Source organism: Leptinotarsa decemlineata, unplaced genomic scaffold (assembly GCF_025532065.1).
Source record: "Leptinotarsa decemlineata unplaced genomic scaffold, Ldec_3_MD MMD2_P_RNA_scaffold_9, whole genome shotgun sequence".
Taxonomy (NCBI): Eukaryota; Metazoa; Arthropoda; class Insecta; order Coleoptera; family Chrysomelidae; genus Leptinotarsa; species Leptinotarsa decemlineata.
In genome coordinates, this window is record NW_027412536.1 from 4411729 (window position 1) to 4521338 (window position 109610).

The following is a 109610-nucleotide window of genomic DNA, read 5'->3' on the forward strand; positions in this document are numbered from 1 at the left end:
ACATTTCCGTTATCTTCCAGGCATTTATTAACTGTTCTCATTGATGATGATGATGATGTAAATTGTTATTTACAGCAAGACTGATTTCACCGGCATCTAGGGTATTTAATGAAATTTTCAATTTATAGTTTATGAGTACTTTATGGTTTAATATATACAATAGGAATAGGAACGTAAAATGAAGGCAGTTGTTGATTTATTGATGTTGCCATTTAATTTTCTAAATTTGATTATGGTCTATGGTGAATTATCGACTGGACATGCAGTATATTCGGAAAACTGAAATCGGATCACAATACGGTGAAAAAGCCCTTGAAAAATTGTTTGCGTTATGGATCATTTCTTAAAAAATAACCAAACCAAAAGAAAGAAAGTGAGAAAAACCTACCAGTCAAACCCATAACCGATCACCACATTTTGAACGAGCGTAATAATGAAAACCGTTCAAATATCATCTGGTCCAATTTAGTTTTGTTGATTGCTGATGTCAGGAAGATCCACGTTCTCTCAAAAAAATTATATTTATATACATGATTGAATCGGGGAAAATTGTATTTTACGGCATACTCACGGATTTTCGCAATTTTTCTGGGATGATACTTCATGACGGTAGGAATTCAAAACATTTTTTTTTAAATTGGTGTTACGATCTTCGTTCGAGTTTGAAGGCCGTCGTGATTTGGAACTGTATCCATGCCTTTCGATGAGTAATATATAGAATACATAACTGATACATAAAGTGTACCGAAAATCGACACAGACGGACAGATATCTGCATGCACTTTCGAATCATCATCCAAGTCAAAAGCGGGGAATTATCAACACCTTGACAGAACGTGCCCGTGGAATATGTGAACCGGTACACCTACAAGAAGAATTGGAACAGATTCAAGTGGCTTTAAGATCGAATGGATACAGTGTAACCGAGATCAACAAGGCCATGAAACTGAAGATTTCTACAAGTCAAAATAGGGAGGAAACTCAAACGATTGCACGTGCGTTTCTACCGTATATCCCTAGGATTACAGATATAATCGGAAAAATTCTAAGGAAACATAACATGAAAACAGTGTTCAACCCACCAGGAAAATACAGCAAAGCCTGAGATCTGCAAAAGACAAAAGAGATCCGCTATCACCTGCGGGGATATACCGTATACCATGCACCTGCGGAAAAGTTTATATCGGTACTACAAAAAATCCATGGGTACAAGGCTGAATGAACATCGGAGAAAATGTAGATTAGGTCAAATAGAAAAATCAGCAGTAGCATTATTTTCAATATGAATACATAATATGCCCGAAAAAACACTATCATTCACTACGTAGTACGTACCACACTATATCCTGCATCAACAAAACTCAAACGCACTGCCCATGAACGAATAACGAATGAACCATCAACCCGAAATCATAAATGACATACGTTGCAAGGGAGCCAAGCCTCCGACCGCTTTTAAAAACACAGGCTCTACGAGACCGATCCAACCAACGACATAATTCCCGATTTGTAATTTTGGTTGCAGAAATTATAGCGTTAGAGGAGGCTAGCCTCCAGTTGGTCTTCGTTAGTGTACAACAGCGTTTGTTTTTTATTTAATTATTCGGGCGGGATGCCGTGACGGACCGGGACTGAAAAATATTTCAGTAAATCGTTTTAGTGTTTCTTGATAATATTTGTTATTTGTGTATAGAACAGGCAGTATTGTATTATAGCAGTGCTTTTTTGTAATATTTTTAATGTGTTTTTGAAGCATTTTCTTTCAATTTCAAGGTGTTTTCAGGTTTTTACTTTTCGGTAATTTTTTTTCATTTATTATGGATAAGTTGCAAGAAATTAAAAAATCTGAGGATATAGTCGATTGGTTGCTGACAAATAATTATAAGTCTTTATCTCATGATAATAAATTTTACATTATTAAAACTCTGGGAAGGCCTCAACCAAATTTGATTTCAATTAAAGAGTCAGATAATCGACAAAATCGAGGATTTAATATTAGTTGGTACGATAAATGCGATTGGTTAACCGGCTCCATTAAACGAGAAAAACTTTTTTGTTGGCCCTGTGTTTTATTTTCCGTACAAACCAAATACCAAACGTGGTCTACAGAAAGAAATTTTAAATCTAAGGAGCATATATTTTCGTCTTGTAAATTAAAATTGTTTAGCAAACAAAACAAAGCAACAGCTTTAGATACAGCACAAAAAGAGGCCATAATTTCTTTTATTAATCAGGTTAGGGAAAATCGATCGAATTCAAAAAGACATCGATATTACGATTTATTTGGGTTCTCAAGAATCAGCTTTTAGTGGACACGATGAAACCGAAGATTCAATCAATCGCGGTAATTACAAGGAACTTTTAATGTTTAATGATTCACAATTTGGCACTTTTTTAAACAGTAGCGTTTTTTCGGGCACCTCAAAAACCATCCAAAATGAGCTTATAGACAGTGTGTGGTATATATTATTAAGGAAAATATAAGCAAGGAGATTGAAAGTGTTTCTTTTCTGCATGGGAAATTGATGAAACCACCTATATTACCTGTACATCACAACTTTCAATCGTTTTCAGATATGTCAAAGATGGTAATGTGGTAGAACGTTTTATGGGTTTTCATGATGTTTCATCTGGGCGCATAGCTGACGATTTGTTTAATTTTTTAATTCGTAAATGTGACACCTATAATTTTAGGCAAAAGTTAATTGCGCAACCTATGATGGGGCTGCGGTCATGGCCGGCCATTTAAATGGTTTACAAACTAAAATAAAGTCCATAGCTCCTCATGCACTTTTTACGCATTGTCATGCCCTTGCCCTAACTTTAGTATTAGGCAAAGCGTGCAACAACATAAAAATTTGCGTGCCTCCGGCGGGCTTTTCTGTTTGTATATAGTCTTTATGACTTTAGCCTCCCCTGTTCTCCAATGCATGAGCCGTTACTGCATACGATACTGTTTGAAAATGTGAAACTACTTGCACCCGATCATGGATACCACAGTCGGCTTGTACGGGAAGCCATAGAAATCCATAAACATACAGAAAACTACAACAGAAAAAAGGAGACTATAACGCTCTACCGGATTTGGTAAAGCGTTATCTAAAAGATGCTAAGGTGGCAGCAGTGCAACGCAATGTAACAGGTAATAACACTTCGGCCAAATATGCTAAGGTGGCAGCAGTGCATCGCAAAGTAACAGGTAATAACACTCCGGCCAATAACTAGGCAAACTAGAAAGGCGGGATACCTGTGTCAACAAAATACAGCTTACGAACTAGAAATCACGAGTCATCGGTTAACCATCAGGATGAATAGACCTCTGTAGAAGCCATCCGTTCGTCCTGGCGAAACGTTAGGATACAGTTCCAAACCACTACGGCCTTCAAACCCGAACTAAGATCGTAGCACTGAATTTTTTTTTTTTAGTTCGGCTCGATTATTTTTCGAGATATCGCCTATCAAAGTATCTAACCTGATCTCCGAATTCCACAAGGAACGTATTTTCGAATATTTAATTTTGTAAAAACTATTTTTTCCCAAAATCTAACCTGACCTCAGAATTCGAAGACTAATTTAGTTCAAGTAAAAATAAAAATTGTTCTGAATTCCTACCCCCATGTGGTATCATCCCAGAAATATCGCGAAAATCCGAGATTATCCCATAAAGTATAATTTAGCCTCAGCTGAAAAATCCATTACGTATTCAAGATCAAGAAACACTTTATTGTGAGTTATTTAATCATCATAATACTCATTTTTGGGGCGATGACCGATATTTCCAAGGAAGTTGGAGTTTTAACGTTCATTGTGCTCTAAAGCACAATATTGTGCTTTATAATTACATATTACAAAATATTGTAAGAATTGCAGTGAATAATTTATCAATCGAGATGTGGAAAATATTTGGTACCAACAGGATGGAGCACCGCCTCATTACTGCCAGATTCAGGCCTATTACCCGATCAATTATTTTATGATAGGTGGATTGCCTATCCACCACGTTCCCACAATTTGTTTCGTATGAACTTTTATATATGGCTACATATTAAAAATATTGTATAATGCAGATCCTGCAATAAGTAAGGAGATGCCAATGAAATCAGTCGAAGTGTAAATGATATAGGGTTAATAAATTCAATCATCAAATGAAAATTTGTCAAACGTCCTAGCATAATTTTATTTGTGGTATTGAAAAATAGCCTATTTCAAGTATATCAAGTACCTATATCTAATATTATCACCGAGTTTCATCATTTTTTCCTTGAATGCCATACTATTGTAATGTCACCATCAAACAGTAATTGTCAAGTCAGTTAAGTCATTTATGTACATCGGGAACGACAGTGGGTCAAGAAGAACCTTGATGTGGGATTTGGAAGTCTCATTATTAACAAAGACTATTTGGGTACGGCCTGACAAGTATGATCGAAACCATCTCAAAGCAATATTCCTAAAACAATATGTTTCTAATTTATGCAAAAATTTAATGATATCATATTCATTATTACCGGGTCTGTTCATGTTGTTAGTCATTTATTTTCATACCTATGTTGTTAAACTGTTCATCTAGAAACATTCAAGAACTCTTTCCAAACAAAAACAACATTTTATGATCATCAAACCTCTTGCGTAATAATGATAGGCTTTTCTGAATAAAGCATATAAGTGAGGATGCATATAGTTCGTTTATTTGACACTGGGTTCTATATTTTGAATATTCTGTATCTTGACTGGTATCAATTGAATTATTCAATGAAAAGTCGACATTTTTGAGAGGTCTTTTTAGAAATTTTCTATTATAGTCTTTCTGTTTGACTATAACTTTTTTCAATTGCACCTTATTTTGTTTATTCATATTTTCAATTTTCATTTTGTATATTACACGAAAAAAATACTGATCCATTATTCAATACTCATTCTTCGGTTGTTCAATATATACATACATTTAGGATGCACTATTGCAATATATCTTTGAAATTTTCTAGCCAACACATTTCTAATAATAGTGGGAAAATGAAAGTCATTAATTTTAATATTTTATTTTAAAAAAATACAAGATGAAAGGAACTTAACACGGTATCTTTAATAAAAAATACTGACAATTTTTTAAATTACATAATAAATAACATTTATCTGGAAAATGTCAACATCTGACAACTAACTTCGCATTTTAAATTGAAAAAAGTTATGATAGAAACCTCCACTGGAGAATCAGTGAAAGCTTTACAGATATCTTCACTGAAGAGTTCAACTCATCAAAAAACATTATATACTAATAATAGGATAAAGTATCAAGTTCCAAATATTCTTGATAATTCAACAAATGCAGTCACTCAGAATATCTAAATATTTTTCTTTACAGATTTCTGTCAAATAAATAAAATTTATTAATATACAAAGTAGTCCAATAGTGGGTACATCTATCACATAAATGGGTTCCTAAGACTGTGGTCCAAGTACAAGCAGTTTAATCAAATGTATTTTGAAACCATTATTTCAACATCACATAACATTTTAAAACAAAATGAATCCTAATTTTCTATAAACACCTCATAACATTTGATCAAATTGTTTACACATGAGAAAGACTTGGTTGCCAAATAATGTCAATAAAAAATGCAGTTCTATACATAAGAGGTAGACTAGCAATAGACTATTGAAAATTGTTATTTCATAGAAAAAAAATTTGAATATAAAGTGGAACATATCCAAAGAGTACTTGATGGTTCAGAAGAAAAGATTTAAATCTACAATTGGGATTATAAAATGGAATTGTTTTTCATGTAATTCATATAAAAGTAAAACTTGAACCTCTGGTGTAGAATGAATCCAAAACAAGCAATATTTTCAAGAGGCAGAACTGCAATACTCTTCTTGACGCGCGTTTCGCCAACCTAATTGGAGTCTTCAGGGGATAAATAGAACTAAAGACGTCAACTTGGTTAGTGAAACAGGAAAAAAATATTACAGTCCTGGTGATTGGGAGAAGTGCCTTTTTTTATTGAATTTATATAAATAAAAGTCTTTCTAGTACATTTTACAAACAGAAGAGAAGTTGTTCTCACTTCTTACGGAAAAAAAACAATTTTTAGTTATTCAACTAATTTCCTACTGAAGAGTTTTTCATTGGAAAATAGTTTCTTTTGTTGGAACAACTAGAATTATGAAAGCAGACATTTATTTCGGTTTTTTATGAAGAAAAAAATTATCATTTTTTTTTCATTCTTTATCATTCTAGAAACATATTTTGCTGAAGCTTAAGTTTACATTCGTGAACATCAATATCTTCTGCAGGTTGCAAGGATTACAGGTTTTCCTCATTCATGGTGACAAACAATAAAAACTGAATTAATCCAAAATTCTACTTTAGGTAACGATGATACGACCAAAAACAAGGAAGAATAAGGTGTAATTCAATTTATTCTTCATGAGACTGTATGGTTGATTCAGAAAATGTTTCACAGCAAGATGAACATACAGTCTGTTATTGATTCAATACTTTCCTGAATAAATGATACCTATATTTCAAAATTTTCAAACTAATTGCATAATGGTAATGGAATGTTTTGAAATTATATCCGTTCACTCAAAAACATTACTTTCAAATTATTGAAAAATCTGTTTCTGTTAATTTTAAACAATAGAATGAATACATTTTACTTTATCTTCATAATAAACACTTTTATAAATATAACTGTGAACAGCTGGTAGGTAAATATTGGAAAATAAAAAACTATCCAATAGATAATTTTGATGAATTTAACTGAATTGCTATTCTAATTTTATTTCTATCTGTTCATGGTTTGGTGTGATAAAAATGGATAGTATTCGAAACAATTGAACAAATTCATCAGTAAATTGTCATATTTTATAACTTTCACTACCAAAAAAGTTAACATTTGCACACATACATTTTGGAGGCCAAAATCTAGATCCGTCCACAGAACTGAAAAAAATCACCTTTATTTTCGATTTTTCTTAGTTTCGATTCGTTTTTAAACTTCCTCGACAGATTGACGTCAAAGACGTTTTGAAATGTAAAATATGCCAACTTTGTTGATTTACAAGTTACTTATGAATAGCTAAACTAGAAATTAATCCTTTCTAAAACTGTATGAAGAATTTTCAGAAAGGTCCATAGAAAAATATCTGAAACACTTTCAATACGGGCGACAATAATTTTAATTATAATGAAAATATATTCCATGAGGAACATGGTGAATACGTTTTATATTATTCACAGAAATGAAAAATATTTAATTTACACCAATGTCACAAAAGCTTCTGACTGAAAATTATCTTTAAATGAGAAAAATAACAGTTTATTGAATTTGTTCGAGTTGTACAAAATTATTCAGGAAAAAAAAAATTGGAAATTGCTCAATATATTAATTGTCAGAAGATATAATTTCCAACAAAATACGTTGTAAACTATCCAAACCTGTTAAGAAACCTCCATCAGGACCTTGATGAGTATTCTTCGTCTTTGGATCACTCTGTCTAGCAAATGAAGTATGTGCAAAATCAATGATTCTCACATCAACTTCTAGGGTTGGAGCAGAAAATGAAGAACATTGTTCCTCAACACACAGTCGTTTATGTTTCAGACCTAAAAGTAGATCTTCGTCATTCTCATCCTTCAATTTTAGGTTCGCGAATTGTTTTTCACTGCTTCTCCTGCTTTTAGGAGGAGAAGGTGAGTCTGAATCAGAATTTTCATCATTTGAACTAGAACTACTAGATTGTCCAGGTAATGAATATTCTCCACTACTACTATTTGAAAAGGTAGTCCAACTATCCATAGATAAAGGACTCGATGGAATATTCACAGGAGATGGAGGGGAATTCAAAAACACCGTTTCTTCTGATATTGGAACGAACGAATTCAGCTTTGCCCCTCGTGCAGCGGCTTCTCCGAATCCGCGATGGTGGGAGTCTTGAGACACTTCTTCATGGCTAGAGTCCATTGATGAATTTGAAATGTCAGCCTCATAACAGTAGTGAACGTCCCTACTGTTATCCTCAGAGGTTTGAGTACAATCATCATTGCAGAAAGGTTTCAATCTGCTCGAACAGAAAGGTTCGGCTTTAGTTATAGACACATGAGGTGATCCACTACTACCTTCATAGACGATGAGTAAAGAACTGCAAAAAAGAATACATCTTATGAGTACTAGTACTAGTACATATGGTGAATAATCTAATTTTGAGAAACTATCTATTTCATTAACCTAAGAAATTTCTATTCAACATACAATATAATATACGGGTGTAACTGAATAAGTGTAAACCATTTAAGGAGGTGATTCCTCATCGCAAAAAAGATAGGATCTTTCATATAACGAAACTTCATTGGAGCATCTCTTGTTAAGATACAGCCCCTTAAAGGAGGTACATAAAATTTGTATAACAATTTTTTTCACAAGCACTGAAAAAGTTACAATATTGAAATTAACCTGACGTTTTTTACTACCAAAAAGACACTTAGCCAGTAATTTATTTGGTTTACCCCATGGTTGTAAGGGGTGAAAAACGCAACCCCTAAAATTTATTTCCAATGTAACTTTTTGTCTTATTATTTATTTACTATTTAAAAATTTATTTCCGATAGCCTGTTTCATTCTAAAAAAAATGTCTATTGGGTTTTTTGCCCAAAATAAACCAGTTCGCACCAAAAAACTATTTAACGAACAACTACAGAGATACATCGTCATAAATACGAACTGGATTTATTGTTATTTTGTAGTTAATACTTGCATTAAACGATTGAAGGGTAATAAACAAAACTGATTTATTGATAACAAAGCACACAACATGTTAAAATCAGCCAGTTCTGTGATCCTCCTCGACCTATCCACTGATTTGCATATGTTTCAGTTAAATGCTGACGTGCTACTTGACTAAAATGGGCGGGAGCCCCATCATGCATAAAAAACATATCCCTTCTGATGCCCAAAGGAACTTCCTCCAGCACTACTGGATGCACTTCTCTTAAAAATTGAACGTATGCCTCACCATTTAATCGAGGAGGCAGAAAATGAGGCCCAATTAAATCATCCCCAATAATTCCGAGCCACACGTTAAGAGAAAACTGTTCTTGATGGTTAGTTTCGACAATAGCGTGAGGGTTTTCATCAGCCCATATGTGGTAATTATGAAAATTAATAATCTTGTCCCGAGAAAAACTACATTCGTCTGTGAATTCTATCGTCTTCAGAAAGTCACAATTTCTTATCATTTCCAGCATCCAATTGCAGAATTCAAGACGGTTCGGAAAGTCTTGAGGTCGGTAAGGGTATGAGAGTTGTTCTTTTAAAATTTGAAATACCGTCATATGATCAACATTTAGCTAGAAAGCAATATTTCTAGTACTGGTAGTAGGTTGTTCTTCAATCAAATTAAGTACTGCTTCCTCAAGCTCTGGTGTTCGTACTTCTCGATGGCGACCACAATCCTGCGTTCTTTTGTCGAAAGAACCATATTCTCGTAATCGTTGATGAAGTCGAGCAAATACTCTATGTGAAGGATGCTGCCGTTGAGGATACATTTCAGCATATCTTCTAGAAGCTTCTAACCCATTCCCCTGCGAAAGATCGTAAACTTAATGCATATCAGCCATTTCCTCATTTGTGTATGCCATTTTAATAACAAGTGAATTATTAAAGTAACAAATCAAGAACAGAACAACAACACACAATTAGTATTAATTCAATTTCGAAAATTCACAAACTGACCGCGTCATACCAATTTAATTGTCACTACTACTAGATAGATTAGTTTCGTATTTATGACGATGTATCTCTGTAAATAATTTTTTGCTGCGAACTGGTTTATTTTGGGCAAAAAACCCAAGATACATTTTTTGTTTAGAATGAAACAGGCTATCGGAAATAAATGTTTAAATCGTAAACAAATAATAAGACAAAAAGTTACATTGGAAATAAATTTTAGGGGTTACGTTTTCCACCCCTTACAACCATGGGGTAAACCAAATAAATTTCTGGCTAAGTGTCTTTTTGGTAGTACAAAACGTCAGGTTAATTTTAATATTGTAACTTTTTTAGTGCTTGCGAAAAAGATTATTATACCAATTGTATGTACCCCCTTTGAGGGGCAGTATCTTAACAAGGGATGCTCCAATAAAATTTCTTTATATGAAAGATCCTATCTTTTTTTCGGTGAGGAATCACCTCCTTCAATGTTTTACACTTATTTAGTTACACCCTGTATAGGACAACCAACTAATAGATGATCAAACACAGAGTAATTATTACACTTCAAACAATAATCAATATTTCTTACTGTTTTTTGGGGTATATAGCTTTCCACTATCTTGAGAATAAATAGAGCTAAATCAATAGAGAATCAGCTGAAGTATGATAAAGGGCAAACTGAAGTAAACCACTGAAGAGTCCAATTACTCAATAACTTGTTTTGTCTACAAATTGAAAAAATAAGTTGAACAAAAATATTTATACTTAACTTTCTTTAGAGGTCGACAGAAAACAATCTTTTTTCGTTTTCAAAACCTGACATTCACTTTAAAACTTTCGCCTCAAATTTTGAATAGCTTTAATTCTTATGACATAAAGTATCAAATTAAATTTCAGGTTCTGAAAACGAAAAGATTGTTTTTCTGTAAGTCGACAAGTGTAACTTCAGCAGTAACTTTTCGAGGTAAACTTTTCAGTTTGACCTTTATTACACTCCAGCAAATTTTCTACTGATTTATTTTTCAGATTGTCCAAGGTTATGTACCCAAAAAATTAGCAAAATGTCTTGAGTCCCTCACAAATAAATGTCTTTCAAACTATCAATAATTTTTTCTAAAACAATTGAAAAAGTGACATTGGTTATTATATACAATGTATTTTTTAATTTCAAGAATACGACTATCTAAAATTGAAATAATCAAGGGGATCTGAGAATTTCTTTTCCTCAGCAGGAGTTTCCATAATACGATCTCTCTATGGAGGAGAATACAAGTTAACTTAATGTGATGGAAATGATAAGTCAATAGATGTTTATATTGTAGTAACAAAAATGTAAATTTCATGAGTGAAATTAACTAGCGTGATTTCCACTACATTTGGGCATCATCAGTCCCTGTGTGGTTCCTACATGAAGAGTAGGTCTCAACCAAGTCTGAGGAAAGTCTATTGAAAACAGATCTTGGTGCAACTGAGTGGTTATTTACATGTTTATGTTGAAATGCCACCGTGTCAAACATATTTTGAATCAAATAATGTAAACTTTCACGAACGTAGATAACTATGTCAAAGATATTTTCCGGGTTTTTTAATCGTGGTCTGCTTGTTTTTATATCTGACATTTCGTCAAGCACTGCGGTAGACATTATTAAAGGCGATGAAATAACGGCCGAAGTGCTCGAGTTGTTGAAACTGCAATGCTGGAAATTGTCTCCGGCTTCATACTATCATAGGTAGACGTAACCTGTCTCTCTTTGAACGCAAGAGAAATTGTCGCCTCGGACAAACAGACAAATCAGCTGTAGCTGAACCTGCTCTCAAAGAAGGCAAAAACATTGCCTCTTTCGAAAATACATTAGAACTTAGGCAATAGAACTTCAGAAACAGGGATAATATCGATGAAAAGAAAGAAGCGATGCTCATTAATGAGATCTGGCTTCCTGTCCTTTATAGTACACAAGCAGGGTCAGGTAATTCGATTACGAGAAACGAAGCCAAGCCCACCTATGATAATATAAAACCAGAAACAAATTCCAGAATTGTAGTTTCTTCATTAGGAATAACTCGAGCACTTCAACCATTACCTCATCGCCTTTGATGATGTCTAGGCAGAGCATGTGGTGGAGGCCCTCAAATTGTTTGTGGTTAACTGTTGAAAGTTTCTATTGAGGTCAAGTTAAAGGGAGAATGTGAATGAATTGTCTAACATAAAATTTATCCAAAATTAAACTAGAGGTACCTACAAGCTAAATTATTTTTCGTCTGATTTTCACATTAATGAACGCATCGATAATATCGTCGAAGTCTGTTTCCCTCAAAACGTCGCTCTCCAAAAGATTTCATCTGTCCTCGGTCATGGGACTTCGGAGTTCACTTTTTATAAAGGATCTTTCAGCCGTACAATTTGTCACCAGTAGTGTGAGATAAATTCTCAGAATTACCTCAACGTTGGGAAAGCACTTTTTAACATTGTTTTTACACAATTCATACATCCATCTCTCATAGCTAATCTCTCCTCTTCTCTTTTGTTCAAATTATTCATAGTGAACTATAAATAGTATGAAATGTATAAATTCGTTGCCAAGAGTATCATTTACGTCGTCGCAGTAGGTTTTCACCAAGTAGCAGTTGGTAGACAGGCGGTTCGACGTGGGTGCTTTGTTCGCTCACTCCAATTGACTGCCATGTTGGTGGGTGGTTCAAGCCCTAGTCTGAATGATCGATTTTCACTTATCGTCCAACCCCTGTTAGGAATCACACGTTAAAAGGTAAGGCCTCGTTAATCCTTAGCTTGCACAAGTATCGTCTTCTGAGGGTAGTCGTTCGTAGGGGTGCGACAGCTGGTTAACGGAAAAACAGAATTTTTTTTGGCTGGCAGACAAAATTTCTTGATCAGAAATAGTTGTTAAATTTTTCAAAAATCCAAATCGTGCATTTAGAAGTGAGTACGCGTCCATTCTCTTCTGAAGAGCGGTCACGAGCTGGTCGACAACTGGGAGGTAGCTTTGAGTTCTAAATTTGTCCGAGGGTGACAAATGAATTTCCGAAGCACACTGCAGTGCTGCAGCAGTGTTCAAGTCTAACCTAGGATTTTGTAGGCTTTCGCTGACTGGCTGACCCAAAAACTGTATATATAGCTGTTTCTAACTTTGCCATACCACCATGTCTTCTTCGTCCTCGATAATTTCATCGAGGGCATTTATAAAACCTTTATAGCCTCGCAAGAGTGCTTTAGTGGCTTCAACTTGACATAACCAGCGAGTTGTCGTTCTTTTCGACACAAGAATAGGTTGGTCAGTTTTTGCTTCTCTTAAACAGCCACTAACTGTATTGTACCTGTTAGTCGAAGCAGTAAAATATACATATAGCTCTTCTAAAAAATCAAAGAAACTTATTGCTCTGAGTTAACAACTGGCTGCCGATTGTATGACAAGATTAAGTGAATGTCCAACACACGGCACCTAAGCTACTAGGCTATTTTTTTTGTATTAATGATTGTAGTCGATTATATCTGCCCATTATTGCAGAAGCATTGTTGTACGACTGTCCACGAATGTTTTCACTCGATCAAAATTTTTCTAAAACGTATTTTCTTGAAATTTCTAGCAGTTCCTCACAAATCGTGGATGACAAGTAGTTTGTGTGACCACTTCCGCGATTGCCATGTTCTTCTAAACGTTTTTAAAAAAAAAATATCCTAATCAGCTAAAAGTTCTAATATTCCAAGGTAGTTGCCGTTATTAGGAGATCCGAAAGTTTCGTTGTCCTTTGTCCTTTCTAAATGCCAATCCCCATTCGCTAAGAAAATCTATGACTCGCAATACTCTTTTAAGAACTTCTTGCCAATATTTAATACTTTTTTCCATTTGCTCTGACAGTTTTCGATCTATGCGACCGATTAGTTGGGATCGCCCACTATAATCGATTGAAGCCTTTGAATGATTTTTCTAGATTTCATGTTCAATTAATCGACGACGGCATTTCTCCAATCACAAAAGCCCTCATGAGTAAACTGTGACCGAACGGGTGAGAAAAGCTTAACTACCTAACTACTAACTGCAGAAAAACGTAACTACCGGCGTTTTAGAGCCTCACCGTTTTTGTTCTTCGAATAAAAAAGCTTTTCTTGAATTTACTTGTATATATACTTGTTTTTCCAGACTAGGCATAAAATTGTGGGGCTGATTTTTTTATCGAATAGTTCCTCGTTGCAATACTGAAGGGAGTTTTTCGTTTAACTACTTGTAACAAAACTCAGTTTTTTTTTGTTTCTACAGAGCTTTTATCGATTTAATTTAATTTTTTTGTGGTATGGTGGCGGCCCTCTTATGGCGGCCCATAGGCAACTGCCTATGTTGCCTTTGCTTAAATACGGCACTGAACAAGGGTTTCTTTGGTTGAACACATTGCTTGATATACTTTGGGAACCCAAACATCACCTTCACACTATAAGGCACACTAGCTCTTTCTGAATAACATTCGTTCATAAACTTACTTTGTATTTCACTTTGATAAAATGTGATTTAAAAAGACACAGAGGCATATTTAGGAATTTATTTAGGTCCACTATTATTATATTTAATCAGAGACATACTGACAGTTCAGTATAAAGACTGTGTCGATATAGTCTTCAGACTTGTTTTGATTTTTGTTAGAGTATTGGTACGTGAAATATTTCTTCCTCGCTTTTGGGGCTTTGTTCACAAGTTGGAGCTGTTACTAATTAACATATCTTTCTCTCAGAAGAAGGTTTCACATATGTAATCAAACTGTAGGAGTCAGTCGAGTCCCAGGCACGTTACTGCTTGTTTTCAGATATTTTTTGCACTGACGAGGATAATACCTCGAAACCGGTCTTCAGATGATATACTTGATTTATTACAGCATGGCTTTGCTGCTGATTATCGTGTCCATAGTGCCGTTAGCCAGGGAAGTAGTTGTTTTCCGGCAGGAATTTACCAGAACCTGCTCTGTAGGTATGTTGGGGATGAATGTTTAGATATTTCATTTCGAAATATTTATTTTATTATAAATCATAGACCCATTTGAAGGAAACCCATGGCTTTCAGCTATTATTTTGTTAACATTTTTCTCCATATCATATCTTTATTTGCTTGAGGCAAATGTAACAAACCTATGGACGAAAATATGTAGTCCCACCATTCTTTATTGTAGACAAATAGTAGGATATGTCAAGAATTATTGATTGATATAGATTACAGGATCTGTATTAGAGCAACTAGATCATTATTACTCAGAATAACTTTACCTACCAGAGCAACCCAGCAGAGAAGAAGAAACTATTTCGATTTGACAAATATTTTCAATAGACATAGCCAGCAGAATTGTTACTGTTATATAATACAATTCACGTTGAAACAGAAATATCCTTGAATATTAAGTGGATGCCCATAGTTGACGGATATCCTTTCACGAATATCCATAAGATATCAGAAAAGTGAACCTTATCTTATGGTGGGTGGTCTTCCGAAATATGAGATACTATAGGTAATTGCATTTAAAGTAGCCTAGTTGCCACCAATTTAATTGCTTTTGGCAATGGGGAATTTCTTGTGGGGACACAATTTCAAAAAACACTGTTCTATGTAGTTTTCCAAAAAGTTAATTGAATCCTTTCGAAAATCACTCTGTATATTCATAAAAAATTAATGTGGAAATAGATAATGTTAGATGATATATTTACCATGAATAAAATCTATAGCAACTTTGTTTCTCTATGACCCTCCTCAACTTCTCCAATTTTGCAATAACTTTACGAATAACAGACACCCGAATTCCACTACCATTGTCAAAAAATCTGCAGAGGGCCTCTTTGAAACCGTCTTTGTCCAATTCACGACCCCAATATTTATCTCTTTTGTGATAAAGGTCCCTTTCTTCATCATAAACCTGCATTCCACATAACCTTACTCCCAAAGATGCAGAAGTGCTAGCTGCGCACTTTGCCATTTGTTTTCTTCTTTTATCTGCTGATGCATCATCTCCGTGTTGCCTTGTACCCATTTTCAGGTCTAGTATGCAGGGACGGTTATAATTCGACGTGATATTCTCCAACATGAGATAGTACTGTTTGTTGGTATTGTCTGCCTGTGCTATACTTTTGAGAACATCTTTTGGACTGCCTGTGTGGTGAACTCGCATTCTGAAAAAAAAATTGGACAATTTGTTAAGCATCTCCATTAAAACTGTTAATGTTATCTTTCTCTGTGACATATTCATTACTGTATCTCTAGATACATTATGAGGTCTTCAGTAGCTTTCTTTATTTCATCAGTTTATCGACAAATGATTCATTCCCCAATTTCAAAAAGTGCAAAAAATCGAATGTTTTTTTTTCAAAGTGGGAGGATATGACAGATGAGATGAATTCTACGAATATTCGCAATAATATATTTATGATGAATCTCTTCGATTCAGAAATAATGCTTTTGAAACCATTACTTAGAGTTTTCACATATGTCAAAACGATTATAATTATCTGTATCGTTCAATCAGTTCTCCATGATACCACTTCATAACACCACTCATTTCTGTAAAAAAAGCGTTTTATTAGGAAAACTCATCCTGTCATTGTAAATATTTTACTAATACCTTGTATGGTAATTGCAAGAATATTAAACCAATAAGTTATTCTAACGAGGGACACATTTTTACCGTTATTTTTTTCTGCGTGTTTATTTGAATGTCTTGTTAATTTATGGGCGAAAGTGAATACGTTTAAGATGACTGTTTCGTATCAAACGTATCTGACGTTGACTCTATTATTAATCTAAATTAAAAAAAGATACAAATAAGTCACGTCCGTAACGACAGATGAAGTAAAATCGTGATAACCAAACTTAAGAACAAAAAAAAGGACATACATGGATTGAATGGTTTAATTAATAAGAGAGCAAATGAATGTATTACTTAACCACTGAAATACATATCATCAATACGTGTCTGGGTTATACTACTTTCTTCAACAATTTTAAATTTGTAAAATCCTGCCAATTCTTAAAAAAGGCATTCTGCCCGAGCCAAAAAATTTCCGACAGATAGCGATACTGCCGAGGATTTTGAACATGTAATTTGAAAAACAAAATATACATAAATTTTGCATTCTTCAACAATACAGAGATCGCCTTCTGCTGTAAAACATTTTCTCACAAATCACATAGAAGGCGCATTTAAAAGAACAAAAAAATATGTCGGTGTTTTCACAGACCTACCTTTCTACATCTGTATAAAGTTCTCCATACGTTCTGCAATATAATTTTTATATTTTTCAGATTGTGGAAGGTGAAGATACTCAAAAAAAGATCGATAGAAAATCTTGATAGACTATTTGAATTCCAAAAATTTGCAGTCAGAAATGTAATCTCTGCCAAATTCTATGATAAATAACAACCAATATTTGTGAAATTCAAAATAATAACCGTGAACTCAAGCAAATTTGCTTCCGGTCCGATAGAACAAAATCGTTCATATGGATGTACGTAAGGTACATAATGCAATCCTTGTTCCTAATGTTAATAGGCTGAAAAGAACAGATAATATAGGAATTAGGCAATACAATGCATTACCTGTAACGTTTTGTAACTTGTTAATCGGAAAATTCAAAAACTTATTGAAGAAAATAACATTTATAAATTTTTCAAAGTCGATCAAGAGAATAGAGATACTTTCGTGTCAACCTTCTGAACTTGTTTATCGTTAATTGTATATTAGGTATATTCATGTCCCATTCATTTTACTTTTAATTTATAAAAATTTCAATCGATGGTATCACCATATAGTCAACTCAATATATTTTTTCAACTCTATTATGGAAAATTTTATCGATATGTCTAAAAACTGTTTCTACAGACTGATAAATGATATTATTATTATCAACTCAATTCCAAATTCCAAAAGTTTTCCAGCAAGACAAGAATTTTTTAAAACAACTTGGAGCAATATTTTTCGAAAAACTTAAAAAATACTATTGGGTTTTTTCAAAAGTTGTGTTCGTTTCAATATCATGTGTTTTTGTAGCTCCATATCTCAAAAAAATGTATTCTACCGTATCGTGGTTCATACTGATCGATAGAGAATTGTGTACTCTATACACTGATACTGTTGATTTTTTTCCAAATTTCAATATATTGCCGATTTTCGGCCAATTCATCTCTACGAATTCGAATTGAACTAAGGCACTGCCGAAACAGCCCGATCAATTAACCAGGCATTTGGCAATGTTAAAACGCACTGGTGTTTTGCGAAATTTCGTTCCGGAGATTTTAACCTCAAAGATGAGCCCCGAAGTGGTCGATCTACAACAATCCAGGACGAGGATTTGAGGACCCTGGTGGAGACTGACCCATCATAAAAGGTGCGTAGGATGGCGGAAGAACTGGGTGTCAGCTCCCATGCGGGTTTTGATGGTTCAAAACGTAGTGGAAAGGTTAGAAAGTTCAGAAATTGGTTGCCCCATGATTTGAACGATCAACAAAAATTGTTACGTTTCGAGGTCTGTTCTTCTTTGCTTTTGCGCAACCAAAACGACATCTTTTAGTAACGGTTCTTCACATGTGATAAAAAGTGGATCCTTTACGACAACAGGAGACGTTCCGGGCACTGGTTGGACACCGATGAGCCACTCAGGCTTTCCAGGGGCGAAAACCCACCAAAAACAGACCATTGTTATCGTGTGGTTGTCAGCAGCGGGTGTAATTCACTATACCATTCTGCATCCGGGCCAAACTATCACAGCAGAGTCCTAATGTGAGAAAATCGACGAAATGTACCGAAAATTGCGTCAACAGCAGCCGGCACTGAACAACAGAAGAGGTCTGACTCTGCTCCACGACAACGTCCGTCCGTCCGAAAAATTGGGCGTCGAAGTTCTGCCTGACCCACCATACTCCCCAGACCTCTCACCAACTGATTTCTATGTCTTCAACCACTATGATAACTTTCTCACCGGTAGATCCTTCGCCAACAGGACCAGGCGAAAATTGCCTCGATACTCGAGCATCATGCTGGCGGAATCAATACTTGTTGGCAAAAGTGCACTGATTGAAATGTCACTTATTTCGATCAAATTGAAAGAGTTTTTACTGAAAGAGTTTCAAACTGAAGTTTGAAGTAGACCTCGTAAAAATGGACAAAATTTTAGAAACTTAATATAACTTAATATAAAGTTAATGAATTCATACTTGTCCTTGTCAGGTAGATTCATTCATTAGAAAGTAGGCATACGACTAGGTAATATATTAGGTTAAAGTATACAATGGTTGTAATTTAGAAGTACCTTTTAGTTTACGCTTGAGGCAGCTATTGTATAGCGAAACACATGTCGCGGTTTTTGTAAAACCCTTTATATTGAAAATCATACAATAAACTGTATTAATTAGTTTTAACTCAAAAATTATGATTTTTTCCTACTTTGCGTTATCCATAAATTGTGTAAGCTAGCATTAACATTAGATAGTAGAAACTCACTTTACCTTTATGATGTTGAGTTTCATCTGAATGAATTTCATACGTTTTATGCAAAGCTTCATTGCACAGGACATTTCTTCATCCATAACTCGGTCGAATGAAATATTGATAAAATTTTCAGAACTTACTTGAAAACCTCTTCTCCTCTCCTTCGTTTCCTGTCTTTTTTTTCTTTATAGTCATCTCGGAAGCTGGGGCTGTACCTTCTTTCCATTTTCTCTCCACTAGATAGTGTTGCTTGCATCACTCCTGAAACAATCCGCCGAAACATATAGAAGAGTCATGTTTATTTTTTCCTTATTTCAATTATATTCTCTTATGTGATCCTTTCCGTATAAGTGAATTTTGTTTTATTTTCAATTCATGAAAACAGATTTTATTAAGAGTAAAAACTAAATGACAAAATAGGAAAGCCACGAATTATTTAAATTAAGGAGTAAATTGAGGAGTAAGAGAGTCACCTTTGAAGTTTACCAACTGATAAAACAGGACAACAATTGTTATTCAAATTTTAATTTGTGGCATAACCGAAAGTTGACTTTCTTAAAGCATAAAATGACTTTCCAACCCATTGTAATTATGGAGAACGTCCATACAAACCCTTGTTAGGAATGGACGCCGGACTTTCACAAAACCAGGTAGGCAGCGGGCAGGCAGATCCGTCTGTCTGTCAGCAAGTCCAGTGGAAGATGATCACGTTCCTCAATAAAACAAACGATTTTTTGTTTTTTTTTTTTGGAAAAATGTTAATTCATCCACACAATCATTCATACTGTATCAAAAGAAAAGAGTTGGCAAATAAACAGCGTTGAATGAATATACAAATAGAATGCTTCACAACTCTAGCCGAAATGAATACCAGCATGAAAAATAAATATTTAATTGAAATACATATTCTTGCCAACTCTTATTCGTTATGTTGAAAATTTTAATGATGTTTTAATAAATAACACTTACCTGGATATATTTCATTTTACTTACGCAAAATCAAGTGAATGCTAATAGTAAGCACTGTAATGATTTTAACAGTATGCGTTCTTAGAATGTTAGGAAAGGAGTTCATTTTGTAACTTGTTTTTAGATAATTTTCAGCTTTTCACTAGTATTATCAGATAACATTCATTCAGTTACAAACTCTATTTTGAGTTCTTTGAAGTTGCAATCAATACTTTTATGGAAAACTTAAGTTCGTAAGATTAATTTATATGAAGTAAATTTATATATATCAAGTAAATAGTTAATGAACAACATGATATGAACTCAAAAATAAATTACGTATGACTGTCTTTCAATTGATAGTGATAAATCAACTCAATAAGGAAAGTGTTTGAAAGTATTTTCAAAATCAATAAAAAAAAATAGTATATTGAGGAAAATGATCTCTTGATTCGAATTGACAAAATAAATGTTATTTTGAAATGAAATTTATATTAGTCTAACTAATAAAAAGTACCTACTCCCTTTCGATGGAACTTATACAGGGTTATTCATAGACATTTTTTTTGAATTTGATAAGTTGCGTACTGAGTTTGGGAATGGTTTTTTGAATCATTATCGCAGGTTGTTCTGTATTTATTATACCTATAATATGCAGTTCTGAAAATAGAAGAACCCTCTGACTGGATTTAAACCAATGATCTCCGTTCAGAAAACCGTTTACCCTATAACCATCATTCACATTTAAATAAAAGGATCAAATATGAAGTTTAATGTATATATTAAATTATTACATTGCCGAAAGCACCACTAAAAAAACTCGAAAGTTTCGTGACCTTCAAATTCTAAAGCATGATATGGCAAATGCTTCCATTTCATAAAAACCTTCGTACGTTAAACAACCTTTATAACATCTAAAGTGATAATGTAACGCCCATGTGATCAGGAATGTGTTGTATTGATTTGATATGTATTCATTTCAGCAGAACATTTTTAGTAGTAATCGGCCAAGGACCCTGATAATAATTTCTCTACAATTTTCATAAGAAAACTACTTTGTGGCTGTCAGGCGTAGCTACCTAATAACATAAAAAAATCGGTTTTTCGATTTCGGTTTTTTACTTCTCCATCTTTATACAAACCATGTGTGGAAATGAGTAACTTTCAGACACAAACTGGAAGAAAAAGTCCACTTGTAATGATATCCAGATGCTGAAGAGACAATAAGGCAAGTGTCTCATTCCGAAAGCTCGGATGTCCACCATTGAGGGTGACAGTGTTCCATGTAAGGAAAATTTTACTCTTCCATATATCATATTGCTTACCAATCCAGTGAATGATATCTGATTCAATTACATAACAAATGTTCGGATTACAACCTGAACTGAATAAGGCAGCAGGCGCGCGTATTAATAAAAAAAAACTTTTCAAATCAAGAAATACAGGTATTTGAATTATATCAAGGAGGTTACTTACAGCGTCATCTGCCCGCGAATAGATCAAGCAATAATGTCGATAATTATATCAAATACAAATTCCGAGCCTGAGAGTTACAAGCAAACAAACAAACATACATACATACATGCATGTGAAGCTAATGAAAGCGTGTTGATAAAAAAATAGATATAGTTTAATAAACTAAAAAATACGCTTTTAAAGAACATCGACCTAAAAAGTTAAAAATATTTTTTAAATAAGCTTAATACAATAACGAACGAAAAATACTAGTATTATTGTGAAAAAAGCGACGGGCGCTTGATATACAAAAAATATGGCACAGAGCGCCCACGCTTTTTCACAATTATACTAGTATTTTTCGTTCGTTATTTTTTTAAGCTTATCTAGATTTTTTTTAACTTTTTAGTTCGATGTTCTCTGAAAGCGTGTTGTTTAGTTTTTTAAACTACATTTATTTTATCTAAACTTTGCAATCAATCAGCCGTATATTGTTTAGAAAAATGATCATAGATATTTTCCGATTTCGGAGAGGGAGCCTGAAAATCAGCTACCAAGCCCAAGGCAGCAGGCGCGCAAAGCAGGATTACAAATAAGGCAGCAGGCGCGCCTTCTAAATGGAGAAATACATGTAAAGTTACGTACAGCGCCATCTGCCCGCGAATAGGTAAAGCAATAATGTCGATATATCAAGGAGGTTACGTAGAGCGCCATCTACTCGCGAATATATCAAGCAATAATGTCGATAATACTGTCAATTAAAGATCCCGAGCTTGAGAGTTACAAGCAAACAAACAAACAAACATACATACATACAGGTGAAGCTAATAAAAACGTGTTAATTAAAAAAGTGTGTTTTTTGTATAACTCAATGTTCATGTAAAAGCAGTCATTTCGAAAGAATGTTTTCTTGTTTATATGAAAGTAGTTTGTGTCTGAAAGTTACTCCTTGCATAGCCTAAACATCTCTGTAAAGAGATTATTTTAAAATTAATTACTTTTTTTTGGGATTCCCACATTTTTGTGTAAAGATAGAGGAGAAGAAAGCCAAAACCTTTTTATCTCAAAAATTAATCTTTCCTAAAAATATAGCTCTTTCAGTCTGAATACCTACTTGTATTATCAGAAAGAATCTTTGAATTGATAGTCATGAAAAAACGTTCAATGAAATATATTCTCATATGATAAAATAAACCGGACAAATTATATTTAACAAAATGGTTAAGGCTTTCGCGGCCGAAGTTTTCAGTATGAATATTTTTCGAGGTTTGAAAGCCTTGGATTTTTGGAATTTCTTCCTGACGTTTCGCTGGCGCAAGTAGTTAGCTTCTTCAGAGGTTTATACATCTTGAGTTAATATCTCCGATGACTGGATATTACGGCGTATTTGAGCTGACTTCTCAGGTAGTTTGATGAGTTGATACCTGTATCTGGCTTGGGTAAATTTCGTAAAGAGTGTTTCTGTTGATTCAGGTAGTCTCGTGTGATAATAAGTCCGGCATAGGCCGCCGAATCAACAAGACATCTGCAGATTTTTGTTTACATTTCAATAAACGGTGTAAAGGTAAAGTCGTGCTTAATGAAACCTATCAATTTTATATCATGTCTACAGAAAACCCCAGAAAACATACTATTTTATTCAAATTCATTTATTGAAGGCACATTTGAATACTGAATGATTGTTGTCGAACAATAAACAAAAAAACTATATCAACGGAATAGATAAATTTACCCAGGAGCATAATCAGAATATCTATTATTGACTCTTCACTATATAACATAGTTTAAAATAAGAACTGTCACCTTTTTGGCCACAGTATCATTTATTGATGATATTTTTCATGATATTAAGTGAAAACTTACCTTTCTGACTTTTAAATTTACTGAGAGTGTTTTGAATCGACATATTCAATACATTATTTTATATTGAAGTTGAACTTGAAAAATACCTCATTTTAAACCTAAAATACACATGTACTGAAAAAAGTTTTTTTTTGAATTAAATGTGCTTTTTTATGGTTGGATTATCTGCTTTCAAATGATGTGAAAGAAAAGTAACATTATTATTTGTCGAACATTTGTCAAAAAAAGCGAATAACTGAAACGCAATTAAATATAATTTTTGAATTTAATATGTGTGACTGATGACTTGTTCATTTTGTGGTAATTCGTGATCATTTCGATGAAATGAATAAAAACACTTTTGTCAAATTACCACTAGTTAATTTTATTTATACGACAGTCTTCGAGTTTAACCCCATTATCAAGTATAAAACTAATAAGTGAAATTTGAAAACTTGGTTATATCGGGGGTTTTTAGGTAAGATGAAAGGACAGGTAGTTGAACGAACCAGGGTGTCAACTTTGAAATTCAACACTGAAGATTATAGGGGTTGTTAAACTTATAAATTCAAGAGTGGAGACCTACATAAACCGAGTTGCTCGTTTAGAGGTATATATTTCTGGTTTTTAATTCATTTGTTAATTTCCATGGATTGCGGCTTGGCCGCAATCTGCGGTGCGAACGACGAAGCGGGGAGCGAGGCGACCATTCGCGCGACACCGTTTGCAGGCCACGGGCAGTCAAGTTCGCCGTCGCGACCAATAGTCCGACAGCGAAATGTCTATCGAAATTATCTCGATATTGCTGAGAAAGTAATAGTTTTTTGGTTCAAGACCTAATATTTGGAAGAGATTGTGGAGTACATGATTTGAATAAAAGTCGGGGTATAGATGGAGAATTCCACAAGAAGTACGAGAAATACAGATTATATCCAGAAAAATGTTTTGAGTATACCAGAATGAGTATTGAAACCTTCGATTATATTCTTATGAAAATTCAACCAGAATTGGAGAAAAAAGTTAATGCGAATAGAATTTTAAGTGCCGCTGAAAAATTGTTTTTGACATTAACTATCTTTGCCCAAAATATTATTAGCTAATTAAATGTTACCTTGTATATTATTATTTCATGAAATAAAATCACTTTCAGATATTCATGTTATTTATTGCAAAAATCTTAATTATATGATAGTAATTTTTCGTACAACTAAAACAAAAAACAACTTCTAACTTGTAATTGACGGTAGAATGAATAATGAATTTCTAACTTTTTAATCAGTCTTTTATTCAGCAATAAAAGTCTCGGTGTTCATTTTTCGCGGCGAAAACAACTAAATTCGTTTGATCACTGCACTATTCGCCGCGACTACCGCTCGACTCCGTGGCTCGCGCCGTACAGATTCATGCATTTGTTTTGCTGCTCGCCGGCCGCGCCGCAAGTCGCCCACGCGATTCGCTCGGTACATTTCGCCGGTCGCCGTTGCGCGTGGCGTGGCAGTCCTATGTCTTTGTTTCAGTCGCTAGACGCTTCGCCGTTCGCACCGCACGAATATTCGCATCGGCGAGTGTCCCATGGCCAGGCTGTTAAGCCAGTATATACAGTCCAAACCGGTTTAACAACCCCTATAACCTTCAGTAATGAATTTTAAAGTTGGCACCCTGGTTCGTTCAACTACCTGTCCTTCCATCTTACCTAAAAACCCCCGATATAACCGAGTTTTCAAATTTCATATTTCAGTTTTATACTTGATAATGGGATTAAACCCGAAACCACTCGTATAAATGAAATTAACTAGTGATAATTATACCAAAGTGTTTTTATTCATTTCATTAAAGGAATTTTTGAACTGATTGTTTGAAAATTTTTGATATTTAGAAAAAAATCCAATTTGACAAACGTAAAAGTTGCATTACGAGATTTCGCAAACAAAACAATTGTATTATTCAGATTTGAAATACCTAGTATCGTATAGAAAAAATATTACTACAGTATTTTTCAATATATAAAGATTGATTTATCAGATTTCTGAGACTATTATGAAATGGAAAATTTTATCCTGAAAAATGTAGTTTTGAATACAAAAACATCAAACCTAACAAAGAATTCACATCAACCACAATCCACAGTATGACACTCTTAAGATTTGATTTTTGGTACAGGCGTAGACTTTCATGGGTCGCACTTTTCGCAATACTTAGCCCGAGTAACAGCGTTAAACCCAGCCTTGCAATCTTGCGTAAAAGGACATCATCTCATGATGATGCTAATTTGGTGTGCGAATCGTGCGTCTAGAGAGAATGTTGTTGTTCTAGTGTGCACCACACCAGAGGTTCAAATTCTACCTATCATATTTTTTTTCCTCAAGGGGAACGTGATCATTTGAAATCTGCTCAAATTGAAGCAAGAGTAGAGTTAAATTACTTTTCACGGATTTGGATCCGAGACGTGGATGATGTATGTGCAATTTTCGACCCAAATATAATGTTCCTGTATGAAATTAAAAATAATGAAAAAGTAATGTCGATGAGGATTTAGAATTTGATGAAATCAAGAAGATTACTAGCACTACGGATATCCTTCAAACATAGAGGACGAGTAAATTTGGAAACCATAATTCAAACAGTTTCATCATTAACACTCTGAATGAGACTAATTGATTGCGAGCGGGCTGGCAATTCTGTAGGACCTCGACCGGCCAATCCAACGACCGGAAAAAGTAGTATCCAAATAGTTTCTTGCTTGTTTGGAGTTATGTGGTGGTGCTCCACCTTGTTGGAATACAATATCCATATCGAATTCATTAGGATTCGCTTCGACAATTTCAGTGATGAGAGGGTCAAAAGTAGTTTCTAGCATATTCAAATACAGTTCCCCTGTTAAATTTCGATAAATAAATAGAGGTCCTACAATATGGTTTCACAATATTCCTGCTCAAGCGTTCATTTTTTCTGGATATTGGGTATGTGTTTCCCGGAAAACGTGAGGGTTGGTGTCACTCCAATAACGGCAATTTTGTCTGTGAACATTGCCGTTTAAAAAAAAAATACATTCGTCACTAGAACAAATTTTGTGGAGATGATTTCGCAGAATTTTGTTCTTCGATCAGGGTCATCTTCAGTTAATTGCTGTACCATTTCAATTTTGTATGGATGATACTATTCCTCTTCAAAAGTATCCACACAGTAGAAGGAGACACCTCACAAACATTCGCGACGGAATCACTAGACTGTTCAGGATTTACTAGCATCTCACCAATTATTTGCACTTGGTGTTCTTCTGGAATAGATGGATGACCTGGCGGCTTTTTGTTATATACACTACCGGTAGTTGTGAATTTGGATATATACAAGTTCCTTCAAATATTTTCTACAGATACGACGATTCAATTCAGAAAACGTTCATAAAAATCCTTTCGGTCTCGTGAAAGTTACGCGTCGCACTGTAAATAAAAATCTCTTCAATTTTTTTTTCCAATGGACGAGAATTGACCATTTTGGAGATTGTTAACGTGGTACCTTTCTACTAGTAAAACCGAAAACTAAATGAGAATATTCTAACTGAATAATGATATTCATTGTCGTACTAACATTTTTTGTCGTTTTTATAAACAAAAAATAACTAAACAAACCTTATCGGGTTGTTGGAATTGCCATATGGCATATAAAAAGGAATATTTCTAGAAATATCGATAATAATGTGTTTGTCTTCAGGAAATTATTAAATGTTCCGCCATTTTGTAGTAGGTGAAGATATTATCTTCATATTCTAGAATTGTTAAGTATTCATTAGGAGCTTCAAAATGATGTGTCACAAGACCCCCCTTTCCATTTAATTTTTTTTCCAAATGGCGCCCAGTCGTCATTTCGAAAGTTTCATCTATCAATTTCACTTCAAAATAAAGTATTCATGCATCAATTTCATTATCCCAAATTTTATTTTTTTTTGAGTTGACCCATTCAAAAAAATAAAGGGGGGGACATTAAAGAAATGCACTGTACGCTATATAAGTTTCTTGTTCTCCCTATAGGACGTAGTAGTAACGGCTACATCAATCAATTTATTGTTTCTTGTTCAGTTATTTTTTTAATTTACATTTGAAAATATTAGAACATTTCGCGCACCGGACGATACTGGAATCTATTCACCTATAAACATTTCTTAAAGATTCTGTTAACTCTCAAAAACCTTTATGGGGTTATTGAGAGAAAATGTAGGTAGGCAGCTAATGGTTTCAACATCTAACCGGTTAGAGCCTTCAGAGCACTTCAATTAGCCAAATAGATTAAGCTCTGAATTAAAGGGTTCCCGAGTTGTAATTATCTACAAAGAAACGGAAAATCCGAACCTCTGCTCCTCTACTAAGCTCATTTTTTTTACTTCAGGCTTTTCCTTTTTTATTTGTGAGTAATTTTTCCATATCCTTGTCCATAAAATTAACAAGATTTTAGTTTTCCATTATTGAAAGCGTATTAATAATGTATGGACAACACTGAAATATATCACTGAACTCCTTCTGAATTATTTTTTGAGATACTTCAGAGTCGAGTAGATTTATTAGAATTGCTAAACATTAGATAAAAACAAGCTACAAATTGAAACAAATTTCAGGATTATTCATTGGGAAGCAGAAATAGATTAAATGTACATTTTTTTTAAACCGCCTCAACCACTCACACTACTTTTATACGGTAAAGAAATCATAAATAAAATGGATGATAATTTATTTGTTCGAAAGACAACATCTCTATATATATTTAAAATGTAACTCAGAAATCACAATATTATAAAAACAGAAATCATTGTCGGGTCAGATAATGAAAAATTGCTTGATGAACTATCACATAAAAGAAATCACAGCATGCGAATGAGTTAAAAATATAGACGATTCATTATTTTATTTCTTAAAAACATTACAATGTGTCTAATCTAAAAACATAAAAAGCTCTTCATTCTCAGTTTTCAAATTGTATTTGAAAAAACAGTTCTGGGAACATTTGAACATAAATGCACTTTTAAAACTAGAGTCCTTTTCAGTATTTCACTTTTATAAGTTACTCAGCTTACCTTTGTATTTAGGTACGAAATTTTTAATTTCTTGTTCCTGAATATTTTGATAGAACTCCAATTCTCTGTAATTCAAGGGTTTCACTATTGTACCAGAATTCAAAACCATAAGCCGAGTGTGTCCTCCAACCTAAAACAAAATATTAAAATTAAGTAATTATGTGGAGAGTTGTGGATAAATTCAAATATATATTCCAAGCAATTAATTACTCAGCAATAAGTCATTCAACTAAAATAAAATGAATATTTTTTGTTCCTCAGTGCAGGGCATATTTAACCAAAGCACCGGTCTGGTACTCAATCGATTTTTTCGTACGTTCCTCAGCTAAGTAGTTTATTTTTCACAATTATTTTATAAAGAGATTTAAAGAGTTGTAAATAATTAAAGACTAGATGTCAGTGGTTTCGCCCGCTTAGAATTTGGTTTGTCACATCAAGTTTTGCGACAGACCATTTTAAACAAATAGCGACAATATTGTTTTATTGGCCGAAACTTCAGGTTTCCAACTTCGAAAGTGACGAAATTCAATACAATCTTTGAACCCCTATTTTTCCCCCTTAGAGGGTGGAAATTCCTGATTTTCTTTCTTGATGCTTATTCACGATATACAAAGAACTTACCTGCATATTTTGAAATTCTAGGTTCAGTAGCTGGCTGTACGTTAACATAAGAGCGAGCAACAGCTAGTAATTTATATTTTTACATTAAAAATACAGTAATTAACAAAATATACCAGTTTATTGTCTACGAGTTTATACCAGTAATATTGTCTACGAGGTATTTTTTGATAAATTATCAAAGTATTTGGATAATTGAACAGAAATTAGGATAAAGTCAAAGAAACTGCTTAAAATAAAACCATGGATGACAGATGCTTTGCTTGAATCAATAACTCACTGAGACAAATGAAAACAAAATATTTTTGAAGAATTCTTCAATAAAAAATGAAACTGAATATAAACTGTACAGAAATTACTTAACTTATCTCCTACGTGTATTATTCACATAAAATTGTGGAAGCAAAATATGACATGAAAAAAATCTGGAGCAATATAAATGAAATAAGTCACACCAAACCAGAAATAAAATTGAAACATTTTGATATTGTAGCTGACAATGAACTTGAAATTCCATCAGATACAGAGAAAACCAACTATTTTAAAAAGTTTTTTGTTGAAATTGGGGAAGACATGGCCCGAAAAATCGAGAAACCCAAAACTACCATTGTTGAAAACCATGTAAACAACATGTGCAAATCATTATTTCTTCAACCGATAAAAAATAAAGAACAAACAATATTATAGCTGGACTCAAAAATAGCACATCTCCTGGACCTGATGGAATTTTTGTTCATATTATTAAAAAGTATCACACTTACTTTGCTATAGGCCTCTGTCATATATTAAATTTAATCCTCGTAGTAGGAGAAATACCAGCCTTCTTCAAAGAATCAATTATAGTACTAATTCTTTAAGTCTGGGAATAAAAAACTTGTAACTAATTATAGACTTATAACACTCATAAACAATTTTGCAAAAATTTTGGAAAAAAGAGTGGTGCATTTCTTAAAAAATAATAATTCCTTTTCTCAATGTCAATTTGGTTTCAGAGAAAATAGGTCCACTGAAAAAGCCATCTTTGACGTAATTAATTTAGTTAACAATTCTTTTCAAAATCAAGACAAAACTATTACTGTTTTTTTTTAGATTTAGCTAAGGCCTTTGACACGGTTGATAATATACTTCTTCAGCGTTTACATGATTCGGGTATAAGAGGAGTAGCGTTGAACATCTTTGAGGATTATTTGTCTGATAGGATTCAGAGAGTTAACCTATATTAATAACCAGGGGCGTACCTCAAAGAACGGTGCTTGGCCCTATCTTATTTCTAATATACATGAATAATATTTTTTCACTGAGGGACTTCGAAGGTAGTATAACTTATTTTGCGGATGACACAGCATTAACTTTTGTCGGGAACCCATGGGAAGAAGGTCATAGAAAGGTGGAGGTAGGTATTAATATAATTTTCCACTGGCTTAGTAATAATTTATTGAGTGTAAACGTCAAAAAAACTAAATTTATTGCATTCTCCTCAACAAAGAAGGATCAGCCCACTATTACAGAGCTTAAAATCCATAAACTTACTTGCCAAAACGATAGACTCCCTTGCACTTGTCCCGTCATAGAAAAAACTGATACTTGTGGATCAGTGCCTTCATTGGAATGATCATATTGACTATACAGTGAAAAGTTTACGTAAGCTCACTTACAAATTTTATCAGCTCAGAATAATAGTCAGTAGAAAAATGTTGCTTACTGTATATGATGCCCTGGTCAAATATTCCTTACGTAATTTAGAAATGATCCAAAACTCACTCATAAAAATTATGTTCATAAAGAATAAATGCTATAATACTCAGGCATAATATGAAGAGAGTGAAATATATAGTTGAAGAAAACTGTATACTTTCCGTTGTATATTATGGACAACCAGTGTTACGAGTACATTTGTTCAGAATATACAGGGCTTTTCATGATGAGCGTTAATTAACCGTTTCTGACAAACTATTTAACGGATCAACCTGAAAATTTCACAGTATGCATAAATCAACATGACCTACACGCCTAAAATATTTCAGACGAAGCGGCGTTGTCGCTTCTACTATAAAGTAGCGGCTTCTTTGATTTTTCAAATGGAACATCCCATATTATAATTCATTATCACTTTGTCAACAAATTCATATACTATTTCCCTATACCTATCTATCACCGTTTAGAAGGTATAAATTAATTTCGATATTTTTTTTACCAAACATGAACTTTTATAAATGCTGATAATTTTGCACTAAAACGATCAAATTTGAAATGGAGTGGAGTGATACTATGAGAATCTTCACTCCGAGTCATATTTTCATTTGCCTTATACAGGGTCTTCAAAAAATGCAGATACTTTGATCTCATGAAAAAATAAGTGGAACTCAATTTTTTCAAATGGAACACCTGTATATTTCAACATTTTTGAGCTCTACATCCAATTTTAGATTAACTTTGTTCAGATAATATTATTTCTATTTTGAACCGTTTTCGAGATAAACTGTTTCAAACCGAAACTGACGTGGTTTTCTTGCTCGTTTTTTTGAATTCATCATTTATTTTGGATATTTAACATTTTTTTTATACTTAGTAATATTTCATTTTGATCCAGTTTTTTAACTGTCTCAGATCCGTCAATTCGAAATTGGTATGTACCTACCTTAGAAAAAGTTACAATTTGTATACATTCAGGTATTGGTCTCTAATGCACAACAGTACACATTAATATTTTTTAATAGTGTGCTTTGGAAAAATAAACAAACCAATTATTTAATGTCAGACTTTCGTTGGTGGTTTTGATTGATTGTGATAGCTACCAATTATAATAGAATAATGTCAAGATTAGGTTACAGTAATGAAGATTTCTTGAATTTATTATTAATTTATGGTGAGTGCAATAGAATTGCAAGAAGAACATGCCGAGTATTTCATGATAGATATCCACAACTTCCGAAGCCGAATAATAATGTGATAAATCGACTACTAAAAAACTGAAGGTTGAATGGAACCTTCCGTCCAAAAATCATTCGTAAGAAGAACAAAGTGGATGATGATGACAGTGATATAACAGTTTTGGGATACTTTCATGCATTTCCAAATGCTTCTCTGCACGAGGCTGAAAGGGAGATAGGTATACCCTACGTGACAATTTGTCGAATTCTTAATAAGCATAAATGGCATCCCTATAAGTTCTACTGTGTCCAACATTTGAAAGAGACTGATTTACCTCGTAGAATAGAATTCTTTGAATGGTTACTAGTCAAGACTCAAGAGGATGAACATTTCCTTGACAATATCATATGGACAGATAAGGCCAAGTTCACAAAAAATGGAGTTTTCAATAGACACAACAGTCATTATTGGGCGCCAGAAAATCCCCATAGTGTCCGCCAAAGGGGTTTTCAAGAAAGATGGCAATTCAATGTATTTTGTGCCATAAAGAATGAGTCAATTTTTTATATCGAGTTTTGTGATGATAATATGAATGCATCAAAATATGAAGATTTAGTGAGGAATGGAATTCAAATGATTTTAAATAATAGACCAGGAAGAGAACGTATATGGTACCAAATGGATGGTGCTCCATCCCATAATTCTCATTCGGTCAGCGAAGCTTTAACCGAAATCTTCGAAGACAGATGGATTGGTAATAATGGACCTTTTCGTTGGCCTCCTAGAACACCAGATGGCAATCCATTAGATTATTTCGTGTGGGGTTTCATTAAAAATATGGTTTACTCTACTCCAATAACAACAATGGAAGATATGAAATCGAGAATTACAACTGCTTTCAATAGTTTGACTCCAGACTTGATCAGAAGCGCTACACATGACAATCTTTTGAAGAGATTACATGTTTGTTCAAGAAGTTGAGATGTGTTTGAACATATTCTGAAATACACTGACGAATAAATTAACTCATTAATTTATGGGTTTATTATTTTCAATTCGTGTTTCAGCGTTAATAAAACTATTGTTTGAAGAGAAGTTTCATTCGATGGTTGAGGAGTATTTTAATAATTATCTTTTCATTGTATTATCTGTGACTAATCGAGAAATATCGAACGAAATCTGTTTTACAAAAATGAGTGATGAACAAGGAAACCATGTCAATTTCCGTTTGAAACAGTTTATCTCGAAAACGGTTCAAAATAGAAATAGTATTATCTGAACAAAGTTAATCTAAAATTGAATGTAGACCTCAAAAATGTTGAAATTTACAGGGTATTCCATTTGAAAAAATTGAGTTCCACTTATTTTTTCATGAGATCAAAGTTTCTGCATTTTTTGAAGATCCTGTATGAGGCAAATGAAAGTATGACTCGGAGTGAAGATCCTCATAGTATCACTCCACTCTATTTCAAATTTGATCGTTTTAGTGCAAGAGAGTTCAAGATTATCAGCATTCATAAAAGTTCATGTTTGGTAAAAAAAATATCGAAATTAATTTATATCTTCTAAACGGTATAATAACGGCAATAGATAGGTATAGAGAAATAGTATATGAATTTGTTGACAACAACAGCTGATTAACGAAAAAACAGATTCAACAGATTTTTGAGAATAAATTGATATTAGGTGAAAGAATATTTTTTACTTTAAAATTAAGATCTGAACAAAATACGCGCGACAGATCTAGATTGTTGCATCATCTGTCAACATGTGTACAATGTTGAGTCAATCTCATTTCTTGCGTCGAGAGGTTTTGACAGAACAAAAGAGAATCGGTAGAAACACCAGTGTTTCTATGCATCTTGGTTATATCGAATGTCATAAAAAATAGAGAAAAAACAACATTTTTAACAATAAAATGTTAACGATATACAAAAAATATTGGAAAAGCAAAATATTGATTACTGAACTAGTTACCTACCTACTGCCCGAAGAACGCAAAGGTTCAATTTGGCTAGTATGTGCAGTTTATCTTCAAAACCATAACTATCTTAAGTGATGCTTTGAATAGTTCTTCTGTGAGCTAGGTAAGGTAAGCGATTTTTTTTATTGAAAAAGCTCATCTCTTTTCAATATATCTGTCGCTGGACATTTTCTAAATCAGTGCTAGGCAGTACCGTATTCCAAACTAGTGTAAAATAAATGTCAAGGGAACTAGAGAAAAATACAGTGTTCAATGTTAACATAAATTAACATCGTTACGCTTTACAAATCCTAATGTTTTCGAACTTAAAGATATTATTTTATTCACAAGCTTGACAGAAATCAGTTCATTGCCAAACAAAACACCTAGTTTGGTATCTTCACAAACTGTCAGAGTTGTTTCTTATACTTTATGAGTATGTACACACATTACATTTTGATATATTGTTTTAGATATTATTTAGCAATGTTCAGTTGAGCTTGGAGAAATTCACAATCTTGCAATATTGTAACATATGTGAAGAACATTCTGCGGAACTCCTGAGTCCGAGAAATATGAAAGGGAAGAGAAAAGGGTATAAAAAACATAAATGACCATCAGTTGAAGGTATGAAGTATATATTAATAGGTGCCTAACTGAAACATATTTGGGTTAATATATCAAATAGAACTGAATGGTAAATATCAATATAAAATATACAGGGTAATTTAAATTCGACCCCCACCATTGGTATACGTCGGAGCTTAAATCAGGGCAAAGTTGCGTTTTTTTGTGCTTAACAAAATACTGTTTTGAAATTTGTAAAATTTCGTGTATTTCCGGAAATATCCGGAAAAAACTGAATATAGTAGTTTTTATTTTTATTTTTCTAAAGCGTTCTTTAACAACATAGATCAAAACCAAAAACACATTTTCATTGATACTTTTTTTCAGCTACACGTTTTCATGTTCAGATTTACTATCCGACGTTTCGTCTAATATTATTAACAAAAAATGAAAAATTAAAATTAAAAGATTTCAAAACCAAGTTGTGACATAACTTGGTTTGAAAGCTTTTAATTTTTATTTTTCATTTTTTGTTAATAATATTTTTTAATTTTTTTATTTTCAGCTTTTATCAATATTTAAATTTTTTTATTTGCTTGTATGTTATTTCTTTATAATTTCAGTTTTTTGTTTAATAATATTGTTACTTTTGGTTGATCTTTTTAATTTTTTTCAGGATTTTCAAATCAATTTATATTACATTAGACAATGGAAGTCCGAACTGATGAAATACAAACCGAACTTGTGGTCTGACTTCTTTGAAGTGTCGCGGATCATTTTCACTCCAAATGTGCTGTATTAAAAACACAGTTTGAAAAAGTACTTTCGTCGATCCAAATAATGTTATTCAAGATGTTTGTATGGTTTACCCTATTCGAGAGCCAGCTACAAAATTTCAACTTTCTCTCAGGATCACCTGGATGTAATTTTTGTGAAATATGTATCTTATAACATTTCAAATCACTTTTTTTAATTTCCTCCATACGCTCGTCTGTGGCACATCCATTTCTGTCGAGACTTGATGCGTTGATTTGGAAGGATCTGTATTTATCTAAAAAAGTACCAAAAATAGTATTTTGTTCCATTCTGCTGCCATACTTCATTCTTGGTTTTTGTCCAAAATTCCAATTAATTGTTCTATCGGGCTGTTATATTTTCGGATATGATTCAAAATCAGTTCTGACAGCTGATGTTTATTAAACAAAATTTTTCGATGGGGTCAGATGGAGTTTTTTTAATACCTATGGTTTCAGAAAAGCAAATCATAACAAATTATATATCAATGAAATCAGAATGAGAAGCACTATTTTTCTATATAGAAAACAATATGGCGCCCATAGTAAAAAACAGTTGATGATGATTGCCGGAAGACGAAATTTCGGATAGTAAATATGAACATGAAAACGTATAGCTGAAAAACAGTATCAATGAAAATGTGTTTTTGGTTTTGAACTATGTTGTTAAATAATGCTAAAAAAAAAATAAAAACGAAAATTCTGATTTTCATTTTTTTTTTTTCAGATATTTTCGGAGATATTCGGAATTTTTCAAGTTTCAAAACAGTATTTTGTTAAACACAAAAAAACGCAACTTTGACGTATCTCGTGTAGTAAAGGAAATCCCAATAGTGGAGGTTGAATTTGAATTACCCTGTATATCCGTTCATCAACCTGACCTTTATTCCACACTATCAGACATGACCTGTTTAATGGCAATGAAATTGAAGTCAGTTGACCTCTTATTAATAAAATCATGCTGACTGATAAGGTGTTTGTATTGAGGTGTTTTTTGGAGCATTTGCATTATATCAGTTATTGGTTTCATAATGAACAATAATTTCTCGAAAGCAAGCAGAGAACTTCATTATATGTTATCAGTTTTTTGTTTATACCGGGACTACAAACAATTAAGTCTTAGTGTACCAATTGTTCAATAAGTAACATGGTAAATCGTGAAGACAAATCGTTTTATTAAAAAGGTAATTGAATAATAGCTATGTAGTAGTCGCGTTCTACTCGAATAATAACGATAAGAATATACCACATGTAACCAGATGTAACCACATGCACAGAGAACCAATTCATGTTAAGAATGGACGATGTTTCATTAAAACATTTCTACAATGTGAATCAAGTCGACTCAACTGGCAAAGAGCGAAGATCTTTTTCAATTAAACGGTGTTATTCAGCTTGCCCCATTTGTCCGTTTTTCTCAAATCCAGTCATTGCAGTTTGACCCCTTTCCTGTTGACAGATTGATTAGATATTTGGTACAAACATTCAGTTCTGATGACAATACAATTCAATTACTTCCGTATCCTTGTAAATCCAAAATGGCCGCAGCTACAAAATGACGAATTACACATTATTTCACAACTACCTCAATATGGGTATCAGACAGGACTTGGCTAGTAGAATAGTAGTACCTACCCTTTTAAAAAGATGCAAATTCTAGATGACCGCAGCTACAAAATCGCAGATTACATTATTTCCCAACTATACCTCAATATGGGTATTGAATGACATGGTTTGTCTAGTACTATAGTAGTACACTATGAATAGTACAATATCAATGCACCCAAACTCAGAAATATAACTTTTCGTTGAATTGCATTCATCATTATGTCATCCATTATGTTAATGATCCGTGAGAGCGCTCAAATGCAATGTTGAACAGTAATTTTACAATTTCTTTGTTTTCTTTTCTTATTGAAAATTTAGTTCAAGATTCATCCATGTTTATCATACATTTAGTTGAATCCGTTTTACAATGTATATATTATATTTTTGCTTAAAAGTTTTTATGGAGTTCGTTGTGATTTCTCACCTCGTTTGACTTGTTAAATTCCTATAGTTGGATTCTGAAACTTAAAACAGCAACTAGCGTCTAGAATTACGAGATAGGAAACTTCGTGAAAAGCCAGCGTTAGAAAGCAGACCTAATCGAGACTTCATGTAATTTGTGTCATGACAATTTTAAACGCAAATCCAGCGACTTGTTGTGTTTTTGAGTATATGTATATACATCGTAGTATATATACATCACAATAAATTCAAAAAATGTATTTTTATGCCTGACGTTTCGTCTATTACTGCAGTAGGCTTTATCAAAGGGGATGTGGTAATGGTCGCAGTGCCCGAGTTGGTGCTCGAGTTGTTGTTCCCATTCCGAACGCAGTAACTAGGATGCTGCTATTTGACTGTGGTTGTATATTATAATTAGTGGGCGTGGCTTGACTTCTCATTATTGGATTACGTGACCTTGTTTGTGTACTTTTGGGGACACGTAGCTAGATTTCATTGATATTTATTGCTTCTTCTTTTTATTGAAATTGTCTGTGTTTTCGAATTTATATTGCCTCTACATAAATGTCAGGCATGGAAACATGTAGACCAAAGCCAAAAACCGTAAAATAGTTTTGTCACAATATATCGTTTTTTGAATATGAAAATAGTCGAATTAAAAAAAACAGAGAAGCTCCAAAAACTATACTTGATGATTTTACCAAAGGTCGTCTTCGTCATCAACTTTCATATAATCGATAATCCCGACTTTGCGGCGAATACATAAAAAAAATATGAAAAAAAATGATTGTGAAGGATCTTGCAAGTCATTGAGAAAGGTATTGAGAAAAATTGGATTCAGATGAAGAAACACAAAAAATAATACGAAATCATTCATGAAAATAATCAGAAATCTAACACGTAAGGATACAATTTTTGAAAAGTATAACGGATTATGGAGGATAAGGTCAACCGATAATTTAGATGGATGCAACTCATATCGATTCATACTACGTGTATTCAAAAAGTTCATGACAATTCAAAAGATTTGTTGCATTAAACAATTTCAAAAGGGCAAAAGACTGATTACATGAAGGGGAAAGTGAGTTTGTGCAAAACTGTTATTTAAAATTGAAATCAAATACTAAATCACGCGACCACCCCAGTCAAATGAAACGAAAACAAAAATTATAAGGAGTGGTTGCAAAAAATGTGTATGCTCTATATCGGCCGATAGTTTAGTTGGATGCTTATTAGTACAGAATCGTAATGTGAGTTCGCACATCTAAGCGATTCCAGTTGGCCGACTGAATAATTAGAAACAGTCGGTGCCTGCAGACTCCCCACTCTACATTCCACTGTTGATATCTGATATCAAATATTATCTAGGATACCTGTTTTATCTTTGAATATATTGGCGTTTTCATTACATTTTTTTTATAATTATGTCAAATATTGCCGAATGTTCGGTAGAAAATTTGATTGCGGAAGTTGAAAAGTGACCTGCGTTATATAATAAAGCATTGAAAGAATATTCCGATGGTAATAAAAAAAACTATGGGATGAGGTGCAATTGTTGTTCCTGCATGGGGTGAAATGGATGCTGAAGACAGAAAAAAACAAGCCTTCCTCGATAACATTCTTCAATACTTTCTATACAACGCGTCAAAATATTATACAGGGTGTCCCTGGACTTCCTCTTTTCCTCTCGGGAATGTATAGATGGGGTCAAAATATCACCAGTACTTCATATAACTTTTTTTCCTAAAATCCTTCGTTACCAAGTAACGGGCCCTCGAAGTTACAAAATGAAAAATGTTTTTCTTTGATAACTTTTCAAGTGAATATTCAAAATCATCCAAATTTTGGTAATTGACTAAACAAATGAATTCCTTCGATGAGCTTTCATGCAGGAGTTAGTTGTTTTGCTACAAAGTCAGGAACGGACTACCCCCGATGGTCCACACCCCAAAACTTTGAAATGACAGATATTTTTCAATATTTTTCAACAAATTAAGGTTACTTGGACAATTTTATGAATAAAAGTACTCGTGTGGAAAGTCGATCGGAGCAACGAGTCTTGATAAAAATGTAGTTTCACTCGACGACATCAAACCCGCTCGTCCACCATTATTTGAAATGAATAATTATCAAAGCAGAAATAATAATGATAACGTTAATTCAACAACATTTATCCTGAGATGACTACCATTATTCGAAAATATTAGTTTTTAAGGAAAATGGAAATGATAGGTAAAATGTTCATAACGAATTTTTATAATGCAAACACGTTTAACTAACGAAACTCAAGAGCCTCAAGAGCAAACAGAAATGAAAAATCCGCTACAGAAACTGCTCGATATGACCACCTTCTCTCTCTATACATTTTCTTAGTCTGCGAAGACACCCTCTCTGTACTTGAAATAGCATTCCAGGGTCGTTTCGTATGGCTTCACAATGTAATGTTATTCTATTCAACAATGCATCTCTTGTGTGAATAGGTGTAGCGTAAACAAGGCTTTTTAGATGCCCCTACAGAAAGAAATCCAATGGATTTAAATCCGGAGACCGCGATGGCCATGAATATGGCCCACCTCTACCAATCCATCTATTGTGGAAAATATGGTTCAGATGGTCACGCACAATCAAACTAAAATGAGGAGGAGCGCCATCATGCATAAACCACATATCTCTTCGGGTTTGCAATGGAACATCTTCCAAAAGTCCATTCAAATCGTTCTGAATGAACTCCAAATAACGTTCTCCATTCAATCGGTCCTGTAGAACGAATGGTCCTATAAGATGGTTTCCTATGATACCAGCCCAAACATTCACGTTTAATTTCCGTTGGTGTTTGGTTTGCAATATCCCATGGGGATTTTCTTCGGCCCATATATGGAGATTATGAGAGTTGATAACTCCATCTCTACTGAAACCTGCTTCATCAGTGAATAAAACTCGATTAATAAAAGTCATATCCTCTCTTTGCCTATCCATGAACCAATTGGCATATTCCAGTCGTGCTGGAAAATCTTGAGGTGTCATGGCATGTACCTTCTGGATGTGAAATGGGTGGAGCAGTTGTTCCCTAATTATTCTATGAATAGTGGACTTGGATGTATGGAACTGTTCTGATAGATTTCTGATGCTCATTGAAAGTTCATCAGCGACGGCTTCCAAAATATTTTCCTCCAATACAACGGTACGTACAGTCCTACGAGCGCCCTCACCACCTCGTTTTGGCAAAACTGTACCTACAATAATATCGAAATAAAACAACGTGCTCAAATTAATTATCAATTATTACATACCTGTCTCCCTCAAGCTGCGATCGACACGCTCGAATGTTTCTCTTGACGGTACCGTTCGATTGGGAAAATGCTCGGAATACAGACGACGAGCTTCTGCAGCATTACAAAATGCTCGTCCATAAAATACGTGCATATCTGCATATTCATTGAATGTAAACTGTTCGGCCATATCAAAAAAATTCAAAATATCCTATAGAATATTGACAATACAATGATAGTCATATGACAACGCACCACTCAACAAAACAAAATCGCATTCCAGTTTCTCATTTTTTATCAAAACTTTCTAAAAGGTTTTTTTGTCAACATCTGTGAAAGAAATGGAACATAATTATTCCCTGGATATTTTTCACCTGATCATGTGCAGCCGTTTTTGTAGTTCATTCGTATCAAGAAACTGCTTTTGGAAATTTATGAATTTGCGACATCACTGATGGAACAGTTTAGACTAAGTCACGACGGCGACAGCAATACAGCAAAGTACATCAGTGAAATAATTGCAAAGTAATTATTGAAGTAACTGTGAGCTATTGAATGAAGCCGTTAATTTATTAACTTTGGCATTAATTGAAAAATTAGATAACGTTAAGATATTGAAATATTTGGATCATTCTTTTTTTGTTGAAATACATCAGATTCACTTTTTCATCGTTTTCATAATTTTTTCATATTTGTAAACCGAATTTGTGTCGTAACCAGGTTTTGGTGATTATAATTGTAGGTTAATTTTGTTATTTTGTTTACTGACATTTTATTATACAAGATTATTCGTAATTCCCCTTAATCTGTCCACCGAAAGTATTCACTAACATAAACGAGTTTATCGTCTAAATAAATCAGACGTAGCAACACTTTCAGATGTAGAAATATAATTACCACCCTCATCGCTCTGGTAGAAATGAGGGAAGTTGAATTTATACCAGTGAAATGGTAACGTTAGTCTTTAAATAAACTTCAAATATGAACTAATAATAATCCCCAAGCGGGGATTTCGGGATTTACTGAAGCGCGGCAGATTAATATACAGGGGAATACCTTGTACCCGGTTAAGTACCTCCACCAAATATGAGCCGCATATATAAGGCCGCCTGTGAGGGATAAAGGATCAGATTAGTATAAAAAAAATGGATCATCAGAAATTCTCGAGTGCGTCAGATTAAGGTAGGCTGAGTTAATTACCTGCTAAAAAGTGTATATTCCAGAAATTTGACAATTTGAGAGTGACGTAAAGAAAGGGGAGGGCAGCAAAGTTGTAAAAAAATAACGTAATTTCGACATTCTCGAGCGTAGCTGTTTTTTTTTATTTCGAAGGAAATAATTTAAGGATTACGAAAAATATATAATCTGATGATTTCCGCAAGCCGAAATAACCAAAATTCGTCGATAAAGTTTAATACGTGCAGTTGTGTGATACCTATATTTTCCTCTCCGAGTTTCTATTCCTCTATTCTCTATTCACTTTTTCTCTATCTATTACTTTCTCACTCCGTCCTCACTCTAAATTCTGTTGCCATAACGCCATCACAGCTGATCACAGAGACTCGTTCGTAATGAAGATGATACTATGGTATAACAATAAAATGAAAAACTAGATGAACTTTGCAGTAATGAAGACGAATTTCTGAAGGTGTAATTATTTCTTTTTCTGATAACAGGCCAATGCGAGTATTTTCTGGGCAAGATATGACATTGAAGTCTCGTATTCATCAAAATTATTAAATTTGAATCATGTTTCGTTAGAATCGATAGAGCGAAAAATTCGAAAATATTGGAAAAAAGTCGATGTAACAATAGAATTCAAATTTCGAGCAAGGGTATAAAATTGGAAACTGAGCTACTTTTTCCTTTGGCATTTTTCGAAATTTACAAAAAATACTGATTTTTTAAGGATTTTCAAAAAAAAATATCAAATTTGACAAGTTAGAGTAGCACATGTATATTACGAGTGAGATGTTTATATTTGATACCAATAAATATTGAATAGTTTGAACATAATAATTTCAGATAAGAATATTTTCTTGTTTCATACTTTTAAGAGCGTTATTTTTGAATTGAATTAAATGGAATCTGAAAATGGCGAAAAGTTGAAGGCTCGGCAACTTTCAAAAAGTTTTATAGCTACTAAATGTACGAGACCCTCAAAAACCATTAAAACGTATATAAATCAGTGGCCATGGCAAGCGCTGGAACATGAATATTTTTGTCATAATTTTGAAATATTTCATATAAATTTTAGAATTTAGATTTCGAAACTACTTTTTTTTGAGTTCATTATCGTTTCCTGTCAATAATAATAAATATGCTTTATTGTCTGAAGAGTACATATCCCTTGCACCCCAAACGCAATCGATCCCCTAATTTTATGTGTGTATTAATTTAATATCAAATTTTATCTTCTTAGGAAAATTTCGAAAATTTGGATTTGCAAACAATTTAATCGATTAAAGTTGGTGGGGTTTGTATATAATCCTTGATAAAAAATCGATTTTTATAAAATAATCTGTTTCTTTGACATGCATAAATAGCTCAAGACCTTCACTTTCTGTACGAACCGATGAATTTGTTTGCAAGAATTTCCAGTCCATTCACAGATGAAATATCAAAACAATAGTAATTCAGAATGTAAAGTTGTGAAATATCGACTGATCCTAATTTAAGAATACAAATTATTAAAATAAGCTTTTCTGAAACCAGCAAAGGGAGAAGTTCCTCAATTTGGGTTATTACAGCAAATGCAAGTTTGAACAAAATGAAGTTGAGTTTAATTCATGAGTTTTTCAAATTCACTTCGAAAAGTATTCAAATTGATGTTTCAAATGTTGTGTTTTGATTTTTAAAGGGATTTGTTTCTAATTCACATATTGGCAACAGCGCCTATATTAAGTTGAAATAATTTATACGTACCTAGATATTCTACTTATAAAATACAAATTATCTTTATAAATCAACAATTAAGGCAAAATATAAATTATAGTTCAATACCACCTCCACAAGCCACATTAACATATATATGACTATATATATATATATATATATATATATATATATATATATATATATATATATATATATATATATATATATATATATATATATATATATATATATAAAAATATATATGTATATATATATATATATATATACATATATATATAACTATATAATTATATATGAATATAATATAACAGTTGTTTTGTTATTTATTTATATAGAGGAAGATACGTTAGGTGCACAAAATGTCATATATCACAGAATGTCTCGGAACTCGGAAAATAAGTAAATAGAACAGCACGCCTCTGAAATATGTCATCTTTGTTCGTCTTCTACAGGTAACAGATTCATTGTCCTTTATTAGCTATAAACGATGTTGCCGAACGGTGAAATAGAAACGAATCCCTTTAAATGTTCAATGCATTATTTCATTCCTCTTTTTCAAGTATTTGAATAATTTTTTAAAGAAAAAGGTTGAAATGATAAGTTTAAAATGCGTTGTTTCAGAGCTCTTTAATGAAAACTACTTGATTTTCGTCAGGAGGAACATTCCCCATTATAACTTCTTTATAATTGCTGGTTATTTTTTGCGCAGTAAATTAAACCCTTGTTTATTATTTCGCATTTATTTTCAACTGTACGCACACAGTTTTGGTGTTTGTTATTGAATAATCTTGATCCGTAGTAATTTCATAAAGACGTAAAATAACAAATATATTTATCTAACTCATTGCGACAGTCAGTAATTTCTATCAGTAGATACTCACTTTTTTAGTAATCACAAAATTGAGATAACAAATATATCCTACAACTATTTATATTTTTCATTTATTAAAGCCATTTGAAGAAATAACGACTTATCTATTATAAAGAAGAAATATTTTTTTGCATGTTTATGGATATTCCCGAGAAGCGAGTAAACTGGGCGGTACCTAATGAAAAATAAATATTCCAAAATTACCATAGTCAATTATTTGGTGTGCACATCTATTGAGGTGAAAATTGTAATGAATACCAAATGAAACAACTTTCAATCAATCTTAGGACAATAAATAATACAGCAAATATCAGGTCAATCCGAAATGTGTTCATTTAGAGTAGCTGTGTTTAGATTTCAACAGTGTTCAAAGAAGAAGTATGTATTTCCACACATTCACGTATTTTTGCGGGTCAATTACGCACCTTCTCACCTCAGTTTCAGTTCAGGATGAGTTGTGGTTTCCTTATGCGATAGTAAAACAGCACAACTTACTCAAAACTATTAGTTCACATTTGTCCTTGCTCATTTCGTCAGATGTTTATCTCTTGCAAGTTCATGCATCTTCTTCCCATTTATTTCAACACCACGGACAAAGTGGCCTTCGGTGATATCTTGATCTAGGTATGTATAACTTCCAGGATCCTGATACCCCAGTAGGGCCTGGAAAAAACTTCTCTCGACGAATTGTCCGCTTTACGAAGTTATCATCACGATATAATAGCTGGTTCTTTTTTTCGTTGTTTCCTTCTTATAACACCTTCCTCTCATGTTGTCTTATGACGTCTCATCTCTTCATACCTTAGGCCGTCGATGATATTACTTACTTATTCATGTGTGTTTCAATAGATCCGATAGCGCTTACAAGAAATACAACTTGTCATGTACCCACATATATTGACAATGAATAGCTAGAATGCGAAATAGAAATATACAGATTGCATTTACTGTATATATTGGAAAACTGGTATAACCGAAGTTGGCTATAGATGACATCATCAGGGTTTGCGTGATTGATAACACTGTCTAAGTTCCCTTGGTCGAAGAGAGACCATTTTGATCAATGCTTCAACAATTTTTTATTTTTTTTTAAATCTTTCATTGTTCATTTTTCCGGTGAGGATCTTTTCTAAAGTCAAGGTTTATAGGTAAACCTATTTGGGAAAAATTATCAATAAAAGCACTGAAACAATGTGAAATGGCAACTGTGAACTAGGCGTCCAAATAGGTTTGTCGTTAAGAAAGTTATAAAGAATTAAAATTTGAAAATAATGACATTTCAATTCAATTGGAACTTTTATGAGAAATCGGTATACTACACTGGATTCAGCCGGTTTTGTTTTATCCCCATCCACAATTTCACAGAAATGTATTATTCATAAAACCAAATTGTTGTAAACTCAACAAAAAATCAAAACTATGAGTATTTCTGGAGATAATAAGAGGAAAAGAAGTTACAAGAATATTCACTAAAATCGTTCAGTAACAAATAACATTACGGTGATACATAAACTAAACCAAACATTCAATTGGACTGGAGCAGTAAGCACACATATTTCGTGTATAATATACGAAAAAGGAAGGAAATAATCAGATTACAGTAGGCGATGCCTGAAGAAAAAAACAAATTGAAGCCATTCAAACCAAAAATCTTTATATTCCAGAGAGATAATTGAAAAAAAGTTTGGGTTTTGCTTATGGACACAGGAAAAGGACCTTCTCATTCTAGACATTCTTAAAGAATATTTTATTTAGTGATGAAGCTAGTTTCACATCTAATGTAATGGATCCATCAGACAATGGTCGCTATTATAAATATATGATGAAGAATTCTAAATGGGATGACAATTGGTTCTTTCTTTTTTGAGAGTAACATCAATTTTTAATGAATGAATTTTTGGAAGCAATCGATGAACTTCTTCTTGCAGAAAAAAATATATTTGCAGTTAGATGGTTGTTCTGTACATAATGCAGGCATCGTGAAGGGTTGATTAAATCAATATTTCTCTAATCGTTGAACTGGACGGGGTAATAAATTAATTTGATAGCTACGTAGATCCGGTGACCTTATTCTACTCGATTTTTTGTGGGACTATCTTGAACGAAATATCTACAAAATACGACCAAAGATTCGGCTGAGACAGGAAGATTGCGTTGCCATTATTCCGCAACAACTGCGGAACACGTTAAAAAATGTTCGCAAACGCTTTGGCTTGAATAGAGATTTGGCGGAGGCCACAAAAGTTTTAATTGTGTTTCAATTTCGTATCTTTTCCAGTCATATTAGTTGCAGTCATTGTGAATAAGGAATTAACGTAAGCTATCAAGGAGATGACAACATACCAGGGTAAGGCTCAGATGATATTTGAGTGAAAAAACATTACGTGTGTTTATTCGATAGGTGATTGGGATGCTTGTCAGTAAAACATTTAATGAGTAGGAAAATGATCACTGAACATCTATTTGCCTTGGATCAAATCCAAATTGTCAAGCTATCGCTCTTTGAATTCTTAAATTAATGTCATTCCACCGCATCCTGCTATAAGATTCTGAATAAACATTTCAACCAAAGCTGTTGAAACTATTTACGAGTAAAGCAGATGAATTACCACCTATCTCTGTCACCAATGTCCATTCGTAGCTTGTGTAATAAAAATAAGTGGAACGTTTAATTGAATTCAATCACTTTACTTAATAAATAAAAATTACATCCGAACCCTATATTTTTATTACTTTTTAAAACTATATCAGTATTCCATTGGTTTACTCGTCACTTGCTCTGGAACAGACCGCAATTTATACATCATTCGAATGCTCCGTATAATTTATGGAATTAAGATATATACACATTTCACAATGATTACATTTTTCGCGCTGAACGCTGTGAATTATTGAAGTAGGATATTATTTGCAATTTCATCTGAGAGTCAAATCATAAAGTATTGTTATTGTTTTAAACTACCCTTCTAGCTTTTTTTTATCCACATTTCTTTACTTTTGGTGTACTTTTAATTCTTGTTTCCTTTTCTTTTCTTTCCTTTTTTTGTTTTCTATTTGTGTTACTCTTTTAGTTTTTCGTAAATATTGATTTGTCTTTGCATTCCTCTCTGAATTTTGGTACTTCTTTTCGTATTATTTTTTCCGCGTTCGTTACTGCGATTGTTTTAAAGTTCATTCTGTTCTTTTTTCATCTTGATCATCCTAAGTTGTTCTTCCACTGTATCAAATAATTTGTAGACTCTCTTAACTTTCAATTCAAGTTAAAAATATATTCATGTACATACAATCAATCTGGGCTATGTATTACAACGTCAATAGCGAGGGGCTTCGTTACATTCACTGACATGGTAATGAATCAAAATCAAACCAGTTCCCTCCTTACACAACTCCATAGGATTACCTCCGAGTGTCAGTATCGGCCCAAAGTACTTCTGCCTGATCTTGTTAGACAAAGTAGAAGTTGCAACATTGTATCTGAGATTAGTGAAGATATTGGAAGCGATCCAGATGATGATCTGATCTCCCGCACTGAGGATGTTGAGCTTATTCTTCACATAGCTCTTGGAAGTTATGGTACCCTCATCGTTGTCATCGCATTTGTCTTCACGGTTATCTTCTGAAGTGAGCTAAGTGGAGTAGGGGTGAATTTTTCCGTCGTCCAACTGGTTGAGGTGACAGCCAGCTACTCGTCTTGCTAACAGCACCATCACAGGCTTAGAGTCAGTGATCTGGAGGTCAGTTTTGCTGCAGTAGCTAGTTCGCGGAATAATGTTGGAAAAATCGTGAATGATAACGTTCAATAGAACAATGCACTGCGTTACGCCGTATCTGACATCTCGAGGATAAAATTCTAATGCACTTCTATCATCCAGCTGTATAAAAATTATAGGAACTTCCTTGTGTTCGTATTTGAAGTGGGACTCCAGTGTGAATAACGAGACGAATTTGTTGCAGTCTGCTTTTGGACATTGGAGTGGTCTCTTCGTCCACACTGGGACTGCCGCCTTTGACGGGTGAAATTAGTCGAATTCGATGGGAGCAGACTTCTGGATAAGGAAACGTTTTATCTCGTAAATCATGGGACTGTTTAGATTTCGAGTCGCCAGAGCCTACACATAGTCTTTTGAAGCAATCAGAGCAGTACAAAATATTAACTCTTTCTTCCTATATATATCTCCTATCGAATTTATCTTGACAACCAACACAAGTGGCCATTTTTCCGGGGCTTTCCATTTTGGCTCTTGACAATTTAATCAGTCAAAATAATGGAAGAAATTTTTTTATGATAAATTAGTAGAACTCGTTAGGTAGGTAGTTATTGTTTCGTGTGTAGTCACATATTAGTTCTTGTATAATTTCACAATCTTTTTAAAAGTTGTTATGGATGTATTACATGTTAATGCCTTACTTTGTTTTTATTTAGTATTATAATTTTTCAACTTCGAATTTTTTTCTGCTTGTGACTTAAAGGTAAGTAAATAAATTAGTATTATAATTTTTCAACTTCGAATTTTTTTCTGCTTGTGACTTAAAGGTAAGTAAATAAATTAAATTTGATCCTGTAGGACTGAAACAAGAATTGTTTATTACAAATTCACCAACACAGATCAATTCGAACCGTACAAAACTTGGCGTGTTTATCTCTTCAAGGTTTATTTGAGTTTATTTTTATGGTGACTCGAGAAAAGTCATCGTTTCCTAACCGATAAATTTTGCATAAGCTCATATGCAACAATATACTATGTGCAATAAAAATATTGATTAGATAATAATGATTTTGAGTCTTTGGCAAACTTTTATTGCGTACTCAGGCGATGAACACGATAAACAAATCTATAAAAATGCTGTTGTCGCTGTAATTCAACAAGGAAAGTCACAAAACACAGCAGGACCACAAAGTCAGTTCATTCGTGGTCAAACTATGACAAAATGTTATTTCGTTTGATTTTTGCTTGAAGTTTATCACTCGGAGGTGGATTACACCCACTCATTTCCTTTGTAAATGGATGAAAGTGTTGCAAATGTTCTGAATTTCCTTGCAACACACCTCGTAAATTTCAAGCTGGTGACATTTTTTAAAATGATTTATATCTATTATTATCATTCTAGAGGATTATACCCCTTTATTCCCTTTGGGAATGGATTGAACTGTTACAAAAATTCTAAACGCATATTTCAACATGCTGTCAATCTGACTGTGTTTTTTCAAGAGACGTATGTCTGAATTTTATCATTTGGTGGTGGATTTCACCCCTCATCTCATTTGCAAATGAATAATTTTAATATAAAATGTCTGGTTTTTAATATTCAAGGGTAGTTTACACCCCCTCGCCCCTTTGCAAAAGGATGAAAGTGATATGTATTGTTCGTGATATGTTTCCTAATGAATTCTGTCAATTTCAAGCTGACAATATTTTTTAAATGTCTTAGGTCTGAGTTTTATTATACGAGGGTTGTTACACCCTTCCATTACCTTTGGAAAGCTCTTAAGTTGATAAGGAATTCTGGAAGAGTGTTTTGTGACGTGGCACATACATTTTTCGTATAAGAAACAGCTATGTTAAATTATTTTTCACCGACGCCACTGGTAATTTAACCGCTAAAATCGAAGTGGCTGCTGAAAAGTGACTCTCAACTTCCCACCGGTGCCGGTGACTGTAATATGAATTCAAGTTACAGTTCATCTCTATCGAAAGAAATAGAAATAAAAAATTAATTTATGACTCATGGATTTCTAGTTGTTCACTTGTTCATCAATGAACTCAACTTTTGGCACTGTTCCCGACATTTTCTTTCAACCTACTCATATTATAATACAATCAATGAAACAATTCTGTGAGAGGAGACACGTGCTTTTTCTGGGAATTTAGAAATGCCTCAACACACCTTATCCTTGAAAATGATCATTACAATAACAAGAACTTTATAACTGAGGGTATTTCTATATAATTAATCAATTATGTAGAATGTTGTCTATGCCGATATTTTTTGCAGGTTTTCACAGATAACAATCTAGAAATAGGTAAAGATGTGAACATTCCTTTATTGTCCAAGATCCCAGGGCCACCAGAAGTCACATATTTTCTGACGAAGGAAATGTGGACGATTGAGTACTGTTAGTATGTACTACCCATGCCCACCCCCTAGCTTTCTTAGATGGCCAATTTTCAGGTATCGAGTAATCAAAGTACATAAATACCTTACTTACTTTATAATCACTCCTCCTAGCCACAGAGGCATTGAAATTGAATTTAGGGAATGATTGGCCCCTTGGATCGGTCTGTCTTCTTGTAAAAGGTTTTGAAATAGTTGTCTGGTGAACATATATAAAAATGGAGCACCAGAATTTACGTGAAGTAAAGTAATTATTTTGGGAGATTTAAAGCGTCTGCAAAGCCATACGGCCGACGGAAAGTGTCTGGGGGTATTGGCGAATTATTTTCAAGGATATCACCTGAAATATACATAAAAATCAGCTTGGAGAATTTACGTGACGTAAGTAAGTAATGCATTACATCCGAAAATATGCAAAAAATGAAAGTTTCTTTAAATATTTCAATAAATACAGCAAAACATATAGAAATGTGATAAGTGCTGCGAAAAAAAATATTATCAAAATAGATTTGATAATGCTGATAATAAAATAAAATAAGGGTGGAATATAGTTAATGAATTAGGAGAAAAGCAATCTGAAGGAAAATCCACTAACACAGTAATAAGTCCCACAACATTAAAAAACCACTATTGTTCAATAACCGCAAAATATGCAGTTGATACAGTCTCGAGCAACGACCTAAATAAATATTTGAAGGGAGTTCAAATAGGTCAAACATTTGATTTAATCCCCATTGACCTAGATGAATTAAAAGAGGTTATTCAAGAAATTATAAATAAAAGAACATTAGGTATTGATGAAATGTCTGTCAAAATCTTTGAGACACTGCCAGATTATGTTTTGAACGTTCTTGTCTCATTGATAAATAATTCTTTTGTGAATGGCTCATTTCCAGAATGAATGAAAACTTCTGTAGTGATTCTGCTCTTCAAAGATGGTGTCAGGGATGATCCAATAAACTACATACCTTATCCAAAATTATTGAAAAAATCATAAAAAGGCGGCTAATTTACTTTCTCTATAATAATAACATATTGAGTCCACAGCAGTATAGGTTTCAAAACAACAAAAAAAAAGATGCAATTTTTAACTTTCTACATAAGATTTATAGTGATATGAATTCTGGTGCCTATTCAGCAGCTGTATTCTGTGACTTTTCCAAGGCATTTGACCTCGTTGATCACGGAATCTCACTGCTGAAGCTGAAACATTATGGTTTTGATCGTAGAAGCATTAAATGGTTTGAATCGTACTTATTGCATCGAAAGCAAATTGTAAGACTCTCAACCGACTCAAATGTAGGAGAAATCAAAGCAGTTTTCCCTCAAGGTTCCATCCTAGGACCCATCTTGTTTCTATTGTATATTAATGATATAACACAACTGGATCTAAGAGCTGGTGCGACTCAGATAAGCTTTCTTTAAACTTTGATAAAACCCATCTCCTCACCTTCAAATGTGAACTCCCACCTCTTAGTTTGAATAACAACATTTTCGAAATGAAATTGTCCTCCAAATTCTTAGGACTTCACATTGATAATAAGCTTAAATTTGAGGATCACATTATCAAGTTGAATAAAAATCTTGCATCTGGCTGCTTTGTGTGAAGTCAGTTTCGAAGGAACTGGGTAGAACCTTTGCAAGATCTGCGTACTTTGCCTTTGTGGATGCACATATAAAATATGGTATTACCTTCTGGGGAGTATGCAGCAAAAGCATGCTGCAGACTGTTTTCGTTTTACAGAAGCGAGCTGTCCGGTATGTGTGCGGGGCAAAGTTCCAAGATCACTGCAAACCATTATTCATTGATCAACGAATTCTGACAATAATATCTCTATTCATTCTTGAAACAGTAAGTCTGATTCATAAAAATATATCTGCTCGTGATGATATAAACGAGCCACACTATAATACACGTCAAGCTAACTTGATCAGACTTCCCCTGCCCACAACAACAATGGTGAAGGACACATTGATATACAATGGAATAAAGATGTACAACAAAATTCCCATATACCTGAAGAGTTATTCTTTGAATATTTTCATGAAAAAATTAAGCGACATTCTGATTGATAAAGCCTATTATAGTTAAGATGAATTTTACAATGACAACGCTTTTTATGATTTATAGTTTACTACTGTATGTCACTATAATACAGCATATTTTTTAAGGAAATTTTTTGAAGTTAAAATTGTATAGAACTTATTTTGTTTCGTAAAAATGTGTTTGACACCCTATTTTATATAAATGGGCTTTTAGGAATTACTTTTATACTACTTTGACATAGTTCATAATCGTTTGTCAACAAAAACTCTTTCTTAGGACAATAATCATATTTCTCTAACTCTCTATGTAACTTGATTACCTGATACCTGAAAATTGGCCGTCTAAGCAAGCTAGCAGCTAGGCATGCGTTCTTATTACATACTAACACTACTTAATCTTCCACATTTCCTTCGTCAGAAAATACGTGACGCCTGGTGGCCCTGGGATCTTACTCTATTATTCAATGATGATGTTCATATGTTGAATAATATTTTTTTTAATCCGATCACGATCTTATTAACGGCCATTTAAACTTGAATATTTTGAAGTTGAGATCAAAATCCTTTCTACATATGAACTTTCTAATCTCGAATAAAACACTGTATCCTCTCTAATATACGGATATAGGTATTTCTTTAAAATTATATTGTAGAAAACTGGAGCGATGTCAAATTTTTTCAAACTGCAGTTCTATTCCTTGATTTCCTCTCTTTATGAGCGCAAAAGTTTTTGAAATATAGAAGGTCAAAAATAATAAAACGAAGAATTAATATATCGGCATTTAGCTAGCACATGCGTTTGAGATATAATGAATATAGAGCTTTTTCGAGCCATGACTACTGCTGACACATATGCTATATACATTCTGATTGCGGCAAAATTCAAGGTTAAGCAGATTTTTTTCAAATACTACTTTTCAGACAATTCTTATTGACGTTGTATCAACTTTGAACTTGAAATATAGGTATAAGATCATTTAACTGTTGTAGTTGAAAAAATTTCATATCCGTAATTCTCAAAATTTTTATCCATGGAGACTTGTTTGAGGTTTTTGTCTAATCGGGCCTGATGAACTATATCAAAGAATGACTGATATTCAGTGTAAGTGAAACAGAAAAATTATGAGGAAAAAAATAAAAATTAGCAAATTGGTATGAATTATAGGACTGAGGAAGAGATTGTGAAGAGAAGTCTCAATTTACTTTTCTTTTATTCAATTTCTAATGTTTTTTCAATATACATACCGAATTTGTTACCCTAAAACCTCAGTGCTTTCAAGTTTTCAAACCAAATGTTATTGGCTGACTTAATGGTATTCTATCCAATAGCTACGCTATTGCTTTATCGAGATACCCGCCCCTGTCTGCACGAGTGCAATGCTGATACTAAATATACATATATAAAATATAAACGCGTGCGATCGCTGATAATCATAAAGTGCTATAGTGTGAAGCGCGACCTGCTATTTATAGGCATATGCCGCCGACCCCCCGGGCCGGAACCGTCGCAACCACTATGTCCTTGCATTTTAAATCTGTAATATCTTCAAAAATATTAATTTAAATTACATACTGTAAAGGGCCATATTGATCTATATTAAATGCATAATGTATAAGGATTGATGCTGAATTACTTAAAATCACTTCGTAAATAAGCCATTATTTCTCATGAAAAGTAAAGGATAAAAAAATGGTTATTCCCTAAGATAATCTATATCTATACCATCGCGAAATTTTTTGTAAATCTTCTTATGTACAATACTGTGGTACCTATACATTATTTTGATTGTCCTAGGTCAGTATTATTAGGTACTTGCTGGGGATCACGACTTCAGATTGTGTGCTTGTTGGAAAAAAAGGAAAAATTTCAAATTATAAGAAGTCGACGGGTTTTGCCTTGTATGGAATGCTCCCTAATAGTTTCGAATGTTCTGGATTGTTTTAGAAATTTCTAAAGGTCGAAATTTCATCCTATATATCTTCAAAAGCACGCTCTGGAGATGAAAACGGAAACCTCTTCTATCAAACCAAATAACTTTCTTTAAATAATCATAATGATCTGGGATATTTCAGAATGTTTCCTAACGTTCCAGACTATTCCCGAACATTGCAGAATGTTGTGGAATGCTTCGGAAATGTACAGTGGCATCAAATCATATAATATTCTTGTTGCAGCAAGAGGACCTTTTTCACATATTTAAAGTAATTTAGCTGAATTGATTTCAGATGATTGCAACCTATAATTCACTATTTCCAAATATACCACATTACTCAATAACCTAATGAAGACCAAAATAGTCTTCAAACCTTTCTTTATGTGGAAGAATGAATAAACAACAGTGTTCAGTGTAAAATGTAAACATTGAATTCTCAAATGCCAAAATAGATAAATATTTTATTTTTAAGTGTCTACGGCAAAAACAGTATGAAGCAAATTCCAAATAATTGGATTTTTTCCGTATCCTGTTACAATGGAATTGATAATGTAATAGTATATTATGCAACGATCATGTAATGATGGTTATTAAGACACGAGCATTAACCGGGATACGAAACGGGCCGAAGGCGAGTTTTGTATGGTATATGCGAGTGTATTAATAACCATTACATGAGAGTTGCATACGCTATTTTTTCTAAACCCGATAAATAATGAAAAACTATAAATATTATATTTGTATTGAACACATTTACAGTAATTAACTCATATTTTTTTAAAAAAAACACAAACTTAATGGTATTATCATGGATATATGAAAACTATAAAGATTCTAATTATATTCATATTGAATATAACAACTGTAATTAATCTGATCTTTTAAAAATATTGGAGTCAATGGTATTCCTTCTATATGTTTTCAAACATTTTGATAATATAGGTAGATAATATGAAAACTGATTTTGACAAATAAAGCAATTAGTTACTTAGGTTAGAATCTAGGACAAACAAAGGAACAGGATTCTTGACTGAAAAATTATGGGTTTCTATTGGTTGATAATCTGTATCGTTATGAAAAATCTGTATCATAATGGATATTATTATGAAACGGATTATGGTCATATAAGTGTATTGTTAGAGTACGGGTGTAGAAAATAAATATAAATATGATATAATACGATATCACGTTTTATTATATAATCAAATAAATTTGTAGCTGACCTATGATATTTTGTAGTTCTACTGTATTTATCGGTGTGAACAGAAAATAATTTAGCATGGGTAATCTTTCGCTGGACAATTTTCTACCTATTTCTGAACGTCTCTCGTTTCATTTTTTTTCATTATGACTTCTGATAGAGTCGATATACTTCTTTTAATAACTTCCTAAAACTTTATGGGTTATTAGTTTGTTCATTTTCTATTCTATAATACCTAATTATATTTTGTTTCTCAATTACATTATTTAGTTTGTTAGTATAATTTTAATATTCTATTTTTAATTCAGTGTTACTAAAATATTTTCGAAGAAATGTGATGGAACTGAACGACACTTGTTGAAAATCTATTGTTGTCAAATAACAATTTATTGTAAGATTTTCACTAGACATTTTATATTAGATTACCTTATGTTAGATTACCTTGGAAGACCTTATCTTCCGTAACTTCCTTGTGAAGTCAAGTATGACTTTTTGTTGAGAAAGTTCAATGAAAGATAATCATTTTTCTCAAATATTTCACTTGATTTCGATGGTTACTTAATCCAATATTTTTTACGAGTTTCGTTGTCTCAGTTTAGAAGAACCACTGGTAGTAGCTGAATGGATTGTTTGAATATTGAGGTTCAAAAATTATTCTCCTTTATGTTTTTTTTCTTAAAAGTATCTATGAAATGTCAATTGAAAAACCTAAAATGTATCCTGAAAATATAACATATCAGAATTTATTCAATGTCAAATGGGCCCAGCAAACTGAGCGTATGGAAATGCTTTCTTACAAACCTGTATAACAATTCGAATTTTCGAAAAATAATTTTCAACTGTAATAGTGACTGCACAGATTTAGTGCAGGTTATAGACAAAATATACCAATGGTTTTCAAAGATTTTTTCAATATTTTGTGAATTTTCAATAAACAATAATAAACGTTTGTTTACCTACTGAAATATTTTAACAAAAACATTATAGTATCTATTCACGCAACAACTGCAAATATTTACTGCCATACACATTCCATTTATATTGAAATAACGTTTGAACGTTGAAATTATAGCATTTTAAAATATTGATTTCGACGAGATCAGAAGTTAGTCTCCAAAAAAGGTACTATTTCGGGAACCCAAGACCCAGACAACATAGAACAAACGCATGAGGGTCAAGAAAATATCACAGGAATATAAAAATCGTCTTGAAAAAATCAATCCTTATTCTCAGAAAACTTGATATTTTTGTATTGTTAATATTATCATCAATACTATAAATACTGTATTCTTTCATATAAACTTTATATTTGATTTTGAAATAATTGAAACTGAATTGAAAATAATTCAAAGGAAAAGTCGAAAAGAGTAGGAAGTGAAACCTTTGGCTTTCATTTTATATACTTTCAACTCATATGTGAACGAGATGCATCTCAATTAAAATTCATTAATTAAATTATTATTAAACTTATTAACAAAATCATCTTTCAAACAATGAGCTAGAAAATTTCACTGTACAGATTGAGACAAATTGGGCACTTTCAAAGGGAAACAAACTCCTGTTTCCAAACTAGATAGATGATGTTTGAAGGTGACTGACAATGTTTCATGATGAATTTCATTAGTTCGGACTTCCATTGTCTAATATTATATAAAATGATTTGAAATCCCTGAAATAATTAAAAAATTAAAGAAGAGGAATAAAAATGAATAGCTGAAAAAACAATTATATTAAGCAAAAACATGAAATGAAAATTTGTGAAGTAAAATACAAGTAAAAATGAAACAAATTGAAAAAATATAAATACATTAAAAATTAAAAAGTTAAGAGATTCCAAGCCAAGTTAATTCACGACGTTTCGATTGTAAGGTGTCCACAATCGTCTTCGGGTGATGACTTGATGGCTGTGTCTCAGGGTCAAATTTTATGACAAACTTGGTGGTGAAAACCGCATATCGACAGCTATCATCGTTTCTGAGTTATAACATGTTTTTCGAAAATGTGCATTTTCGAAAAGTTGCTGTAACTGTTTTCCTGTCAAAAATTTCTTGTTTCTAGAAAACATTTCCGAAGCACTTTTTTACGTAGAATTCAATGGTGTATTTTTTCAAATGAGTAGTTTTGTTCAATTTTCAAACACATTCGCAATGAAGTACGATAATTATGAAAAATGGGATATGATAGTCTGTTTCATACAAACCAGGGAAAATGCAGCAGCAGCAAGCAATTTGTATCATGAGAAGTATCCAGAGAGAAGACAACCTTTTAAAAACATATTCGCAAGATTGCGACAAAACCTAAATGATGGTGGTTAATTTGAAAAGAAAAGGCCAAAATTATATGAATCGAATAGGGATAAGGAGTTGGAAGAAATAGTCGTTTTAGAAACTGTTGAAAATAATTCCAAAATGTCGACGCGAAATTTGAAAATATCAACAGGCCTACCAAATAACAAATTCAAGCCATACAGGACCATACAGTGGTTCCTCGAAAGTTGTAACCAACGTGATTTTTCGTTAAATTGTATTTGAACAGATGAAGCTTATGCATTTTCAACCGCTACAATTCTTATACTTGGGCACAACAAAATCCTCATTCTATTGTGGAGCAGAAAAGTCAAGAAAAATTTGGATTCCGTGTGTGGGCAGGTGTTTTCAGGGGTAGAATTTTTGACCCGTTCATTTATAATGGCACTCTCACATCTCGGAGGTATTTAGAAATTTTAAGGCAAAATATTGAACATCTTGTTGATGAATTGCCACTTATTGAGCTCAGAAAAATATATTTTCAACAAGACAGGGCTTTGCCTCACAACACTGCCATTGTCACCAATTTTTTGGCTGGAAATTTTAGTAATAATTGAATAGCTATCCAAGAACCCAACCGTTGGCCGGCAGGTTACCAGACCTAACGCCTATAGACTTTTACCTCTGGGAAAGGTTGGAAGCGGCAGTGATGTAAAAATTTGCTTCTCTTACTCCTATTGAACTAATTAATTCGAAAAAAAATCCGAATTAATTAGTTCAAGTTGTCGCCTGTGTGTAGGAGAGGCTGGTAGACATTTCGAACACCTTCTCTGTAGAAGTATATTTCATTGTTTGTTCTTTATCATTATTATCATTATTGTTGAAGTTTAATTTATTAGTAGTTAATATAATACAAATTGTTATCAGTTTCATTAAAACTGGGTTTTTTTAATTACTGCTGTGAAATGCTTTCTCAACAATTGATAACTACTGATAATGAAGCGTCGTCCAAAGCCTACTTGATCAAAGTGAGCGTTTCAAAGTCTAGATGAAAAAACCTAAAAGCTCTGTACTTCAAAAACGACTCTAGCAAAACATCAAGTGTGCTACATTTGTGGAAAGAAAATTTTAAGCCGCCATGATTTCGCATAATTCTGTTCTTCGACCAGGGTTATCTTCAGTTAATTGGTGTACCATTTTAATTTTGTATACATGATTCGTCTTCAAAAGTCTCCACCCAGTAGAAGACACCTCACAAACATTCACGACGGAATAAGTAGACTGTTCAGGATTTACTACCATCTCACCAATTATTTGCACTTGCTGTTCTTCCGGAATGTACGGATGACCTGGGGGCTTTTTGTTATGTACACTACCGGTAGTTGTGAATTTGGATACAAGTTCCCCCAAATATTTTCTACAGATAGGAAAGTTACGCGTCGCACCGTAAATGAAAATCGCTTCAATTTTTTCTTCCAATGGACGAGAATTGACCATTTTAGAGATTGTTGACGTGGTACCTTTCTACTAGTAAAACCGAAAACTGAATGAGAATATTCTAACTGAACAATGATGTTCATTGTCGTACTGACATTTGTTGTCCTTTTTATAAACAAAAGAATAACTTAACACACCTTATCGGGTTGTTGAAATTGCCATATGGCAGATAAAAAGAATATTTATAGAAATATTGATATTAATGTGTTTGTCTACAGGAAATTATTAAATGTTCCGCCATTTTGTAGTAGGTGCAGATATTGACTTCATATTCCAGGGTTATAAAGTATTCGTCAGAAGCTTTAAAATGGTTTGTCACAAGACCCCCTTTCCATTTAATTTTTTTTTCCAGATGGCGCTCAGTCGCCGTCTTGAAAGTTTCATCAATTTCACTTCAAAATAAAGTATTCATGCATTAATTTCATTATCCCAAATTTCAATTTTTTGAGTTGACTCGTCAAAAAATATAAGGGGGGGACATTAAAGAAATGCACTGTATATAAGTCCGCAGCCAAAAGGTTCAATTCCCAAGGCCAACACAAAACATATTTTAATATTATCTACACCTATTTTGAGACGAAATTTCAAATTATTTCTTAAAATATGATAATGAATTCCCAGTAGGTAGTATGTTTTATTCCGTTTCCTGTCAGTAACGATATTGTTTAATAAGTGCCCTTTTCTCACAGGAGTGATCTGGAAATAACTGAATATTATTGTTGTCAATTATTTTGTTGCTATTCTCGAGTGTTTGATAGGGATAAATGGTAAATACGTTTGAATATTGCATCTTATTTGCCGAAGGATTTCCCAAAAATAGAGACTATATCATAATGTCATAAAATAATATTTCAATTAGGATAATTCATTTAAGAAAGATACGAGTACAGTAAAATGGTCTTTGATACCTAGCGTGTTTTGGATAATCTTCATACTCTGCTGTCCACCTAAAACAATTCTGAATAATTCTGAAAATATAAATGCTATTTCAATTCAGTTTGCTGAAGTTATAAAAAAATGCTACTAAAACACTCTTAATGAAGCCCGAAACACAACTTTCCTACACAGTACTATTTGGCGAAAGGCTGCAAAAAATAACTTTTTCTCTGGCTAATATCGCGACAGGTATTGGATTACATTTGAAGCCTAAATCAGTCGAATTATCACCTACAGACCAGTTCCGAAATATAACTCATCTGAGGACAGATTGCATTAAGACAGCACGACCATCTGGTCTTTCGAAGTAGGTATTACATCAAATTTCTACCGATATTGACCATATTCATTGAACAAGAAATTTGTGATACAATTTGTGTGATAAGTTTAAAAAAAAATGAAATAAGTAAAATATTTATATTGAAAGGTTTTATTGGAAAAAAAATTATGCAGATAATGTACTAAAAACTAAAAAATCATTCAGAAGGTCCTAGATAGCAGTCATCCGTGTTAGGTCATCCTGTCATCCTGTGTTAGGAATCACACGTAAAAGGTAAGACCTCATTAATCCTTAGCTCGCACAAGTTTCGACTTCTGAGGGTTGTCATTCGTAGGGAGGTGACAGCTGGTTAACGGAAAAACAGATTTTGAACAGAAAACAGACAGATCACACCACTCTCATCAGCAATCTACAGACCTGATCACTCAAAAAAAAAATCGTTAAGCGTAGTATTTACATATTTATTCAGATCACGCTAAGCGTAACGTATTATTTACATATTTACTCAGGTTACGCTACGCCTAACGATTTTATTATTTTTTTATCTGAGTGGTGTGATGACTGTTACCTTGGTCCTCCCGAATCATTTTATAGTTTTAGTACATTATCTACATCATTTCCATTTTTTTTAATAAAACCGTTCAAAATAGCACATTTTCTTACTTATTTCATTTTCAAGTTTTCACTTTTTAATTTTGTTCATTTAGTATTACAAGGTAATGAGTAATCCACCATTCTGTAGCTGCAGCCATCTTGAATTTGCATGTTTGTCAAAGTGTACTATACTATTCGTTTAGTTAAGCCCTGTCATTTGATACCCAGATTGAGGTAGTTGTGAAAAAATATGTAATCCGCCATTTTTTATAATGGATTTTCAGAATTTATCAAATTGTATTGTCATCAAAACTAAATGTGTGTACCAAGTATCAGATCAATCTATCAACAGGAAGGGGATCAAACTTCAATTACTAAATTTGACCCAAACAAACAGGGCACGCTAAATAAAACCATTTGAAAACTAAGCCTATATACTTATTCCTTGAATATATTGGGTTGTTCAAAAAGTTTTGTCCGTTTTAATGTCGTGTTTATGTAGCTTCATATCTCAATGAATATTTACTCTACTGTGCCGTGCTGTATACTGATCGATGGAGAATTTTGTACTCTATACAATACTGCTGTTAATTTTTTTTCCAAATTTGAATTTTTTGACACTTTTCAGCTCATATGATGTTAAGCAATTCTAGGCCAATTTTTCTCTACGTGCAGTATTCTGGATTGGAAACCATGGAAACCATGGACCGATTGCCTAGCCAGCTTGATCCCCAGAGCGTATTCCTTTAGATTTTTTGTCTGGAGATACATGGCCAGCTATCGAGCCTGCTATCGAAAGTGCTCGCGCATATAATAAGTAGGAGTCATTAAAGCTTCAAATGAACAAATGTTATTATATATATATATATATATATATATATATATATATATATATATATATATATATATATATATATATATATATATATATCACTCAAGTATTAAAAAACTTGAAAAGTCTCACCTGATTACTTAACGGAAATAAGTCGACTTCATTCTGATTGAAATGTTCTTGACGGCCAAAAGATGTACTACTGGGTTCGGCATAATTTTTTTTTCCACCGTCATTTTCTCCCATGCCCCAACTGGCTAAAAAGAAAACCATTCCCCCTTGCACGGATTTCTAAAATGGCTTGTAGCGGAAACCTGAAATGAAAAACGTTTATATTTAGATTTTCCATTTTTAAACTGATTTCGGGAATTCTACGCGGAAGACACAGAATTCCGAAAACAAATGCTCATGATTAACGGTATATTTGCTTGAATTGGCAAAAGTGTTGTTTCGTTCATTCAGGAATAACTAAATCTGTCACCGCCTAACACGATATGGTTTTTAAGTGGATAAAAACATATTTTTCATGATAAAAATCTCGATGAAAATTGTGCCTTAGGAACATTTCTGAATTAGAGAGTTATACAATTATACAGTTATACTGTGTTAGGAATCACCTCGTTAGTCCTTAGTTCGCACAAGTTTCTCAACTCCTGAGAGTTGTCGTTCGTATGGGGGCGACAGCTGATTAATGGAAAAACAGATTTTGAACAGAACAGATTACGTTGTTTCTGGCATTCAAAATTTCAAAAACGAATTCATAGTTTATTGGAGCCATTATATTATTCACAATGAAGAAACAATTATAATAATAATAATAATTTATTGGAACTATTCGTTCCCCGCCATCAGGCTCACACAAGCGAATGAGCCTGATGTAGTCCTACTCGACCACCTGAGCAAGACGATATTTGTCGTGAAGTTTTCAGCTCCTGGCGAGACGAATGTCGTCCGAAAAGAGAGGAAAAACGGATAAAATATCGAGATTTTTTTTCGAACTCCGCAGAATCTATCCAGACCACTCTGTCAAGATGGTTGTTCTGATTATTGGAATCCTTGGTGGAATGATATCCTCTCTACTCTCGAATTTTAAAATCATACCGGTCTACCGCACTAAGGCAGAAATCTTAGCCGGACAGATGCAGAAGGCTGTCATTCTTGGCCCACTGCGCTTGCTCAGGGCACATGATTCTCGGACCCAATGATCATTTACCTCACGGTGTGAGGAGTGGTCGTTGGTTGATAATGCTGGCGCGCCCTCCCGAATGTATCGGGACTTCGAGGAATAGTGTCTGGCCAGTGCATACTTCAGTTAAAAAAATAATAAGAAGAATAATGTTTATTTGCATAATAAAATAAAATCTTATAAAACAATATAACACATGTACAAAAAAAATAAACAGAAAAATCACAGAAGCAGTTCAAACTGCTTGTACGTTATGTATAATGACACATCCAGGTAAAGTCATATTTGGGTTCTTTGATAAGTTCGGTAAATGACATAATTAGAAGGTAAATGACATAATCAGGAGGTACCCTTTTTTTCCAAATACTCACTTAGAATTCATCATATTACTAAAAATATTACGTCCCGCCTTGAGAATCCAGTCTGTTAAAGAATTTTTGAATTATCTAAATTTTTCAATATTCTGAATCTCATGAGGTATTTGCTTTTACATTCTTGGTGTCAGGTAATTGACACTTCGTTGTCCAATCGTTTTGTCACATGAACATGCATGAGTATGTTCATTCAGAAAAGTTGTCGGATGTCCATGATTTGAGCTTCTTCATATAGGAGATCACTGCTATAGTCACGTTTTTCGGCAAATATTAGTTTTAGAATCAATTTTTCAACCACATTTACGTTGAAAACCTATTTCGATCAAACCGAAAATGAACCCAAGTCGAGAATTTCAAATAGACTCCTGTATATTTTTAAATCATTCAATGGAATATAGAATACCCTTTTCAATGATATAAAACAAATAAACCTTATTTTTCAAAATGGCGCTAAAGGCGCCATTTTCTCCAAATTCAATATTGGAAATATTGTCGAACAACTGGATGTACTTACTGAGAAAAAAAGACGACGTTTGCTCAACTTTTAAATAAAAATTTAACAATTGAAATTTTTCACCAAACCACGTACTTTTCGTTGATTTTTTATTGCTATTTTTTACTGCACTTATTTCGAAAATTTTATAAACTACACCTTACGATTTGATCGCCACAAATCTATTTTTAAAAAATATCTCGTTGTTCCGCCAATAAAGTAGCTTTTTAGTAGTGAATTACGTAATTTTTTAAAATAAAGTTTGTGGAGATCAAATCGTAAGTTGCAGTTTAAAAAAATTACTATGGATATTCATCAAGTAGCGGCCGAATCAATCAGAAAGAAAAAAGAAAAAAAAGTGAAAAAATATTTGAAAATCGTAAGAGGAAGTGGTATTTTCAAACTCTAAATGTCAGTGAGATATTTAGGGGTAACTGAAATAGCTAATTATTGAAGCGAACTTTCAAAATATTTCATTAGAAAAATCAACATTTTAACAATATCAAATATGTTTTATTCAGGGAGTGATAAAATTAAATTTGAAACAGAGGTATATTAAGACTGTGCTCCTGTGGAGTGGGGGCAAACATATATGCCGATATTAAATGAACAGTTAATATAAAATGACAACATCTTAAAGGGTCGCTGTAATAAGGTTTCAAATCAAGGTCTAAATTACAATAAATCTTATTTTTCAAAAAAACCTTATCGTTGAAAATGGTTGACGTTATTGAAAGAAAACAATTCTACACCATTTTGTGAAATTTATTGCTCCAGAATGTTTCTAGAAACGCGACGGTATTTTTAAGTATTTCAACTTTTAAGCTTAACCAGATTTCGGCTAAAATACTACAAATTCAAAATGTCACTTAGCTTAGTGAGTAGTTACAAATAGAAGTTTACAATTTCAATTCATTTGGCCCACGAGTATCTATACCATAGTTCATGAATTTTGAGATTCTCGTATTAATCTCAGAAAATGTTGAAAAGATTTTTTATAGATTGTGTGAAAAATCGCGTATTCTCGATGAATCACGTCAAAGTCAAGAATTAACTCATTTTGCCGTCTGACTCCGTAACTTCCCCTTGTATTAGAATTTGTATTTTGCAGTTTGAGTTTATAAAATCTATTATTATCATTATTATTATTATTGATTACTTGACCCTCATTATGCTAAGTAATGATCCCTGAAGACACATATAAAAACATCAACATAGCGTTTCGCTAACTCAATCAGCAAAACGCGCGTCGAGAGACATACCGACACTATAACTCACAATTTTTAGTAACAAATTTAATATAGAATATAATATATAATAGAAAATTTAAATACAGAAAACTCACCGAAGAGACCTAGACCCGGTTCTTTTGTTGTAAATGATTTTATTTCAAATTTTCACGAAACGTTAAGTGCTAACAATATCAGTGCGAGTGTAGGCCATACTATGAAACTTTGTGCAATAATGCTAGTTGTTTTGAAAAAAAACTGTTTGCAAAATACCACAACCAGATCGACCAGCATTGGATATTGATCTGAATCTGAAGCGGGAAAGGCCTCAAAGTACATGTTTTTTTTTCCTTCTTTCTTTACATAGGTACATCAGGAAAGATGGTCAACTGGTTTTACTGCAACCTCAGTCGCACCTTTTATAATCACGCTTATCGAAAGTTCTGAAAGATTTGTTGAAGGTGATCTCTTAATTTTCAATCCAAACCAGTAATTATCGGGTTTGGTACAATCATTATGGCAAAAATAATATGTTAATTTACTGAGAAATATCCACATATAATTATATTGTAATGACGTAGTATATAAAAATAAAATTAAGTGTTTCAAGATGAATTCAATTTATAAAATACTACAAATAAATGCAAAAATAATATCAACACAGCGAATGTAAAAAGTGCCTCCTCTCTTCCCTAACTTTTGAACGTGACAAGATATCAATGAATAAAATATACATAGAAAGATATCATCTTCAGTATTTTTTGATAAGAAAGACAATATCGTTGCATAATTCGTCGCCGAGAGGGTGTATTCACTTCCTTAAAATAATGGTTTATTCAGAAATTAATTTTTTACAGTATGAAATGTCCCGCATCCCTCACAAACATCTAGAGACGTCATAGTAGCTAATATGATGTCCCTTATTATTTTGTCGGAATTCGTGAAATCTTTCAGGTTTGTCTGCCGATCCATAAAACATATAAAACTACTCATTACTCGGCCACGGCTGATCCGAGTTCCAAAAATAAACAAGTGTTGGAATAGACAACTGAAGTACCTATCAAAGGTTATTTTGTCCGATTTTGAAATCTTGTCCAGTTAAAAAGTTACGTCCACATTGTATAAATATACATTTTCATTCGAAAACCAGAAAATAATGATATGATAAATTGTAAAATTCATGAATTGGCATTTTAAAATAAAGAAACAAAACAATCCCCATAGTAGTTATGATAACCAAATGACTATTTCATTTTTAGCATCATTGTTACCTGTTATCATTGTTATTTGAGTAAAAATAATTTGCAAACGAACATATCAAAACTATATTGTTTGACGTAATATAATAAAGTATTATTTCATCTATCAGTGGCAAATTTTATTGATTCTGTTCATATACTCGAAAACCCGAATCATATTTTTTACAATGGATACCATTAAGTATAAGTTATGCACGAGATGCAATCCATCGCTTTATGCCCTGCACGTTAGGAATATCCTGCGCTATTGTTCAGCGAATATTACTGAGTTTTACTCCAACACCAAACCTCGACACGTGTTTCGATCATCAAATGATCATCTTCAAGAGGAATAAACTTAATATGCATGCAATATTTTCCTTATTTGTACCATATAGATACCTCTGCCAGGTAACTGCTTCTTAATTATTTTAAATTAATTTTACAATGTTGCCTTATTCTCTAGTCTTCAATTAATTTTACTGATGATGAATGTTCAATCTTACTCTTGAAGATAATCAGTTGGTGATCGAAACACATGTTGAAATGTGGGAATAAAACTCCAGTAATATTCATGTGGCCTTACGTAATAGTCCGGTAAATCTGATAATTAAAATATTATTTCAACAAGCTATATTGCTCGGTCTCAAAATCTTGCTATCGAAATTATTATGTTTTTCAGGTGAATTGTGAATATTACATTTTTATTATTTATCCTGAATTTGTCAGCTCTAAAATTTCTACAAGAAAGCAGATTGTTTTGTGGTATTATTTTTATGTTAGATATTTTAAATTTAATCGTATTCAAGTTATTTCATTTTCATTATTATTGAGGGTTTTCCAATCGGTGTTTTCCAGTTGGTCTTCTAATGTACGGGTCTTTTCCAATCCACTTATACTCATAAAATTCAATATTTTCGAATATCTTTTCTCAAGCAACCCGTATATTTGAGTTTATTTCACGTAAATATTGTAAGCTACAAATACCTAGATTTTCAATTCCTTAATTGTTCCCTGTATCCGTTATCTTGGGAATTATCCGCTATTATGACCTTTCCTACCTATGTTAATCCATACCTCTCTCTATCGCTACAATGACGAATCTGACCCCCTTCTCCAACTCCCGACGTGAAACATTGCATTTTGTAACATCATTCATTACGTGTGAAGGCATCTAGAATATCATAAAACATGCCTGTTATTGTTAACTTGTTGTTGTTAACTTGCCGTGTTCATTGAGATTTGTTAGACAAGTTAACAACAGCAGGCATTTAGATGCCTACGAGAGTGGAGAAATGAGTAAACATAATAATATTATGAATAACAATGGTGGACCAATACCTAATTCGATTTTCAATTATCAGAAATCATCGACTTTATGTTGATGATAAACAGTACCTTGCACTGACGAGTGGCCAAACAGCCCGAAACCGGTCTGCAAGTGTGTTCCCAAAATTGAAAAATCTATTGCGGCAGTTGTATCGCCAACAGTATAGTCTATCCATTCCCAATTGGAACGGCAATAAAAATAAGAGCACTACGAGGGGTGTTCATAATCACTGTCCGGCAAATGGGAAATGACTACCAGTGCTTTTATGTTCGAAGCGTCCCTGGTACAATCATAAACATTTCTGGCCTGTGGCTCGTAGTCGCCCAGATAGTTAGTAAACGTGATATCAAATTTAGTTGAGGAATAAAGGCTCGGCTAGCTGGACCGGCTGAATACTAATTATTTGGCCGTTTCACAATACTTATTTATAGTGCCGTGTGTTCTTGGGGTTAGGTGAGGTAGTGAGTGGTTTGGCAAACCGATTTTTGTAAACTTTTTCTGGAGATCAATTACCCTAACACCAAATTGATATTTTTGCACTCGACGCGCGTTTCGCTAACAAGGTTAGCATCTTCAGGAGAAACAAATTGATACTGAATCTATCTGTTTATATACCTAAATCTGAATCTGTTTATATACCTAAAGTTTTTAGGTCTGATGTGGATTTTGTTTGTTAAATGATGATTATCCTAATTGATTTTTCGGTAATAACTAGTGGAACCACTACCTGAATATTAATTTTTCAACAATAGATTAAAAAGCAGACAAATTAATTTGCATTTTCACTAGTTAATTACTGAAAAATCAATTAGGATAATCATCATTTAACAAACAAAGTCCACATCGGACCAAAAAACTTTAGGTATATAAACAGCTAACCCTTGTCTTTAGATTCAGTATCAATTTGCTTCTCCTGAAGATGCTAACCTTGTTAGCGAAACGCGCGTCGAGTGCAAAAATATCAGTTTGGTGTTAGGGTAATTGATTTCTAGAAAAAGTTTTCAACTTTTACATCTCATCGTTGAAATCGATTTTTGTGAAAATCTTAGTGTTTTTGGGTACTTTCATCAATATGGCTTTCTGGAGACCTTTTGAAACAAATGATAACATTACGTGTGAGGAATCTGTGTCAATCAACAGGGATCCGGAATTTGAAAATGAGGATTTACATGTTCAAGTTCAGTGAGTAATTTTAAATATTCATGAATGCTTGAAGAAGGAAAACTGTCACACTTCACAGAATGCTATTGTGAATAGAATATGCGAGTTAACGAAACTATCTCGTTCGACAGTTCTTCGAGTCATTAAAATAGGAGATGTCTGTCATTGACCATGCAATGAAACGAAAACAAAGGAATAAAAAATTCGCAAACAAACAACAAATCGCAAAAAACAAATCGCAAACAAACAACAACAAACAACAAAACAAATCTTTAGAAACTCTACGAGGTGTCTTATTGTTTTGTGGTTTCAAATATAAAAAATTGAACAATCGGATGGTCATAATGGAATCGACACGCATTGTTCAACTCCGACAAGAATATTTGAGGAAAATGAAAAGCTACCGAGAATCCAGCAGACATATAATCTACCTCGACGAAACTTGGTTTGACACATTTGATGTTGTCAAATATGGCTGTGTAGACGAAACCAAGTATTGTGCTTTGAACCCACCTTCTTCGAGGGGAAAACGTATTATAATTTTCTTGCCGGGAATGAAAGTGGTTTCGTACCTAACGCTTTGCTTCTGTCGGCCAAAAATATAAAAGATTCGTCTGCTGATTACCACGAAGATATGACTGCGGCTTTATTCGAAACCTGGTTCAGTGAGCAGCTTCTCCCAAATATTCCTCCGAACTCGGTTATTGTTATGGATAACGTTTCGTATCATTCTCGGTTATTGACTAAAATATCAAACAATAACACAAAAAAAGCAGATATTGTTGATTTCATGTGAAATCATGACATGGAAATATCCGAAAAGATTCCAACGAAAAAGTTATTACTGGCGACCATAAAACAACGTAATTTCAAAAAAGAGTATATTATTGATTCGATGTGTGAAACACGTGGTCATATTCTCTTACGTTTGCCTCCATAATATTGTGTGTTCCATCCAATTGAAATGGTTTGGGCCACAATGAAAGAAAGCTTGCGGAAATGTAATCAGTCACCGACTTGCTTGACAATATAAGGCGAGTGGTGAATGAAGTAGGTAATAGTGATGTGTAGAAGAATTGTGTGGCCCACGTTATAAAATCCGATCGTTATTCAACTCGATGATGATTTCACCTCATCCGAATATAGCGACGAAGAATTTTGATTTTTCTAGCAATTTTATTGGCCTCTATCATTTTGTAAATATATGTTTGACAAGAATTCGGTGTGATTATTTGTGTTTTCATTGTATTTTACAGTTTTCGACTCGGAAATCAACTACCTTAAATTTCGAAGTTTTTCATAATCACCCATGGTGGAAAAATTCAGTTGAGATAACTTTTTCATGGGGTGATCAATTGCTGTGATTGTAAGAATAAGTAACTGAAAAACTACCACTGAAAAATAATATGCCGACGCCTATGTCGAGGCGGGAATTCCTTCTCTGTGCTGTTCCAATTGATATTGGAAATACTATATATGCAGAAATAACTTCAGTGAAGAATACTGCACTGACACCTGTCGGATATGTTTCAACGCCCTTCGTGGTATTAGCCAGGGGAGTAGTTGTTTTCTAATTGGTGTCAATCCATTCACCTACAATATAGGGAGTTGAGACTGGCCTGAACGAATTGTTCTTCTAGATGATTTGATCAATGCCTAATAGTATACTTTATAGCTTGTTGGAATAATATTTGAATTATCAGATTTACCTGGCTGTTACATAAGGCCACATTGTAAAATTAGTTTAAGACAATTAAGACATAGGTACCTACCAGAGGTATATATGGTATAAATAAGGATCAAATGGTAGTTTAATCTTTCTCTTGAAGATAATCACTTGATGATCGAATCACGTGTCGAGGTGTTAAAAGTAACAATTTGGTATAATATTCATTACTACATCAAAGGTTCCAAACAGTGCATCACAAGTGCTATCGTTCAGTGATATTCGAGAAAAGAATTGAATACGCCAGAAATGTATGAGTACTTTTATTATTGCCAAATGGGGTGCCAAACTTACTTTTGAATTGCATTGCATTTATATATAAATTACCATAATAATTAATTTTGATGCGATCGAGTTTTTTGAGTTTTTACGAAATGTTTAGTGTAGAGCGTGTCAGTTACTCAAATGATACTTCAATGATTCTAATTATTCCATAATTAATAACACGACTTCATATTGCAAAATCCATTAAAAACGTTCTTTAATCTCGTATTGCATTTGAACAGCTTCTTTTTTGTCACTAGTTGATGTAAGCTCATATCTAACTGAGTTATTTGTAACGGCTGCACATAGTGTGTAATATTTTCCCAATTTACATTTCCTTATTTAAATCGTGGCGGGTTGTGGATTTATGTAGGATGCTTCATATTAATTCATTTGAATTCAGACACATCGAAAAGTTCCTTTCAAAATTCTTGCATAAAATTCAAATATATTTATAACCGACAGTAATTCCTGGATTTTCTATATTTTTACCGCAGCTGTAGAACACTTCGAATTTTAACTACATATTCTGAAAATATCTATGCTTTCTTAGGAATGTAACTAAACGGAAATAGTCCACAAAACATAATTTTAATCAAAATATGCAAATAGTCATTTTGAATGGTAAATGATGATTTACTCTTTTTGAGTGTTATAAATAAGTTGCAATTCATAAGTTATTACTGAGTCAATGAATTGAAATATCCAAATTAAACGAATATATCACGATACAAAGGCCAAATATACAAATAAAGAAGAACAGGAAACTAGGGAGTCGGGTGGGAAAAAAAGGTGTGGCAGACCAATATTCATGGCTGTAGGAAGTATCAACAGAACTATAATGTGACAATGGAAAGCTAAAACCAGATATACAAAACTTATCTGTTTTCACCTGAACGCAAGTTAAGGCACCTAAGCGACGTCTTCTATTACGAAGACTCGTCGCAAGTAACTCCCCATTTATGAAAAGCAGAAATTAATATCATTTGATCGGGATGACCACCGATAGGCTGGTTTCGGAGTACTAGCTCCTCGTCAGTATCTAGAGGGTCATTACTGACGGAGTGAACATTTAATAACATTTGAGACGTCACTCTTCGAAAGACAGCCTTTATTCTTTCATTCATATTTTCTAGTATGATTGGAAGAGTTTCGTAAACCTCTTTTCAAGTATCCCCATAGAAAAAACCAAGGCAAGTCAAATCTGGTGATCTCGCTGGTCAATTTTGTGATCCTCCCCTACCAATCCATTTATTCGAAAACAGATTGTATTACCATTGATTTAACCCGTTTTATTTCATCCTGGACATAGATGTCACTACACCCGTGACTGTGTTGGAAGTTGTCTTTGTAATCACAAGGTCTTCTAACGATGCCTTGAATCGGCTAAGGAAAATATTTGGAACCAACAGGATGGAGCACCGCCTCATATTTGCGGGATTGCCTCTAATGGGCCATATACCTTTGGCCAGTACGTTTCCCCGATCTATCATATATGGACTATTATGTATGGGGACATATGAAAAATATTGTATAAGCAGACTCTGAATGAATATATGTCATTACGATGTCATCGATGACATAAGCAGATCAAGCTTATTCCGTGACATTAAAAAATCGTAATTCGTGAATGGAGTGTGTGTATTTTCTATAATGTTATCCAATTTGGTACTGAAGAGCCTTAGGGCAAGTGTCTTAAGGCGAAACATCGGTGTATACCAGTGAGGGTGACAGTGTTCTATGTGAGTACAATTTCTTACCATTCATTCAAAGTAGAACTCATGTGAATGATATCTGATTCTTATTCCACAAAAAATGTTTGAAATACAAACTGAGTAGAGAAAAGTATCTTCTGTATAATTCAGTGTTCATATAGAAGTATTTGTTTCGAAAGAATTTTTTCTTTCGTATAATTCAATGTTTAGGTATATGGAAGTAGCTGTTTCAGGAGGACTTTCTTTCAGTTTGTGTCTGAAAGTTACTTCTTTGCATGATCTACACATCCATGTATAGAGTTACTTCCTTCCTTTTTTTTGGAAGACTCCCTTTTTTTGTATCAAGATGGAGTAGTAGAATGCCAAAAACTTTCTTTCCCAAAAATTAATCACTCCAAAAAAATATAACCCCTCCAATTCAAATAAGATTCCTCTTGGCTCGGATTAAATCAAATAGGTGAATGAATGTCATTACGATGTCATCGATGACATAAGCAGATCAAGCTTATTCCGTGACATTAAAAAATTGTAATTCATGAATGAAGTGTGTGTATTTTCTATAATGTTATCCAATTTGGTACTGAAGAGCCTTAGGGCAAGAGTCTTAAGGCGAAACATCGGTGTATACCAGTGAGGATGGCAGTGTTCTATGTAAGTGTAATTAGTTACCATTCATTTAAAGTAGAACTCATGTGAATGATATCTGATTTTCATTCCACAACGAATGTTTGAAATGCAAACTGAGTAGAGAAAAGTATCTTCTGTATAATTCAGTGTTCATATAGAAGTATTTGTTTCGAAAGAATTTTTTCTTTCGTATAATTCAATGTTTATATGAAAGTAGCTGTTTCAGGAGGACTTTCTTTCAGTTTGTGTCTAAAAGTTACTTCTTTGTATGATCTACACATCCATGTATAGAATTACTTCCTTCCTTTTTTTGGAAGACTCCCTCATCCTTCTTTTTTTTTGGTATCAAGATGGAGTAGTAGAAAGCCAAAAACTTTCTTTCCCAAAAATTAATCACTCCTAAAAAATATAACCCCTTCAATTCAAGAAAGTAGAATATTGTTAGAAAAGTTTTATAAGCATTCAACGCCCTAGATGCCGATGAATTCAGTCATGCTTTAAATAACATTTAATGACGAGAGTTAATAAATTCCTGGAAATTAACGAAAATATTCACGAACATATTGTGAAATGTTTTTTATATTTTGTGTGAAAAAACAATGTTTTTTTTTAATTTTCACCCTTTTATAACTGAACATTTTTTATTTCATCATTCATCGTAGCTTGTAGTTTTATGGTGACCATGAGCATGTTGTATTTTTTCAAGAAAAACTGAAATATCTCATGAACGGTTGATTTTTGATACAGCGAATATTTCATATAAACGAGTCAAAATCATCTCGTATTTTCAAAACTCTCCTAAACTATATAGGGTTCCATTTGAATACACTGAATTTTGGTCACCTTTTATACCTTCAAAATTAGTCATCGATTTCGAACACCTTAAATAACATTTTAGAAGTGTTACTCCTACAAATCGATGGAATAATAGCTTATTTATGTATTCTATCAAACTTTTGAATTTTATGGGGAAATAATCTCTCGAGAGCTGGTTTTTTTAGTAGACAAATTAATCTCGAGAACGATTCATTTTTGGTATAGGGTGTATTACATAAACTAACATTAATTATGACAGGTATTGAAAAATGTGAAAATATACAGGGTGTTACATTTGAATTAATGAAGTTGGTATCAACTTTCGGTGTCCCCAGAAGTGAAGACATTCGATAAAACATATTAAAAAATCTACATTTGCCCAATTTGTAGAATATAAATTTTATTATATTTCAAAATACGGCTAACCGACAGTCATTGCGCTGCATCCTGTATATATCTCAATGTACGCAAAATTAAAACATACGCCTTAACTTCTGAAAAACACAAATAAATAATCGTAAATATGTTGTTACAATCGTTAAATATTTCAAGTGTAATAGAGATGATAATGAAATTATATTTACGTTCAATTGCTTGTTTGACAATTTCTTCATACCCGAAATAAATTGCTTTAGACTAAAAAACGAGGTCAGGAGATAAATACATAATTACATTTGCATTTACAATGTCGAATTTGTTTTGGTTTTTGCTACTTCAATGGCAAAACAAAAATTTTGTATCAGATATTTAATAAATAAATTGAGTATTGATGCAGGTTTCCGTTTCTTTCTAATATTCTGTGAATATTTCATACCTAGTTAGGGGATTTCTATTTTTAATATATTATTCGCTTATATCCCTACATTAAGCATCTGTACATTAGTTCTTGAATTATTAAATATGAAGATATATTAATTAGTGCACCTACCTATTATTACTCTCATATGCAGGACGGAAAATCAATTTCAAATTAGGGTGGTGTTTACGGATAAAGAACAAGTGAATATTTTTTTTTTTGGTGAAAGTCTTGAGCGTTTATAGCCAGTGAAGAGAATATGAGAATCAATCAAGTGAGTCTCACTTTGTTTATTTTAATTTCATTTACGAAAAATGAAGTAGTCTATTTCATCAGTTCGGACTTCCATTGTCTAACATAATATAAATTGATTTGAAATCCCTGATGAAAAAATAAAAAATTAACTGAAAATAACAATTTTACTATTGTTATTTTCGGTTTAATTTTTTAAAAATTTTTACAGGGATTTCAAATCAATTTATATTATATTAGGCAATGGAAATTCGAACTGATGAAATACACCACGAAACATTGTCAACCACCTTCAAACATGAAGTAGTTCATAAATTTCGGTTTTCGATAATAAAATTGCTCAAAGACGTTTTTCAAGGTGTTGTACTATATATATTTGACAATGGGAAAAAGCTATACTATGAATATTTTGGAACAGTAGGTAACTATTTATTCAGTATGGTATGTTACAAACATTCAACATGCAAACAAATGTCACACTTTTGTCATCTAGTGGTACTTTTTTTGTGGCAAGAACCAAATGTTTGGAACCATGTCCGCTCTGGTAAATATTTTTTTTTATTTTGGGTAAGAAAAGTATTGGCTATACTGATCCATTACTCCTCCAGAGTTTTTATGCAATTACCAAGCATTGTTTACTGCCATGTCTGCGCAATGGATAACTAAAGGGAAGTACCATTTTGTAGCTATTACAGATGTGCGATATTTTAATTATGCCCATCCTTTTATTGTACATTTTGACATGAGGTTGATCAACTTGAATATACTACTTTTCTTTTTGGGAGTATCGTCGAACGGTATGTAATGGGTTTACTCTAACTACATTGGAAGCGAATGTCACAATATTATTATCGTTCCACTCAACAAATATTATGTTCTGATCACCAATTTTATTGTGGTCATATGTTCCACGTGGCCTTTTATTCAGTACTTTTGAGTTACGCAAAATACTGCCTGGAATACGGTTTTCACACATTGTTCCACTACCATATAGCTTCTTCTTGGTAAGATGTTCTAGTAAAGCAATAGACTTGAAGAAATTGTCGAAATATACATAAAATTTCAAATAATTCCATTTCGACTGAATAGTATCAGCATATTCAAGTACCACTTGTTCCAGCACACAACTCGTTATATATTCTGCTGATATTTGTTGCAGCACTTTGATAAGGCTCAAAGCCATTTATATATCCCTGACGAGCCTTGTCTTCATTAATAATATTGTTTTCTTCGATGTAAGCACGCTCAAGAAACTTCTCCTTCAAATATGTCTGACTTTGGCAAACTTGTCTGATTGGTCCAAAATATTATCATTTTCAAATAGAATAGTTGAGAGAATCTGTACAAATTTGTTTTTAGATATTGCTTCGGAAACTAGAGTATTATTAGTATCTTGTGCTCGTAGCCACGCTAAAGAAGGACTCCAATTAAGAATTGTTTCATCGAAGAAAAGTGAAAACCATTGTGAAGGGGTATATTCAGTAACAATATCACTTTGGGGCTTTTCAAAAATATCATTATTGCTCTGAATATCTTCTCTCGCATTTTGATAAACTGTTTTCATGTTTTTTCATATACTTTGATGTTTGTTTTTCTGACAATGGTATTTCATCATGTGAATCCCAGTCATATTCATAGTAATGTGTAGATGATTCCCCACAATACTTTGCATTTGTGAAGCAGGCAAATCATTTATGTCGATGTAATCTTCTTCTCCATAATCTTAATCGGTGATATCATCACAAGCGTTACTAGGCGGAAACAGGGTTATTGTATCTGCTTGTATATCATCCTCTTTTACTATTGCCAAAGCTTCATGCAGGGAAAATCCCCTAAAAACATTACGGTATAGCAAGTGCTCACTGTCCTACATATATCATATGCGTAGAACAAAAACACCAACTTGAAATAATTTTTCGAATGTATGCTGAATATTAGATATTCCATTTAAAGTGAAAATGTTATCGAAATCATCTTACATTCATGCAAAATCTGAAAATAATAACTTTCTTCGTGGAGGTAACATCGTATTCAGCCATTTCAAAAATTCCACAAATTCTTATTTTTGTCAACCTCAAATTAATCATATCCTTACTTATAACTCAACATGAAGCACGAAAGGCAAATGTATACTAATGATAGGATACTAACAGTGGATGTTTTTATTCCAAGTATATGTAGGACATGTAACACATTTGGCAAATCTGGGATAAAAAAATATAATTTTATTGACAGTTCTCCACTAAATTATTCCGATGTTCAAGTACCCATTGCAAATATTAAACAAGTGATGTGTTTAAAAACTCATTTAGATAACACCTGTAGACTCAATATAAACTATTTACCGAGGTGTATTCGAAAATCATGATTATAAAACCTAGATACCTATTTCTAATTGCACCTATGCGATTTACAGAATAATTCAACGCAACGTGAATTCATAGTTTATTGAAAACAGAAAACAAGTCAAACTTTGAGAAAGAAATGAAACACGGGTTTTCGAAAACTTTATTTTTTCTTTGGTATATGTGAAATTTTCCTGAAGATGGTCTACCCAGCTTTAATTGTGTATATATTTACGGTTCAAACTCAGAATATAACTTGCTTCCCAGAATTTACACTTGAACCAATATTTCCACTACATGCGAACTTGAGGCCATGGACTACCCAAGATGGTTTTACCAAATGAATATAACCTACAACAGTTCAAGTTCAATATAAATCGGCATTCCCCGGTAGGCTCTGCCCATATGAATAATCATCCTGTTTTATTAAGGTTTTAACTCTTAATATTTGTTTTTTATTATCATTTTTCAAGTACACGATGAACAATTGAAAAAGTGCAGTTCCAGAAACAAATCGCACCACGGTGAATATTCCGATAAAAAAACTCCTTACAGAAAAGAAAAAATAATATAACACGACACGTGAGGTACCAGTAAAAGGCGGCATTTATTCTAAATCGTAAATTGGACCGTTGATTTTAGAAATAAACTATCTGAATCTAGCACATCGATTCATCCCAGCGTACAACTGAAAGTATATTATTTTGTTTATTCTACTCTAGCCCGCACGGTAGCAGAATATATACGTCTATATCTTTTTATGTCATAGCATCACATCAGATTTTAACTGATAATAAATATTATCATATTCACGCAAAAAGGTATTTCGAAATAGGTAAGTATCTATTCATCTTAACCATCGAAGTGATTCATATTACCTAAAACAAAACCAACACAATTGTAACCTTTCTTCATTATGCCTGTCGCATAGTTTGCGCTTGAATTTATTTTCCTGCGCGATATTTTTTTGCGATATGGTGTGAAGGCAATTATGTCTATGAAATGCTTAAGATTATTAACATGAACACGGATTAATATCATATTCGTCTAAATGTCTTTTCTATTGCCACATTATATGTGCTTATTTCTTGAACATCAAAAGTAAGTTATTGAATATAAACATATGCCGTCGTGGACTTTTCTGTAAACTTATAAAAGAAAAACAATACATGTCAAATATCGTAAAAATTGCCCCAGAGTCCTCTCAAATCAAGTTATTTTATACTTATATGCATGAACTAGTTTATTTCGGAAATTACTACTTTCAGTAGTGTATTCATCATCATTTTGAATTTAATTCACTATAGATTTTCAGTCGAACAACGAAAAAACGGCCAAGAAAATCAAACTCGTTGGACTGCTTCTTGAAAAGCGATTTTTCACTATAGCGGAAAAAAACGTGTTGTCATAACATTTTGGAATTTCACTAATTTCAATCTAAATTTACGCAAAATAATGAGAACAAAATTTTCTACATAAATTATACTTTTCTTTCCAACGAATTGAAAAAAATTATGAAACGGGCTCTTCGTAGCATTTTCTCTAGACCTTTGAAATAATAATAATAATAATAATAGGTCTTTATTCCCATAATAAACGGGAAAGGCTGAAGATTAGTTGGTTGCACCAAAAGATGCAACCTCTGTTTTTCATCTTAGGCCAAAAAAAAGAACTATATATATATACATGTATCACATATATGTACCCATATACACACATTCCGTGTTAGGAATCACACGTTAAAAGGTAAGACCTCGTTAGTCCTTAGCTCGCACAAGTTTCTCAACTTCTGAGAGTTGCCGTTCGTATGGGGGCGGCAGCTGATTAACGGAAAAACATATTTTAAACATATATTTTTTTTTAAACATATGTAATGCAAAAAAACGAAAGAAAAAAAAATTGGCAGAAAAAATAACAGAAAAATATTCAAAACTATTCACAAATTGTTGAGTGAAAGTACTAAATATATAATTGACACAATAGTATATTATATTAATATATATTATATTATTATATATATATATATATATATATATATATATATATATTAATGTTACGAACCACCATTCTTATTGACAATGGGTGTACATTAGATTTCGTTCAAATATTTCCGTTTCACTGCTCTTTTGAATTTTTTCAAAGACATCAGTTTAAATTCATCAGAGATTGAGTTGTACACTCGTGCGATCTGGTATGAAAAAGATTTTTTGAATAATTCTGTACGGTGTATGGGGGGTGTTAGTCTTCCCCTGTGGTAAAAAACATAGAAAGTTTTATTTCTCTTTTCTTCATTATGATTTTATACCACGTAGTAACGGCTACATCCATCAATTTATTGAGACTGAATTGTCTGCTTCTACTTCAATAGTGAATTTAATATCCTTATGAAAAATATCTGATCGTCTCTTAGTACCTGTGAAACATACCAAAACGTCATCCACATACCTATGCCAATACACAAAGTACTGAATCAAAGGATGCTTGAGAATCGACTTCTCTAGGTTATGCATGAAAATTTCCGCAAGTAAAGGGCTCAACATATTTCCCATAATTAAACCTTTTGAATAGGAATGAATATTGTTGTTGTCTACGCAAAAGCGACTCGGGACGGTTCACCCATTGATAAGTTAGATAATCAAAATCAGAGAGCTTCAACATATTTTGGACAAACAACAGAAAAAGTGGCTTCATTTTTGAATAAACAATATATTAAAATTGTATATATAACAGGTAATACGTTGGGAAAGCTAGTTGAAAATAATAAAGGGTATATAAATTGAATTGGTATATATTGGTCAAACCGGCAGAACATTTAGGAATCGCACCCAGGAACATTATATGAGTTATGTAAATGAAAAACACAAGTTCAACATATTCAAATCATCTTTTAGGATAAAATCATATCTTTAACGAATATTTAGAAATTTTACACATGAAGCTAAATCATTTGGAAGCAATGGAAATTAATAAGCTTAAAACTTCAAACATTTTATTGAATGACTATCTGGATTTGAATGGATCACCATTACCGAACTTGTTTTCTTAGACACCCATATTATCCTAGTCTTCATATTTATTTTATTAATAATGTAGATTTGATATAATATGCTCTGGGTAATCATAATTGAGGATAAACCTGAGTTATATAAAAGTTGAATAGATGCTGTAGGTAAGTTCCTGAGTAGGTATGTTCTCATTGGTTATTACGAGGGGTTTATGCAAATAAGAGTAAACAATTAGTTTTTAGTATGTTATGCATTACAAAAAAGCTACTGTGATAACGAAACATGTGATATTTTTAAAATAAAGTTTGTGAAGATCAAATCGTTTCCGGTATAGTTTGTGAAATTTCTATGGATCTTCATCGAGTAATGACCGAGTCAATCAAGAAAAATATATATAGTAAAGAATACAGAAAAACTAAATTCAGAGTACTCCACAAGAATTAGGTCAGCGGTGACAGTAGTGAAAGTAAGAACCGAAGCACGCCGCACGCGAGACATATTTAGATTTCGGTTGGCCTAAGATTTCAATGAACCGAATTCTGATTGAGAAACGAGCACCGGCTAAATATAACTTGAAAGATTGTTGACTATGCGAAAACAAAACAAATTATAAAAGGATATGGAGACAAAGGTATGATTTTTTGCTACATTATTGAGCTTTTTTGCTTCGTTTCAGTAAACATTCACCTCTGTGCTTCTGCCATTGAGCAAAGCAGTACCATGAATTGCATCCTAGCCAGCATCCTGATGAGTTAGTAGGTAAGAATTAGGACAAATTTTTAGAATTTCAATTGAACTGTGGATATTTGTAGTCTTTATTATTTTTTTAAACTGTTTTCGGGAGTGGTCTATTTGTCCAAAACTATTTGTACCTCGCTAGGGAACATTGTTTTTTTAAAATAAAATATGTCAAAGATTACGACTTTACACCCCAATTGAGGTGAAAGTAATATCAAAATTTCCCAAGCTGATAATTGTTGAATTTCACGAGTAGAAGGTTACACTTTTTGAGAGTTTTATGTTCTTAAGAATGTTTCGCTTCTACCATAAGTGTTATCCATTTGAAGCTAGTACAAGAGTAGGAATATACTAGAATATTCATGAATTCAGTTATTTGATTCCGCCATTTAGCTTTAGAATTGAAAAAATATGGATCAAAAATTACTGGAAGCATACACTTATTATTATGTTATTTCCCGAGCATTACATAAACAAATGAATAAAATTACAGAAACTCATACCTACATACAGCTAGTTGGTTTCCAACGATCAACGGGTTCTTCTTATACAGGGTGTTTCAGAATTCGACGGACAAACTTATACCACGTCATTCCTCTTGCAAAATGATGAAAAATGAGGTAGGACATGTGTGTCCGGAAATGAGCCGTTTCAGAAATACAGGGCGTTGAAGTTGCAAAATAAAAAGACCCTTTTCGTCGTAGCTCCCGGACTAAAAGGAATAAATTAATGAAACTCAGCAAATCGATTACGAGCTAGAATGTGCTTCCTCCAGTGGTATGTTTGCTTCAGTATCAGTAGCCAGTGGCGTTCCAGCGGGGTAATAGCTTATATTTCCCCCCTTATTTTTTACGCCACTGACTTTATATCCACAACCGTCTTTTTTTTGAATTCCTTGATCACTTTTACGTAAAAACCAAACAAACATTCACTATGAAAAAACCAGTAGTTTTCGAGAAAAATTAGTTGAACTGATAGGTGCATTCTCATATGGGAATATTAATAATCGAGTAAAATAATCGAAATTCCAAAACCGAAATTATTTGAACTCTTTCATCATTCTACCATTCATTGTGTGCTTGAAAAATTATTCACTTCGGCAACATATTGCGGATTTTCTACCATTTTACCAACTTTTTTTGGAGATATGTTGTGAGCCCGCAGACCTACTGAATGGCTTTACCTCGAGATTTATTTTTTAATAAAATGTTCCATCCAAACGATTTTCAAAGACAATTACGAATAGTTGGCAAAACTGAACTCAGAATGTTTTATCGAATTATCTTCTCTCACTGGGTAAAAATCCAAGTTTTATCGATTAACCAAAATACCATTACTTGTTTCAACCTTAGCCATCTACAATAGTTGAATAGTTTCAGAAAACATTCACGTGACTTATAACAATCTTTGATCCACCTAAGCAATGAGGATTACTTTATTCATTGACAACAATAAATTTGTTAGGGGGCTGTGGAAATGAAATGAGATTCGTATGACACTTCCAAGTTAACGTAGCACGTAGCTGTCAGAAAGTGTTTGATTGTGTATTTCGTATAATAAAAATGAATTTTACATTCGAAGAGTTAGCGGACATGCACCTTATTTATGGAAAATCGGGACGAAATGGAAGGTTGGCACAAAGAATGTATCGTGAAAATTTTCCTGGAAGAAATAGAATTCCTAATATGAAAACGTTCGAAAACGGGGACAGAAGACTCAGGGAAACAGGAAGTTTTTTAATTACCAGAAGGAATGCAGGTATACAGAGAACTGTAAGAAATTATATCACAGAAGAGGAGATATTGAACTATGCTGCTGAACATCCGTCTGAAAGTAATAGATCTATAGCTAGAGTGCTGCATGTGTCTTCATCATCTGTTTGGAGGACTTTGCATGAACAGCAGTTATACCCATATCGACTGAGAAAAGTTCAGGCACTGAAACCAGAGGACTATCCAGATCGAATTGAATTTTCTCGATGGTTTTTAAGTATGTGGAGAAATAATCCGAAATTTATCAAGCAAGTGTTATACACTGATGAGGCAAAATTCACAAGGGAAGGTATTTTCAATTCTCGCAATAGCCATATTTGGGCCGAGGAAAATCCTTTTGCTATTCATCCTCATGGCCATCAAACAAAATTTTCATTGAATGTTTGGGCAGGAATAGTAGAAAACCGTTTAGTTGGTCTTTATCTTTTACCAGATAAGTTGAATGGGGACAATTATAGCACTTTCTTGGGAGAAGTATTGCCTGAATTGTTAGAAGATGTTCCTCTGAATATCCGGAATAAAATGTGGTTTCAGCACGACGGTGCTTCTGTTCATTTTTCGTTAGCTGCTAGAGAGTACCTAAATCGGAAATTCGGTGACAATTGGATTGGTCGAGGTGGACCCCACAAATGGCCTGCCAGATCACCAGATTTGAATCCTGTTGACTATTTTCTTTGGGGTCATATGAAGTCACTGGTTTATGAAACAGAACCAAAAAGCCAAGAAGAATTAGTCGCCCGCATTCAAGCTGCATCGATAACGATTGCCGAAAATTTAGAATCATTTGAAAAAGTGCGATTTTCTATGTTGCGCCGTTGAAGATCGTGTATAAGTGTTGACGGAAAAAATTTCGAACAATTACCCTATTGATTATTCATCAGATGTTCTAATTATTATTCAAAAGCACATTTGAAGTTTCAATGTAAATTTCAAAAAGAAATTCGTGTTTATGACTCACTGTTCTAGAATTTCAACAGTATTGTTTCTTATCACATTATCTAAAATATGTGTAGAGAAGGTATATTTTGAACATGATATTTCTACTCAAAGATGAATTATGAGTACCGACATCCAACTAAGAGTTATGTAATTAGCTGTAAATAGACAACTTCCATTTCTTCATTTATTTAAAAAACTTCATTTACTGACTAGAGTTAGCGAAGATCTTATCAGATGGTTATTCAAATAAATTGACTTCTTCCAAATACATTTCTTTTTTTCAGGCGTATAATTAGAGTCTACTGGTAAAATTTTGTTTTTCGGCTTCATCTGTGAAAATTTGAAAACACTGTATACTTTGAGAATGTTTTTCATTTTCTTATTAATGAATATTCTTCAAGATATTTACGATTCTACAAAGAGAAGTGTGATTTCACGAATGGGAAAGACAGGATAATTGTGAACAAAAAATAATTTTCCCAAAATCCAGAATAATGGTGTTATTTTAGGATTATTGGAGCCTAACTCAGTCGAGATTCCGAATGATCGCAAATTTTATTTGGGGTCACTTTTTTTCAGATCACAAAGTCACTCGAAGATCTGAGAACAATGAAAACATTTCAACAATGAAATCTATTGACAAGCACGAAAATAAGTCTCAAGAGTTATGATTTGTCATTACAATATGCTAAACATAACAAAAATTGGTACGATGATAGAAAACCCACAATAATTACCATCACTTGCAAGCGCTAAATTAATGGTGAAATCATAAAAGAGTTCAAATAATTTTGGTTTTGGAATTTCGATTATTTTAATCGATTATTCCCATATAAGAATGCACGTATCAGTTCAACTCAATTTTTCTCGAAAACTACTGGTTTTTTTTGATAGTGAATGTTTATTTGGTTTTTACGTAAAATTGATCAAGGAATTCAAAAAAAAGACGGTTGTGGATATAAAGTCAGTGGCGTAAAAAATAAGGGGGGAAATATAAGCTATTACCCCGCTGGAACGCCACTGGCTACTGATACTGAAGCAAACATACCACTGGAGGAAGCACATTCTAGCTCGTAATCGATTTGCTGAGTTTCATTAATTTATTCCTTTCAGTCCGGGAGCTACGACGAAAAGGGTCTTTTTATTTTGCAACTTCAACGCCCTGTATTTCTGAAACGGCTCATTTCCGGACACACATGTCCTACCTCATTTTTCATCATTTTGCAAGAGGAATGACGTGGTATAAGTTTGTCCGTCGAATTCTGAAACACCCTGTATAATGGACACATATTGACAGTTTCCATAGCGCAAATTTTCCTATTCAGAAAGTTTGAATTATACACTTCCTTCCTTTTGAGTAGAATACTTACACATATTGAATATTCATTTTATACCACTTGAGCACTTATTGCAGATAATTTATGACTCAACACGAAACACACTAACACCTACACTTATTAATATCTAATATGTTTTTTAATTAGCCCTAACCAATTTAAATACTGTCTCTTTTTTGAGAATTTTTTATATTTTTCAGTAATATCCTTGTAGCAATACTTGGATGGCTAATACAATCAAATTTAGAATATGTGAGTATGAAGAGCAAATTTCGCCTTCACCCACGTGTCAGAAAATGTTATTTGGATGCCCTTGAATCTAGCCTTGACGTACATGTTCACATGAAGGTAATCTTTCCCTACTAATTAAATATCCAAACAAGCACATCTATTCGTGACTGAAATTGACATTTCGTTGGTGGAATATTTTATGATCAGCTGGTTGGATTTTGTTTTCTATTGCTAACTTCGACACAACAAGATAAATAAAGAAATTGGTAACGAAAACAAAAATAATATGGGGCACCTGAACCGCTATTCTTGAGTTTCAGGGAGTAGAAATGTCAGGAGAAAGTGACAAAAATGGGGAGTGGATTCTTGAACGATTCCTGACAAAAACTGAGATCATTGAATTCTCTTTCTCACTAACTGGTCGTGAGTGTGAGATATTGGACTCAGGGAATTGAAAAGTTTTGTGAATATTTTTTCTGAAATTCAATTTCATGAAACCTTGGTCTACTGTGCCGAAGAAGAAGAATTTCATAAAACCTCACTTTTAACCATGTCAACTAGTAAGGATGACTCAGATTTTAGAGGAAGTGCTCACGCTGCAACTGGAAGGAAAAACAATCTCAAAAATGGTGGAATAAGGCGCCGGGTATGAGACATGCCAAAGCGTTCATTAAATAGCCATCGCCAAAATTCACGGAGTACCTACTAAGTCTGAATAGGCGATCAACTAGAGTTCTGGTCGGGCTATTGACGGGACACTGTAGACTCAACAAACACATGAACAACATCGGACTGGCAGACACAGCCCTATGCAGGCTTTGCCAAGAGGATGAGGAAACCTCCGTACACATACTATGCTGTTGCGAAGGTCTGTCAAGGATAAGGTTTGCAACATTAGGGGAGGAAAAACCACAACCTTCTCAATATATGGGGAACTTGAGGTCTGGCCTATGTAGTCTAGTTACAAGGACGGGCCTAGACAAGGAACTCTAGCATACATGAGGGCACACACAATAGATCTGCAAAGGTCGCAGTGTAGTGGCTGTTCAGCACAGAAGCCCCATATTAATCTAATCTAATCTAAGTGCTCACGAAATGACACGGTCGAAACGTCATAATTATTGTTCACTTATTAAACTAATCAGAAAAGTAATTTGCTTGTCACTTAATTTTTCCCTGTCAAAGACATCTCATTCAACCTATCAAAATATTCTTAATTTCTTTAATTTTCACTGACCTTTCCTTTCCATTTGAATGTATTCAAATACAATAAAAATCATTGAAACGTGAATTTTTTTTGGCTTATTATAGCTTGGCTATATGTTTACATTAGATGGAAATCAAATTGTAGTTCAAATGATTATCACAACTAGATTAATTTTGATAATTATAAGAAATGGTATTAAAAAGCTTGGGGTGATCGATAATGCACCATATCATAATAAACAAATCAACAAAATGTCAACGATATCGACCAAAAAACCCATATGCAATCATTGTTATCAGAGAGGAATATTCCATTTGAAAATAACATGCAGAAACTTGAATTATATGCATAAACAAATTTAAGCCAAAATTCAAACGGTCTGAAAAAGATCAGCTCTTTCTAGCTGCAAACCACAACTTTGTACGATTACCGGCGTATCACCGGGATTTGAATCCTATTGAGTTGGTTTGGGCTGGACTGAAACATTACGTGGCAAATGAAAAATTTACTTTCAATCTCAATAATGTCATGCAATATTGCGACGATTTTTTTGAGTTTTTTTCTGAGCAATGCAAATCTCGTTGAGAACGAGCAAAGAAATTTGAGGGGCGATTTCATGTCAATTGAACCCATGATGAACATCATCGTGTATGATATGATTATTGATTTACATGATATGAGGATAGCGACACGGCATCGGAACAGAAATATTGGGATGACGTTTAGGAGGATAAAGACTAGAATCTATCGGGAATTGAAACACTTTCTGATGAAAACCATAGGCAATCAATCTCCGAAAATAATTATTATATGAATTGTATCTATGTTATTATCAATATTGCAAACAATGTTTTGTGTAGATTATCTACCTTCTACGTTTCATAATCATTTCCAGTAACTATGCATTCAATTATTATCAATCAATTATCGGTTGTAAGTTTATACATTTTCTTATAATTCATTTATCTTTAATGGGAATGTGCATATTTTTTATTTTCAATTATATATCACTTACCTATTATCTTTCGATTATTTTCCACCTGCACAAAAGGAAAAACTGGGGTTCCCCTAGTGGTGTATGTGTAATTGTCAATATTTGTCAAATTGAGTAAAGCCAGATTTTTTTTCCCGATTGTACTTCCTGATAGAAGTACAATCGGGAAAATTTCATATCTGTGTATCGTTTGTGCATCTCAGAGGCACAACTAGATTTGATAAGCTTCTTCTTTATGCAAACTTCTTTATGCAAAACATGTGCGAAACTTCCGGTAGAAATGATTTTCGTATCATTCAATGTTCATATAAAAATTGTTGTTTCAAAAGTACTTTATCTTTTGAGTAATTCATTTTCATATGAAAGTACTGACTCCTATTCGTGATCTACACATCTTCATTTTGAACTTAATTACTTCCTTTCTTATTTTGGAAGTTTTCCACATTTCTGTATACAGAAGTACAAAGCCAAAAAGATTTTTCCAAAAAACAAAAGTGTCCTCAAGAATATACGCTCTTTGAATTTAAGGAAAATATTTTATTTAAATTTACGAAACAAATAGTATTAAATGTTTCATTGCCCGAAATTACCCTATTTCACAAAATAGATCATCTCTTGAAATAATAACATTTTCTGGATGTATTTGGTTTGGTGCATCACTTGCGAGGATTATGAAAAGCAGCTGCTTTTCGAAAAGCTCAAAATGATTTCCTTTGAAATTGGCCGGTCTTTATGAGCTCCACCGGTAATAATATTCAGTTCATTTGTTACTTCACTCCACAAATCTTTTACATAACGGCGGGTATAACTTTCTCAGAATATAACCTCGCAAGGTTTTTGTTTGAGTTTTCTGCTCCAGTATGCTTTTTGCTCGTTTCAAATAAATGATAATATAAACTTCTCTCTCACCAAATAACCAAACCAGCGGTGGCTCGTCAGAGAAGGCAAGGGAGGCTTAGCTTCCCCATAAAATTTGAGACTATTCATGGCAATAAATTAAAAGATATTGACAAATAATTATGATTATTTTTTTTCTAAAAATGCTTGGTTATCATTACTTTACCATTCATTTTTAATATAAATACATAATATGCCCGAAAAAACACTATCACTCACTACGTAGTACGTACCACACTGTATCCTGCATCAACAAAACTCAAACGCACCGCCCATGAACGAATAACGAATAAACCATCAAACCGAAATAATAAATGCTATACGTTGCAAAGGAGCCAAGCCTCCGACCACTTTAAAATACAGAGGCTCCACGAGACCGATCCAAGCAGAGACATACGTCCAGATTTGTAATTTCAGTTGCAGAAATTACAGCGTTAGAGGAGGCTAGCCTCCAGTTGGTCTCCGTTAGTGTACGACTGTGTTTGTTTTTTATTTAATTATTCGGACCGGATGCCGTGACGGACCAGGACTGAAAAATATTTCGGTGAATCGTTTTAGTGTTTCCTAATAATATTTGTTACTTGTGTATAAAACAGGCAGTGTTGTATTATAGCAGCACTTTTTGGTAATATTTTTAATGTGTTTTTAAAGTGTTTTCTTTCAATTTCGAGGTGTTTTCAGGTTTTCACTTTTCGGTAATTTTTTTTTCATTTATTATGGTTCCATTAAACGAGAAAAACTTTTTTGTTAGCCCTGTGTTTTATTTTCCGTACAAACAGAAAACCAAACGTGGTCTAAAATAGGATACTCCGATTTAAAAAATTTACCACGTTCTACAGAAAGACATTTTAAATCTAAGAAGCATATATTTTCGTATTGTAAATTAAAATTGTTTAGCAAACAAAATATAGGAACAGCTCAAAAAGAGGCCATAATTTCTTTTAATAATCAGGTTAGGGAAAATCGGTCGAATTTAAAAAGACTTAATTATCGATATTACGATTTATTTGGGTTCCCAAGAATTTGCTTTTCGTGGACACAATGAAACAGAAGATTCGATCAATCGCAGCAATAACAAGGAACTTTTAATGTTATGGGGCAAATATGATTCACAATTTGGCACTTTTTTACACGGTAGCGTTTTTTCGGGCACCTCAAAACCATCCAAAATGAGCTTATAGACAGTGTGGCATATATTATTAAGGAAAATATAAGCAAGGAGATTGAAAGTGTTTCTTTTTTTGCATGGGAAATTGATGAAACCACCTATATTACCTGTACATCACAACTTTCAATCGTTATCAGATATGTCAAAGATGATAATGTGGTAGAACGTTTTATGGGTTTTCATGATGTTTCATCTGGGCGCACAGCTGACGATTTGTTTAATTTTTTAATTCGTACGTGTGACACCTATAATTTTAGGCAAAAGTTAATTGCGCAAACCTATGATGGGGATACGGTCATGGCCGGCCATTTAAATGGTTTACAAACTAAAATAAAGTCCATAACTCCTCATGCACTTTTTACGCATTGTCATGCCCATGCCCTAATTTTAGTATTAAGCAAAGAGTGCAACAACATAAACATTTTCGCGCCTCCGGCGGGCTTTTCTGTGTGTATATAGTCTTTATGACTTTAGCCTCCACTGTTCTTCAATGCACGAGCCGTCACTGAACCAAATTCTACTTCACATCAAGTAAAAACGGAGGTTGTATGCTGTCTAAATTTTGAGCTTTTGGAATGGTGAAAAAGTTATAGAGAAGTATGGCAACATAAAACAGAGAACAGATCTCGTCGGCGGTAGATGTCAAAGCTTTGCTTTGCAATTGACCGCCTTGGGAAGCCTGGTTTATCTTTGATTCAAGGATTGAGTTCTCTGTCGATCCCATAGATGGTGTTTTCGTAAGGGGAGATGTTATCGCCATTGCTTTCTGTTATGTATACCGAAAGAAGGTTTAAACTTCGTAAATAAAAACGAAAAACCTTACCTTTTCCTACAGATTTATATTCTATATCATATTTTAGATTTAGTTTTTCGTCTATTTTATATTACCGACTATCCTACCACCTATCTTACCTAACTTCTGAAAATTTTCACATTTAATGTTTAGATTAGTTTCCGGGTTTTTCCGTGGCCTTCTTTGGTTACAATCTCCAAACGTTTCAACTCCAACTGCGGCAGTCATCTTCAGTGGCGTGATCGAAGTACTCTTCCATCCAACTGAGGTTTCAGTTGGATGGAAGAGCAATATCTGCCTTGATCTATCATGTGCAGATGTTGAATTCTGACATTTGTGAGGTTAGGTTAGTATATCTTGTACTGAGTAACCTTTCAATAAAAGCATTTATTATTATTATATAGGAAAAGATCTAAGTTGAAAAAGTAACAAAGCAAAAGCATCAATTTTACGTACAAAGTTTCCATAAAAATTATTGTCAGTTTTTTTACCTCGTTCAGCATTGAATGTAATAGCAAATTGCCGTACACGCGAGATTTGCACTGAAACATGTTAAAGAGAAAAGTGGAATGCCACTTCTCTTTCTCAAAATACTTTTTTTTAAATCATCTTTCGTTTCTAAAAAATCTGGTCTCTGATTTTTCCCCTTGATGTTGCTTATAAAATACATCATCCTAATAAACAATATCAAAATCATATCGAGAATCGTTAAAAAAAACTCGTGAATAATAAACATACTAATAGTGACAGTCTTTTTCTTATAAATAATTTTATCACAAACATTCATCTTCGTCAAGCATGTCTTGAATTTTTTTTAAATTCAATGGAAAATGTAGCCATTATTTTTAAAGCAACTACGATTAGTTAACAATTTATAAGTCATCGGCAGATAAAACAGTAATGTAATTGTTTCACGTAACTATATTTTACATCATCATTCTGACAGTGAATGTTATGAAGCTCAATATCCATCCTCGTTAATTCTCCAAAATGGAACAGTATTTTTTTTCGGGTGTATTGAAAAAGCGAGTAAAAACGAGATATTATTTTATATATCTAAACACAGTCGCCACATTTTAAAGAAATAACTGATACTGTTGAAAATGAGAACCTTTGAAATTTTGACACACACAACAATGGAATTTTAAATTTCAGCTCTTTTACAGTTGGGACAATAAAAAAAGAATACACATGCGTCATTAATTTGTGCATTCGATATAAGTCGACAAACTAATTAGAACAAAAAATGTGGCTACTGAACAACATAACCTTTTAATGGAGATTTACTCTTATTTTTGAAATGTATTAATAGTGAAAATCTTTTATTATGATTTTTGTTCCATTTTATAAAATTCGTCAGCACTTTACTGATTATTCTGTATAAGAGTTTGATTTTTTGTTCTCCATTCTTTCAACTCAAATATCTAGCAATTTGAATAATTCATTAGATATAGCCATTTTCATTTTGTAGTTAAAATTTACAATAATTACAATATGAAATTTACTTACTATGAAATATGAAATGTACCTACACAGTTTAATAATTATTGTGAAAACAACTATCTGTTAAAATCTGTTTTTCCGTTAACCAACTGTCGCCCCGTTACGAACGACAAATCTCAAAAGTCGAAACTTGTGCGACTTGAGGACGAACGAGGTCTTACCTTTCAACGTATAATTCGTAACACTGATTGAACGATAGGAAGTGAAAATCGATCTCCGTCCTTGCGGTTCACAGAGCGATTGATTGAGTGAGTGAAGCAAACCACCCACGTCAACCTACCAGGCTACCGTCCCACATGTAGTATAAAAGAATTAAAACCGTAGAATTTTCAATGAACAACACGTAAACAAAGTCTACCAAACGATCGAAATACGTCATCAATTGGTGTCGAAATCTAAAAAATTGTCGGGGACTGACATTCTGATGTACTGAGTGCAAGTCATCATGCAAACAAGAGGCTCTCTCTGATCAAAAACAATCGTTAACTGCTATATATTCCTTAATCACTTTTAGGATACATAAAAGTATGTTTTATTGCATATTTTATAGATGTATCTATATTGTTTTGTCATTCCACCTAGGTTTTATAATCAGAACGACAAAGTCGGGATAAACATTGATTACTGCCATAAAAAACCTTACTTGGTCACAAAAATTGTTCAATTTATTGATTGTAAAATTTGTTCACACAAACTTAAAAGTCAGTTCATCTCAAAAAAAAATTGTGTCCAGTGAGTCAGTGTAACAAATATGTTCCTGAAAATGCTTAGCTATTTAGAAGATACAAAAATACCAACCGTTTGAAAAAGTAATTCAGAAAGGGTAAACCAATTAGTAAATTTGGTCCAATTCACGTTAAACAGACGGGTGTGAAATTATCCACATCCACAAAGTACACCGAGAAAAAAATATCTAATTATTATTTTTTCATTTACCGACTCTGTCATAGTTTTCTAGGCCGTCTGAGGGGGTGGAAATGGCGTGAAAATATTTAAAGAATTTGTAACATGAAAAATCTACTTTGTACACCTACAAAATTGAGACATGTTATTCCTGATGATCGTCAGCAATAACATATCTCAATATTGTAGGTGTACAAGATTTTTCATGTAACGATTTTTTTTTAATATTTCTACCCTATTTTCACCCCTTCAGACGGCCTGGAAAACTAAGACGTGAAGTTTTTTCTGACGAATAGATCATCATGGATAACATATCTTAAACTTGTAGGCGTCACATTCAATTTTCGAAGATACGATTTTTCAACTTTCCACCCACTCAGACGGCCTGAAAAACTGTGACGTGAAGTTTTTTCTGTTGAATAGTTCATCAGGGATAAAATTTCTCAATTTTGTAGGTGTACAAAGTCGATTTTTCATGTTACGGATTTTTTAAATATTTTCACCCCATTTAAACCCCCTCAAACGGCCTGGAAAACTCTTGACATGAAGTTTTTTCTGTCGAATAGATAATCAGGAATAACATGTCCCAATATTGTAGGTGTACAAAGCCGATTTTTCATGTTACGAATTTTTAAAATATATCCACCTTATTTTCATCCCTTCATACAGTTTAATAAACTAGAACAGTTCTTTCTTATGAGTTAAACGTTAAAAGTTCATTTGCTTTAGATTAGAACAATTCTTTTCTGTCACTAACTCAGTCAATAAGCGTATCATATTGAAAAATGGTAGGTGTACAGAGTCGGTAAATAAAAAAATAATAATTCAATATTTTTTCTCAGTGTACTTTGTGGATGTGGATAACTTCACACCCGTGTAAAACGGGCGATTTCAAAAAGATCCAGAGTGATAGGAACATAGGCTTTCACGGCCGGAGTCACGATTAGAGAGAACAAAATCAGGGCTGGTGGGTCTTAGTTGAATGGAATAAATACGTTCCATTCGAACACGGCCTATCACCCCGGATTTTGTTCTTTCTAATTGATTCGCTGATAGGTTAGATTGAGAGTAACGATTTATTTGTTATAGTAGTGAATACTTCATCCGAAACCTCAACTGAAATATGAATTTTCCTGCGTGTACAAGAAATATTATTAGATATTTATGAATAGCAAATATCAAATCTGATTCACGGATGTGAAAACAGCCATAATTTTCCAACCACGGCTTGGTAATGTGGCAACACTATATATAGAACGAATTATATGCAAGTTATGTTTTTCGGCATATCATCAATACGGCAGAAATAAAAAATTTCTTAGATTTTACATTCCACTGAAATCAAGTTTTATCTTGGCTGCCATGAGAAGTGACGAACTCATGAAAGATTTATTCAAAAAAATATTTCCTACTTTATTGAGGTTTGTCAGTCAGTTTTTACTTTGCCACTTCAGTTAGAACATTGAGTTTTTTGTTATCAATTATTGTTATCAATAAGTTTTTTATTTATAACGCCAAAGTCATTGTCAGGTCATTAGGGGGATCTACAGACATTTATTTGAAAAAGCCATGCCGTTCGGTTTTTGTTTTGCCACTCAAGTTGATATAATAAGTTTATCGTTGTCAAGAGAAAAAAGTCATAGTCGGGTCGTCAAGGGGATGATAAAGATCAAAAAGGCATTTATTCGAAAAACTCTACTTCATAGAGCTTTGTCGTGGTTTTTGCTTCATCACTTCAGTTGGAATGCTGAGTTGTTTGTTATCCATCAGGAGAAAATAATTGCCAATTTTTCAAGGAGATATCTACGGATATTTATTTAAAACCTGTTCCAAAGAACATTTCCGATCTGTTTTTCTCTTACCTCTTCGATTGGAATGATGAGATTTTGGTTGACCGTAATACAAATGTCATTGTCGGATTGTCGGGCGATTCTATAAAGATTTATTTAAAAATTGTTTACTATTGTCATAAATGGGGCACTGCATACTTTTGTAACGTTTGATGTTAACGATTTTGCCTCATTGAAAATACTCCTCTTCTTTCTAAGAACTACCCAGCTGTCCTGAGTACAATTTTGGTTTCATTATCTTTTTTTATTGATTTCAAGTGATTCGGGTCTACATGAAATGGCGCATGGCACCACTTTTACTGGAATAAATATCATTAATAGCAAGTTAGCAGAACCATTCATCTGAAAAAATTGATTGATGACAATTGTTTTTTTATGAGTGATTGTCAAAATATATATTAGTTAAGAGGGATTCAACAAGATAGTCTTCTATTTGTTCCTTGATGTAATATTGAAAAAAGTACCGTAACCACCGACACCTTTCGCAATTATCATCACCCGAAGACGATTGTAGATACTAACAATCGAAACGTCGTGAACTAACGTGGCTTGGAATCTCTTTAACTTTTTTATTTTTATTTTCATTTTTATTTCTTTAATTTTAATTTTTGTTCAATCGTTCTATTTTTACTTGTATTTTATTTCACAATTTTTTCATTTCAGGTTATTTTTGTTTAATATATTTGTTTTTTTCAGCTATTCATTTTCAATTCTTCTTTTTTAGTTGTTTCAGGGATTCCAAATCATTTTATATATTAAACAATGGAAGTCCGAACTAGTGAAATTCAGGAAATTTCCTCCTCTTTAAGGTTCTTTTTTCAAATTTCGGATATCTTCAATATTTTCCGAGATATTTGCAAAAAACCAAACCCCTTTTTTTTAAATAAATTTTTTATAACTTTTACAATTTTTTCAAGCCACTCTTGAAATTTCTCAAAAAGTTGCTAGAAGTCATTCAGAATCGAATGAGCCCTGGATCATAATTTTCGATGACCTTGGAAGTTCCAAAAAAAGGATCATGTGACCCAGACTATATTACATTACTAACTAGGAAAAATGCATTAATTCTTCTCTACTAATATCGATTTTTGCATCGGAGATACACTACAAATTAATGCTGGTTTCCATCTTTTGATAAAATTATAAATGAATCGTATTTCGATGTTGTCGCATGGTGCAAATTTGTTTTACAATACAGGGTGTAACTGAATAAGTGTAAAACATTTAAAGAGGTGATTCCTCATCAAAAAAAAGATGGGATCTTTCATATAAAGAAACTTCATTGGAGCATCCCTGGTTAAGATACAGCCCCTTGAAGGGGGTACATAAAATGTGTATAACAATTTTTTTCACAGACACTGAAACAGTTACAATTTTGAAATTAACCTGAGGTTTTGTACTACCAAAAAGACACTTAGCCAGTAATTTATTTGGTTTACCACATGGTTGTAAGGGATGGAAAACGCAACCCCTAAAATTCATTTCCAATGTAACTTTTTGTCTTATTATTGGTTTACCATTTAAAAATGTATTTCCAATAGCCTGTTTCATTCTAAACAAAAAATGTCTCTTGTGTTTTTTGCCCAAAATAAACCAGTTCGCAGCAAAAAATTATTTTACGAACAAATTTGGTACATCACACTTCCCACAACGGACTCAATAAGCCCCCGAGCATGGGGCAAAACCGGCATCTTGTCAATAGCCTAAAAGTGCCATAGTAATAGAGCACTTTTAGGACCGCGTTATCTCGATGGATATAGGTTGAGACCGCATTTGCTGGACATGCTGTCAGCAAGTGTATCAGGGTCTCAGGCGCCTCGCGACAGGCCCTGCAACTTGTGTTAGAAACTTCTATACCCATCACGCGTTTGCAGTAGACTGAGGTGTTATAGACACCATCCTGGCTGGCCATTGGCTTATCCTTGTGTTACCGCAGAAATAAAGTGATCCCTACGGTTTTTATCTGGGCCATTTTGCTGAACGGGTTCAGAGGTGACGGAGATGTGATCATCTCATTCAGAGTTGAAAACTAAATCGAGTTCATCAACCCCTCGGGTAGCTGCCCTAAAAAGAGAAGCCGCAATTCCTGCTCTCTCGTAGTCGCGGACCATGCAAATAAGTAAATCCGAACTCCTTATAAGTTTACAGGTTCCATCCAGTACCATTAAGTCCTGTAGACACTCCAAATTCAGAGGTCCAGGGCATTCCTATTGTCGGGGGAAGTACAACCGTGGAACGGACGATTTGGGATAACACTCCTATAGTGATGCACTATTTTTCGGATCTTTACGTCGAGTTGATACAGCTCCTCCCGAGTACACTTCACTACTCCAATCGAGTAGAGGCAAAAATATTCATATAAGCAACTTTGTCCTTTCCTGACGGTTCTTTAGTGTTGTAACCTCTTGCGAGTGGTGGTATTGCACCACTAGGTAAGTATACGTCTCTCCGGCATCCAGATGGTGCAAGATGCTTTCATCTATCTCGAATTTCATACCGATAGCATGCGTGTACTCTTCCACCACCCTCAAGGACTGATAGAGGTCCTTTTCTCCAGAGGCATAAAGTTTAAGGATCATCCATATAATCATGAGTAACCTTATGCCTTCGGTTTTCGGGGTGCCACAGTAATACCCTTGAATATTTCTAAGCGCAACGGATAATGGCAATAGTGAGATGCAGAACAGTAGGGGACTGAAGGAGTTGCCTTAAACGCACCCTTTGAAACTGAAATTGACCCGCTCTGTTTGGACTCTAGCCTGTACAGAAGTTATTGTGAAGCGAGTTTGTCAGAGTGGAGTCAGTTAATTGAAGCATCTCACTATTTTGTCGGGTACCACAAAGCATCTGAGCAAATGCAAGATGAGCTCATGTGATGTATCAAATCCAGATCATAAAGAGGTTATGCTTGAACTGTATCGAGTATTGCGTCACACAACTATCGATGATCAGGTTATTTTCACATACAGCGACTCCTTTCTTCGACCCTCTCTATTATTATCATTATTATATAATTTAAAATTAAGTTTGTATATTGTAAAAAATGATGTCTGCTGAACAAGATGAACTCTACCTTCGACCAGGCCATTTAAGGGGATTGAAATGTGGTGAAAATTGACAAATCATAATTGAAAATCAAATTTATACAGCCACAAGTATAATATATGCTTTTCATTTCAATCGATTCGGCAGGATAAATATCACGTCCGAGTTTTCAGGCTGCCCGACAAGGTGGAAATGGGGTACAAAATGTTTAAAAATTCCATGAAAATCGTAACAGTTGAATTTTTGAAAAAAAAATGCAATTTGTTAACTGAACAAAGATATATATATATATATATATATATATATATATATGAGAAATTACTATTGTAGAAAGGTACCCATAATGAAAATACTCACTTCACAGATCAAAATCCAAAGTAACAAATATTTTATTAAATCCTGTCAGTTCCTCTTTCTGCTTTGCGGCGTTGTCAAATAGCGATTATCAGAATATCAGGTGATTCTAGTACACTTGGCAGCAACGACAACACTAATATTGATTGAGTTTTCCAGATGTAGGAAATAAACTTAACCCCCTCCCAAAAAGTTTATGTTTTCATTCACTCCACGGAGTTGTTCTTTTCGAAATATAAACAAGGAACAAACAAAGCACTATATTGGCGAATATGTCACATAGCAACCGTGTTTAACGCACTGGACATTAACAATAAAATGTGAAAGTTGAATAAAGTAGTAACTTTTTCAATGTGCCTTAAATAGTTCAATTCCAACCTTTAATTGATATATTCCACATTGAACCAGATCTCATTTATTTCACTTTGTTCATCCAAATTAAGGGTTCGATGAATTGTCTGTCACAATAAATGTCAGGTCAGAATTTGACATGTACAACGCGATGTGACGAACGATAAATAATCTAAACAAAGTAATATCTCAACTCTGACTGAACAAGATATAATGCATGACTGATGTAAAACCCAATCCCAGACCACTTGGCTTTCGCTGGTTGTCGATGCGCATTCGCCTCACTTTGCCTACCTTGCTCTCGCAATAGTCCATGAGCCTATCGAGTTTATGATATGATCAGACTTGCCGCCACTCACTATGAATACTCCCTTACCTTGTGCACCTTTCAAATACTTTGAAAGCTGATTTACTTCTGGTGTACAAGTTCAGGATCGAGTAAACCGCAGGTGCCAAAGGATGTAACGTAACCAAATCACTGTTCTACAGTCAGTATTTGCCATAATAAAAATTCTTTTTTATTCTTTTATATTAACTTTGGTTTTATTATTCACGTATTGATTTTTTTCTTCAAAATTATTTTATTTCTTCATCAGTCCACCTTATTTAATCCTATTCGCTATTTCCTGGAATACCGTTGACCAGTAGCGGCAATTGTGCCGCCTAGCATGACCGTTAAGAGACAAAGTACACTCATTCAGAAAACATAACGTCTTCTAATTGGATGATATTTTTATCCAACATGTCCATCATTTGCTCACAAAAATATAACATTAGATTCATAAATTATGTCTATAGACTATCAAAAGTAACACAATACAGGACACTATTTTTCTTTGCACAAAGACAGTGGATTTTTGCAAATCACTTTCTTGGACTTCATACAATCATCATAAAGAGTAATTTGATGGAACCAGATAGTTGCGAGGACATGAATCCTGGAATTCGTTCTTGGGGAAATAACACACTTTGATGAAATAAAATAACTGTATTGTATGTTTAGAAATGCGTAAAACTCGTTTACAACATGCAAAAATACTAAATATGTGAAAAAATTCAACTGAAAAGTAATAATCCACATAGAACTTGGTGAGTGTTCATATGATACAGTAGGGTGAATGAAACATGAAAATTTGTTCTTTCCTTATTTTTTACCAACACAAATACATCGTAACATCAGGACACACAATTTAGCAAACTGCGTCGATTGATTTGTAGAATTTATTGTAATTGGATACCAATATATTTTGGCACAAGCACATCAGTCAAATAGAATCGTTTTTTTTTTTAAACTTGAAATAATATTCAGAACTATAAAATTATAAATAGCTCTTTGATGATTTATAAAGCTCAAATTATACCTACTTTTGCTTACATATATGGATACCCTGGAACAGATTGAATTCGGAAAAAAGCCACCTGCTTGATTGGAAATCCAAACGTCACCAGCAACCTTAGTAGTTTGGAACATTGAAGGAAGATTGAGAAGATGTCTCTTTTCTATAGTTTTACCAAGTGTTCGACTGACCTAGCCCTATTGACTCCACCCAGAGCGACATATACCAGAAGTGAACAAAATACAACTGGCCAACTCTTCTTTCTACTGACTTTTTATGTGACGATTTAATTTATAGACTATTTATGTGATTTCAACTTCATTTTCATTCCATTGAAAGCATTTCTTGCAACCTCGAATCCAAACATAGCTACCAATACATCTTTCATCATTTGAAGTCGACTCAGCCTCAGACCTTGCTGCATCTCAGTATTTTTGTAAATTATCGATAAAGACCTATACTCCAATATGTCTCACAAATTCTTTCCAGCAGCTTGACTGCATTAACCTTTCTAGATTTTATATATATATATATATATATATATATATATATATATATATATATATATATATATATATATATAGAGGAAGGGTAGTCGTTGCTGACTAGTTAAGAATAAAAACTATTGGATAGTGGGGTATTGCAGCAAGTAAATGAGTACTCTTTTAAGTTAGTCCAAGCTTTCGGAAAATTTTATTTCCATCATCAGGGAAACTACAATAATATAAGTTTTAAGGTAAAATCAAAATTATTAATTGTTCATGACTTACATCTTATGTGAGGATGGTTACATTGATGTTAAAGAAAAAATGTTGATACATTGGAGAAGATGAAACTTGATACACAATTCTAAATGCTTGAGATTATTTTTTATAAAATATTGTTATTCGTCAGACCGTTATTCATACCATGCGTGCAGGATTCAAATGAACGAGTCTGAGAATAGAACGTTAAAATGCCAGAGTGACATCTGTCAATTGATAAAACTTATATGCTCTCACTAGGAGTACCAAGTGTACTCTAGTGTATAATGTAAAATTTATGTTTGGTAAAATTATTATGAAAGATTAAATTTAAGATATATTATACAATGGAATTGTTTAAATTGATATTGTTTTTGTAAAAGCTTTTATCTAGAGTCAATAAGTAGGAATAAATTTCACTCAAGTGATTAATGTCTGTTTTTTTATTCATACAATTGTTATTTTCAAAAATGTAAGACATTTCTAGAAAGGACCTCTTAACTGAGGTTGATTCAGTGGCTAATACTTTCATTGCGTTATAATTCATAAGGTGGTCCAAATTATTCACATGGTCTGCTAAAGAGCATCTTTCTGGATGTAATCTACAGTCACTTTTGTGCGAAGTAATTCTAGCACCTAATGATCGTGAAGTTTGGCCAATATATATCCTGTCACATGATTGACACGGAATACTATACACAACATTCACTTGGTTTATTAGAGGGACCTTGTCCTTGACTTTGCTATGGATTGATTTAATGGTAAGTACCGTTTTATTGGCTATTTTAATGTTAGGTAAATTTTGAAAAATCCTAGATAGTTTGGGAGTGATCTCCTTGATAAAAGGTAAGGATGTAAAAATGAATTGGGTTGGAGCATCACTAGTTATATTGTCATTGACAGGGAGGGTTAAATTGGAAGTTAAATTATAGTTTTCCAGAGATGTTGGTGTACTGAACAAAATATTATTTATCAAACGGATTGGATAAGAATTTTCTATGAAAAGATTAGCAAGAATTTTAAGATTTTTACTATGGAAGCTTATGTCAGAGATTTTTAGCACTCTATTTTTCAGTTGCTTGACCAAGTTCACTTTCATCGAATGTTTATGATACGATAGGTAGTTCATGTATCTACCTGAGCTGCAAGGTTTTCTGTACCAGTCAATTAAGACTTTGTTATCTGTTGTTCTGATGAACTTTGTATCCAGGAATGGTACTGACTGCAAGTTATCTTCTGTTTCTATCGTAAACTGAATGTATGGGTCGTAACTGTTGAGAGTGTCAAGAATCTCATTGATGCCATCATGAGGCAATGAAACTATGATATCATCTACATATTTTTTCAAAAAATGAGGTTTAAAGGATAATACTGGTAATACTGTGTCCAATACATCATCCATCACATATGTTGCTAATATTGGAGAAATAGATGCTCCCATGGGAGTTCCAAAGGTTTGCTTATAAAATTTGTTATTGAAGGAAAAGTATGTGCTGTTAAAAAGGAAGGTTAATAATTTGGAAAAGGTTTCTTCATCAATGTTACAATGATTACTTATGTTGCTCCAATTCTTATGGATTGATCTCAGACATGCTTCTAAATAGACGTTACTAAATAAGGAGACTACATCCAGACTAGCTATGATATAGTTTGGAGGTAAAGTAGTGTTATTAAATTTTTCTGTTACTTCAAATGAATCTTTTATATATATATATATATATATATATATATATATATATATATATATATATATATATATATATATATATATATATGGTAAAATGGATTAACAGGGTCTCTCAGTCAAAAAATCAAAAATCAAACTCTGCTTTACTTTGCCAAGCTTTCGCTTCTAATTAGAAGCTTTTTCAGGGCCTATAATTTAATGATTTTTGAATATTTTCGACTTTGAATAATATTACAAATCATACTTACAGTAAAAATGAGTGAAAAACAATAAATTGAAGATAGAATTGACATAAAAGTTAACATGTATACGATTTTTTTTGTGGGTTTGACAAATGTCATACCTTCACATAAATGTCATTTTTCAATGGGTATGATGATTTGATAATTTTTTACTGTAATGAAAGAGTTATTGATTGATACATCTTTCATTATTATTATGTTTTTGATGTAGTTCTAGTAAATTACTATATATACTGCTGAGATTATCAATGTCAGTTTTCTTATTCATACAATCAGAAGACTTATTAATTTCCACCATTTCAAGAAAAATCAATTCCTATCAATATTTGGCTAGAATTTGAAAAGAGACAAACTATCAAATACAATAAAATTTTCAATGACATAAAAAAGAAAAATATCGATAAACTCAATATACTCAAAATGAATTCAAAATCAGATATCAAAACTAAAGAAAATTGGATAAAAAATTTATCAGATATCATTATACCAGAAGATATAAAACATTTTCTCGCCTTAGGATTCAATTTCAGCTTGCCACCAACTACCACAGAGGTGAATATACCAAATTTACTCTCAGATATTGAAAATTTGATAACTGGGTTTTGTGATAGCAAAAAGAATCTTTTCAGAGCGAAGATAACAAATATCGTAACTAACTTTTTCCAAAAACCTCATGATAATAAAAATTATCTCAATTTCCTATTTGAAAAAACAAAAACATTTTTGAAGAATCATCCAGAATTGATTCTTACAAGATCTGATAAAGGTAACGTGACAGTTATTATGAAGAAATCTGATTATATTGAGAAATCTCTTGAGATTATCAATGATAGTGAATCTTATGTTGAACTTAATAGAGATCCCGTTTCAACAATACAACAAAAAGCAAATAAAATCATTACGGATTTGAAAAAATCTGAAATGATATCAGAAGATGAAGCAAAAACTTACATGATTTATAATTCCATATCACCCAAATATTATGGACTCCCTAAAATACATAAACCTGATTTGAAACTGAGACCAATTATTTCCTCCATTGATGCTCCAAATAGCAAAATTGCTCAAATGATCACTAAAATTCTCACTGATGCTTATAATTATGAAAATGAATTGTATATTAAGGATTCTTTCGATTTTTCCAATTTCATAAATGAAAAATCACTACCCCCTGGTTATATTCTGATCAGCCTTGATGTGATTTCACTTTTTAGCAATATACCTATGAATCTAGTGGAGAAAAGTATTATCAAAAGATGGAATGATATAAATAAAAAATGTTCAATAAACCAAAAAAAATTTATTGAAATAATTGGTTTCATCTTCAACTCAAGTTATTTCTCTTTCGAAGGTAAATACTATAAACAAATTCTTGGTACACCAATGGGAGCTACTATTTCTCCTATTATAGCTCAATACGTAATGGACGATCTTTTTGAAAACATACTTCCCAAATTGAGTTTTGAAATTCCCTTTTTAAAGAAATATGTTGACGGTGTCATCTGTGCAATACCTTATGACAAATCTAATGAAATTCTTGATGTTGTCAATAGATATGATAAGAAGTTACAATTCACTATCGAAATAGAAAATAATCAGACCCTTCCTTTTCTTGATACAAGAGTTATTCGTAAAACTGATAATTCCTTGATTACAGATTGGTATGTCAAACCTACTAATTCAGGAAGATATATCAATTACTATTCCTTTCACAAAAAATCAGTTAAAATTAATTTAATACTCTGTTTGAAAAAAAGAATAGAAAAATTAGTACACCCTTCCCTCAAGCAAAAAAATCTCAGACTTCTTAGAGACATACTGATCGATAATTCTTATCCCAGAAAACTTCTTAATAAAATAATTTTCAATACTGGCAGTAATACAAATTCTGATGTAATTAACAGAAATGTATGTAATGATAGTTCACCTATCAATATTTCTTATAAATCTATACCTAACCTTGGAAATTTATCTTCAAATATCATAAAACTTTTTCATAATGAACAAAATATCAAAATATGCCAAAAAAATATTAAAACTATAAAGAATTTGAATACTAAATTGAAAGATAAAACTGATACAACAAAAAGTCAAATGTGATTTATAACATTCCTTGTAATAATTGTAACTTGAATTATATTGGAACAACATCTAGAATTCTTAATGATAGAATAACTTCACATAAAAGTGATATAAAGCTCAATAAAAAATCATGTGCATTAGCACAACACTCTATAGAAACAGGTCATAAACCAAATTTCTCTAATATCAAAGTTTTACATACAGAAAAAAATATTTCCAAACGCCTTTTTCTTGAAATGGTGGAAATTAATAAGTCTTCTGATTGTATGAATAAGAAAACTGACATTGATAATCTCAGCAGTATATATAGTAATTTACTAGAACTACATCAAAAACATAATAATAATGAAAGATGTATCAATCAATAACTCTTTCATTACAGTAAAAAATTATCAAATCATCATACCCATTGAAAAATGACATTTATGTGAAGGTATGACATTTGTCAAACCCACAAAAAAAATCGTATACATGTTAACTTTTATGTCAATTCTATCTTCAATTTATTGTTTTTCACTCATTTTTACTGTAAGTATGATTTGTAATATTATTCAAAGTCGAAAATATTCAAAAATCATTAAATTATAGGCCCTGAAAAAGCTTCCCATTAGAAGCGAAAGCTTGGCAAAGTAAAGCAGAGTTTGATTTTTGATTTTTTGACTGAGAGACCCTGTTAATCCATTTTACCATACATTTCTCCAGTCGCTAACATTATCCAATTTATATATATATATATATATATATATATATATATATATATATATATATATATATTACTATTAATGTAAGTTACACAAAGGATTTGAAGCTCAATGACTTCTATTTGATTATCTGAACGTGCTATCCTGTTGTGTGTCTTTTTATACGGTCCGAACGCCTCATAACAGGTACTTCTTGGTGTGACACCCAAATCAACTTGCCAAGTTTTTATGTCAGTGTTGGTGGTTTGACCAATCAACCGACAACTGCGGTGGCAGAAATTTGGGAAGGTAACCTGGAATGTCATCGAAAAACGAATCCACATGTTTCCAGAAATGCAGGTTAATGCAGTCAAGCTGCTGATTCCATGAAAATCAAAAGATAAATAAATAAGTACCATTCTAATCATTCACATATTAATTTCAATTTAAGAGCCATCGATAGAAAGCTGTTTCAGCATATTGGTCGTCAGTACAGGGCAGGCGGTCCTCGATTGAAGGCAATAGGATAATTATGTGACACAGATAGGTGTTTCCACTTGTCTCGCTTGCGTTTGCGCATTTATTTTTATGAAGTACTTTTCTTGGTAATTCACATTTTGTCTCTAATCGAGGACCGCCTGCCCGGTACTGACGATGTCCGATAGGCCTAATTACCAAAAATCCTAATGAAATGAACAAAAAAAATAGATATTGAAAATCTAAGTATAATTTACAACAATACACAGATAATACATAGATAAATCTTGGTAATATTCTCAATTTAAAATAGTTACACATTGTATAAAATTCTTTGAATAAGCATTTTTGAAATAGAAATCTTTTCAATGATAATGCCATTCTTGTCATTATAGTAAGCTTTGAATATGACATTACTATTACCAGATATCTAAAAATTATGACACTATTACCATCAAGCAATTGTGAAACTCACATTACTTGTAAGTATTGTCCATTTTTTAAAAGTATTTTCTATTGTATTTCATTTTAGCGTTTTGGCTAATTCTCTCTTCAGAGACCAAAGCTTGGCGATTTGTAAAATGAAATAAGTTTTTTTATACGAAGAAAGTAATACAAATCATGAAATCATGAAAAAACACAAATTAATTGGCGCTCCGGGGCGCCTTCATTGATTCCAGTGGCGCATTTGCTTTTTCAGCTGCAAGAAATCCCGGAAAAACCTGCAGCACCACATCATCTGAAGATCTTGATCTACCAATATCCTCTATTTCTTAAAACAAAATAAAGAGTGTCTCCAGAGGCTTCAATAAATTCAAAACATCGCCAGAACACTCCGTGACACAACTATCGTCAAACTTAAACTAGTCCGTTTCGTCTTTGACCAATGCGTAATAATGACCTGATTCAACGCCAAAACCATAGTGAACAATGACTGCATGCAGAATATAATAGTGGTCTGCTAGATTGATGTGTTCATCTATTTCGAACTTTCGTAAGAGTTTGGTGCATCCGTCAGAGGCTGAGTGTCACTATTAGATTGACTGGTGCCTCAGCTATACTTGTTTTCTTATAATAGTCAGTTAGTTTGACACATTTTTGGCAATACAGTTGATAATCTCTTGTTAAAAGTTCCATTTTCAGACGATTTGACAATAAACTTTGCACGGACTGGTTATCAGTCATATTAGAAAACGCTAGTTGAAGTTCCAGAAAATCACATACGTTTTTGCTACCTCTTGAACATTTACTACAAAGTAAACAAGTGAGGATTTTTCCAGCCAAAGATCTACAAACACAAGACGAAATAGACTGTACGGAATCATTCTATCCAGAGTGGTCAGGAGTATTTTTTTTCTCACGAAGAGTATTCAACAAGAACCTCAAGAATTCGGAGCAATCCTCTTGTCCTAACGAGTATCAAGTGGACATCAAAGACTCCAGGAAATTGGTTGGTGGGAAAGATGATACATTCTTTCGAAACTGCAACTGCGTTTGGTGAATATGTAGGAAACATTCTCGTTTTCGTTCATCATTAAAACCTTTTTCTTGAAATTCTTCGTCATGAACAACACTTGTAAAATGCTTTTCATGTAGCGTTTCCTAAATTATCTAATCCAATTTTCATCTCAAGATTTTCAGGACAACTGTCTATTCATTCGTAAGGAAAAACATGTTTTGCAGAATCTGTATCAGAACCATTTCTCAAGCTGCAATCGATCCTTCCAAGTGATGAAGGGTTTTGTAGAGGGATCGATTCGGCTCTTTCTTCATGAAGCTCTTCCATTGATAGGTAACCAGAACCACGATGACTGCAGCTCATATGTGGGGGGCAAGAATGACCATTGACCGCACTGAAAAAAAAGAAGGTGGATGAAAATTAACCTTGATAGGAGACTGATGAATATACACATATTTTGGCTTGTTTCGTAAAGATTTCAGATGCATGATCTCATCAAAATTATGCGAAGGAGGAAAAGTTCCAAGGACGGAAGCAGCATTACCACGTTGAACAGCAATTTTAATTCTTTCTATCAAAAAAGAAGTACAACGGTAATCTTTCGTTGTTTGGCTAATTTTCCTTCTGATACATCTGAAAGGCAGTTATATTACTTGAAACCTTTATAAATAATGGAAACTTGTCTTCATTTTAGTTATTGGCTTAGTAGTGTTTAGCAGTCTGGTGCCTAGCGTAGTAGGTAAAAGTAGTATTCTCTCTCTTATGGATAAGACAGACAGTTTAGAATATAAATATCGAGATTGGAGTCAAAATTCCATGTTGAAGATAAAGAGATTTGTAGGAGTATCCAGGCTTGGACTTTCGACAGGTACCTAACCGATTGTTTCTAAGGTACAAAGATTGTCTGAAATTGTGTTACCCAACACGTATTCTGAAGTACATTTTCATATCTCCTACGTGACTCGATATGAGTGAAGTAAGCTGAATTAAGCATGTTAATTATTACTCTCAATGCTTAGCTTTCAAAGTTCAACTTCTTCATCAGCCTTGAGTTGTGTTAGTAACATTTCAATCTGTTATATATTTTTTTGCCCTCAAAACTTGGTACAGAGTTTTCCACTGTATGATTCTTCAGTTGGATGTCAAATAATGTGCATCGAAAGGTCATAATCACACCAATCTTTCATTTTAGTAATATCTTCACTGACTGTTCCATGACATATTGTTGTGTCTATTATGCCATAGTATTGTGGTGACGTCTATGAAAAATCTTATCTTTTCATTCATTGCTGTTTTTTTACATCAAGAATCAAACCTTGGGGTATACCATATATCTGATTAATCCTTTGATATCTGACCCATGCTTCTGTAAGTTATCCTTGTGGATATCAGCTCCTTAGGTAGCTCTGGCATATTTCTTTCAAATACAATCCTTTGATGTTCGCCTCCTCCGATCTTTATGTTATGGAACATATTTTAGCACCTTGTCTTTTTTCTTATCTGTTCTTGTACTTTTTTGTTTTCATTTCTTGTTGCTATAGTCGTTTTACCAACATTTATTTATTTTATCCTTTCATTGGTTTCAAGAGCTCAATGATACATGCCATTGCCACATTGAAGCATAATTACTCTTAGTTGAAGTCACCATACATACTGAATGGGATTTAAACTTCTTTCCTCAATACCGCTTATCTCATCACTACATATCCCATCACTACACAGAGCTGGCCCAAATAAATATAAACTCAAAAATTATTGAGATATATTCTCCAATTGAAATATAAACATATTTTTCTGTAGTAGAGTAGTAGAAAGCCAAAAACTTTCTTTCCCAAAAATGAATCACTCCTAAAAATATAACCCCTTCAATTCAAATAAGATTCCTCTTGGCTGGGATTTAATCAAATAAGTGAATAAATGTCTTTACGATGTTATCAACGACATAAGTAGATCAAACTTATTCCATGACATTGAAAATTGTAATTCATGAATGAATTGTGTGTATTTTCTATGTTATCCAATTTGGTACTGAAGAGCCCTAAGGAAAGTGTCTTATAGCGAAACATCAATGTCTACCAGTGAGGATGACAGTGTTCCATGTAAGTGCAATTTGTTACTATTCATTTAAAGTAGAATTCCTGTGAATGATATCTGAATATCATTCTTTAACGAATATTTGGAATACAAACTGAGTAGAGAAAAGTATCTTCTGTATAATTCAGTGTTCGT

General features: G+C 33.1%; 1 protein-coding gene and 1 pseudogene across 3 annotated transcripts; both read right to left on the reverse strand.

The window, feature by feature from the left end:
• Positions 1 to 5023: 5023 nt before the first annotated feature.
• On the reverse strand, positions 5024 to 99147 carry Ip6k (Inositol hexakisphosphate kinase). Of its 3 annotated transcripts, none has more exons than XM_074170491.1 (6): positions 98327 to 99147; positions 62168 to 62349; positions 28495 to 28624; positions 19325 to 19445; positions 15415 to 15873; positions 5024 to 8145 (listed from the first exon to the last, which is right to left on the reverse strand). In XM_074170491.1, exons 2-6 carry the CDS (start codon positions 62306 to 62308, stop codon positions 7389 to 7391), a joined length of 1608 nt encoding a protein of 535 aa, XP_074026592.1. In that variant the 5' UTR covers positions 62309 to 62349; positions 98327 to 99147; the 3' UTR covers positions 5024 to 7388. The 3 variants fall into 3 exon arrangements, with proteins under 3 accessions (XP_074026592.1, XP_074026593.1, XP_023014936.1); XM_074170492.1 differs by lacking the exon at positions 98327 to 99147 and adding an exon at positions 29874 to 29971 and having other exon boundaries at positions 62168 to 62308; XM_023159168.2 differs by lacking the exons at positions 28495 to 28624; positions 62168 to 62349; positions 98327 to 99147 and adding an exon at positions 19797 to 21787.
• LOC141480478 (uncharacterized) lies at positions 43830 to 48374 on the reverse strand (annotated as a pseudogene).
• Positions 99148 to 109610: the final 10463 nt, after the last annotated feature.

Excerpts from the sequence above, each read along its gene's own strand:
- Ip6k (XM_074170491.1), bottom strand. The coding sequence starts at position 62,308 with ATGGTTTTCTTTTTAGCCAGTTGGGGCATGGGAGAAAATGACGGTGGA. Across the intron at positions 28,625-62,167 it reads TATTTCCGTTAAGTAATCAG|GTTGGAGGACACACTCGGCT; the intron begins GTGAGACTTTTC and ends ATTTTGTTTTAG. Across the intron at positions 8,146-15,414 it reads TGCTATAGATTTTATTCATG|TTCTTTACTCATCGTCTATG; the intron begins GTAAATATATCA and ends TCTTTTTTGCAG.